The sequence below is a fragment of the Lactuca saligna genome, chromosome 9, assembly GCF_052625555.1.
Source record: "Lactuca saligna cultivar CGN05327 chromosome 9, ASM5262555v1, whole genome shotgun sequence".
NCBI classification, from domain to species: domain Eukaryota; kingdom Viridiplantae; phylum Streptophyta; class Magnoliopsida; order Asterales; family Asteraceae; genus Lactuca; species Lactuca saligna.
Window position 1 is genome coordinate 21,703,398 of NC_136425.1, and position 144,179 is coordinate 21,847,576.

At 35.2% G+C, this 144,179-nt stretch overlaps 6 protein-coding genes, 1 long non-coding RNA gene and 2 pseudogenes across 11 annotated transcripts; 7 read left to right on the top strand and 2 right to left on the bottom strand.

Annotated features, from left to right (window-relative positions):
- The first annotated feature begins 12,737 nt into the window (after window positions 1–12,737).
- On the top strand, window positions 12,738–14,935 carry LOC145018374 (transcription termination factor MTEF18, mitochondrial-like). Of its 2 annotated transcripts, XM_078976273.1 has the most exons (2): window positions 12,738–12,879; window positions 13,007–14,935. In XM_078976273.1, exons 1-2 carry the CDS (start codon window positions 12,868–12,870, stop codon window positions 14,753–14,755), a joined length of 1,761 nt encoding a protein of 586 aa, XP_078832399.1. In that variant the 5' UTR covers window positions 12,738–12,867; the 3' UTR covers window positions 14,756–14,935. The 2 variants fall into 2 exon arrangements, with proteins under 2 accessions (XP_078832399.1, XP_078832398.1); XM_078976272.1 differs by having other exon boundaries at window positions 12,739–14,935.
- A 9,818-nt stretch (window positions 14,936–24,753) lies between these two features.
- On the top strand, window positions 24,754–26,235 carry LOC145018328 (UDP-glycosyltransferase 92A1 pseudogene; annotated as a pseudogene).
- A 5,115-nt stretch (window positions 26,236–31,350) lies between these two features.
- On the top strand, window positions 31,351–33,122 carry LOC145015638 (UDP-glycosyltransferase 92A1 pseudogene; annotated as a pseudogene).
- Window positions 33,123–41,626: 8,504 nt separating this feature from the next.
- LOC145018443 (uncharacterized) lies at window positions 41,627–44,061 on the bottom strand. The gene is made up of 4 exons (XR_013667014.1): window positions 43,543–44,061; window positions 43,366–43,442; window positions 42,866–42,956; window positions 41,627–41,852 (listed from the first exon to the last, which is right to left on the bottom strand). It is a non-coding gene; the product is annotated as an uncharacterized LOC145018443 (long non-coding RNA).
- An 8,442-nt stretch (window positions 44,062–52,503) lies between these two features.
- On the top strand, window positions 52,504–56,062 carry SPL9 (squamosa promoter binding protein-like 9). 3 transcript variants are annotated; one of them, XM_078973308.1, is made up of 4 exons: window positions 52,504–52,814; window positions 52,962–53,422; window positions 54,914–55,044; window positions 55,330–56,062. In XM_078973308.1, exons 2-4 carry the CDS (start codon window positions 53,049–53,051, stop codon window positions 55,884–55,886), a joined length of 1,062 nt encoding a protein of 353 aa, XP_078829434.1. In that variant the 5' UTR covers window positions 52,504–52,814; window positions 52,962–53,048; the 3' UTR covers window positions 55,887–56,062. The 3 variants fall into 3 exon arrangements, with proteins under 3 accessions (XP_078829434.1, XP_078829433.1, XP_078829432.1); XM_078973307.1 differs by having other exon boundaries at window positions 52,987–53,422; XM_078973306.1 differs by having other exon boundaries at window positions 52,504–53,422.
- A 5,077-nt stretch (window positions 56,063–61,139) lies between these two features.
- On the top strand, window positions 61,140–62,859 carry OEP16-3 (Mitochondrial import inner membrane translocase subunit Tim17/Tim22/Tim23 family protein). Of its 2 annotated transcripts, none has more exons than XM_078976258.1 (3): window positions 61,140–61,315; window positions 62,015–62,354; window positions 62,514–62,859. In XM_078976258.1, exons 2-3 carry the CDS (start codon window positions 62,024–62,026, stop codon window positions 62,657–62,659), a joined length of 477 nt encoding a protein of 158 aa, XP_078832384.1. In that variant the 5' UTR covers window positions 61,140–61,315; window positions 62,015–62,023; the 3' UTR covers window positions 62,660–62,859. The 2 variants fall into 2 exon arrangements, with proteins under 2 accessions (XP_078832384.1, XP_078832385.1); XM_078976259.1 differs by having other exon boundaries at window positions 61,177–61,315; window positions 62,018–62,354.
- Window positions 62,860–64,724: 1,865 nt separating this feature from the next.
- On the top strand, window positions 64,725–66,714 carry LOC145018208 (Rhodanese/Cell cycle control phosphatase superfamily protein). The gene is made up of 6 exons (XM_078976114.1): window positions 64,725–64,881; window positions 65,190–65,425; window positions 65,540–65,690; window positions 65,818–65,903; window positions 66,015–66,119; window positions 66,353–66,714. Exons 1-6 carry the CDS (start codon window positions 64,835–64,837, stop codon window positions 66,421–66,423), a joined length of 696 nt encoding a protein of 231 aa, XP_078832240.1. The 5' UTR covers window positions 64,725–64,834; the 3' UTR covers window positions 66,424–66,714.
- A 1,233-nt stretch (window positions 66,715–67,947) lies between these two features.
- Window positions 67,948–71,186, bottom strand: LOC145017412 (uncharacterized). The gene is made up of 9 exons (XM_078975446.1): window positions 70,605–71,186; window positions 70,273–70,419; window positions 69,804–70,184; window positions 69,609–69,713; window positions 69,338–69,478; window positions 69,040–69,243; window positions 68,578–68,673; window positions 68,382–68,493; window positions 67,948–68,271 (listed from the first exon to the last, which is right to left on the bottom strand). The coding sequence occupies exons 1-9, from the start codon at window positions 71,091–71,093 to the stop codon at window positions 68,228–68,230; spliced, it is 1,719 nt and encodes a 572-aa protein (XP_078831572.1). The 5' UTR covers window positions 71,094–71,186; the 3' UTR covers window positions 67,948–68,227.
- Window positions 71,187–90,138: 18,952 nt separating this feature from the next.
- LOC145017407 (alpha-soluble NSF attachment protein-like) lies at window positions 90,139–93,119 on the top strand. The gene is made up of 9 exons (XM_078975441.1): window positions 90,139–90,344; window positions 91,239–91,426; window positions 91,594–91,643; window positions 91,728–91,800; window positions 91,915–91,994; window positions 92,118–92,269; window positions 92,350–92,557; window positions 92,649–92,729; window positions 92,824–93,119. Exons 2-9 carry the CDS (start codon window positions 91,282–91,284, stop codon window positions 92,902–92,904), a joined length of 870 nt encoding a protein of 289 aa, XP_078831567.1. The 5' UTR covers window positions 90,139–90,344; window positions 91,239–91,281; the 3' UTR covers window positions 92,905–93,119.
- The last annotated feature ends 51,060 nt before the right edge of the window (window positions 93,120–144,179 follow it).

Consider the following 144,179-nt stretch of genomic DNA (forward strand, 5'->3'; position numbering starts at 1 on the left):
CTCATAATCATGAAATACGGCAATTGCTAGCATCACTCTAATAGATTTAATCTTCGCAACTGGTGAGAAGGTCTCATTATAGTCAACTCCGGGAGTTTGAGTAAAGCCCTTCGCAACCAATCGCGCTTTGTATGTGTGTACGTTCCCATCCACGTCGGTCTTCTTCTTGAAGATCCACTTGCACCCTACGGTCTTACGTTCGGGCACGTAATCAACCAAATTCCAAACTTGGTTATCGTACATGGATTGGATCTCGCTATCCATCGCCTCTTTCCATTTCGCAGACTCCGGGCCTGCCATGGCTTCCTTATAGCTATTAGGTTCATCAAGATTTACTAGTGTACCATCACTAATATACGTGTCCCCTTCGGTGGTAATATGAAAACCATAAAACTGGGGTTGAACTCTAACTCTATCGGAACGTCTAAGAGGTAAGGATTCGTCAATCGGTTCAACCGGAGTTTCCTCCTCGGGTTGAATGCCAGCAGTAGAGGTTCCTTCATCTATCGATTCTTGAATCTCTTCAAGTTCGATTTGCCTCCCACTGTCTCCTTGGCTTATGAGTTCTCGCTCTCGGAAAACTCCTCTCCTCGCAACAAAGATAACATTATCTTTCGGTCTATAGAAGAGATATCCAAAGGAAGTTTGCGGGTAGCCGATGAAAATACATCGCTCACTTCGAGGTTCAAGCTTTTCGTGAGTATCTCGTCTTACGAAAGCCTCGCAACCCCAAACCTTGATATGTGCCAACGAGGGAGCTTTCCCCGTCCACATCTCGTGGGGTGTTTTGGCAACCTTCTTAGTAGGGACTCGGTTAAGGATATGGGCGGCAGTCTCTAAGGCATACCCCCAAAAGAAGATAGGTAGTGAAGCACGACTCATCATAGAGCGAACCATATCCAATAAGGTTCGATTACGCCTTTCTGCCACACCATTCAACTGCGGTGTCCTAGGAGGCGTCAATTGCGAAACTATTCCACACTCCTTGAGATAATCGTGGAATTCAAGACTTAGGTACTCTCCTCCTTGATCGGATCGAAGCATCTTGATTTTCCTGCCCAATTGATTCTCCACTTCATTCTTGAACTCTTTGAACTTTTCAAAGGTTTCTGACTTTTGCTTGATTAAATAGATATACCCATATCTACTATAATCATCGGTAAAAGTCACATAGAAGCGGTTCCCATCCTTCGTGGTTGATCTAAAGGGTCCACATACATCGGTATGTATTAGGTCCAATAGCCCCTCACCCCTTTCACAAGTACTCGTGAAGGGTGACTTATTCATCTTTCCAAGTAAACAAGAGTCGCATGTGTCATCTTCCCTAAGGTCGAATGACTCCAACACTCCATCCTTTTGGAGTTGGGCTATGCGTTTCTTGTTGACATGTCCAAGACGACAATGCCACAAGGATGCTTTATCCATACTAGTGGAAGAATCAATATTCAAAACATCATTTCCTAAGTTATCAACAATCATAACAGTTTCATATATTCCATTACATGGTATAGCTTCAAAGTAAAAGACACCATTTAGATAAGCCAAAATAGAACCATTCTCATTATTAAAAGAAAATCTAAATCCTTGTCTATATAAACCATGAAATGAAATGATGTTTCTAGCCATTTCTGGCGAATAGCAACAATTGTTCAAATCCAAAACTAAACTATTCTTAAGCACTAAAGAATACACTCCAATCTTGGTCACAGGCGACGATCTTCTGTTCCCCATGATTAGATTGATCCTTCCTTGCTCCACATCCCTACTTCTTCTTAGTCCCTGCACATTAGAACAAATGTGATAACCACAACCGGTGTCAAGAACCCAAGAAATAGCATGATTAGAATCGTTAGATTTGATTGCATATATACCTGCGAAAGATGGCTTGATCTTTCCTTCCTTGATGGCTCGCAGGTAATCCGGGCAGCTTCTCTTCCAATGTCCTATCTTGTGACAGTGGTGGCACTCTGCCTCCTTCGGGTTAGAGCAGGGCTTAGAGGGATCAACTTTGGTCCCACTAGAAGAGGAACCATCTCGGGCTTTCACCTTGCGATAGTTGTTCGAAGAAGCTTTCCTCTTCTTTCCCTTCCCTTGACCAATAGCCAAGACAGGAGCAGCGGATGGATTGGGAGTTGGTGCAACAGACTTGTCCTTGAAATTGCTCTCAGCAACCCTCAAGAGACCTTGGAGTTTACTTAGAGTGACCTCCTCTTTGTTCATGTGGTAGGTCATCCTAAATTGATTGTACATCGGAGGCAAAGAGTGAAGCACCATGTCGATCGCCAAGTCTTTGCCGAAGTCAACATTTAACTTGCGAAGGCGGTCGACATACCTTTGCATCTTTTGCAAGTGCACGGTAAGAGATTCTCCATGACCCATCTTAGCGGAAATCATGTTAGTGAAAATCTCGTAACGCTCTTGTCTCGCGTTTTGGTGGTACCTCTCCAACAAGTCTTGATGCATCTCGTATGGATACATGTCCTCGTAGGACTTTTGGAATTCGGAGTTCATGGTGGCGATCATGATGCAATGTACCTTCGTTGCATCTCGCTCATGAGTTTCAAAGGCGGTGATTTCTTCGGGAGTAACAACTTCGGGGTTGATTTTCTCGAGCTTCTCATCGAGGACATACTCTTTATCCTCATAGCGAGCAATGGTGCGAATGTATCTTATCCATTCGCTAAAGTTCGTTCCATCGAAGGTGACCTTTTGGCAAAGGCTCATCAACGTGAAAGAACTAGCAGCAGCGTTGTTTGCGTTTGACATCTATAGAAAGGACAAAGATAGATTAGAACAAGAATCCCTAATTATCACCCAATAAGAAAAATTAGGGCTAGGATCCAACAATAACATTTACATACTAGAAAAGGGATGCCGTAATCCAATATGCAAATAAATTAAAGGTAAGTGAATGACGATTCACTAATTCTCCATTACAAAACTTAAACTATTAGTCCTAAGTGTTTTTGAGAATTCCTAGATTCGGATGAGATTCATTGAACTATTCAATGGCATGTTTAAATCTTGATATGCCCCTCTTGTTTGTGACTGGGATGCCGAGGATCACAAAGCGGGTGTGAATTACCATGCAAATTCACATGGTGCCTTCATTGTAACGATCACCTATTCGATGTGCCGGTAAACCACACACGCTCCATCGAACTATGATGAACAATGAATCACCCTTTGCCACCTTCGCTTAGAACCAATTAGTGTGCCGGTAAACCACACACGCTCCACTAACATCTTAGCAAGGTGCAAAGTGTAATTTCATGGGATTGCATCAATTCACTTTTCCTAAAGTAACTAAGATTGGGAAATTTAAAAAAAAAAAAAAATTTAGTTACTTCCTATTTCTTATTATACTTTTAATGAGAGGATGAGGTTGCCCTATCCTACCCGTTCGGCTAACGACCCTCCACCAATCAAGCAAGCGGTGGGTGTGAGTGTACACCCATTAAGCGCCATTTTATAGGCCACAACCTTATACCCACCTTATAGATCGGCTTCGTGAATAAGGCCTACTAGCGGTAAGACTAGCATTTAGTTATACATATATATATATTATTCTAGTAATATCATATAAGTATAGGGTTGCATTTTAAACTTTTCAAAATCTAGGGTTTGAAATTTAAGTTGTCTAAATTAAAACTTTTAATCACAAATATAAATTTCAAAACTTTAGGGTAGGTTTTAAACACTTAAAAACATAGAGGATCAAATAACAAATAATTCCAATTAACAATTAATATTCTAATTATCTTTATTTGATTTATCTTGATTTCTTTGAAGATAATTACCAAAATAATTAATCATTATCATATAAGGAAATTAAATATTTTATTAGATGATAAATATCTTTAATTAGATCAAGATAATAGTCATATTTATCAAAAAATCGGATTTATATTGATCTAATATGATTAAGGTAAGTTTCCATAAGATAATTATGAAAAAATCCCGAATCTGGCCATTCCTGACGCCTGGACTCGCCGAGTCACAAGGGGACTCGCCGAGTCAGGCCTACTCGATGAGTCCACCTTGGAACTCGACAAGTCAGTGACTCAAAACCCAAAAAATCGAATTTTGCAGGTTTGTTTCAGTTAATCAAGCAACAATTTAAAGAAAACCAAGCTAGGCTCTGATACCACTGATGGGTTTTAGCCATAAGAACTTTCCTATGTGCGCATGCAAAACCCTAATGCTTGGATCTAGGCTTTCTAATAAACATGCTTTTGAATCCAAGACTTCTAATGGCTAATTAGGTTAAACAACAATATTGAAACAGATCTAGAATCATACCTTTGAATTCCTTGTTGATCTTGTTTGTCTTGGAGCTTCTAGAGTCACAATTGTCACTCCTCTAATGGCTTACAAACACCAATAGCAAGCAAGATGATTTAGGAGAGAGGAGAGGGGAGGAATTCGGCCAGAGGTTCCTTGCTTAAGGTTGTGTGTCGAATTCCCTCACCCATAGGGTCTATTTATACTTGTAGACTCCTTAAGGGTTTCACCCTAAACCCTAATTGGATAATCTTCTCTTAAGGCTATCCAAATCCATTCCATAGATAACCCTATGGACGATTTGAGCTATCCTAAAGCTCTTAGAATCCGTCCAAAGTATATCCTAATGGATTTACAGTCTAAAGTCTAACTATCAAACAATTGACAGTTTATACCCTCTTATTTAATTAATCTCTTTAAGTCACCAAATTAATACCAATTAATTGACAGTTGCTATGGTGAAGGCAACCCAAAAGGACCATGCACAACCGAATATAGTTATAGCCTTAGACACTATTCCAACAACATTTTCAATAGCTCTATTTTCAGACTCAACACTAGATCGGGGGATAGTGTGTTGTTTCTTACTTTTCCAAGTGACAAGATTACCTCTGACAAATACACAATATTTTGTAGTTAACCTTTGATATGTGCATATCTAATAATGTATTTCATGTATATTTCTAATACTTTTAGCTACAATTATATTTAGTTTTGAACAAAAGGTACTTATTATGTTGGAAATTTGTTTTGTAGTTGCAAAGACATGATCGGACAAAAAGGAAGCAAAAAAGGAGCTGGAAACAGGAAAACAAGAGCTAGGAAAAAAATAAGAAAAATAAAAAGACTTGAAGACAGAGGACCACAACGTAGTGATCATCCACCATCACATGGTAAACGGAATATTCTCGACCAATGAGTTGACTTGGAGAATACGGGATATACATGAAGACCACGACGTGGTGATCAAATAAATGGTCACTATAAATATCCGAACATTAGGTCGAATGGAAGAACATCGGGCCAGTTTTCTGAAGAGAATTGTGACTAAAAACCTCTGGAAACTCAAAAGAAGATCGAGAATCAATTGAAGCTCAATATTTAAAGAAGATCTAGAAGAATTCTACCTAGATCCATTTGGTTTGCTAAATATACTTATGTGTAGTCTAATTTGCATGGATTTTGTGTGTTTTTCTGCTACTATGAGAGGCTAAAAACATTATACTTATGTTTGGTGAGTATGAACCTAATCTTATAGTGTTGATTTCATATCAGAGTATCCCAGAAATCAAAATCATAAAACGTGAGGAGGTGCATGATCAAGCCTTCGCCTTCCCGCGATTATCCGAAGTACCTGAAACAAAATCCAAAACTACAAGCCTAAAGCTTAGTGCGTTCCCCCATAATACCAACGCCATACAAACCATAACCATATCATAACAATACCATGAATATAAAGTCTGCAGTATTATTGGACCACCATTACCAGGTCTTCAGTCTATCTGACCCACTCTCAGAACATTTAGCATGTCTGGTCCGCCCTACTTGGCCTTCAGCCAGCCTGGACCGTTCTCCGGGCCTTCGGTCTGAATGGTATGCCCAATTGGGCCTTTAGTCTATCCGGGCCACCCTGAGTATGCTGGCCTACAACACAAAATAAGACCACCTCAACCCACCCCCAAGCATACAATCAACACATAGATAACAAATGCTAGCATGTACAACAGTCAGACCGATCTAATATATCACTAATCATATCATCATCCTATATACCAGGATACCGACCTAAAAGGTCACTGAACATAACATCATCCAATATACCAGGATATAGATCTAACAGATCACCAAATATAGCATTATCCTATATAGCAGGATACAAATCTAACAGATCACTAAGCATATCATTTTTGCGATAACTAGGATAACAATCCAAAAGGGCCGACATTGGTGCCTTCGACCCTATTAGTATAGTGAGGAAAACCCACCTCACAAGTAGTGTTGAATCAAGAAGATCAAACCCCAACTATCAGCTCCCAAACTCAACTGCCTATAATCACCATATTACTGATTCCATTAGAATCCTAAATTACCAAAATAACCTCAGAAGTCAAACTTGGTCAACCCTTGGTCAAAGTTAAAGTCGACAATCAAGGTCAACAATTCATGTTGACCCAACTTGTCAAGTTCCTTCAGAACTCAGAAACCGAAAACTCGAGTCAACTCGCTGAGTTACCTGAGTAACTCGTCGAGTTCTTCAATGTCTAGAATACCGGGGAAACCCTAATCAACTCACCGAGTCATCTCACCCACTCGTAGAGTTCACTCATAATCCAGAAGGTGGGTAAATCTTATCCAACTCGTTGAGTTGGCTATGCAACTCGTCGAGTTCCTTCAACCCTTTTCTCATTCAGACGCTTTTAAGCGAAACCAAGGCTCCAAACTGTAGATCTAGCCTCCTAGGGTGTAGTTACCATGTAAAGTTGCCAACTTTACATGCATGCAAAGCCTCAAGACGTTAAAACGCCCAAAACTAGTATTAGGAAGAGGTTTAGGGCATGAATAAAGGCCAAGGATAGATAAAGACAATAACTTTATGACTATGGGGCCTAGAGGAGTCCAAATCTGAAGTTAAAACTTCAAATCATGCTCAACTTCCAAAAATGGATCCAAAGTGGGCTAAAAAACCCTAAACTCTTGAATGGAGAGATCTAACAAGAAAATGATCAAGGTAATGAAATTTTACCTTCAAAAGGTTGCATCAACTAAGTAGATGTCGGATCTATAACCTTCTTCTCATTCCAAGCTCTTAAACCTTCAAGTTTCTCCAAGAAATGCAACAAACACACACTCTTTAGCCTTGTACACACTCAAAATGGAAGGTCAGCTCGTTTAGGGTTTTCTTTTGGATGATAGGGTGGTAAGGGAGGCTGGAGAGAGAACTTAAGATCCTTTAAATAGGGTGTAAACCGTAAAAATTAGGGTTTTCATGCACAACCACAACTCGTCGACTAGGCTTCATAATCTCCGCTACCAAATCAATTTCTACATGACGAGTTTGGGCAGCCAACTCGTCGAGTGGGTCTAAAAATATGAATATAAAAGCTTCAAATTTATACCTGGGATTCGGGATGTTATAAATGTTTGACTTATAATAACAATTTACTATTTCAGGTACTTTTGATGATCATGGCAAGCCAAAGATGTGATCATGCACATCCTTAAGATTTTATTTTATTTGGATTTTGGGATACTTTGATTATTAATCATCACTTTTGAATCAATTTTTTGTAAACAATTATGGTTATTGGGATGTGTTTGAAAAATGAAAATTTTACTCTGATTTTTGGGATGTTACACCTCCATAGGAGAAACCTACTTAATGTTATGAAAGAAAGTGAGAGCCTGATAGAAGATGTAACGCCCGCAGATCCGGGCTAGTCAATTTAGAGGCAATAGGGGTCGAAAATGACTTTTCTACAAAAGATTATTTAGAATAAATAATCTTAACCAAGTTGTAGAATATGTCACAAGGTTTCCGTACGTATAAAGAATGCCGAAATCCGAGTTATAACGAAGAAGTTATGGCCCGTCGAAGTTTTACAGCAAAATCGGTACGGCACCGGGAAGCGTAAATAGTGAATTTACAATGGAGGACTTTTTAGCCTTAGTGATCTAAATGAAATTCGTAGAATATGTTAAACTAAGAGCGTCGATAAAAAGAACGCCCAAATCTGACTTCGTATGAGGAAGTTATGATTTTTCTAAGATTCAGCTTAGCAGTGTACAGCCCGAAACTCGAATTTTAGTTCGAGTGGTTTTTGGCTTACGTGACCTAAATGAGAGTTGAAGATCTCATTAATAGGAACTCAACGGTAAAAAGACAGATGAAAACGGAGTCCGTATGAAGGAGTTATGAATTCTTCGCGGTCATTTAACAGTCTAAACGCCTCCTACTGTTAAATTTGAGATCGGTCGAGAATTAGCCGATGGAGTCTAAACGAAAGTTGTAGATCTTGATTTTACCTACGCGTGGATATAAATAACGTCGAAAACGGAGCTCGTATGCAAAAGTTATGATTTTTCTAAGTTTGAAAGTTGATACGCGATAGGGGGTGACATGGCACCACCAGAATTGGACACGTGGCACCACCAGAAGGCCACCACATGGACCAACTCGACGAGTCATGACTCAGACTCGAGGAGTCCATCATATCTCTCCCCTATAAATAGAGGTGCCGGGTTCCATTCATTCTCACACCTTCAAACCCTTCTTTCTCTCTCTAAACTCTCTCTCTAAGCCTCCCTAACCCCCTAAAGCCTAGGGTAACTCCCTAGCACGAGGTGGAAGCCCCAGAGCGCTCGATGGCTCCGAGAAAAGAGCCTTTCGGCTCGGGAAACGCTGCTCCAGCGAAGCCCGGTTTTACGAAAAACCCGCTGTAAGTGAGCTATGCCTACGCTAGTTTTAATATAGCTTCTAATTAATTATAGTAACATTATTAGGACCTTAAAATAATTGTTTGGGCTATTATTATGAGTTATATTGAGTGTTATTTAACTCCTATATAATAATAATAATAGCTATACTATTACTTAGTCGCGGTTATCGTTCGACTAAACCCTAGTGGTGTTGATACTATGGACTTAGTGCCTATGGGACAAACACCGGTAGCTATGGACTTAGTACCTGTCAGACGTTGGTAGCTATGGATTTAGTACTTGTTAGGAGTTGGTAGCTATGGACTTAGTACCTGTTAGTTAGACACTGGTAGCTATGGATTTAGTACCTGTAGGAATTGGTAGCTATGGACTTAGTACCTGTTGAGCGTTGGTAGCTATGGATTTAGTACCCGATGAGTAAGATATAACAGCTATGGAATTAGTGCTTTACGAACGAACATTGGCAGCTATGGATTTAGTGTCAGTGCTATGACCCTGGAAGTAAGGGACTTCGGAATAAACGAATGCAGGATAGACGACCATTAGGTTAAATCCTTAAGAGTAAAGAAGATAACGGGGATGGGTAATTGGGTTGATTGTTTGATTGAACATAATAATTATATTATTGTGGGTTGAAAACCCCATGTACTCACCAGGTTTCCCAACCTGACCCACTCAGTTTATTTATATTACAGGTGTTGATATGAAGTCACTTTACACTGAGAGATTTAAAGAGATGTAGATCACTAGTGTAAATAATTGTAAGTTATGTTTATGCTTATGTTTCTGTATTCACGATGACATCCCAAACGTTTTAAGATGAATAAAAAATACGTTTTTTCGAAAATGTTTTAATAACGTATTTATCGTGTTTTTCTGGGAACAAATTCCGCAACCTTTTTATAAAATGAAGTACTCTGATTTTTATAAAACATAAACAAAAAAAAAATCGGTCTTTTCTGGCCGTGATTTTGGAAATGTTACAGAAGAGAGTTGCGTTTATGTTTTGGGACAGTTTGTCATCCCAATGTTGATTCTTGTGAGACTCGAACCTAGGACAACTCCTCTTAAAATGCTTAATTTTCTAGTGATCATTATTAGACCACATTGATGGTAGTTAACAGTTGAATGGTATTTTATAAGAACGGTAGATGGATGGTAGTTGCCGACACCTATGGTTGTTCATAGTTGTTTGTGGGAAAACGTACGTATGGTTTTGGGCTTTTTGATTGCATATAATTTGTGAAATGGCATACTTATGGGTTTATCTCTTATTGTGATGGAGAAACCATTGAGTTTGTATAAATCCATAGTTTTATAAGTTAATAAGGGTATCTCCAATTGAGATTTTTTTTATAAAACCTATTACTATTGACCTTTTTTTATTAATCACTTATTACCATTGTGGCATACAACTTATTTGTTTATTTTTTCATTGACCATTCAATATATAGTGTTTGGTCAATATATTTTTTATGTTTTGTCATTTAATTCCATCATACTTGAATTATATTTCATTTTATCCTCTTAGATATATTTTAGTTTTAAATATTTATTTATTTATTTACTACTTAATTATTTCTATTAAATATTTAACGAAATTTTATTTATGAAATATAAAATTATAATGATTATATAATTTTTTTTTCAATATTTTTATGACTATTCCATAATAATTGTTTGTATTAATTTTTTTGAACGATATGTGGTAATACATTTCTTTTGAAATAATATATTGTAATATTTTTAAGAAATTAAAGTACCATGTGTGTCTAAAAAGTGAATAATTGTATAAAATGGTTTTATAGAACAACTTTTATATATATATATATATATATATATATATATATATATATATATATATATATATATATATATATATATATATATATATGGTTGAATTAATTAATTTTTTATCAATAAAACAATAAAAAAAATGTTAACTATTGGAGGAGTTATCTAATTAGAGGTTAAAGTTTTTAGAATGATGATGTGACAATAGTTTCAAGTCTTAATATAACTTAACTATTGGAGATACTATAAGTTCTATAATGATAATGATAATAACAATAATTTTATATTAAACATGGTAATAACAATGTATACTTGATGGAACAAGAAATATATAAATTACATCAAATTTGATGTATTTTTTAATGCTCTAGTTGGAGTTGGAGTTGGCTTCATGACATACTAGAACCAGGAAAAACGACAACGTTAACTTGATCTCATACAAAGGGAGTATGGGAGAGGTAGGATGGCCGATATCATCCAAAATAAGGTTGAGAGACTACTTTCGTAGGAGACACTCAATGAAAAAAAAACAAATACAAACAAATAAATAGAAGTAAATATTTGAAATAGCACCCACATTAAAATAATGCATGCACAACATCTCTACACAAAAAACATCAAACCTGTATGAATTAAAGTGGAATATGTCGGAATGGCGTTAAACTAGTATCTACTTTCAACTTACTTCCTATATATACTTTCACTACTTGCGTATTTATTATGTTTTACTTGTTACATATAATAACTGAGTATTCATGTTTTGGCACCACAATTAGCTTATAAGTTAGTTTATTTTTCAATATTTTTTAAGTTGTCATGTTTGAAAAAACCAAAAAGTAGCTTATAAACTAGTATTTTAAAAAGCTACTTAGACTAGTTTTTTTAAAAATTTCCAAATATACCTCTTAATTAATTAAGAAAACATATTTTTTAAATGTCATTTTATGTTATTATTTAAATTTCGGATAACTTATAAGCTAGTGACATAGCTAGAGTCAAAGTAAGAGAGTATCCCCGACAAGTAATGAGGTATCCCCGATAAGTAATTGTCTATCGGGGATACCCAATTGGCGGAGCCATTACTTATCGGGGATACCCCATTATTTTTCGAGGATACTATTTTACTTTGACCTGGCTCCGCCACTGGCTTATGTAACATTTTGATTGAAATTGTGGTTGTGGTGAATGAGCGATTAAAATGAGAAGATGAAATGATGAAGCCATCTAACTAGATACTAATATAAATTGTAAAAGAGTTAGATGAAATAATAAACATATTAAAAATAGGGACCTAATGTTGATATAATTAAACATTATTACTCTTCTTTAAACGGGTATAACAACCATGTTGGTGTAATATGTACAATAAAGACGTTAGGGACCTATAGTTGACACAATTTACATTTTTTAAACGGTTATAACAACAATCTTGGTGTAATATGTACAAAAAAAACCTTAAGGACTTAATGTGAACAAAGTTAAAACTTATTACCCTCCTAAATCATTAACCCATAAGAAAACAAAAGTAAGGATGTGAGAAATTAGCTAGCAAAACACTTCGGGGGTGTTTGGGATTGCTTATAAAAAAGGCTTATTAGCTTATTTGCTTATTCAATAAGCAAATAAGCTGAAAATGTGTTTGGGTAAATGAAAAATGCTTTTAAAAATGACTTTTTAGTAAAGAAGAATAAGCAGTTTTTAAAAAGCAAGAGGATCGTGGTTTTTTAGGGCTTATTGACTTTTTAGCTTTTACCACCTTAAAAATCAATCCAAACACATTTTTAAAACTGCTTTTAGAAAAAAACCATAAACCAATAAGCACTTTTAAAAAAAAGCACTTTTAAGTATAAAAAACACTCTCAAACACCTTCTTATATTGGAATGAAAGCTAGACTACCTCTGGGCTCTGGTTCTAAGCCCTCATTTTTTATTTGAGGTCATATCCTCGGTAATCGGTAAGACCAAGCTAGACTACCTCTGGGCTCTGGTTCTAAGCCCTCATTTTTTATTTGAGGTCATATCCTCGGTAATTGATAAGACCAACCCCTTCGAGTTTAATCTAACGATATCTTTCACTTCCTTCTCAATGGACCTATGCACCTCACACCCTAATAGTCTCCACTCTCCATGATAAAAGAATCAAAATGAGGAATATCTATCTCATTTCGTATACCACAAGGGCCTACATGTCTTCCCCTAAAGTTGAGGGATAGAAAAGAATATACAAATGGTCGCAAAATGCAAAACCCATAAACCCTGGATGAGAGCCTCTCTATGGCTACCAGCCACTGCTAGAATTCATAAACCCACAACGATGGCGACAATCAGAGCTCTCCATCTAACGAAAACCATATGGATAACAAGGTAAATCCTCCTCTCCATCATCTCTTCATCTTCTTACACAAAGATAAAGTAATTTGGCTTTCTAGTAAACCCCACATTCATCAATATCTTGCAAAATCTTTAAAAACTATTGATGTATCATATACAGAATCTTAAAAGATCATCTTTCCTCCGATGGGTATTTGTTGATTTGACTGGAAACCACTTCATATCTTCAACAAAATCGATTCGCCCAAATGGGTCATACCATGATACCCAAAACCCTAGGTTTTATACCACAAAAGTCGCTTGTAAGACCAAAAACGGTCAAAATTTGAATGATTTGTTACCCGATGATGGAAATGGCGGTTTATGGTCTCGTGTAGCTTGTCGAGAAGCTCAAGATGCTTTGTTAGATTACTTGCATTCCACTCGAAGTTTGCAGTTCGTGGATGCAGAAAACATCAGTCGTAATTCACCAAAATTTCTTGGAAAATTGTTAAAAGGGGTGAAGAATAAAGAAAATGTCGGGCAATTTGTTACTCGATACTTGAGATACCATCCAATTAACGAATTCGAGCCCTTTTTTGAGAGCATGGGTTTAGAACCTTATGAATTCTCAACTTTTTTGCCTAGAAACTTGATGTTTCTAAGTGACGACAATGTGTTGCTAGAGAACTATCATGTATTTTGTCAGTATGGATTTGCTCCTAATAAGATAGGAAAGATCTACAAGGAAGCCAAAGAAGTTTTTAGATATAATCACGGGATTTTATCATCACGTCTTCATGATCTTCAAAATATCATTCTCGATCAATCTACTGTTATCAAGCTAGTGGGTTTATGTCCTTCGCTTTTGATTCCAGATGCAATTCATGATGTTCTTAAAGTTGTAAAGGAATTAAAGAGTTCTGGGATTATGAATAGTTGGTTTATCGAGAATTTATCAGAGGAAAATTCATTCGATTGGAGACATATTCTTGAGCTTTTGTGTTTATTTAAAAAATTAGGCTGTGAAAACGAGCAATTAGGAAGATTAGTCAATCAACACCCGACCCTTTTATTGAATAACTCAGGAACTACATCCGTTTTAATTATCGGTTTCTTGACTAAATTTGGAGCTACAAAAACCAATATACTCTCGTTTTTTATGAAATTCCCTGAAATTAAGGGTGAAGAATGTCTTTACAATTTAAGGCGTTCATATCATTTCCTATTGGACATTGAAATGGAAGTTGACAACATTGCAAAGCTTTTTTGCACCCACCCGTATTTACTCGGGTCATGGTCTTTAAAGGGTGTGAAAACCGCTTTAAATTCCTTAAACTCAGGGAAAAAACGACTTTGTGACATCATCATGAAAAACCCACAAGAATTAAAGAATTTAGCAATTGGAACAAAAGTTAAACCACTTCCCTCATCAAAAGATTGCACCGAAGAAAAAACAAAGTTTTTATTAGACTTAGGATTTGTGGAAGATTCAAATGAAATGAAGCGGGCCCTCAAGAGGTTTCGTGGGCGAGCTGGCGAGCTTCAAGAACGATTTGATTGTTTGGTCAACATGGGGTTTGACCGAAAAGATGTGGTGGAAATGCTTAAATCATCGCCTCAAATTGTAAACCAAACGAAAGAAGTTCTTGAAATGAAGATTGGGTTTTTGGTGAATGAGATGGGGTATGAGTTGAGTTGTTTATGTGCGTACCCTTCTTCTTTGTCTTATGCTATTGAGACAGTTAAACTTAGGTGTATGATGTATAATTGGCTTAAAGAACAAGGGGTGACTAATACCATGGCTTTGAGCACAATTCTTGCTTGTTCAGAAAAACAATTTATTAAAGACAAAGTGAATCGACACCCCAAGGGGATTGAGGTTTATGAGATGTTGAAAACTCAAATTTATTCCGATTGTGTAATTTGAAAAACGGTTTCTAATGAGGTTATGCTATTCAAATTCTTGCTCTCTCTCTATATATATATATTTGTTTTTTTATTTCTTCTTTGAATGTTTTAATGAGTTGTATATGAGTAAGCGTAATTATGATGTAAAGGGTTAATTGAATTTATTGGAAGTAAAAAAAATGAAAATGTTATTAGAACATTGTTTTGTGTTTAGATGACATTGTTATAGTTTAGTAGATTTTTTGAAATACAATGCTATAATGGAAATAATAATAATAATGAAAATAGAATGCTATAATAATTCAGTCACTAGAAGTACATTGCTATTTCTTAACCCAAAGTTTATGTTTATATTATGGTCTTTGTATGCTTTTTTTAACAGTAAGAATGTGAAAATTTATAAATGAGATCTCAAGTTCAAACCACGGCATCTTTCTTGGGACATTATAATTTATCTTTTCCTTATTGGATGTGAATCCATCATTCAAGAGTGTCATTTTTACACTTTAGTTACTTGTATTATGGTGAAGTTATACAAAATTGTTAAACTCTTATGTAAACTGACAAATGGCTAGGGGTAGAAATCAATGTAAATTTAGTTCATGAAAAAATATATTTTATTAATACTGACTATTAGTAATAACTTGGATCTACTCGAAGAATTGTGTGATTAGTATACGAATATGATATTTCAACCTTATGTTTGAGTTACACGAAATCCAGATTATGAAAATAATCATTTAAGGAACAAACACAAAATCCAGGCACCGACAAGAAGAGCCCATGAACAACGGTTTATATATTACCAAAGATAAGTATCAATCAACCTTAAATGTTGATTTTATTCCATAAATAAGGGGTGATGGTTTGTATGATAATTATGGGGAATATTTTCCGAAAATAAGATTTTTTTTTCCCATAACATTTCCCTTAACAAATTAAATTACAACAGGACCCCGCAAGGGGGAGGGGGTACCCCCTTGACCCCTGTCATTTAGTCGAACTGGGATTAAACTCATTTTATTCAAGTGTGCACTCCGCACCTCATAACTTGTCTAGATCGAGAATTGAACTTCATTGTTAATCTATAGATTCCCTTACACTAAAAATAATATGGTGACACTAAAATCACCAACACTGATATGTATTAATGTCGACTAAATGCGAAGGTATAAAAGAATTACAATAATCGATGGAAGTGATAAAAGGTTTAGAATGAATAAAAAGAAAGACTGGAAGGCTTTATTTATATATAGCCTAATACAAAAACTAGATGTCATCTGCAAGTTATCATTATTATTTAAAGAGTAAGACAATGATAATAAAATGTTATGAAGTGATTTACATATATACCTTTCGAAATTAGAATTAATTTCGAGAAAGGAATAAAAAAACTAGAAAAAATGGTAAAGTATATATTTCTAGTGGGTTATCACATTCCACATTATCTAATACATTCTTATATTGTTAAATTATATTGAATCAAGTTGAGAAGTATGAGAATCTTGAATTTGTCATGATATTATCAAATCTGATTAAACATATCGAGATGCATGAAAATGTTTGATAGATCGGATTGTCAAATCCAATTAAACCAAACTAAGAAGCTTATCCCTATTAGTTCTATAAATAGACTATGCATAATTAATTAACGATTTACAATCAAGCCAAAGTAATATTCATCGACCATCCAAATTTAAAAAGGCTAGAAGTTAGTTCATGCTTAAGTTGTATCAAGTGAATATGGTTTTTGATATGTCTATTCACATAGTTTTTGACATGTTTTGTAAACAAATGTCTTCAAGGCTGTATTTATTTTGTCTGAATTTAGATGAAAAAAAAATCGCATAAAGGTTGTTCTCTATCGCAACAACCAATTAGGTATAAATAAATCTAGAAATTAAAAAGAAAATTTATGAAAAAATTTAACCATCATCAATACTATTAAACAAGGAAATAAACAACTTTTGGACCATTTCATAAAGACATCCACATAGCTAGAGACAACACCATATGATATGGAAATTAAAAAAAAAAAAAAAAAAAAAAAAAAAAAAAAAAAAAAAAAATCGAGACATGAAGTCAGTGCAACATGACCTCAAACATACTAGTATATTTTCACATTAAACAACAAGAATATCAACAAACACCTCTTGCATCTTCTTCGCCTTAGACTATATGTTGTAAATCCGGTTTAGAATATTAGTATATAATTAATAAGTTAAATAAAAAACATTTTCAGTTATGTGTTTATTTATTAGGTTAAAACCCGTGTAATATACGGATTGGATTGAAAACTAAAAATACCATAAAATAATACATAGTAAATGAATTAATATAAATAAATAAAGACCAAATTCAAATTTATTTGGATGGCAATGCTATAATATGTATTAATTTTATTTCTTTCAACAAAATGGTTTATGCTTTAAAAAAAATACAGAACTGTTCCATGTTTAACAAAATAAAAAAAATAGTTATTGTTTAAAAAAATGCAGAAGTAGTCCCTATTTAAAAAATATACACAATTAGTCCCTGCATAAAATAATACATAAAAGGACTTTGTTTAAAAAAAATACAAAAATGGACCTTGTTTAAAAAATCAACAGAAATAAAAATTAAAAAAAACACACACACACACACAAATAAAAATAATTAGGCAATACACCATTGTGTTGTGAGGGCAATTTCCCAACTTACAACTCATAACACAATATGACTTCTTCATATTTTTCCTGTAAGACTAGATATCATTATCAAGTGTCGTTTAAAAAAATATCATCAAGTTATCATTATCAACTAATTAATAAGATGATGATAATTAAATGTGCTAATTTGATGTACCTCTGAAGTTAGAATTGATCTCGAGTGATAAACAGAAAAATGCGATGAAAGTAGTAGGGTATTTATTGCTTAGGGTGGAGTATATATTCATCCCTTTCATCCATCCCTTTCATCCCTTCCAGCTAGGTGAACGTCTCAAAATTCAGAGTAAAATTTTTCATTTTTATAAAAGATAAAATCGTTCATTTCCATCCCATCAAAGATAATTAGAGTAAAAAGTGTAATCTCATCAAAACATCGGAGTACATGAAATGTAATATCATCAAAACATCATAGTAAAATAAAATAGATAGTGTGAAATCTCTAGAGGATGCGATGCAATCAGGTCCGACTTTTCCCTTTGGTACTAAAAGTACCTGAAACATTCAAAATTAAACCGTAAGCACAAACCTTAGTGAGTTTCCCAAGATACCACATACATCACAAAATAATGGGTCTTGCCCTAAATAATTGGACCCCTTCCATATAATGGGCCCCACCTAGAATAATTAGACCCCGTCCAAATAACACACACACATACTCTCTCTCTCTCTCTCTCTCTCTCTCCCCAGCATGATTGGACCCAATCCAGATAATAAGCCCCACCCAACATACAAACAAACAAACATATAAGCATGAGTCACAAAGATAACATACACTAACACCGTGTGTCCTACATAGTATAATGAGAAAACTCAGCTCACAAATAGTCAAACAATCACCACCACTCGCAGAAATATGAAGGTTGGCTCCACAACCACTTAATTATATAATAAAAGGTCAAACTTCACTCAGCCTGTGACCCAAAACCCTAAAGTTCAACCTAAAGTTTAACTTAGTCAAAAAGTCAACGGTCAACTTTCTCGAACCACCGCGCAACGACCATAACCTAGCCATGTCGTGGTCCGACTCAATTAAAAAATTATGATGAATCGCTCACCACACTGTGGTCAACACTTGACCGTGATGTGGCTTGGATGGCATATTCAAATCCTTGATAAGTTCTTAATACGTTAAGATTGTTCTTAATACTTTCCAAAGGGCCCCATGACACCCTAATGGTCTATAAAAATTGTAACATAATGGACATACATGTCTAATGCATGTCACCCACCAAGTTAGGTCAAAATGAAGAAAATATGGTGCCAAAAATCCCATGCATAACACCAAATGAAGTTGTGAAACCAGAAAACACATAGTACTCTTGGGACCCTAAATAATAATAAAATTGCAAACTTTAATCTCAACTCTCAAAAAAAGGCTAAATTTTCTTAGAACTCTAAGTCCTAAAGAAATGAATCATAAAGATCTACCTTTAAAGACTTACAAGAATCCAGAAAAATACACTAAAAGATTGTGATGAGCTTACTTTGATGCTTCCTTGCTCCCTAAGGCTTTCTTCCTTCCTTCAAGGTGTGAACCAACTCAAGAATGGCTAAAAATGCAAAAAATGTGACATTAGGGTTTAGGTAGGGGCTCTCTAGAGGGATGGAAGCTAAAGGTGTACGAAACCCAAGCCTCACATCCTTTAAAAATGGCTCAAGGCCTGAAAGCTAAGGTTTTATGCGCATTGTGACGCAGTGTATTCAGGTTCGTCAACCATATGTTGCATATTGGCATTATATATCAACAATCCGAACTGATTTAGTTATAGTTGAACCTTATTGAACACCTCATTCTTAAAATCCTTTGTCCTTTTGAAGATTTCTTCAATTCGCATGGATGCAACGAGGACATGGGTCTCCCCTTTGATGAACCCCTTCACGAGCTAAATCACATGGTGCGATTGTTTATCATGAGAGGCGATGAGTTTGGCGTATTTGTGGAGGCTATCATCCTTGTCGATACGGGGACTGATGTTAGTGTTAATCTTGCTTTCGAAGCTCAGTGTATTCTTTTTTAAATGATTTAAATGGTTCTTCTAGATTTGAAGCACTTCATTTTGATTATTATGTCATTGTTTGTTTTTGAATCTTTAGGGCTTGTTGATGTTTGTCAGCCATGGTGGTGATCTTCAAGATTCAAGAACAAAAACATATGATTTTAATGTGGTTTGGACTAGTGACAGTAATGAAAAAATATAATTAAATTTTTTAAAACCCATGTGGAGGCCATGCCACTACCACATGGACTTAAATCTACAATTATGACTCTACTTACATGTGGCATTTCATGTTAGAAAATATATGGGTTGTTCCTATAGCCTAGCTGAAAATGATGTAATTGACATCAATTTTGCAAGTTAAATGACCTATTGTGCAAAAAAAAAATATTTAGTGATCAAATCGTGACAAAGTTAACAGTTAATTGTGCTACAATATCATTTTCCCAACAATAAAATATCAAATTAGTATTTTTTTATGTATTCCATCTCGTTCAATCCCTCCACAAACACAATCATATTCATATGTGAGAAGTGGAAAACATATGTTTTTTTTTCTTCATTGCTTGTAATACCTTTGCAATAGATAAAACTTATTTGAGTTTAAAAAAAATTCCACGAAACTGGGTACCCAAAATCGCAATCAGTTCCAATACTTAAGGAACCGCTATAATCGATCCTGGTTCCGGTTCTAGCATTCCAAGAACTTCCGGTTCCTGTTTCGGTTCCAGACAATTATGATGAGTACCCACCTATGCTCATCTGCTATCAATCTATTTGTTACATCATTGTTACATCAATTTTTCTCTATGACCTCTTCAATTTTCCCCATCATACAAACATATGGAAACTCATTTTTCTTATCCCTCCCAATCCACTCAATTTTTTTTATTTTTGTATTTAACTTTTGTTAATTTAAAACAATAAAATTATAAAATAAAATTAAAAATAAAATTTAATTAAAAAACATAGCACAATAAAACATAAACTAAATCCTAAAACTGCAATTAAAATGAAAGAAATACTTAAAATAATACAGATGAAAAAATGAAATCCAACTACAATCACTAAATTCTTAAAAAAAAAGGATGACTTTTTTTTAATATTCAAGGTAGTCTTGTAACGAAGTTCTTTCATATTATGGTGTTTGCGATACTCATTTTTTGTTACGTTTAAAACTTCTTCGTCAGAAACTTTGGGCTCCCGTGAATCCATTTTGTGGGTAAAAATAACATTATACTATTTAACTTTTGAGCGCATATAGCAATTTGATGCGTTAAACAACCCAAACCGCCAAAATGTTGCTTAAAATGGTCCATAACTCTTCCCAAAAAACATGACAATTTTTGTTGATTTACCTAATTATTTTCGAGAGTGTCAATGTATGTTCTGGCCAACACCATTTCTTCCTGTTCGGATCATTGTATGCATCTTTCGACATGTCTAGGAGTATCATCCAATTTAAATGAGTTGGATTGAAAGTGAATGAAATTTAAAGAGTGAAATGAAATTAAATGGAAAAATAGGTGTGGTTTTGAAATAATATAAAGGGGTATTTATAATGGTTAAATGATTTTTTTGGAGAGAGAAAGAGAGGGAGAGATTACACATGCTTTACTCAACCCGTTAATCACCCCTTTCTCGGTACTACAACATCGCCGGAATCACTGTCACGATGACACCACAGTACTGTGGAGTATTATGTGAAGTCCGTAAACGACACCCTCGACTCTAAGTTTGTCCGGAGTGGTAAGGAGAAGACGTGTGGGAGGTTGACGTGTCAGCCCCCAAGACGCGTGAAAACCGCCCCCACCTCCGGTGGGTTGAGTGTGGCATCCTCACGGAGACAGGATAAGACACTTGATCTGATTGGTTATTCCTTTTGACTGTTTGACGCATTAAAAAAATTAATTATTTAATTACTACAACTTTCTCTATATGTAACACTATTTTTTCATTTCAAACACACACACTTTTTCAACAAAAACACACATATTCACCAAAAATATTCCTTCCCCACACATTGTTATGATCCAAACCAAAATAACCCACCCACCCCGAACACCCCAAACACTCCAAATGATCTATGAGCGAATCTTAGGTACACGCAATTAACATCATCTCCAATTCAACAACAACATCTATTCACCAATCTTCCATACCACCCACACTACTGCCAACAACAAAAACCACGACAATTCATTCAACCTCAATTTCAAGCTTTTCAAGAACAACCTTCTCCCCAATTTCAACCCCAAACTTCCCAACATCAACAAACTTCACAACCATCTCAAGTTTCACTATCTTAATCTCAACCTATAAACTTCAACAATGACGACGACGACGAACGGGTTGAAGAAACACAACCAAGTCGTAGAAGGAAAAAAATTCAAAAGATCCAAGGCAAAAGAAAAGTACGCAATGGACCGAGAAGGAGAAGAAAACTTTAGCTAAAGCTTGGATTTTCATATCACAAGACGGGGATGTCGGCAATGCACAAACGGATCAAAGCTTTTGGAATCGTGTTTTAGACCACTTCCACGCGTTATTAGGAAGACAGACGAGCCAGACATACGACTCAGTCAATGCAAAATGGCATGACCTTCGAGCGACTTGCACCAAATTTAACGACGTATTTGATAATCTTAAAAACATGCATAGAAGTGGTAGCAACGAGTTCAACATTTTATCAACCACGTTGTACCAATACAAAATTACCAACAATGGTAAACCATTTGCTAACCAAAAAGTGTGGGTAGTTTGTCGCAATAGTACAAAATGTGTTCTTTATCTGGATACGGCGCATTCGATATCTACCACCCGCTCCAACAAAAGGCCGAGAACGTCCAAATCGGACATTGGTGTTAACCTCGACCTCAATGATGAGTTTGACGCCACTGAGGGGGAGGGTCCACCGGACGTCCAACTTCGACGACCACCGGGAATGGACAAAGCGAGAAAGAGGGTGTCTTCTAGCGGAAAATCAACCAACGAGGACGTACTAGCAAAGAAAATAGACAAAACTCTTAATTTTTTAGAACTTTTTTTTATTCAACGGAGAAAGCTCGTCGGCGACAATTGGCACTCACCGATCTTCAAATTATAAACACGGTGCCACAACCGAATCTCGAACCGAAAAATTTAAGGGTGTTTTTAAAAATTCAACAAGTTCTTAGACAAATATTGCAACTAGATTCTATGTTTTTTATGCTTTTTAGTAATTTATGTTTAATTTTATATGTTATTATTATATTTTTTTTAGTGTTTTAGTTTTCATTTTCTGTGTTTTTATGTTTTTTTAGTAATTTACGTTTCGTTTTCTATTTTTCTAGATTTAATTTTCTATGTTTTTTTAATTAATGTAATGTGGTTTTAACTAATATAAAATATTTTATTATGTTTTAAATTATGTTTTTATTTAATTGAATCATAAAAAAATAAAAATTAAAAAGAAAATTGTGGAGTGGTAACCATTTTCTATGTCAAGTAGATTGATAGTGAAGCTGACGTGGCGCAGAGGTGACGACTGTTTTTTGGTTGGTAGTGACCACTCCCCATAGCCTAATAGGTTATAACAAGAAAAATAAAGTTTTATTAGAATCCAGATAAACATTAATTAGGTTGTAAGCTATTGTATTTTCAAATCATTTAAAGAATACTTAGATGCATGAATATCTTGAATTTGTTACTATATTGTCAATTCCATGTAAGATCCGTTATACCTACCACTAACTATTATAGTGGTGAGTGTCATATCACTACCACAACTTTACCACTAAACCATGAGATAACTACCACTACCACATCATTTCACTTCATTTTTTAATTAAATTTAATTCAAAATTTTATAAAAATGCACCTACAATAAAAACATATTTTTTTAAACTAGTTTTTAATTCAATTAAAAAACATTAGATAATTTAAAAAAAAAAATCAACTAAAATAAAATAGTAAAAAAAAACATAAAAATGCAAGCACAAACAACTTAAACTAGTTTCTAAACCCTATTTTTTTTAATTAAATTTTATTTTGGGGAATCCTTAAATTTTAGTCAAGCTTTTATGTGTGTAAACGGTCTGTGGTTAATGTCTTCATATTGATGCATGATCATAACAACCGGATCGATATCGTCTTCATGTATGTTGTTTATAACAAAGTTATAAACTCCATCGAACTCTCGACATTTTACCCTCATATCGCGAAACTTCGAACATATTGCATCAAGATTACGACTTCGACAACCCATTAAATCATGGAAATTGTTTCCAACTTTTACCCAAAACTCACTAGATGTTCGACTATCTGGGTCTTCCGAAACCAACACTCATGCTAGTATTAAGTTCTCTTTTTCCTCTTCTGATCAATACATTCTTTTGGGAGCCATTATTTTTGAAAAATCAAGCAACACAAGTGTATGATTGTGAATAAAAGGAGAGAAGAATTGTATAAAATATAAAGAATTATGTTGTGGTATTTATAAGAAAGTTTGTAGGTAATTTTTTTTTTAAAAAAAAAGATAGAGTAAATGCCCAAAACTAGCCGTTAGCCATGGACAAATTTTGATTGGGCGTTTTAATCCATGGTGTCGACCACGATGGGCCACGAACACGAAGAACCACGAAGGTCCGGGCTAGTGTACACGACCCACGGTCGTGGCCACCTAGACCACGGAACCCTTTGTGGTATACATACCGGAAGGTCTAAGGAAAATCAACCGACAAACATAGGAATCTTTAACACGTACGTCGTTACTTTATCAACCCGAATTACTATTTGTAGATGGTTGGTAATTCAATTAAGCATTTAAAATGACATGAACTTGGCTCAAGCCAAAGTAATAATGGTAGACGATTAATATTAAGAAAGGTTAGGTAAGTCGTATAAAAGTTCTTATGTTTTTATAAAAATTCGATTTTAAAATTATATTATTGTTTTGTTATAATTTTGTTACTTAGTTTTTCAAAATTTACAATTTTGAGTATTTAACTGATTAATTTATCCGTTAATGTGGTATTGATGATATATCACTTTTTGATAATATAAGATGCTAACATGTCACTACATGCTCTCAATATGACAATATCTCTCAAATTTTACATATTCCACAATATAAATTATCATCGTAAATTTGTGATCTTAAAATTTTAAAATATAATGTAATCTTAAAATTTGAAAATATTTAAGCAATAAGCATAATATATATTTTTTTTAAAGTAATAGTTTTCTTTAAATTGTGACATCCATATTCCAACGACATATATAAATAAAAACGCCCAAACCCGGTACTCAATTCACACACAAACGACTCAGCGATGGAAGCTAAACTACGTAGACACGTAGTCATGATACCATTCATGGCGAAAGGTCATCTCCTACCCTTCTTACAATTAGCCCATCGAATCCTCCATCACAACGCCAACCTCACCATCACCATCGTCAACACCCCTTTAAACATCAACTACCTCCGCTCCGCCATCGCCAACGACCCCACTCCGCCCCCTCAAATCCACCTGAGATCTCTCCCCTTCAACAGCTCCGACCACGGCCTCCCTCCTAACTCTGAAACCACCGAAGGCCTAACCTTCACCCAAATCATCAAACTTTTCTATGCCTCCACCACCCTCGAAGCTCCACTACGTGAGTTCATCTCCGATGTGATTGTAAACGAAGGAACTGCTCCCGCTTGTATAATTTCTGATAATTTCATGGGTTGGGCTAATGAGGTGGCAAGATCTTTCGGAACTGTTAATTACACATTCACCACCGGCGGCGCTTATGGCACAACCGCATTTTGTTCCATTTGCATGAATCTTCCTCAACGGAATATTGCAGATGGAGGCACCCACGACCATTTTCCGGTGCCGGGGTTCCCGGAATCTTTTCAATTTTCGATCACGCAGCATCATCCGTATCACAGAGCTGCTGATGGTAAAGATGAATGGTCAATATACTTCCTACCTCAGCTCTCTCACTGTCTTCAATCCAACGGCTGGTTGTGTCATACAGTTGAAGAGATAGAAACCACGGGATGTGAAGCCTTGCGAAACTTCACAAAGCTCCCTCTTTGGTGTACTGGTCCACTCCTCCCATCAAAAATGTTAAAAACAAACTCGGGTATGGATACGGGTTCGGGTGTTAATGTTATACGTCAACCCGAAAAATGCATCAAATGGTTGGATTCGCATGCTCAAGGCTCAGTGCTCTACGTTTCATTTGGATCTCAAAACACACTTACTGAAACCCAAATGATGGAATTAGCAAAAGGGCTTGAAGAGAGCAAGAAGCCTTTTATTTGGGTGATTAGGCCACCAATCGGGTTTGATATCAAAAGTGAGTTCAAACCCGAATGGTTGCCTTTGGGTTTTGAGGATAGAATTAGAAACCAAGGATTGTTAGTGCACAACTGGGCACCTCAATTGGATATACTACGCCACCAGTCAACCGGAGCTTTCTTGAGCCATTGTGGGTGGAACTCGGTGATGGAGAGTCTAAGCCAAGGGGTGCCATTGATCGGGTGGCCGTTGGCGGCAGAACAAGGGTTCAATGCAAAGATGTTGGTGGAGGAGATGGGTGTCTGTGTGGTGTTAAGGACAGGGGTGGTGGATAGTACGATCGGGAAGGAGGAGGTGAAGAAGGTGATCGAGGTGGTGTTGGATAAAAATGAAGACGGAAAAGGGAATGACATGAGAAAGAAAGCAAGTGAATTAAGAAAATTGATGCATGCAAGTGTTCAAGGTTCTTCTTACAAAGCAATGGCTGACTTTGTGTCGACCTTTTCTTCTATTTAAATAATGATACTTAAACTATAACTTATATAATAAAGATTATATAATAAAGATGGGATTGATGTTATGTATAACAATCCAAGTTTTTGTACGATTTATCCTTATGTACTACAAGCTTTAATAAAAACATAAAACTTGTTTAGTAAACCCAATTACCCACATTATGATGTGTACCCCGTAAGTTTAATCCCTTTTTCACCCATTATAAAACCCAAGTGATCCATCCATTTTTTCTATCAAGTAAACACTTACCTTTCCATAAAATATAAAACTAGAATCCATTAAAAGAACGATACTGGGACAATTTCAGTTACTTTTTCAAAGTTTGATTTCAACTAAAAACTCAAGATTGGACGAGATTAATAAGATCAACAGATGTAGCATGTAAATAAACATAAGACACAACCACGTGACAAATCCACATACCCAAATCAAATTATGAAATTAATCACTCAAAATTCAAAATCGAATAATATTTATGCAATTCGAATAACCAATTTCACCCATACGATTATTAGCATTTCATTGAACACATGCGTGCAAAACGGAATACAATTCCAATTAATAAGAAATTCTTTGATTACAACCAAGGACAATAAATAATTCAATAGCCATGAAAAAAAAATCGTATTGTAATAGTAGTTTGGAAGTATCCTCAAAAAATAACACAAGGACATGATCCTTTCAAGTTTACCCAAAAAGAACTATTAGAAGAAAATTATTTACTCCAAATTACACATTATAGAAATTCTAAAAACAATAATATATAAATCTAAATGACCTTACCATCAATGAGTTTACCCTATATTCAAAAACCCTAATGCAATTGTGAGCTTGTGAGCCTTTTGTGAGCGAAACTTTGCGTGTTTTGAAGGTTGTGAAGGAAGGAGAAGCTTGAGGATTCAAGAAAAAGATGGTAGATCCAGAGACTTCGTTTTTTCCTTATCATTTTCTGGTAAGCAAGTCTCAAACTTGCCTAGTAGTATCTTAGATCTCTTTATCATCATTTTATGGTGGATTTTTGGTCAAAGAATCTTAATCTTTGGGACATAGACATCCCAAGTGAGTATGCATTCAGATTAGGAATCATGAAGGGTTTTCATGGCATAAATGTGCAAACTTTGTGACTATTAAATCCCCATGCAAGCCATACGGTGTCATTTTGGCCTTTTAAGCTCAAAAAGGTCATGCATAGAGTAAAAGGTGGATCCTTTATGTGTTTATGGGGTGTTTTGGGTCTAGAACTCTGTTTGTAGGCGTTAGTTTGGTGTATGGATGGCTTGGGGACCAAGATATAGGTCCTAAAGGGTTAGGGTTTGAGCTAAAGTAGATGTATTAACGGGTAAAGTTGTACCCTTAAAAGGACGATTTCAGTGTGCATGAAAAATAAGAAGCTTAGATATGAAGAGTAGGGGTTTAATCCATTAAGAAGGCTTAAACAGACTGAGGAACTCGTCGAGTCCATAGAGGAACTTGACGAGTTAAGTCGATTCGTCCCGATTCTGTACCAGGTAGTACTCGACGAGGCCGACGAGGACTTGACGAGTTGACTTGCTTTATCACGACTATGAGTAGCAAAGGAACTCGGCGAGTTGGATCGTGATTTCAGGATTTCAGATTTAAGTTCGTATATGAACTTGCATCATAATCCAACCTACAATCGAAATTAAATATTACATTTTGTTTTCAACAATTGATTTTGATTCTGGAATCTGAATCGATCTTTGATCTCGAAATTAGTTTATCATAACAAAGTAATCGGAATTAACAACACAAATCGGAAGTCTCATAATCAAAAAACAAAATCGGAAGTTAGTGTTCATCTTCCGATCAATTCATATCATTGGAAGACTTCGTAATCGGAATTGGTAAATCAAAATCGAAACTAATTTTGGTTTGATATCGGAACTATTGGCTTGAGGGTGCGTATCCGTATATGGTTTCAAGATCGGGCTTCATATATCGAAACTGATTTTGACCATCTAAGTCAAAGAAGCGAGTTTGTAATACAGATGATGGGTATAATTTATAATTCCTGTCCCTATTCTTTGAATATTTAACAATTTTAACCCCATTTTCAGAATTGTCTACAATTTCTTGGGTTTTAACCATTTTTACCCTTTCTATCCAAATTCTTTTTGTTTCTTATCTTTTTCTTGGTTGTTTCTTTCAAAACCCTTCTTATATTTGTTTCTTATCTTTTTCATTTCATCGAAACCTCAAAAACAGAAAAACACAAAGATTTTTTGTTTCTTTCTCTTTTTGTTTTTATTTTAGAAAAACACGAAAAATTCAAAAAGAATGTATTTTGTTGTTTAGCTAAGAAATGACATTATTCCTATGTGAAAGGCTCCAAGATTCGCAATTTTTCTCATCAAGTTCATATTGGTTTCTGAAATATTCACTTCTTTAGAGGAATTCAGAATTTTAGTATTTTACCCGATGGTTAAAACCTTTATTTAGTGGTTTCTTCTGTGTTTTGCTGGTTATTTGCTGGTTCTTAGAAGTTTATGATTATATTGCGACAACATGGGTACAAAAGTGCAAGATTTCATAATCAAAATTTTTTATGCATAAGGTATGGATGATTTTTTTTTCAAATCTGATAGGTTTTGAAGAATTCATGTTAGCTTTGGAAAAGTTTTCATGTTCAACTTGCTTTTCTTATATAGAATACATTGTTCGTGATTCTTCTTAACTTTCCGTATTCTCACCATAGCATTTGTTGATGATTACTCAGTGTCGTGTTAGGAATGAACAATCATTTTAGTTTCCATACATCATAAATCAAAAATATTGCTGGGATTGGTTAAGATATAATTTTTTCAATTAAAAATAAATGATTTTAATTTATCAAATTATAATATTTATAATACAATAATGAACAATATCAAGTGAAATTAGATTATTCTTTCAAATATGGAACTAGCAGCAGGCCCATCTCCATATAATAGCAAAAGTAAGTTTTAACTCTCTACCCATAAAAAAAAAATCAAAATTGATCAAAATTAAATGCAATTTCCTGTCACTTATGAGATCTTCTTCACGAGAATTACATACAACTTCATTTTATAACTAAGCAAAATAAAATCATTTGTATAGATAAAGTTGCAGCCAAAGCCTCGAGCACTACAGTCACAAACTATAATAAAATTTTCTTTTTATTATATGTAAATACAAAACCATCTTTATTGTTAAACACTATAGCAATTATGATAGCCATATAGTGAGGACAAATAGGTCATTTAACAATATTACAATACCCTTCAGAAAAGTAATCAGGAACTTAGATAATCACAAAATGAGGAGAGATGTAGACTTGTAGGAAGTCGCGTATGTCATCACTGACTTTGTAAAATTGACAATCAAATGAACTCTAAAATCTAGATGGAAACTTAGAATAAATACAACCGAAGCAAGAAAAAATTGTTCAAATTAAACAAGATACTTTAAGGAAAGAGTCTTGGTGCAAAAAGAGTGACATTTATATCCCAAATCATAGGGGTATATCTCATTCAATAATTTTAACAAACACTTTGCGTGAAAATATAAAAATTGAGTGTAAACTCCAAAAGAGAAGAAAAAACAACTAAAAAATCAAAGTGGCCACAATGAGATATTAATCCAGAAAAGGAATAATATTATATAGGTGGTTGAAAGAAGCAAAATCCAAATGAGATTGTAGATTTTAGGATTTTATTTTGATTTTAGTGAGAGAAAGCAATCAAAGATTTGAGAGAGAGATAGAGAGAGGGGGAGAGAGTGACCCTTATATATATATATATATATATATATATATATATATATATATATATATGTATATATATATATATATATATATATATATATATATATATATATATATATATATATAAAAGACAAAAATTCATAAATGGTCCTATGGTAGTGAAATGATAAAAATACCCTTCACTTAGTAGACAAAAATTGACCGAGCGAGCAATAAAGACCAAGCATCAAAAGTTTTGAAACTATTAAAACCATCTGGGAGGTTGTTTAAACTTAGAAACTAAACTTCAGATTTTATAAAAGCATAGAGGCCATTTATGAAGCTTTGTCATATTTACACCCATTCTTTTATTTTATTTTTAAAAAATAATTATCATCATCAAACTTTAAAACTCAAAAATATATGCTAAAAATTACAGTGTGTTAATGTATTAGTTTGGAACAAACACTTCATAGTTAAAATCAATTATTAAGAACCCATCAAACAAGATATGTTATGATATTTTGTAAAAGGAGCAAAAGTTTCAACTTAAATTTAAGAACACAACAAAACAGCAAGAAACACACAAGTCCATAAATGTTAATTACAAAGCAAAGCAAAACAAGAAACAACCATCACCCCTAGTTCCCAAGTTTTTCTTTTGTGTTTTCAAATTCGAAAGAAATTGAACCCATAGTTCCCAACTTTTTCTTTTGTGTTTTCAAACTCGAAAGAAATTGAAGTAAAAATAATCATTTGATTCTTTTTTTTCAAAATCCTTCCAAACCGGAAGGAAGCGGAGGGAAAGGAAAAGAAAAAAAGTAAAATGTATTTTTTTGTTCCCGAGTTCGAGAGAAATTAAATTATTATTTTTTTCTTTGTGTTTCTGAATTTGAATGAAAATAAATGAAAACTAAATGTAGACAATATACCCTTGTCAGAAAACAGTGATTTTTTTTTATCAGTGATTCTCTTCTCTCCAAATATAGGGGGTAGTTTTGTAATCATAAAAAAAAATTTATTAGTGATTCTCTTCTCTCCAAATCTCCCCGATTTGGGAGGAAGATTAGAAAAGAAAAAAATATTGTGAATTCCTTTCCTTTCTTCTCAAATCACTCCAAAAAAAAAAAAAAAAAAAAAAAAAAAAAACCTCAGGAACACTCTTGAATTCTTGATTCATTCTTTCTCTCCATTTCTCTTCTTTTATTTCTGCTTCGCTCGTTAATTTCGACTCGGGAACAAGGTATTAATGAATATTTTTTTTTCTATTTCCCTCCATTTCTTTTTTTTCTCCAGTGAACTCGAGAACAGATGTTAAAAAAACGACAAAAAGAAAATGTCAACGTATACATTTTAAGTACAATATTAAAATGTGTATTCATTCAATCATTCTCAAATTGAACGTTGTTTCTTTGGTGTTAGAGAGAGACACATAGTCATGGTGCCATTAATGGCGTAAGGTCATTGGAAACTCCACTACATAAACACATGCGATGTTTATTATTCTAAAACAAAAACTTGGTGCATATTTTCAGCGATGGAAGCTCAACTGCCTAAACACATAGTCATGGTGCCATTCATGGCGCAAGGTCATCTGATACCCTTTTTGGAATTAGCCCACCGAATCCTTAACCACAATCCCATCTTCACCATCACCATCGTCAACAGCCCTCTTAACATCAACTACCTCCGCTCAGCCATCGCCAACGGCCCTTCTCCGCCCCACCAAATCCACCTTAAATCTCTCCCTTTCAACAGCTCCGACCACGGCCTCCCTCCCAACTCTGAAAACACCGATGGCCTACCCATCACCCAAATCATCAAACTGTTCCACGCTTCCACAGCCCTTGAAACGCCGCTACGTGGGTTCATCTCCGATGTCATTTCCGACGAAGGAAGTCCGCCGGTATGTATAATCTCGGACGTGTTCATGGGTTGGGCTAATGAGGTAGCAAAGTCTTTTGGTACTGTTAATTACTCATTCACCACCGGCGGCGCGTACGGCTCAGCCGCATACAGTTCCATCTGGATGAATCTTCCTCACCGGAACCTCGCAAATGGCGGAACCCACGACGAATTTCCGGTGCCTGGGTTCCCGGAATCTTGCCGGTTTTCAATCACGCAGCTACATAGTTATCTTATAGCTGCTGATGGTAAAGATGAATGGTCTACATTCTTCCAACCTCAAATCTCTCTTTCACTCAAATCAAAAGGTTGGTTGTGTAACACAGTTGAAGAGATAGAGAACATGGGATGTGAGACCTTGCGAAATTACATAAAACTCCCTGTTTGGTGTATTGGCCCACTCCTCCCACAAAAGATGTTGAAAACCAATCCGGGTTCGGGTATTGTCGGTCGAAGATCCGGAAAACAACCTGTTATCCGACCCGAAGAATGCATTGAATGGTTAGACTCTCACCCTCAAGATTCGGTGCTTTACATTTCATTTGGATCTCAAAACACAATAAGTGAAACCCAAATGATGGAATTAGCAAAAGGGCTTGAAGAGAGCAAGAAGCCTTTTATTTGGGTAATTAGGCCACCAATCGGGTTTGATCTCAAAGGGGAGTTCAAACCCGAATGGTTGCCTTTGGGTTTTGAGGATAGAATTGGGAAACAAGGATTGATGGTGCATGGTTGGGCACCACAGTTGGAGATACTTTGCCACCCATCAACGGGAGCTTTCTTGAGCCATTGTGGGTGGAATTCGGTGATGGAGAGTCTCAGCCAAGGGGTTCCGATTATTGGGTGGCCGTTGGCGGCAGAACAAGGGTATAATGCCAAGATGTTGGTGGAGGAGATGGGTGTTTGTGTGGTGTTGACAAGAGGGGTGCATGGGAGGATTGTGAAAGAGAAGGTGAAGAATGTTATAGAGATGGTGTTGGATAAAAGTGAAGAGCGAAAAGGGAATGATATGAGAAGAAAAGCAAGTGAAGTTGGGAGATTGATAAGAGCAAGTGTTGATGGTTCTTCTTACAAAGCAATGGATGAGTTTTTGTCAACCATTCTTTAATCTTGAGAGTTGAATTCTTGATGACAATGCTAAAGGAAAGAAATAACAAGGGACTATTTATCTATTTGTTTATAATAATGTTTTGTTTCTATTTGTTTCTATCGTAACATTGTATTTTTATTTAAATATTAAAAGTTGTATTTTGAAATTATGGTTTTTGACGTTTTGCAATCATCACACTTAACATATTAAGTATCCATATAATTAAAAAGTATAAATATGTTTAGGGGTTGCTAAACGTATTTTGCTATGATATTGGATCTGTGATTCCGACTTTGAGCCTGAGCTTGAGTTTTTCGATTGGTCTGATGAGCCTCCATTAACAATTATACGTGACAATGTTTTGACGAGAATCAACATGCTTCTTCGGTTAAATGGATTAAGTTTGAAGTTATATATAAATTTCTATGTTACTAAGGCTAAAAGGCGTGGACCGTGTGGTGATGATGTTTTTGTTTACCAAAATTTGATGACACATAAATATTTGTCATCTTTACCAATATTTGTTTATGAGTGGGATGTGATGATGCTTTTGTCTATAAATTTCAATATAAAAAAAAGGTTAGTATTTAATAAAACCAATAATATCGATTAAAATAGAACATAAATTTTCATTATAAAAGATTAAAAGTTATAAAACTAAAAAGGTAACAAGAAAATTATATTTGAGTTTGTCGTTCAATTTTTTAATATTTGTCTTATTTGAACTTACCCATCTCTATTTAATTGTATAATGTATTATAAATAATATTTAGTTTTTCATATATATATTTTGAAAAAAAAAATAAAAATAATATAAAAATTAGAGAAAACTATAAAAAAAGGTTCATGTGTTATTTATTTTCTCTAGATTTTGGTATAAACCATGATTTTTTTAGATTGGAGAGCTATTTTACTTATGATTTTGATCACTCTAAAAAATGAAAAGATTAAAATATCCTCCTAATATATTTTTTGTATTTAATTTGATGTTTTATTAATAATATAAATGAGCCTCTCTCTCTCTCACAAACACACACATACACAAAAACACACATAATTGGGTTCTTTTAATTCAAAAACCCAAATCACACCCAACCCTCCTCCCGTTATCAGTGTGTGAAACACCACCTCTAGCGGCCACCACCATTAATGTCTGATACAACCACCGCAAATGAAACACATGAAAAATAAATCAAATCTAGAAGAGCTTGGGAAATATAAATAGGATGAAGGAAGGAGATGGGGTGGTGGCGGAATCTATCGTTGATAATTTCTAGATCGTGAATTGGAATCCATCTAGCGGCGAATGGTCGTATTTGATATTCTCATAAACATTAAACTTTAGGAGCTCGCCATTGAAACATCAACAAACTCCATCTAGTTTCTGAAAAAATATAGGGATTTCATCTTTGCACAACCCGACAACAATGAAACGTACAAAATAGAAATGAAGATCTGATTTACACCCAGATCTACATAACTAAGAAGTTTACTACACTGAGATCCAAAACCCATGTAAGTGTACCAGTAAGGTTACAATTCTAAGCTACAAACCACTCAAGTGTAACACCCATTTTTCTAAAATAGATCAGTTAAGGGCTTAGAGGGATAAAAGGTAAGGTTTTGGGAAAAACCTTATGTCACGACGTGTCATGCCAAGTGTATAAAATGTATAAAATGTGTATCCGAATGGCCTCCACGACGTGGCAGCCTTGCAATTTAAGCCCATGATTGTTAGGGTTTTTTCCTTATTTAAGCACCTAATCTCAAGGATTAGGACACCTTCTTCAGCCTCCAACCTTTCCAAACAAAACCCTAGCCTCCATGAAGATTTGAGAGCTTATTCCTTTTATTCGAAGGTCATTTCTTGGATTTTGGTGGAACTTGAGGAAAAAGGAAGTTACAAGGAAGCAAGGGAACAAAGAGAAAGCTTGGATCCAACATCACTTTCAAAAATTTGAGTTGTTGGAGGTATAAAGTTCATACTTTGGCCATTATTCTTCATGTTTCAAGTATGAGGTCGTTTTTAGAGTATTTTGGTCCCTTTATTGGATGCTTTGGGAGTTAAAGAACTTTAAATCTTGTGGATGGCGTCTTTATTGGATTAGGTGTCTAAGGTCATAACTATAATTGGGATGTACTTAACCCGATAGTAGCATGGTCAATTTGGTTTGCTTTCACCATAGCAACGGATATGATGAATTGTAGAGAAAGAGGTTAGTTTATGATTTATTAATATATTATAAGAATAATGTATTAATTGAGAAAACATATTATTTAATTGGTATTGATCATAAATTAATTTGAAATTAATTTTGTGATGAAAAGAGATTGATTAAATTGACGGTGACTGATTATGTAGATCAGTAATAGCTGTAGTTTGGGCTAATGGATCCTATTAGCATAAGATAAACGAAAATCTATGGGGAACCCATAAAATTTCGTCCAAGGCATGCCATATGAGGATCCATATGTTGCTTAGGGCCTAAGCAAGGGAATTAGGGTTTCCAAGTTGTAAACCCTAGGAGCCTCAACTATAAAAGGAACCTCATGGCTCACAAAATCAGACCCTATGATTTCATAAGAAACCCTAGCTGATTTTGAGGCCTCCTCTTCCTCTCTCTCTCTCTCTCTCTCTCTCTTGTTCTTCCTTGTTGCTAGTGGTGTTTGTGACTCCATTAGAGGTGCAAATTTGAGTCACTCAGCTCTTGAAGGTCAAGATCAAATCAACAATAAGAAAGGTCTTCTTCTAACCCTAATTTGAATAGAATTTAGATCTTATGAATGCTAGATTTGGGTTCTTGCTTTGGAATTTTAATTTGCATGTATAACTTGAGAAAAACCTAGATCCAAAGTAATTAGGGTTGCATGTACACCATATGAATGTTATAGTTCTCAAAACTCATCAGTGGTATCAGATCTTAGGGTGTTTTTATATTGTATGACGCAATTGTATTTTTTTCAAAGATGAAAAAGTTTCGTTTTAAGCCTCTGATTGTTGGACTCGACGAGTTGGTTCGTCTGGTGGCATGTTTTTTGGATTTTTGGCCTAAATTAGATTTGGATAATTACTAGAATTTGTTTTTACTGATTAAATTCGAATTTTGTAATATAGTAATGGATATCCTCATCGAATTAAAAGATAATTGTCAAAATTTTAACATAATTACAAGATTACGTGATAAATTAATTATTTGTAAAATTTTATTTGAATTTTCTTGCCAAATAAATTAGATTAGATCATATGCGTGATAATGATAAAAATTATATGATTAATTTAATTGTTTTAAATTCAATCTAGAAGTTTTGAAAAGTTTCAAAAATTATCCTCAAGTCTTGGAATTTAAAATTTGATTAAAAGTTTTAATTATGAAATATTAAATTCTAAAACCCTAGCATTTTAAATGTTTAAAATACGTTCTTTTGGTTTCCTAATTTAAATTTAGAATTTAAGCTTTTAATTTTGGAAATTTGAATGGACACAACTAGATTGAATAATTATGGCCTTATTAATAATTAAATAAAAGATTAAGTAAGAGAGTATTAATAAATCCATAATAACATGGTTTAAAATTTTAATTAAATTAAAAGTCTAATTTATTTAAAAGATTAAACCACCTAGTATTTTAAAAGTTTAAAATACACCATTATATTATTATAAGATTAAAAGTTTAATTTGTATATATATATATATATATATATATATATATATATATATATATATATATATATATATATATATATATATATATATATATATATATATATATATATATACTAGTGGTGTACCCGCACAAAGCGGCGGTAACAAATATTTTCTTTCGGCAATAAGTTTATTTCTTGGTAAAAGTTTTCATTCATCAATTAATTTTCTTTCGTCAGACTATTGTTGTTTAAAAATAAAACTTTGTGATGTTTGTAACGGTAGGATGGTATGAATCAACTTTTTGAAATATATGAGTTGTGTAGGCGTTAGGGATTTCAAAAAGTCATGTGGACCCCAAACCCGTGGGGCTCCGATCTCATATGGGGATATTTGTTAAAAAATCAGGGGTTGAGGCAAGGTTAACCTCCGTTTTAATTTCGAGGGCGGGGATGGGTGGGCGGTCATGTCCCGAAACCCCTATGGGTTCCCATTAATATATATATATATATATATATATATATATATATATATATATATATATATATATATATATATATATATATATATATATAATAAAATATCGCAATGTTGTTAGTATAACGTTTTGGAGACGTGATAACATTTTTATTTTTAACTTGTAAATTTATGTTATAAATAACTATTTTTAACCCAAAAAAAATAGTTTCTTTAAACCCAAACGACAACATCTTTTAGCCTAATAAAAAAATATCTCAAAACTAATCGGGGATGGGGGCGGGGGCGGGGGATGCAATCCGCATCCCGTTTGCCCCCGTTGACATCCCTAAGAGGCATGGTATCGTTGGCAATCGTAAGAAAATCGATACTATATTAGGAAGAATTGTAGTATTTTTGTGTTTTGAGTTAATCTAATATAATATTTGTTTAGACCATTAAGTAATTTATAAGGTTGGATTTTATTAAAATTCAAATTGAGAGATTATTGATCTATGTGTCATGTCTCTTAATTTAATCAATTATTAAAAAAGAATTTCAAATTTTTACTTTAAATGAAAATCTTTTACATAGAATTGTAAACAAATATGAAATTGTTACATCAATTAATAGTATTTGATATGAAGAGGTGATTGTAGGTCTTTTTTTTTTTTTTTTTTTTTTAATAAGAAACAAAAATTAAACTTAAAAACATTATATTTTTCAAAATGAGATATCAAAAATTATAAGAAATCTCAAGAACCATCATAGGAAATCTCGACAACTTTTTATAGTGTAGCTGATCTAAGTTTAAGAAATAATACATTTATATAATAGTTTTTATCACAATATCAAATATGACGTACAATAATATCTAATATTATGCAAATATTGTTTAAACAAATAGAGGTATATTTAATAAATTTACATAAAATGAAATGATATCATAAAAATAAAACGGTGAAGTATTATAATTGTAGTAAGATATATTATAATTAATAATTATGCATTGATAAATCATAAGAACTTAAACATTTGTTTAGTTACGATAAATCATAAGAAAGTTTCATGACTATGTAAGTGCCACATGTATCATTATTTTCACTTCAACTAAAGATTGTAAGTATACTATGTTCTTTATTTCTATCCTAATTTTATTGCATCACCAAGGAGTGATGTTTAAATCTTTAAACCAGTGTTTCAAATTACATACTTATAGCAAGAAGCTAGAGGCAAAAAGGTTACATGAAACAAAACAAATATTACATAGGATCAATACACCAAGACATCAAATTTATAGCCAAGTTATTCCATCTATTTTTCACCCAAATAAACATTGTTTGTCGTAAAATCTATTGACAAATATCTCCAACAATTGATTCACATCTGATATATGATGAAAATCAATTCCACACCAAACTTTAATACTTATCAAGGCCCGTCCACAATCAAATAACCTTTTTATTTTTTTATTTTTTTTTTTAATGTTGAAAGCACTACTGCTTTTCAAAAAAGTCAGTTGGTGAGGGTAAATGTGTTCACACTGGGGATCTCTTTCTCCCTCAGAATGCATCCCACTTCTTGAAGAGACTCAAGAATCCCAACAGATTCATCAGATTCAACAAGAATCCCAATAGATTCAGCAAGGAATTGTTACATTTTCAATCTGGATCCATGTCGCACCATCTTCATTCAATTTTGTAATGACTTTCCTGTAGGAATCATTACAGTTTCATTATGATATAATCGTGTAAACAAGGAAGTAAGGCTTTATACTTATAAAGAGAGAGGCATACTTGTATATTGGGAGGATTTTCTCAAGAAAGGATAGAAGATTAAAGGTTTTCTCAAAACTTTTTGTAGGTTTATATAACAATAAGTATCTTATGGGTCCAACAAGAGCAGGGAAAAAATGAACTCTAAGCTGCAAAAAAAAATCATAGATTATTTAATAAATCTTTATTGTTATTTTACAATATATAACTATAAAAATAAAAACAATTTTAATTATATTAAACAAATTTATTAATCTTAAAAATTAGAAGTGAACTTCATACAAAAAATCATTGAAAAATGATTTCTTTTTCATATTATACCAAAAGAAAAAAAATGATTTCTTTTATGATTTAACGAAAACAAAATTCTTTATAAAAGCAATATAGTATAGAAAGAAAGCATACAATATAATCAAGTATGGTGGTTTATTGAGCTCAGGAGGAAGATAGTCTGATAAGTTGTTATTGTTAAGAAGCCCGCAGCATGCGTCCATGTCTGCAAATGCCAATGTACTCAAATTGACACTTGTCTCATCCAATTAACAGCAGAAAAAAAAACAAACTTACCATATATATATATATATATATATATATATATATATATATATATATATATATATATATATATATATATATATATATATATATATAAAAACCCTTTTTATCTCCTTACCACAAAATCAAATCTACAGAGTTTGTTTCACGACACGTATCCTGTCTTCGTAACGACGTAACTTACCACAACAGGTGTTTTTAACTTCGCATATAACATCTCGGATCCTCCACATAAAGTATTAAATAGCCCTAACGATTCATCGACTACCCTTTTCCTCTAAGCGCAACTCCATATTCCTCCCCAAACAATCGACCGAGTGATGCGTCTATTACCGCCACTGCCTTCTTCCACCAAACATGATTCTTCGGGACAATTAGGTTTTCACTGATCGCCTTTCCGAATACACCACCATAGATGACCCCTCGCCATGATTCTCTATGTAGTTTTGTGACTACAATTGCTTCTTTCTTTTTATTGATCAAATTTCTTTTCTGTTGGTGCACCAAAAACTAAATCGAACATTTTTGCTAATTCTCATGTATGCATCCATCCTGTTGAAAGGTAATTCATAAATATCACTACTTTTTTCTAAAACATCTCTACTTCTTTCCTTCCATTTTGATGAATTGGTTATCTAATTAATTCATGGATTGAGATTCTATTTCTCGTTTTGGATTGATTGATTTTTAGTAAGTTTTTGTCGGATTGTGTCTAATAGATGTGTGTAATCAGAATCTCTCTTTTTGGATTGATTGAATTTTACTGAGTAAGTTTTTGTCAGATTGTGTCTAATAGATGTGTGTAATCAAAATTTGGAACCACGGGTTAGTTTAAGACAATTAGTTCTTTATGGGGTATACATATACATTAGGAAGATTTGGAATATGTCTTCTTAAATAAGAATTTGATTATGCTAATAACGTGTTTGATGAAATGCACAAGAGGAGTTTCATCTTTTGAACATTAACTATTAAATGATAAGAAGAAAATAAATGACTGATTTTCTTTTACATTTTTTTATCAATGGCCCAAAGTCTATGTTTGATGTAGTCATGGCTTTAAATCATCATAACAACAACCATTAAATGTGTTATAGATGTTTGAATATGATACTTTTTAATTTGAAAACGACAGGAGGATTGCTTAGAGAGGCTGAAACAGATTAGATTTTACCTATATATGATATTTTAGGTCCAGAACAAGTATCCATGAACAAAAAACTAATGAAACAATGCAGGTTTGGTCTCATATTTTTCGGTTTTGATTATTGCTTTAGAATACATTTATGACATTAAGGAAAACTGCATCTCCTAAAGAATAGCTCCATGTTGAAATTTTAAGCAATGGAAGGAAATGAGTTGGAAAGGAAAAGATCCTTCTATTGAGTTATGGTAAAAAAAAAATTCGTTTCTAATAGCTTCTCATTTATTTGTGATAAATATAATAGTTGTTGGTGTTAAATTACTACATTTTTTCACAGAAATCATTCCAAGATATTCATAGAAATCATGAAGGTGACCAGTTTATGTGGGAATATTCTTTTGTTGTTGTTGGTGTCGGTGTCACATTCATTTCAAATGCATTTGACCTTGAAGTAGGACAAGTAACTATAAAACAAATTTAGAAGATTATGATTGTGATTTATAGGTATAAAATATTTTTTTTTTCTTTGTGCAGTAACACAATAGACATTGAATGGAGCTATACTTTTACAAGTTTCTTTTAGGTATACACAGTTTAATTGTCTTATACAAAATTGTACAATTTTAATATCTTCTTTTATTTTAATTATCTTTTTTTTTGTGCTCCCATATATACCAAGAGCCCATTTATAATCCATGGTGACCATATTTTAATTCGTTTTTTCAATTAGTAAAGTTAAGTTGATACGTGTTATGAGTTCGTACATTGTTTTAATTAAAAGAAATTTTATATATGTTTTTTTAGATCAAACTCAAATCATGATAAAAAGAATCAAGTCCAGCAGAAAACCAATTTATTCTAGGCAAACTTGTTTGGGACTTCCTAAAATTGGAGCATTGTTACAAAAATAACTATGTGATTTCTTCACCTTAACCCAACCACAAAAATAATTATGATTGCTTTCATTTTGATGAAACAAATGTAGATAAGGTCCAATGCTGATTCTTGTGGTTTTTGTCATTCGTAAAACCTAAAGATGCTGATCAAGTTGAGACTACTCAACAAAAATGCAAATATGAAGTGCAAAGATAAAACGAAATCATAATTTGAAATACTAACAAGAATTTTGTAACAATATTAATTTACTGAGCAATCCATCATATATTTCACTAAACAACATAGATTTCCTTTTCAGATTCTATTCCAATGCTTAGAAGTAGGAGACGGTGGACTGGAATGGATTGGAGCTTTTGAAGGGCAAAACGGTGCAGTGTAGAGTTGCTGGTTGGACACCAATACCCTTTGTGCTGCATCTTCATCCGCTCACATCACTGCGTATGTAATCATACATTTTCTTTCTTATTTATATATACAATTAGTATAGAAATTGTCACCAGAAAGTACGTTTCAAAACTATTTCTTATTTTTTTTGTTATTTGAAAATTTGAATCCTGGAGTTTTTTTGTTGGTAATTGTGCTGCTTGTTTTCAATATCTTTCTGATTGCAGGAAATAATGGGATGCAATCACCTAGGATGCTCACATCAATTGTTCTAATTATCTTTTTATTCTATGAACTTCTTGATGCATGCAATGTTACTTAATAAAACGACATTCCTAATTTATCTCAATTGTTGAATATTTTTTTTATATTTAGCTCAACAAGATGGAAGATGCTGCTAATCAGCTTTTTAGGTGCAATTAATTCTGAATTATTTGTAACACATGTAAAATCATTGTATAGTAAAGTACGTGTTGTTTTATGCTATTTATCTTATACTTGAATGCCCAACGCCAATAATGTGTCATATAACATTTAAAAAAAACAAATTAAACAAATCTCCATGGGCCATGTTAAGCACGGTAGTTTTTCAACGATATTCCGAAACACTACTCAAGGGTCGTGCTTAGCACGGGCCTCAAACTTTTCTAGTATATATATATATATATATATATATATATATATATATATATATATATATATATATAGAGAGAGAGAGAGAGAGAGAGAGAGAGAGAGAGAGAGATCCATATTGGGCTATCATATTGAACTAACTCCAGATCCAAACCCAACTCTTTAAGATTTTGAGTAAAAAAAAGAGGAGTTTTTTTTGACAGATCAAGGGTGGGGTTTTGGCGCAAAAGAATTGGTGCGAGGGCAGATAATGCTTGCAGATGGTGATAACAGGCGGCTGGTAGTGCAATGGCTTAAAATGGGTTGTAGTTAGCCCAATTAAGTCCCTTCCTAAATATTAAATACAACAATACAACATCGGGTAAACTATGGTATACAAACAGACTGATATGAATCAAATGGAATTTAAACAATATAGAACAGATTGAACCTTGAAGTGATTGAGTACTTAGCATCTTCTCCATGTGTTGGAGCTTTATTAGCAGAAGTGGATGATTCTGTGGATTCTTTTTTTCCAATTTCTTTCACATGTAACAATAAGAAATGGATATTATAAGTTCATAATAGACTCATACATGTCAACATAAAAAAAACTGAGCCAACCAGCTAGGTCTAGGGTTTAGAAAAAAGGATCAACATCCTGAGAAAAAACTAAAAAGTTGCTAAAGTCGTGGTTCTAACAACGATCACATGTATTTTCAGTATTTTTTTTTGTCAAGACATGAAAAAAAATCATAATAACTAATTAAAAGGACCCTCTAATAGCTTAAACCGAAACATGTCAACATGTAAAAACAAATTTATTCCAATAACTTAAACCAAAACAATCACAGTGTTTAGTTTGATGGAATGTAATGAAAACAAAAACATAATCATAAAATTTGGCAATTGGAGCACCAATCTCTATATTGTATTAAAATAATTACTAACCAATGGAAGAGAACACAAGATGTCATGAATACAAATAATTTTGAATTTCATAATTCTCCTCGCATTTTATCGAACACCTACAATGCAGGAAGAAACGCCATATTGTGAGGATAAAAAATTCAAAACAAATTTAATTAAGATTATATTAGTTCTAAAACCATCAGAATGTCAAGATACCTGCAAAGTTGATAGCAAAATATTTGTCGAATGGCCATTCAAGTAAACGTAGAGACAAAAGTTGTGAATACAACAAAGAAAATAAACCTTTAAACCTGTGTAACCAATTGATAGTCTCTGTTCTCACCTTTTCCATCTATAATATAATGAAATTGTTACTTCATCATAATCAAATAATGAAGAAAGATGTGTAAAAATCAGATATGTCAACTACAGGTCAGCAACGGTGATTAAATGCAAAAGACACCGATGATGAAGAAACTGTTTAGTGGTAGTTGCGTTGATAAGTATTGCGGTGGTTAGCATTGATGAGTGGTGGGGTGGTTGGAGATCGAGTTAGGGTAGAGAGAGAGACAGGGAGTGAGAGTGACAGATTGTGGTCCGGAAAAAGTTTTGTGAGAGCACAAAGTTGGTGGATACGATGATAAATAACGGCGGGTGGTGCAAGGTTGGAACGTAGATGGTGGTGAGGATGATGAAACGAGCGTATGAGGTACCATGTAGAAACTTCTATTTAGGGTTTTTGATATTTGTTTGATGGAAAAAGTGAATGTAGAGAAACATTAATGTTGAATGCCTCTTAATTTCCGAAACGGAAATGGAATATCTGTATTGATTACTAAGCATAACTTGATTGTACATTATGTAAAAGGTGTGATACCTCTTAAATTTCAAGAAATATCAAAAATGTTTTATATAATAGTAAAGATATATATATATATATATATATATATATATATATATATATATATATATATATATATATATATATATATATATATATATATATATATATATATATATATATATATATATATATAAAAGTAAAGTCAGTCTTACCGTTAGTAGGTCTCATTCACGAAGCTGGTTTATCAATGGTGTTTAAGGAAGCGACCTGTAAAATGACCGCCATTGGGTATCCACTCTTACCCACTGTAACACCCCTAAACCAGAAAGGTGGAAACGTTTCGGGAGCGGAGAACGTCATATTCAGTATCATAACAATTCATAGTAAGGAAAGTACACACCACCTTACATATAAAGGTTTCAAAATGTTTACATAATTGTATTTGTTACATGTTCAAAAGATAAATACATAAACATCTTTCAAAAGAAGTAATTAACGTCAGAGCATTAATCCCCAAAAGTAGGTTTCCAAACCTGCTTAGCGATTCCCTGAAAATACAAGTTATTTCAAAGAAAAAGTGTCAACAATTAAGTTGGTGAGTTCATAAGCGGTTTTGAGAAAATGAATACCATTCCAAAGTTCGTGCGTTTTCCAAGAAAATCCCTTATTTCCTTATAAAAGTATGAAATGCATGTGAATGTTCGTGTTGTGAATTGTAAATAGTTGTACCAGGAAAACCCTTATTTTCCTATTAGTTGATTGTTTTGGATACAGGAAAATCCCTTATTTTCCTAAAGTAACGGGCAGTCTCTAATGTCCAAGACAGAAAATCGCAAGCAACTGAAATGCTTAAAAGGATGAGGCATAGTTTTATATAATAAAGCTAAAAGAAGATCGCACTTGTTAGATGAAGAATGGTTTTAATAACTACTCATTCATAAAATCAGAACACCATAATAATTGTCTATCTGGTGAGTTTTATAACCATACTAAACATAATATGTTTGTGGCGACGGTCTTCAGGCGTCGAAACGTTATGACAAACTGTCACCCAAAGGACTGTAGCTAACAGTCAGGGCGCGGGATCATGACTTCCCGTATAGATCTATACACATTTGACACACTCTCCAAATGGGAGACTTTGGTTATAATAGACACGACTTGAGGTAGTACCTTTTAACAAAAAGGTAGCATTAAAGATGTAATCATCTCACGGATTCTCAACTAAGTTTGTATTAAAATAATAGTTTTATATGCAATGTTTATCCTATTTCACAATGTTTGACAAAGCATAAATTATAAGTTCTTTGAATGCATAAAATAGTTTAACAAGGATGGCTACCCTGGAAACTATGCATTTTGTATAAATCTAATGCATGCAAAGTATAACAAGAGTTTTCACGTTTTCACTCGGGATCAACCGTGTGTTTAATTGTTTACTCCCTCGAAATGTACTAAAAGTACATTCTATAGTATTTGAAGGTGTATAAAAAGGGGTATGAACTCACTTGATTGAAGTGGTTGTTTTGAAGTAGTCGAGAGAAGAATCGAGCATAACTTCGACTAGTGAGAGTTAAATTCTGTAACGACCCAATTTTCACAGCCAAAAATTTTATTTTCAAATCAACACTTTGGAAAACATTTGGGAATAAACATCATCACTTCATAACATATTTCGTATCCGAAACCAAAACATAAAAACAACCATAATGTCAGAGTACAAATCCCAGAATATCTCGTAGTGCGGAAAACAAAGAGTGTGTGTGTGATATACCGCTACCACGCCAGCTCCTTCCCCTTCGCTGTAGAGGCACCTGAAACAACAACTGAAAATCGTAAGCACGAAGCTTAGTGAGTTCCCCCACCGTACCACATACCAAACAACCACATATCATAAATATATTTTCAGGCATATCTGGGTACCCGAACTACTCCTTCGGTCCTCTCGACCGGATACTAACTAGCATATCTGGGTGCTGGTCTCCCCTTCGGTCCTCTCGACAGGATACTAACTAGCATGCCTGGGTGCTGGTCTCCCCTTTGGTCCTCTCGACCGGACACTGGGGACTATTTCACCTCTACCACTACCACATAACATGTATCACATAATCTATCTAGCATGGATGGACATATCTGCCCCTTCGATCCTATCGACCGGTATTCTGGGGACTATTTCCTCTACTGTCACTAGCACATAGCATCATATCATACTAGCACATAAACACAACACATGTAGTAGCAGCCCTAGATGAATATCACAAAGACAATCATCTAAACATACACTCCTACTAGTGGGTCGGCATTGTGGCCTTAGACCCACTGCTACTAGAAGGTAACTCAGCTCGAAGTAGCTGCTTAACTGTGCGGGAATCCTCTGACTGCTGCCGCTGCTGATGCTCCGGAAATCCTCCGGCTATAATTCCCACAAAACACTCAGTCAGAAACTAAAATCTATTCTTAGGGTAAAATGACCATTTTACCCCTGACCAAGTCAAAGTCAAAGTCAGCTTCTAGTTGACCTGACTCGCCGAGTTGGCTCGCCAACTCGCCGAGTCCTTATCCTTCCATTAGACCTCAAACCCGTATCTACTCGTCCAGTTAGGCGATGACTCGACGAGTTTTCCTTCTAAAAGAACATTGACTGAATCCACATGCGACTCGCCGAGTTGTATGAACAACTCGTCGAGTACCATGAAGATTGCCTTGGACTCGCCGAGTCCGTTCATGCACTCGCCGAGTACTAAAAATTCCAAGAACACTTTGCTTAGTCCAGAACGTTGGGTCACTCCCCGGGACGCCTAAAAACCCTTCCACACTTAACTGGTCCTTATGACCCTCACTAATATGGGGCCAAAACCCCTGGACTCGCCGAGTCCAGGAATGGACTCGCCGAGCCTATCTCATTCCTTACCAAGAACTTCGATTTCTGATGTACAACACTTAACCAAATGATAGATCCAGACCCCTAAACTCGATATAGCACGTAAAGTTACAAACTTTACGTGCATGCATGGGATATAAGAGCTTAAAAGGCTCTAAAATGGTTCTTTTGTTGCATGGGGCCTTCCTTGGTGCAAAAAGCAACCTAGATCTGACTTGTGGCTCATAAAATGACGTGATATAGAAGCCCAAACCCCCAACCATGTTTGCAAACATGGTTGACCACCAAAAATGGCTTAAAAAGCCCTAAATCATCTCAAAGAGGGATCTAACAAAAGAATGAGCAAGGTTCAGACTTTATACCTTCCAAAGACTGCAAATGATGAACCAAACTCGAATCCTTCAGTCCCCTCTTGATCCTTCTATGCTCTTCCTTCTTCCTTAAGATCAAAACTCACAAGAATCACTCAAAAGGCCTTAGATCTTCACAAAAATGGCTAGGGTTTGCTATGAGGAGCTTTTGGGAGCATAAAGGGGCAAAGGAGGCTGCATAAGGTCGTTTAAATAGGGTGCAAACCCCTGGATTAGGGTTTTTAACCAAACAGCGGCTACTCGTCGAGTCCGGGACCCGACTCGCTGAGTCCACACCTCAAACCCTGCACCTCAACCCGCTTCTACTCGATGAGTCAGTCCTTCGACTCGCCGAGTCTAAGGCTAAAAAAATGCAAAAATAAATGAAGATTTAATAACAGAGTACGTACTAAGAACCAGGTGCTATGAATTCTCGGGAATCTCGGGAGTGTAGAACTTCCTTCGAATATTGAGTATGAAAAATAGGGTGTCAGGATGGCTTCGAGTGAAAAAAACACAGAGCAAAAGCACGGGAAAATAGATGAACTGAACAAAAAACTCGGAACCCTAGCCTCCCTTTTATAGGAGTCTGAACCGCCTCTGTATGCTGGGCGTACGCTCTTACGCGGGGCAGAGCGTACGTCAGCACTTACGTCAGTCGCCTGACGGACGATGGGATGTATGCTGCCAAAGGGACTACGCCCTTATCGCCTGGTACGCTTGGCGTAACCCAATTTACGTTGGGCGTAAATTGGATTTCCAAACTTCTAAGTTCCGTAACTTTTGCGTACAAGCTCCGATTTTCGCGTTCTTTATATCCACGCGTAGGTGAAACTGTACTCTACAACTCTCATTTAGACTCCGTCAGCTAGTTTTGATTTTATATTTAAAAATACCTTTGTAGTAGGTCGGGACTAGAAAAATCCGTTAAAAGTCCATAACTTCTTCATCCGGCGTCCAATTTTATCTTTCTTTTTACCGTTGTATTCATATGGTCAGGGTCTTCAACTTTTGTTTAGGTTGTGTTAGCTAACGATCTCTTGATCTCTAATTCGAGTCTTTAGTTGTCTACAGCTAGGTCAGAAACTTCGTAAAATCATAACTTCCTCATACGAAGTCAGATTTGGACGTTCTTTTTATGTATGTTCGCGGTTTAATGATATCTACGACTTGCATTTAGATACCTAAGGCTAAAAAGTATTTTATTGAAATTTCTCGTTTTATGCTTAACAACGCTTTACTGGTAGTGTTACAAATCTTTGATTGGTCATAACTCTTTCGTTATAACTCGGATTTTAGTGTTCTTTATATTTTTGGAAACCTTATCACAATATCTACCACATAGTGTACTCAAACGGAGCTTTTTGAACATTTCATTTTCGATGGTATTCTTATTACTTCACAAAGAGATTACAAGACTCGACTTTTAGACATTACATTGACCTGAAATAATGGGTTGTTACATCATCCCCTCGGTAGAGGGAATTTCATCCCGAAATTAATTACAAAATAAGTGCCAATGGACTAGGGAAGAGATGCGGGTACTTTTGTTGCATCTGATCTTCTCGCTCCCAAGTGAATTCAGGTCCTCGCTTAGCGTTCCAGCGAACCTTCACTATCGGTATGCGACTCTGTTTAGTTCGTTTGATTTCCCTATCCATGATCTCGATGGGTTCTTCCACAAAGTTAAGATTTTCGTTAAGTTCTATTTCGGCGTGTGGAATCACAAGAGTTTCATCGGACAAACACTTTTTCAGGTTCGATACGTGGAACACTGGATGTACTTTGTTAAGCTCGATTGGAAGTTGAAGTCTGTAAGCCACTGGACCAATCCTTGAAGTAATTTCGAAGGGTCCAATGTACCTTGGACTTAATTTTCCACGTTTCCCAAAGCGTACCATGCCCTTCCAGGGTGAGACCTTTAGTAGCACGCGATCAACAACCTAGAATTCCAAGGGTTTTCATCTTTTGTCAGCATAGCTCTTTTGCCTATTCCTAGAGGTTTTCAGACGCTCTCGAATTTGGACGATCTTTTCAGTTGTTTCCCTAATGATCTTCGGACCAGTGAGAGTGCTATCAGGGACTAGACCTTTTTCCAACTGTGTGTCGCCCACTTCTACCCAGCATAGAGGCGATCTGCACTTACGGTCGTAAAGGGCTTCCAATGGAGCAGTCTTGATACTAGTATGATAATTGTTGTTGTAAGAGAACTCGACTAATGGTAAGTGAACATCCCATGCTTTACCAAAGTCGATCACACATGCTCACAGCATGTCTTCTAGAGTTTGGATTGTTCTCTCACTTTGTCCGTTTTAAAATTCGCTTCCATGGAATTTCTCGTATGGAATGTCAAGGCCGAGCGTCAACGACCTCATGGCAAGATGAAGTCGTTGGAGATTCCTGTATGGAAATTGGAGGATATTACCATGGATTATATTACGAAGCTACCCCGAACTGCGTGTGGAGTGGACTCGAAATGGGTCAATATGGATCTATTGACCAAGAGCGCACACTTCATCCTGATCCAGGAGAGCATTTCTGTTGTTAAATTGGCTGAGGTTTATATCAGGGAGGTTGTGGCACGTCATGGGGTGTCGGTTTTAGTGGTTTTTGACAGAGATGTCCGGTTTACTTCCAGGTTTTGGAAGAGGCTCCATGACGAGTTGTGTACTCATCTACATTTCAGACAACATTCCATCCTCAGGCCGATGGTCAGAGTGAGCGGACTATTCAGACCCTAGAGGATATGGGTGTGTGTTTTGGATTTTGGTGGGAGTTAGGATACGTATCTTCCATTAGCAGAATTTTCATATAACAACAATTATCATGCCAACATTGATCGACCACCTTTCGAGATGCTCTACAGGAGGAAGTTTACGACCCTCATTTGTTGGGGCGAGGTCGATCAGCGGGTTATGGAGAGTACCGATGTGGTATTCAAGACTACTGAGCTGATTCGGCAGGTTCCAAGCAGACTTCATACAACTCAAAGTCGGCAGAAGAGTTATGCCGACAAACGCCGATCAAATTTGGATTTCCATGTGGGGGATATGGTTCTCCTAAAGGTGTCACCTTGGAAAGGTGTCACCCGTTCAGAAAGCGAGGCAAGCTAGGCCTCAGTTATATTGGTCCTTTCAGGGTTTCGGCTCTGGTGGGTCGGGTTGCTTATCTCTTGGATCTTTCAGAGGAGCTCAGTTAGATGCATAACATTCCATGTCTCTCAGCTACAGAAGTGCTTAGTAGATGATTATGTAGTGGTGCCACTGGAAGATATTCACGTGGATGACCGCCTGAATTATATTAAGAGACCGGTGGTGATTTTGGATCGGAAGACAAAAACCTTGAGGAACAAGGTTGTCAAATTGGTGAAGGTGCAATGGTAGCACCGCAAGGGTTTGGAGTGGACTTGGGATCCAGAAGATGAGATGAGAGAGCACTATCTGGAGTTATTTAGGGTCGCAGACTTCGAGGACGAAGTCTGATTCAAGCGGAGGAGAATTGTAGATCTTGTTATGAGTATGATTCCTTTTTTCCATTTATATTTCAAAATTTTGCATTATTGGCCCTTGGATTTAGTACGCAGGGTGTACCACATGGTATGCTTAGCGTACTAGCTAAGAAGCTAATATGAGGGTGTACCACATGATACGCTTAACGTACTAGCTGAGAAGCTAGTACACATGGCGTGCCATATGGTATGCTTAGCGTACTAAGGAAGAGTTGTTTGCGGATGCAAGGCCTCAAACGTTGGGCCTACGAGGGTTACGTTTGGCATACGTAAAGGATAAGAAACCCTAATTTTAGGGTGATACACCCTATATATTAAATTATATTAATTAATCATAAATGTGAAGCTTAATATGAATTCATATAAAAAATTAAATACATACCAAAAGTTTGAAGCACAGTAACATATTTAATAGAAACTTATAATTAAATAAGGATTTATCATATATACGGTCTTTTCATATATAGTTCAAATCGATCAAGAAAAATTAAGTTTTTTTTTCATATATACCAGCCTGATTGGGTTTTATTAATGTTTTCCGGATCTGATCCGATTTTTATCCGAAACTACAAATTGAAAAACATTGAAACCAGGAACCGACCTGGTTATAGCTTCTTACGGTTCAATCCAGGGTCGATTCTAATTTTTCCGGTCCGGTTTCGAAATCTATTAAACTATTAGTTGATCGTTTTTTAATTTCTTTTTCCAACGCAAACATAGGTATTAGTGTTTTACCAATGTATGTATAATATTTCTAAAAGATGCATGTATAATATTTATTTATGTGTTAGAAATATAATTTTATTTATTTATTAATTATTGTCAATAAAATAATAACATAACTATACAAAATAATATTACTATAATGAAAATTATAATATATATTTGTTAAAATCTAATTTAGTAGATGTGTTTAACAACATATACTTTACAAAAAAATATATATAAATAAATAAATAAAATAAAAAATATTTTAAGATTAAAATATAAAAAAAATGTGTGTGTGTGTGTGTGTGTGGGGGGGGGGGGGGGGGGGGGAGAGAATTCAATAAGTATCCTCCTAAAAAAATATAATAATACTCTAAAAAAATAAGATTCATTAAAAAAAAAAAAAAAGTTGAAAATTTCCTAAATGCATCTTGTTATGCGACAAAAATATCACATCCAAAATTTTGGAAACTTAGAGCATGAGAAATGAAATTTCTGGTACCAAACGCTAAAAGTTAAAATAGTTGTCACGAATAAATCTGCTTTGGAAAATCATATGGACCGATTCTGTTTTTTATTTTCTAAGCAAAAACATATTTTTATTTATGTTACACGTTTTATTCATATACCAAAATATTCTTATAAGATTCAGCATTACTTATATTTTAAAATCAAAACATAAAATATAATATCATCATTACTTATATTTTAAAATAAAAACATAAAAAATAATATCATCCTTAAAAATTTATTCTGCAATTAATATATTGGGACAACCAATAGTATCGACAGTGATTTTAAAGTTAATGGGCCCGACCCAAAACGGAAGCAACAACAACCAGTTATTGGTTTAAAGCTGAATGGCAGAACTGAGAAGTAAGTACAAAGGGCTAAAATCGTAATTTTAGCATCGAATAGGCAAATAGATACCCACTTTTTCTGTTGATTCTCCCAAAGAGGAAACGGAAACAGAGAGCAAGAAGAAAAATGGTTTGTTTAGAACAGAAAACAGTGACCAGAAAAGGAGCGATAATATTCACCTATGTTTGAAGGTACTAAACTTTTAGCACAAAGTACCACCTGTTAGCGTTGCTTCACCCTAAACCGCAACAAAAATCCAATCTTGATCCCTCCAAAACTTTCTTGTCAATAAGCTAATCATCAGCTGGAGACACCAAGAGTCTTGTCAAAACACCAGTACTTCTCTTTTACTTTCTCTCTCTCTATATATCTCTGATTTTTCTTTGATTTTCGTGTATGTATGTATGTATGTATGTATGTGTGTGTGTCTGCCTCTATTTGTTGTTATATATAATCATATATATTGAAACTTTTAATTAAAAGTACTCTGTATCGGACCCACAAAAAGACGATGATTGAGCTCGACAACAACTAGCAAAAGAGGGCAGCATCACCTACCACCCAAAGACTATGGAGATGGGTGGTTCGAGTGGTTCTTCGGAGTCGCAACTGCTCAAAATTGGTTTGCAATTTGGGAAAGAAATATACTTCGAGGATGTGGGAGTTGGAGCTCAGGTTAAATCCGATGACGGGTTGTCTCCGGCGAACGGCGGCGATGGTGCTGGAGGGCCGCAGAAGAAAGGGAGGACCGGTGGCGGTGGTGGTGGGGTGGTGAGTGGTTTTGGACAACAGCAACCACCGAGGTGTCAGGTGGAAGGTTGTAATCTGGATCTGAGTGATGCTAAGAGTTACTATTCAAGGCACAAAGTGTGTGGTGCTCATTCGAAAACGGCTAAGGTTATTGTTAATGGTCTTGAACAGAGATTCTGCCAACAGTGCAGCAGGTCAACTCACAAACCCTCCTTCGGTTTTTATTATTATTATTATTTTTTTGTATCTTTTTAGAGCTTTCGCTATAACAGGAAAGTTAAGGTAAATTTGTTGTTGCCCAAAATAAGAAAGTGATCAATAGGAAGGTCGAATAAAGATTCAACAAAAACATTGTGTTGTTGTCATGTTGATTGCTAATGAGAATGTTTTTGTCCACTATATACATTTTGTGATTGGGTGTTGCTAAGATGAAGATGTTAATTGTAGGTTACAAAAAATCTATATATGAGAGCTACTTTCTTAAAAGCACAAACCTTTCTATTTTAGGTTGCTAGAAAATGGTAAATGCTAACATCCTTATTTAGGAAATATGCCTTTTCCAAATTAACCTATTTGATTATTGGTAATAATTGATTGTGATCCATTAGGTCTCTCGAACCTGTGTTATTAGGGGGTGGCTATTTAAGGTATTTGATCAGTTGTGAAAAAAAGTTATATATTTTTTTTAGGAAGGATCTAATGCCAAGAATTAAGATACTAGATCTTTAAAAGCATATGTAGCTAATCTTGTTGGTGATTTTGGTTTATTATTAGGGTTTTTAAGGTTCTATTCAATATGACCATAAGACATTGTATGCTTTATGTTTGTTTTGATCTTTAGGCACCAAGTTTGGCTATCCATCTTTATAATAATAATAATAAAATAGGTGAATGGTAGACTACATTTACAATGCAAGTACAATAACTTATTACATAAGAAAAAAAACTTTGCATGAAGGTGTGATAAATGAAAAAGTACATTCCTTTTCTATGACCTTAACCCTTTGATGATCATGCCACCTAGACGCCATGTCAGCAAAACTTACAAGTTAATTAGTGAAGTGAGTAGAATCATTTTGCAAGTACATTGACTTTAGTAAGAACCAAAAAAAATAAAAAAATAAAAAATTGGTGACCTAAGTGGGAGAAATGAGAAAGTATGTTCCTATTCTTTGACCTTACCTCTTTGATAATCATGCCACCTAGATGCCATGTCAGCAAAACTTACGAGTTCAACAATTTAATAAGTGATGTGAGTGGGACGTTTCTTGTAAGTACAATGACTTAGTACATACAAAAAAACAATCAATCAATCAATCAGTGGGAGTAATGAAAAAGTATGTTTCTATTCTATTACCTTAACCCTTTGATGATGTGTCAAATGCATGCCACCTAGATGCCATGTCAGCAAGTTAACGAGTGACCTAAGTGGGGATAAATGAAAATATACGTTGCTATTTCTATAACTTCGGGCCTTTTTCCTCATCTTTTGGAGTTCCTTTTTTCAAGTACTCATCATATGAGAACATAAAACTTGTATGCAATCTTCTCAAAGAGGCTATGAAGAAGTTTTCATTCTCCTTTCTTCTCCATCCATTTGCATTATCATGTGTACTCTATGCATGAACAATAGTACATTATAAGTACTAAACAAAAAAAAATGGCTTCAAATAATTTATTATCAGGTTCCATCAACTACCAGAGTTTGACCAGGGAAAAAGAAGCTGCAGGAGACGATTGGCTGGGCACAATGAACGTAGAAGAAAGCCATCTTTGCTATCCACTCGCTATGGAACTGTCTCCTCCTCAATCTTTGGTTTGATTTTCTTTTAATTCTTTTCAACTTTCAATTTTGATCCTTTGTTGTGAATTTTTCTACAACTTTTTTATGTTGACATATTGTGGACATGTGGTAGGTTTATTGAAACAATTTCATTAAATAATACGGTAACATTAAAATTCCATTTGTTTGCCTTCTAATGGTACTTTTTTTGAAAAAAAAAACAATGGTGTTTTGTGAAAAAAAATAGTATTGTCCCATGTGATGTACGTTTTTTTTTTTCTAAAACTTGTTACTAATGGTTTAAAGGTGGAATGACAGAAAACAATGGGAATTCTGGAGGCTTTCTAATGGACTTTTCGTCATGCTCAAGAGGAAGGATTCAGTGGCCAGGAACAAGGGCGGCACCACCGCCTCGAGCCGCCATCGACCTCCCAATTGCCGGGGAAAAGTTCCCACCGCTTCCTTGGCAAAGCAATCTGGATAATCCACCTCCTTATGTTCCACCAGTAGGGTGTTTTAATGGAGTCCATGAGGACTCCAACTGTGCTCTCTCTCTTCTGTCAAATCACTCATCTGGCTCACGGAACCAATCCCTGAGCCATGAGTACTATGTGAACCCTGAAGCTGGTGCTGGCGCACATGTACACCAGCTTCATCAACCAACAATCGGAACCGGAACTGGTTCCGGAACCATGGTTGAGGTTCACTACTCAACCACCACAAGTGGTTGGGTTTACGAGACCCATGATGCCCATCTGGGTTTGGGTCACATCCCACAGTCTGGTGGTGGCTACTCTGGTGAGGTTGGACTTGGTCAACATGGTGGGGGAAGGCGATATGACTCATCTGTTGACCACATTGATTGGTCACTTTGAGTGATGTGTATCATCACAGACTATGTTATGTAAAACTTTTCAATTCTGACCTGTTTGTTTTGTTTGTGTTGGGACATGATCATGACTAGCATTTATGATGTGTTGTAGTTGAAACTGATGAATGGGGCCTTTGGCTTTTGTCTAAATAAGAAGGAAATGTTTCCTGGGTTTGGATATTCGTTTTTTTTTTTTTGTTATATTTGTGTTAAATGGGGACCAGATTAGATCGGTTGTACCAATTCAAACATTTTTGTCTCAAAACTGAATAAGTAAAACTGGTACGGACTATTTCAAAATCTAGTTTTGTGCGTCTCTATTGTAAGTTATGTGATACAAGTTGTTTATTATTAGCAATTCAATTCACAACTCAATCTAGGATAATAAGAAATATAAAAAAAGTTATTTCATTTAAAGTGGAACTAACCATTGTTATTGTTTGTTATCTATTTTTTAATTATAATATGTTAGCATTTTCTATAGAATAAATATACAATTTTTAGTATTTTTTTAATTTAATTTATAAAGTATATTTTACATTAAATTGGTTTTCTTAAAAAAAACAACTAATCAATGGTTGACACGCAAGCCAATCAAAGGCGGACCAAGTTAGGTTGCAACCAATGTTTTATAAATTGATTTTTTAATTGAACCACTCTGACGATCGATTTTCGGTTTGACTGTTCGTTCCACTGATTTAATCATCATTCTACATCTAACAATGGTGTGCATTGGATTTCGAGTTGTGTACGCTTTGAATAACCTGATCGTTCGAGTTATTCAATTTTCTTTGGAAATTTACTATTTTTTAATGGGCTAAGTAAAACCTAGCTATCCAAGTCTAGCATACTAGATCAAAACGGTTTTTACCGATTTTACGACATAGGTTGAACCCCGGTTTTTGAAGAAACCGACCGGTTTGATTTGATTTTGAAATTCGTATAAAATGGATCGTTGTTGAACCACTCTTGTTCCTGATTCCCGATCCAGCTAGTTCGAACCGGTTTTCTATAACATTGATCACAACTCACAACAATAAGTAAATATGTATTTTTTTTTAAAATTTATTGTGTTTTTTTTATAGTAAAGAGACTTATAAGAATTGAATTGAAATACAAAAACACAAATTAAATTAATAAGATCATATTCAATAATTTTTTTATAGTTAAATGTTATTTGGTTGACCATTTATTTGCATTGGAGAGTATATATTTTTTTTTTTATTGATCATTTAATAGTCAATATAATAATATGTTTTATACATTTAACCTCTTATTCTTTAATTATATTATATTTTTACCTCTTTAATTACATTTTAATTTTAATTTTTTTTATTTTTTAATTAACTAATTAATTTTTATCATCATTTTTTATTTATAAAACGTTTATGTATTAATCTCTAGTTATAATAATTATTTAAAATACTTCGTCTTAAAACATGACATGTTTAATAAACGAGTAAATAAATAATGAGGTTTTATGAAACATTTTAGATAAATGAAAATTAATAAATTATAAAATAATTAAAAAAAAACTATTGAAAGAGTTGTACCATTACAGATGTCTTAGTCAAAATTAATAGAATAATAAAATGATAAAAATATTAAGTCATAGTATAATTTCACTATTAGGAAAGCCCAAATTTTGTATCAGGTTTAACTAGGGATGAGGACAGGAACAGAAACAGGAAATCCCCAAATAAAAAATAAGGTTGGGGATGTCCCTACTCTCCTACCATGGACCCATCCATAGTAGATATTAATATATAAAAATAATACAAAACATAAATTTAAAATACATAAAATTTGATCAAAGTAACAAACTCATTAATAATTATTTGGTTGAAATTATATTGCTTTTTCCTTATTTATCTAATTTAACCTTGTGTATAGTTTTTTTCTCTGGACTATAACTATTGTTACCTCAAATTAGGGTTGTAAATGAAATGAATTTTCGGCGAACTGTTCGTAAATTATCCGGCGGAAAGTTTGTTTATTTAATAAATGAACAATTATGAACACAGTTTCTCGTTCGTTTTGTTAAACAAACAAACATGAAAAATGGTTTTGTTCGTTTAACTATATGTTCATGTACGTTCGTTTATGTTGTTTATTTACGTTCGTTTATAATTGTTCATATAAGTTCATTTTTATGTTCATGTATGTTTAATTGTGTTTGATTACATTATTATATTATATGTTCATTTATGTTTATATATGTTCAATTATGTTTGTTCGTTTATGTTTATTTAGCATGTTCACGAACATGAACAATATAATTTATTGAACGAACGAACATGAAGAAGAAAACTAGTTCGTTTACCCGTTTGTGTTCGTTTATTTGTTCGGCTAACTTAAACGAATGAACATAGACAAAACCCCAGTTCATATTCGTTCAGTTCGGTTACAACTGTACATCAAATATCATTTGAATAATTTTTTTCTACTTGATATTCTATGTATGTATTTAATTTGATAGAAAAACTGTTTATAATTTTAATGCAATCTATGAATATGTTTATGTTTTGTAAGATCTTTAAACTTATGATGGTAAAATTGAAATTTAGAGTTTTTTCTTTACGTGGAAGATTCTATATTAAAATAGAAAAATAATTTTCCAGTTATGCGTTGGGATCCCTGGTCCTTATTAGGGGGTGAGGATGATGATTCATTTATATTTCTCAATGAGGATGTGGGTGACGATTGGAATAAGAATTCAGGATGTGGATTGGGGTCCTGGTATTTTTCGACCACGTTTCTATCTATATTAATAAAAAGAAGGGACAAATTTGTAAAAATGGTCCATGTGTATGTCAAAATTTTGTGGGTTTAGTCTAAACAAGTTTGGTGGCGCATCAGTGGTCCACTTTTGGATACCTTGTGTGGTTTTGGTTCATACCCCACTTGAAATGACCAATATACCCTTAAGTAAATGTCTTTTAATTTCTTTAATTTATTTAATTTCTTATTGTTTTGATTTAAAAAAGGAAAAATATATCACCCACCCACTTGCTCTCTCTCTCTCTCTCACACACACACACACACAACAGTACCACCATTAGTTCACCATCACCCTCTATTAATGCTTGCAAGTAAGAACATCATCGACCAACATTCCTTTGAATATCTCTCTCTGTATCTATCTATCTCTCTCTCCATATATCTTTCTCTTTTTTTTCTCTCTCTCTCTATATATATCACTAGGGTTTTTCAGATCTTAATGCCCTAGCTCTAGAATGAATCGTGGTAAATCTGAATAATACATGCCCTTTGCATGTTCATCGTCATCATCTCTTTTACCTTTCTACTCTCTGAAACATGAATTCGATAAGAAAGATGTCAGACCACAATCGCCTACCTTTGGGGTTAGGAGTGTTGGATCTGGAATTTCTTAGAGTTTTGAACAATTGCATGTGATCTTGGCCCCTTTTTACTCTATTTTGACCTAGTTTGAGTTCAAGACATGCATTGGACATGCATATATACTAAGCAACAAATTTTATGGTTAATTGGATGAGAGAATGCTTTATGTAAAGTTTGAAGGGTTGGTTTGACAGATTAAGAGCTTATTGGACTGAGTTGGTCTAAATAGTCACCATGATGTGGTGAATGGGTCACCACAACGTGTTATGCGACCTTTTTGTCCTACAGTCACCACAGCATGGCTGGAGCTAGCCACGATGTGGCGACTGGCTGAGTTGACTTGATAACTTTGACCTTTGACCAAGATTTTGACCAAGTTTGGCCTAAAGGTATTTTGGGTATTCTATTTTGTATTTAAGATCGGTCACTATTTGATGAATATATAACGGGTAGAATTGAGGATCAAAGTAGAGACTTATTCAACTATTTGTTCAGACTAGAATGTGAGTTTTCCTCACTGTACTTATGGGTCGAAGACACCAATATCGGCCCATGGAGTTATGTATCTTGGTTTAAAGGATGTTGTTATGATAAATTGATATGTTAGTACTGAGTTATGGTATATAGGATGTTGTTATGCGATAGTAATTTGTAGATCTGCATGGTAGTCTGTTGACTGGTTATAAGATTATATGTTACTGTTATATGTTATCTGTTATGTACATGTTAACATAGTATGGTTGGGTTGAGGCATTACTGCTTTGTGTGGAAGCCAATAAACCTGGGAGCAAGCCATACATAAGTTGTGGGCCAAAAAGGGCAAACCAAACTTATGTTGTGTGCTCGGGAGTAAGCCAAACATGAGTTATGGGCCTGAAGGCAAGCCAGACTCATGCTGTGGACTCGGGGGGTAATCCATTTTGTTACGTGTAGACCCAATATGCATGTTGTTATATGTTGTGTGGTGATACTGTGGAGGAACTCACTAAACATTGGCTTACAGTTTGAGTTTTATGTTTCAGGTACTTTGAATGACTGGGGCAAGGCGAAGGTGTAATCGTACACATCCTTCGATGATATGTTTTGGGAGATTTTTATGATGCATTGATCTTGGGAGTATTTGTATTGACACTTGAGTTGATATGGTTTTGGTTGAAAACAATGGTTTCTTTTAAATTAAAAATGAAAAAATAAATATCGTGACTTTTGGAATGTTACAGTAAACTTTTATCCCTAAATTAAACTGAAATTCAACACTAAACCACACCAAACCAAAACCAAGAACAATCCTGTAACCTGCAACCTGCAACCAATATTAAAACCTTCAATCTTTTCACGTCTAAAAATTTAAAATGGTTCAAGAAATCAATTACCCCGTCGAGAAGGCATCGACATGTTAAAGGGAGGGGATGGGAGAGGCGGTAGGGGAGTTTGCCGACGATGGAAGGCGAGGATAGATACATGGATGATGTTTGAGTGTTTTTCGATTAAGGTTGTAGACAACAACTGGGTTTCTTGTACTTTGAGGATGGGCTAAGGTGTCTGAACGAGGAAGGGAAAAGGAGTAGGGTGAGTTCTTTTTTTTTTTTTTTTTGAAATTATTAAAAATAGATAATAAAAATGAAAAAAGAAATTATATGGATATAATAGTCTTTTTAAGTTCATAAAGACTAAAACCGATAAAAATATTCAATTTTAAACCATTGATACATCATCAAAACTTTTTAGATCAAAATTATATAATTTTGTCAACCGCATGATTATTTTTGCAATTTTGTAAAAAAATGTATGTGGTTGAGTTTTTTTTTTTTATTATTATTTTATTTTATAAAATTACATTTTGAGTACTTAAATGGAATTCATTTGCATTATTTCTAATAATATAACAAAATGAAATTGCAGGTGCAGACTTTTAACTATATCTGAGGGTGTAACCTAACCAGGGTTGATACTTGATACTGTGACAAAAATCCCAAAGTAACGCCTCCCCCCATCAGTAATCGGCCCGTCTCTTCCCCTCCGATCCTTCCGTTCTCTGCAAATCCGATCACTCTCCGTTTCCGCACTCCGGTGAGCACCCTAACCCTAACCCACGTACACCAGCACACACCACATCTCTCGATCTTTTATTTTCTCTCTCATCAAAGTTCAACATATTCATTCGTTCAGTTTAGATTCTAGGGTTAGCATTATACATACGTGAAAAATATCATTACCTGCAATTGTGCTGTTTTCTGTTTTTCAAGTTTCATTTTCGATGTGTATGTCATATAAACACATAATGCACCAAAAAGATAATCGAATACGCATTAATCGCAATCGCGTCATTTGGTACTGCCAATTTTGTATGATAGATTTAGAGGATTTTTTTTTCTACGGATTCGCAAAAATGCAAAATCTATGATGCTGAATTGTGATTGAGATTGATTTTTACCGAGTTAGAAGAAATGATAAGCTGGATGATTCCAACTTTCCTAGAGCAAATACTAGGGTTCGTTCTTTAAACCTCTGTTGTGGCTAATTAAAACTATCCATGTCCTGAATTGATCGACAAAAAGTTAAACTATCAATGTTCTTGCTGTTTCTAGTGAACTGATCTATCATCTATGATCTATCTCATTTCCACTCCTCTAGATTCTGTTGTGGCTAACTAAACCAACTATGTGTAGCTATTCTGTGCAAAATTTACCTGATACAGATACAAATTTCTGTCATTGAACCCCAAAATGCTATGTATGCTGAAACGAATGAATGAAATTATCCTTTCAGCAGAAAACTATGGATACTACGGATCGTAGATACTTGGAGGAAGAAGATTCTTCAATGACAAAGATGATGAAGGGTACTGCTACTGGTTTGGCAGCTGGAACAATTTGGGGCACCATTGTTGCTACATGGTTGGATGTTCCTCGTGTTGAGAGAAATGTTGCTTTACCTGGTTTGATCAGGACATTAAGGATGATGGGTACCCATGGGTTGACTTTTGCTGCCATTGGTGGGGTCTACATTGGTGTTGAGCAATTGACACAGAATTACAGAATGAAGAGAGACTTTGTTAATGGAGCAGTTGGAGGTTTTGTTGCTGGTGCTGCCATTATTGGTTTTAAAGGTCAGCATCATTTCCTTGTTTGCCCTAAGTCTTTATTTTTGACTTATTGGGTAATGATATCTGTCTGGATAAAGTGTAAGGGTAAAATGGGCATTTAGGCATGTTTCTTGTGGTGTGTTTTTAATTTTATTGATGAGGTGGCGTGTTGGGGTTGTGTAGGTAAGAGCATTTCAACAGCACTATCCGCCGGAGCTGCACTTGCTGCCACTTCTGCCGCCATTGATGTTGGTGGTCAGACAACTAGAATGGATACCGGAAAGGAGTATTATCCTTATACTACCAAGAAAAGGGTTGATGCCAATTGAGTGGGACCCTGTTATGAAGGAGGAGGTTGCTGTTTTCTTTTTTTTACTATTATTGTGATAAATGATTGCTTTTGGATATTTGATTTTGGTGTATGTTTTGTTTTTGTTTAATCAAAGTTTACAAAGTCAAGACAGTTTGCTGAAATAAATTTACAGCAATTTTCTGTACTCAATAAGAATTATGCACATTCTGATTCCAATGTTTTTGTCACTTCAACGTTACACTAACTTTTATTTAATAAAATTCCATTGATACAAAAACTTTTTCAACAGCTAACATTTTTCAAAAAAAAAATTATTTTAAAGTTAACTAATTTATATTTATATATCTTAAATAAAATTTTCAAAAATAAAGTTAGTTGATAGTAATGTTTAAATGGTTAAAAGATGATAAAAGATTATATGTTTGGGCAATTTTTTTTTATCTTTGGTGTTTATGCCATTTTAAAAGTTGACAAGTATATAATATATTTGTTTATAAAGTGTATTCAATTTTATCTTGAAATTTTAATCAAATAGATTTTAAATAATCAAACAACATTCTAATATCCATTCTAATATCCATATGTGACTAAGGTCTAAAATGAAATGTTATTAAATGGAAGTGTTAAATTGGACAAAACCAAAATTACATCCACAATGCAAGTTTAATAAATGGTGAACCATACCATGTCACGAGTAAATAAGAAAGGTTAATCATAGAACACTAACCATATGTTGAAGATGTCATAGTTTGAACCGAACCCCTGTATGAAATTATGCACATCAACCGTTAGACTCTCATCATAAGGGCAAGAGGTGTTGAATAACGTGGTGATTAAGATTGAATGTGTTTAATAAAATGTGGTTTGTGGTATGGAGGAGTTAAATAATCTTAAAACCGTTCAGAGTAGGGATGATAAGATGATGATTATGATTGAATAAGTGTTTAATGGGTTGTAGATGTTAAAAGTAGAGGGAGCGGTGACATTTATTCTAAACTGACACATCACTTTTTTGAATGCCAACTAAACTTAATATTATGATATTATGGAGTTATGATGAGTTTGATATTGAATTTGGAAAAAAAAAATGAATAAAAACTAAAATAAATATGAGTTAATCACAACCCACCACACATCTCTCTCTCTCTCTCTCTCTCTCTCTCTCTCTCTCTCTCTCTCATCAATCAACGAGCAAAAGTTAGTGAATCATCTTAGCATTTGCTAAGGGTGGTGTTGGCTCATGCAAAGACCTTTGGCGAGCAGGCTTTGCACACATACTCCCTATAGACTAAAAGCAAATTTGTATATGTATTTAATGGTTATATTGATACGACAGTTCATTGAATTCTGGAGAGTTCGATGAATTCTAGATGCCCTAATACTATAAAGCATTGGTGTCTTCTAACATTCCATGCTAAATCAACGACGCCACATCAGCCGTCTCATCAAATTTACACAACTTTTTTTTCCAAGTAAATACCGATGTTCGACCTTTCATCAAATTTTATTATTTTCTGATATAAATAATATTGTATTTATTATTTTTGAACTTATTTAAACTGAAAATACAAATAAATATAAATCTAAAGACTTTTTCTAACTGTATAAATATTATTGGAGATGTTAACATAGTAAAAAATGTTTGTCAACAAGATATCTTGTTCTTGGACATTAACAAAGATCTGTAAATTTTAGAAGCGTAATTTATCTGTCGAACATATAAATTGTATTTTAATTGATTATAATCTCTTACTTTATTTATTTTTTAAATATTATTTTATTTGAATAACATACTTTTCAGTCATATTTATATGTTAATCAACTATAGAATGTATATCATTCTAGAAAAATAATGAAAAAAAAAAAAAAGTGTTGGTAGGCAGATTTGATCTAATACGTTTAGAGCTCATCGTCATATCTATCGTTTTGTTAGGCTAACTTGGTCGTTAATATTAGCTAATTTTATTAAAAAATAGAGATAAAAAATAATATAATTGATCGGGAAAAAAAAATCTAAAACAAAAATTATTTTCCTATATTTTATAGGAATACACAATTCGAAAACCCAATCCGATTCACTTCAAAGAATTCCACGCGTCAAAAACCCATTGGATCTCTTGAATTTCTGTGGCCTTTCCGTTGCATCACAACTAGCAATCTTCTATTCCAAAACATTCCAGACACTCCACTAATGGCGAGCATCAGTTGCTGTTGCTCATCTGCACTTTCTTCTCGAAGGTAAACTTCTCTCTATCAAATCCTTCTTTCTTTCCTTTCAAATCCCCAAATCAATGCTCTCAATTCGTGTATTCTCAACTTTTCACCTCCTATGATTCCCTTCTTCTTTTTTCTCTGTGAAAAATCGTCGCACACTCCTTTCTTCTCGAGGAAAATTAATTCGTTTTAACTTTCTAACTCAACTCCCGTTTTTGTTACTTCAAATTCGATACCAATCCTGCATAGAACCCTTGATAATTCAATTTCCAAAACTAACGACAATTACAACATTATTGGCATCAAATCAATTTCACATATCTGTATAACAGCAATTTGGGGACACTGTCACTGAGATTCAATCGCGTCAACACAACACGACCTTTGCGTAGAAGTTTAAGAATCAACGCCGAAATTGATTATATAAACCCGGAAGAAGCAAAGAGACTTGTAGCAGAAGAAGGCTACTCCATTGTTGATGTTCGTGATAGAATTCAATTCGAAAGAGCTCACATAAAATCATGCAACCATGTCCCACTTTTCATTGAAAACAAAGACAATGATCCTGGTATATTATGTTACAAACTTCTATAATTGATTTTTAGTGGATAATATCTTAATTATAGGAAAAAAAAAAAAAAAAAAAAGATTGAAAGTACATCGCTATATTTGTTTTGTGTAGGAACTATAATCTATAGACAATTACATAATAACTTCTCGGGTTTGTTTTACGGGTTACCATTTACTAAACCTAATCCAGAATTTGTGGAGTCAGTGAAAAACCAGTTTTCACCTGACAGTAAAATTCTAATTGTTTGCCAAGAAGGACTACGGTAAGAATTTTTTTATACCGTATCTATTTCCTATTATAGCATTTCTCCATCTAAATACAAAGCAAAAGTATAATATCGTAATAGAAAAAAAAAATTATAAATAATATTTTGTTGTTTTTTTATTAAGATCTTCGGGTGCTGCAAATAAATTGGAAGAGGCTGGATTTAAGAATATAGCATGTATAACATCGGGACTACAATCTGTAAAACCGGGTTCGAATTCAATTTCAAACATTTACAAATTTACCCTTGTTTATTATTATTTTGTTTTCAAGAAGAAAATAATAATAATAATAGTTAAATGTGTTTGGTTTTGATTGTTAGGAATGTTTGATGTTGTTGGTTCTAAGGAGCTAAAAGACGCGGGCAAGGGCGGTTTGGTCCAAGTGCAAGGAAAAATCTCGGCTGTTCTTGGAACCGTGCTCATCTGTAAGTTGTAAATTGATTGACTTAATGGGGAAAGTGCTTAATTCGTTAAGTTGTGTATGTGTTTTTTTTACTTAATGCAGAAAGAACGACTTCATATAGAAAAAGTCAGAGAAATGAAACTTTCCTTATCATCGCTTTACTTTTTTACTAACTTTTTTCCATTTCTCGGAAAGTGTGCTGTTGTTTTCTCAAATGTTTTTTAAATATGATTTATTTATGGAATTTATTTATAGGTGCGTATCTTTTCATAATGTTCTTTCCGGATCAAGCGGAGAAGATCATTGCATTGGTTCCTTCGAGTTAAGAAAGGGTGTGAATTATGAACTTATGATGAGATGGAAAGTTTTGTACATGTGTTAATGTGTTTGTGATTTGAATTTGTTAATTTGAGTGAAATAAGATTGTTGAGAACATAGATCATATGATCTTGTGATTGTGGTGATAGACTTGTAGAGTTTTAGCTCTAGTTGATTATTGATGTAATAGCGAGAATGTTTATCACATCAATTATAATTTGATTAAACTTGAATTAAAAAAAATGATGTAACTGGCATGATTATATGATAATATGTGCGTGTGCACGTTTTTTTTTAAAGACTACAATTTTTTAATAGAGCTAAGGTTGTGGGGTGTGGGTGCGGTTTTTACCGTACTTTTTGCCACATAGACAGGGGAACACCGCCCCCTGACTGCGGTTTGGTGCGGTTTAGACCGCAGTGCGGTACTCCATTGCTGCACTTTCACATTCTCTCTCATCTTTTATTTATTCTCTCTCTTCTCTTTCAACCAATCACATTTTTTTTTTCTTTTTCTCTCTCTTTACCATAATCTCACTCCCTTGGTGTGGCATGGAACCGCACTTATATGGTAAAAAGTAACGTGACGCTTATGTGGCGGGGGAGGGAGTGCGGTTTGGATGGCACCACTCCCTCCAGTCTAATGCAACAATACAATTAGAAGGGAATTTCAGAATTTTAGAATCTTATTTATAATACTCTTGACGTTATATTTTTCAATTGATTTATAATACTTGATGTCATTTTTTATTGTAGGCCCCTCTTTAGAAAGGATTAGGTTAATATCACAGATATTTTACATACAATACCTTTGACTTTTGATTTTTTTTTTTTTTTAAAAAGAAAAAGAAATGCTACCACAAGATAAACAATTGTAACTCTGTGTTCACAAAATATTTATTATTTCGATAATTTTTAATGGTATTTTATGAAATAAAAAATATATATATTTCATTACCCCTTTTTATGCTATTCTTATAATAAATAAATAAATAAATAAACAAATATGTGTTCATAGAAAAAATAAAAATAAATAGTTCCTTTTTTTTCTTATTAGAGTAAATGTGAGGTCTATAAATTAAGTAGTACATTATTTCAGCCATATCACTACATCCTCACAAAAATTCTCAGAACCATAAATACCCGATAGCTCCTTTTATGCTCTTATGATTCAATGAAATTAGGGTTTGATTTTGAGATGATTTGGTTCTGTGATTGACTTTGATAAATGTTGCGGTTTGATTTCAAAAGTGTTTATGATTTTAGTTTGTTATGTCGAAAAATATAATAATTTTCAAAGAAAAATTAAAATTTAAAAATAAAGTGATAGCAACATCCACAATAACAAAGCTTTCTTCGTTGAGTTTTTCATATACCAACTTATGGGACCCACATATGTTGACTAAAAGTAGTCTATCTAAAAAGTAAATTATAATAGTACAAGCTAAATAATTTATATATAAATTTACAAGTCAAACCAATTTTGTAAACAAAAAAACTCATTTTTGAAAACGAAAAAGCTCTCCACAACATGAGCAAAAATCCGATTACATTAAAAATACATTATGCTAAAATTCGATGACATTACAACATGAACATTTTTTAATAATACACATTCAAAATGTTATTTCAGAGAATAGGAGCTTTTGGAACTCGAAGCATTAGTGTGTGATGATAAAAAATATATAATTAAAAAAAAAAAAAAAGTTACAATGAGTTAGCAAAATCATACTCCACTCCATGTTAAGCCAAAAATGTTCGAAATCAAGTTTTAATTTTATATATTTCCTTCGCTTCGTTGCACAATTAATGCTACTCTCCCTGTATGCAGTACAACTGTCTAACATTCCCAGAGGCTGCAAAGACCATTTCATATACCAAAATAATTAAAAACTGAATTATTTAAAAAAAAAATTATTAAATAAAGATAAAAAAAATGCTAATGTTAAAGGAAGATTATTATTACCATATAACCAGTCTTTAAAGTAGACATGAAGTGCTGTTGATACTTCCCTCTTTTTGGTATCTTCCAATTGTGATTCTTTCAATATTTGTTTAACCTCCACCAAATTCTTGTCCTATCAATCAAAACCCAAAAAAAATTAAATTACTAGACTTTTAAAATAAATAAATAAAAATAACATAAAATTGCCTAAACATACATTTCTGTGCTGCGATGACAAATACACATCAGGCAATGGAAATGGATTGTCTTTTGTGGGCCCACATTCTTTCTCACCTTCAAGCCATTTTGGAATCTGTAACAAAAACAAAATAAACAACAATATACCAAAAATCAGTAAAAGGGCATTTGAGTAAAAGAAAGATTATAAATATTTAGATAACTTTTTTTAATAAAAGGGTATTTGAGTTTTCTTTAATGTGAAGGAAATGCTTGTAATTGCATTCCATGGGCTTCTAAGGACTTTTAATATCCATCAGTCATAATTTTATGAATTCCAACAAAGGAATGGAATGGAATTGAATCCCAAATTCCATGGAATCCAATAAATCAGGTGTCACTAACCAAAGTTCATGTGTATTTGACTATCTGTGTGTGTGTACACACACACATAGAAAGATTATAACTACAAAAAAAATAAAAAATAAAAACACAAACTTACCAAAAAGTTGGTAAACTGATCTGTTTCTAAACAAGTAGCAGACTCAGTTTGACAATCAGAAACACCAGCAGGATGAGACATGGAATCATGTGGGTCCACCAAACCCAATGCAATTGGCTCATTCCATCTGTTAGGAACACTCTCAACACCAACTTCTTTCATGTGCTCTTCCAACTCTGGGTAAAATGTATTATATGGTGCCACCTGGCATCCATCAAAACATATCTCACACATCATCAACTTTCATATATATAAAAAAAAAAAAAAGGTTGCATTTGCATAAATGATCAAAACATACTTGAAGTTTATGGTTATCACCAACAATAAGTGGTTGCTGATTCACCCCTAAAAAGAATACACATTCACGACAATTAGCAATGCAGATACGCTTTGCTACTGAAATCACATGGACTCTCTCACAATGCTCGATCCTTACAGCCTGAGAAAAAGACAAACAATGCAAGAAACATTTAGAGTATATTTGGCATACATTGTAGAGACACTAAATGAGGGTATTTTAGTTATTTGCACAAATGAGGGAGGATTGAAACCATATGTGATATGTGTACCTTTCCAACAGCACCAAGCACTATAGTTGCATCAGAGCATCCATATATTGTGGCGTATCTCAAAGGAGCCAAGATGTAAATAACAGATTCATGGCAATTTATAATCTGCAGAAATTGAGAGCAACATTTCAATTAAAGAAAAAGGGATAGTGTTCATATATTAAAAGAAAAAATAGAAACTTGCAGAATGCTAACCTTTACAAAAGAGCTTTTAAGTTCAGATGGTTGCTTTACATATGATTGTTTGGAAATCCCCTCAATAAAACTGGAACTCTTAGTACTACTTGAGGCCTTCATTGTGTTTCCATAAGCATCAGCCATCATAGCATCCTGATCAGAAGCACTACTTGGCCCATTCTCTTTTGCAGCAACTCTTTCGGAGATATGTTCCATTGCAGAAGAAATGTTCTGTATAATCCAATCATGAACCTGTGATGCATGAACTGGGGCTGCGGGCATATCAGGATCTGAATTAGCAAAAAATGGAGCGTTTTGGCTTAATGGAATCTTCTGTGATCCTTTTTCGCCAAAATATATCAGAAAATCAAGATGCTCAAAGTTTTCCATTGTCAAAACCTGGATACATCGCAGATTCATCCAAACATCAAATCAGGATAAGAAATAAGAAGGTGGATTTAAGATGTAGTAACTATAATTGACAAACCAGTGAATCTTCGCCTTCACCTTGGCCTTCCACAGAGTCAGCCAATAGAGATATTATGTTGCCTAAATGCTTCTGTAGATACGATAATTGATGAGCTTCTTCATCAGCTTGTGATGGCATAGAACGCCGGACGTTGCTGCGTGCAAGCTGGTTAATGCAACATCAAACTTTTATTCTATTATCCAAAATCATAGATTTATGTCTGACCAGTCAAAATCTAAGCACATCAGTCAAAAGCTAAGCAGCAGATTAGAGATTAAAGCATCAACGGTAATTTATGAAGTTCTCAAGTTACAACTAACAGATAAAGTAGAGACCATCAATGGAATCACCTGTAAAGGCGTAAGAGCAGATAAAAAGCCATCGAATGCAGAAGTAGATGGCCAAACATCCGCAATAGCAGCGGAATCCTTATGTCCTCTAGGAAGCAATCGCTTGTACGACTGTATGTACAGAAAAATAATGAGATCATAGACATTGACGCCAACGGAATCAATCTCGTCAGGTTTAGCCGTCACAAGCGGGTCCGAATCGAAGGGGTGAACAGAAGCGATTATCTCAAAGACAAGTCGGGCGTGTTCTGGGGAGATCTGTAGCGTTTCAGATAGAACTGCGGAGCTAATGCGGTTTGGTTGATCTTTGGTAACTGGATGTTGAAGAAGTTTGTCACGGAGAGAGGTTAGGGTTTGTGTGGCGTCTGTGAAGATGAGTTTCTGCAAAGGGATGAGACCATGCTCGAAAGGTTCACGGCGTGGATGTATGTAGAGAGACGGTGGTGGAGGTGGTGTTGAGGGTTGCTCCGGTGGTGGTGTCTCCGTCATGGCTACGGTGGAGAAATGGATCTGGAGGTGATGAATGTGTGTGGGAGTGAGAGTGTTAGGACAGGGAGAGGGGGAAATGTGACAATATGAGGTCAAATGCGAGATGTAGATGTTATTGGTTAATGATGGATTAATCACTAATATTGAGAAAAAAAAATTACTAGATTAATTCTCATCATGCTAATGAAAAATAAGAAATTATATTTTTATATTTTTTTCTATCTATCATTTATTCATGTTAAAGTTTGATCATAAATTAAAATATTATATATTTTTTAAATGTTATATATTTTATTAAATATAACATATGTTACTATTTAACATTTAACATGGATATGTGAATGAATATAAATACTATATAGAAACTAAATTAGTCAAATCTTCAAAATCGATAGCAGAATTTATATGATTTTGCAAGACGATTTACTACAAAAATCTTTGTCATATGCATCTCCTATTTGAATAAATAAATAAATAAATAATCGAAGATAACCCATCTTCAACTTTTTTTTTAAATCATATTTTTTTCAAGGTTTTGTGTTAAAAGTCTCCAAAAATAATTTCCATAACATTGGGGTTTGGACTAAAACCCCAATGTTTAGGAGGAATTTGCTTCAACCATTCACATGCCTCCTTATCATACTGACTAAACTCCTTCATCAAATGTTCAAACTCAGGAATGGTGGTAGCTGATGCACACCTCCATAAGTGGTCCCTGTACTCTGTTTGCCTCCATCTTTTCCTCATATTATCATGAATATGTCTGATACAATATCTATGCTCAGCATTGGGAAAAATTTGCTCAACTGCAGTATGTAAACCCTGCAAAAATTAATTTTCAATCATTAGAATTAACTTACAACCACACTTTAAATGACCAAATGTATAAAAACTACTTCCAAATTTACCTTTTGCCTGTCACTTATGAAAGTAAAATTTGAGTTTCTTCCAAGGTCCAAGTCATCCCCAAGGTTATCTAAAAACCATTTCCAGCTTTCTATGTTTTCAGACTCAACAATCCCATATGCTAATGGGTAAATTCCATTATTGGAATCAAGACCAACTGCTGAAAGGACTTGCCCAGGGAATGGTCCTTTCATGAAGGCACCATCAAAACCTAATAAGTCCCTAAGGCATGCCTTGAACCCTTTTTTCAGTGGACCCAAGCACACATAAATTCTTCTAAACTGCCTAGTTGGGGAATCAGGGTTAGGCTCAGAACATACATCTATTTTCACTGTGGTGTCTGGGTTGGTGGCTTGAAGTTCAAGAACATAGTCCCTCAACAATTCATACTGCTTTGTGTAGTCACCAGTTACATGCTTTCTTGCCTTATCCTTTGCCCTGAACACCTTGTCCATACTAACACCCACTTGGTAGGTCTTTTGAAAGTGATCTTGTATAGCTCTCAAAGGTATATCTGGATTCGCCTCAACTTGATCAAAGATTTTCTTGCTGATTAAAGAAGCAGTACAAGCCCTGAGTTTCCTTGTTTGCAAACATGTGTGAGTTTGGTTTAAGGTCCTTATAAACCAGTCGGATTCAGGATTTGACCTAGATGCATGAATGTACCAACCACATGTTACTTTTTGTGTCTTTAATTCTTTACCCTTTCTTTTTGAAGTGGTAGCTTGACTACCCACTTGGCCTTTATTGGTGACAGGTACAACACCTCTACACTGTGCCCTAAGCCTTACATTGTCATTTTTTTTAAAGAAAAGATTCCTTCTTGATTCTAGTGCATGCAGATCAATTGCCTCCTTTAATTCTTTTTTACTATTAAATTTATCTCCAACTGAAAAAGATTGTTTATGTACTACCCCAAGACTGCACCTTTTTTCTTTTCTCAAATTCTTGATAAGAGCTCTTCTCTCTCTGTCTTGGTCGGATCCTTCATCCAAAGATTCAAATTCCTCATTGTTAATCACTTCCATATCTTCAGGTTCATGCCCATGAACAACATTTATACAAGAACCTTCCACATCACTTTCAACATTGAGAGTGAAGTCTCCCATGTCCACATCCACATCCTGTATATTGTTGTCAACATCCATTATGTCATCCATATGATCTTCATCTTCTATTTGTCTCTCATCTTCTTCATACTCTGGATCACTATTTTCAGATTCATCATACTCTTCAAAATTTGGATCACTTTCTTGAGATTCATCATCCTCTTCATACTCTTGATTACCCTCTTCAGATTCTCCATCCCCTTCATACTCTGCATTATCATCATCACTCCCAATCAAATTTTCCATAGGGTTATCAAATAACTCATTCAATTGTTCATCAGCATTATTAACAGGGGGGGTGTTGTAGCCTTCTTCATCAAAAGTTGATGCCTCTTGAACAACATTTGCAGCCTCCCTAACACCATCCATCTCATCAATATGAACACAAGTTGCTGCCTCCTGAACATTAGTTGAACCATCCAGATCATCATTCTTTTCCTTTGAAATGTGAACAACCTCATCAATATAATCTAAATTAAGCCTTTTGCTACAAGAACTTTCACCTATTTTGGAATTCCCAACCCTACCCCTTCTATACTCTGGTGAGAAACTATCATTCTTACTCCCAAAAAGAATCAGAGACATGAACTCACCAATAGGCTCACCATTACCATGGTTCACATTTTTCATTGGAGAATCTGCATGAACTTGACCCTCAACTTCAGCCCCTTGATCATCATTTTCTGGTAATTCCTCAATGACAACTTTACCCTTTGCATTTGGTGACATGAAGTAAGTCAATAAATTTGTCTTTCCATGCTCTGTGTACACCTCAATCAGCTTGTTATGTGCAATGTATTTAGAAAGGTTGATCACATCCTGATCATTCCCTAAAGCTCTAAGACCAAATTGAAAGTCACCATTGGGTATCCTAAAATGGTAGTATATAACTGGGGATTCATCAGCGAATTCAGAATTTCGTGGGTCTGGGTAACCTAGGTCAAGCATTATGGCATCAAGTTCATGCACAGAAAACTCATCAATGTCCAGATAATCAACATAACGCACTTCACCTCCAATGTACTTTATATCAGGTAATTTAGTAAATTTCCCACCGTGATGAAGCTTAATACTAAACCATGTGGGTGCACCAGCTAAAAATCAAAATTATACATATTAACAAAGTTAAAATTTTGCATTTTTTTGTTCTAAATCAATAAGAAAATGCAAAGTATAAAAGTTAAAGAAAACAGAGCAGCTTACCATATACAGTTGATACATCAACAACTTCGCGTTTTGGTCTGATATGCCACATTACGAACACCATTTCGTATTAAACGTATGCCCTTATATGTGTAGTGTCGATTATCTTGTTTGGATAAGCAACGAGGGTTTTTTGCAGGTTCAATGGAGCAGAAGCAAGAAGGAGGGAGTTGGGGAGTTGACGAGTGTTGGGGAAAGTAAATGAGGGGTAAATGTCAATTAATCCAAAAAAAACGTTTATGCAAAAATGGTCCCTGACATATGAAATGACGAAATTACCCTCATGTGTGAGGCACGTGAGGGGGGCTTAACAGTTCCAACTTAACGGGAGTTAAGTCAGGGACCAAAACCACATAGAAACCACTCCAAAAGGACTATGGTTCCAAAAAACTCGAGGTTTGGACTAAAACCCCAAAAATTTGCATACCACAGGGACCATTTTTGCAATTTTGTCTAATAATAATAATAATAATAATAATAATAATAATACTAAGATTTATCATCATATTTCCTTTGATTTCTCATATTTAAAGAGGTGAGAAAACCTTTATTCATCGTTTTTATTATATCAAAATTACAATATTAAACTTTATTTTGCTGTAGAAATGGTAGTTTTTAAGACTTCTAGCACAAAAACCTCAAAAAAATGTTTTTTCTTAAAAATCACACAAAGGCATTACGAATATTTTTTGAGAAAAATCATAAATTAACCAAAAGTTAAAGGTGTTTTAAGGAATTAACCATGAAATTTTGAGTTTTGGAAAATAACATCGAGATCCGCAAAAGGGGATTTCTGGGTCTCTTTAATCCTCTGAGGATCGACGCACAGTACTGCAAAAATGATGTGACACCACTAAATGACAAAAAAAACAAACTTGGGACTGTAATGGTTCCGCCGAGGTGGCTTTGCGGATCCATTGTACACCTTTGCGGATCTATAATATCTCTGAGAAATTGGTAGGAATGAGATTGGTTTTGGATATTTTCCGATTTTACCCATTTTTGATGTTTCCACAGATGATTATAGTGATCCGCATATGTGCCAACCATAGTCTTGTCATTATGCCACGAGTCGTATCATAGTCTTTCCTTGCCAATTCGGGGACCAAAACCTTGGGTATTACAGACAAGTACCAGGAGCCATCTCCTGGTCTTCTATGCAAGCATCACAAAAACAGCTAACATACAATCTACAACTACTTATCTACTTAACTGCCAAAATCCAAACTTTGGTCTTGCATACAGATTTGCCAGGAGCCACTTCTTAGTCCTTCATACAAATATCAAGGGCCACCCCCTGGTCTTCCTATAATACATAAACCAAATGGGTCGGCATCGGTGCCTTCAACCCATAGTACAGTGAGGAGACTCACCTCGCACTGATGAATCACACTGATAATCCCTGCTTGTTGGTCCGATAATTCTACGAGCTATCAATATCAAATAATACCCAATTAACATTTGGGTTCCAATCTAAATCCAACAATCCATATATGGGGTAAAAGGACCATTTTACCCCTCACCTAGTTTGGTCAAAGACTAAGGCCCAAACGCACAATCAAAAAGGCTCACAACCAAATAATTATCCAAAGTCCACTTATGGCCTAGTTTTCCAAATTGGGCCCAAACCCTTACATGTGCCTTACCCTAAAGCTCATTACTTTTTCCTAATCTAAAACACTTGTTCTCAAATGGCCCAACAATACCACAAGCAACCAAGCCCAAAAGATATCCCGAAGCCCAAATATGTAAGGCCCAATAGACCGAGTATGTGGGGCGTATTCAGCACGTACGTGTAGCGTACACGCTTGGAGGCTTCTACGCTAAGCGTACCTACTTGTACACCCAACTTACTCACCCTTTTCATCATAAAACTTGATTCAACACTTAATCCCTTAAGACAATGATCCAAACACATAGATCTGACTTCATTGAGCTGGATTATCACGTAAAGTTGCTAACTTTACGTTAATGAATGTCTAAATGAAGCTCTTAAGCTTAAAAAGGACTTAATAAGTGACTTAATGCATGCATGACTCCAAAAAAACTCATAAAGCTTGCACCTTTATGCTCAAGGAGAACAAAACAAACTCAGATCTAAAAGAACAAGCCCTTAAACGACTTAACTCTTCCATTAACCCAAAAGGGACCAAAAGCATAACAAACTAACTTTGAAGAGATATAAACATATACAAGCCAAGATGCAAACTTGATATATCAGAAATCTTTCCCACAAGATGATGATGTTAGATCCAAAATCTTTTCACTAAGCAAGGCAACTTCAAGTTTCTCTACTTCCTTCGTAAAGGCAAAAATGGACACCAAGGTCTTCTTAATAGCTTAAGAACACCACCAAGAGGCTAAGGGGTCAATTTAGGGTTTTAGGAGGTTTGGGGGCTGGTAAAGAGGCCATCCATAAAGACTTATGATGCTTAAATAGGGTACACTTACTAAAAAAAATAGGGTTTAAGCACCCCTCATACGCCTAATTTACTCCACCTACCCCCAGCGTACGAGGCCGAGGTTTGCGATCCTTCCTTTTGGGTATGCTAAGCGTACACCAATGTACGCCCAACGTACTGACCTTCGCACCAGTACACCCTGCGTACTCCCTATGTATGTCCAACGTACTAGGGTTTCCTCTTATACCCTAAAATACCCTGAATGCCATAACTTCTTCGTTATAAATCCGATTTCGACGATCCTTATATCCATGAAAAGGTAACGAGAAGCTCTACACTTTTATCAACTCATACTTTCCATAAAGTTTCCCGAACAAAAATCCAATTTCCATAAAAGCTCGCTGCCATTTTACCAGACTACCCCTTGGCTCTTAAAACCAAAGCTGAACACCAGAATCATTTACATTACATCATCCACACCCAAATGGGTAACGATTCAGGACAACACGTTACATACATATGAATAGTGATATATTTATATATATATTCCTATCTGATTCTATCAACATGTGAATATACCAAAAAAAATCATATGTGAATATATCAACAAATCATATAACAATGTATATATCAGACAATCACATGAGAATAACATCCGAATCACTAAGTATAAATAAACACATACAAAATCACATATAAATCAACAAATACATATAAATATTAAAAATATGTTTGTATTTATGACAAAAATAACTTATTAATCACATATGATTAAACAAATATTTACTTCTATTACAGAAAAATAAAAATAACGACTTATTATCTAATCACAAATGATTAAAAGGAGAAATAAAACAACATTTTACTTGAACATTGATCCTGATGATTCAAATATTCATTATCTTCATCACAATCTTCAAATGTCGAATCAAAAACAAACATTTCATCTTCATGTGAAAAGCAACCGAATTCATTGTCATGATTATCACTTGAAAACTACATATCCAAACAAAAAACCTGTGACTAACAACCAAAAACAAATAAAACACACAACATTATTGTAGAAAAAATTAAGAAAACATAAAATCAGAAGAACATATTATTCGGAATTGGAAACCCGATTAGTTATAATATTTGAAAACTTGCCATTTTCATACAAAGTTGACAAATGATTAACAAAGAAAAGACAAATTGAGCAATTGATTGAACAAAATCAATGAAAATTGCAAATAACAATAAAAATCAACGACGAACAGAAAAAGAGAAATTCAACAATCGATTGATTATTTACTTACCTTTATATGAATCGACGAAGAATATCTAATGCAAGCTCCGTGTTTATGTGTGGATCAGTTAAAATCGGAAGCAATCAATAAAAATCTTGAAATTATGACGATAGAGGAGAAAATCCAATGATAGAGGAGAAAATAAACTAAACGCTGATATTATTTCGTATATAAAAACGCAATTGACAAAAATACCCTAACTAATAAAAAAATAGATAACACCTTTTTTTAAAGGGTTAATGGCTAAGATTTGTTCTCAAGCTTTCAAAACATATATTTGATTCTCTCTCTCTCTCTCTCTCACACACACACACACACACATATATATATATATATATACACACTAGACGAATGTTCGCGCGTTGCGTATAAACACCTATATAGTTGAAGTCTTTACAAATATATGATTTTTTAAATATAACAATAACGTCGTTGTTAAATTTTATATAATAATTTCTATTTTACAGGAGAAAACTTGAAATTTATGTCTGTAAACACATTTCATCGAACATTTGGCCACATTAACAATGGTGGAACAACATCTCTACCTGGGAAATTAACTTGTAACAACTACATCTAAAAAAAGAATCCCCTCCTAGTCACCGTTGTACCAATCGAACTCATCTATGATGTATTCAATGACTGTTACTTAAACACCAACAGATTTAAATCCTACGTCCATAAGTTAAGCCAAGTGCGGTCGATGTCGAACAATAAGATGATGGCTATGATAGGAATATGAGGGAGGAGAAGGAGTATCTAGTGACAAACCTACAACTTCAATGTCTTCGAACGCGAGTTCAATCCGGTAAGAACATTGATTTATTCAAGAACCAAGGCGACATCAAACCTGAAGCAAAGAAAGGGATGGAATAAAGAATAGGGATCCCCAAATCCACCCCCTCCATATCATCAACGAGCTACATACCCCTCAATCTTGAAGTCTAAAATAAGAATAGGGAATAGTCTTTGGAGTGATTGATGAGTTTCTTGACTCACTCCATAAGTATTAGTGTTAGATATAGACCTCTTTTGGTCCCATTGTTTATAAAAATGCAAGCTTTATGGTGTATCTTGATCTATGCATGTTTTAAGACCTTTGTTAAGGTCTTTTTGAGCTTTTTGTTAAGCTCTTTTTGAGCTTTTGAGCCCCATTAATCCATGCATGTGTGTAAAGTTTCCAACTTTACGTGATAAGTGGTCTTATAGAATTAGATATGAGAGTTTACCTTGAAGTCTCAATGGATTAAGTGTTTAATGAAGTGGGGGTGGCCAACTAGGGAATACGTTGGGCGTACCAAGCTGGTACGATGCGCATACTAGCCCCATAGGGTGTACGCTAAGCATACAAGTTGAGTACACCCCGCGTACTCAACAGGTGGGCTTCGGTTTTGGGCTCATGTTTGGAGCTTAGGAGATTAGGGTATTGTTAGGCCATTAGGTTTCTATTTTTGGGCTGATGCTTTTATATTGGGTTTTTTGAATGAAGGCCCACGAAGGGATTTGGGCCCACTTTGGAAGATTAGGCCATATTTGAGCTTTGGGTGACCATTTTGGAATCGGGCCTTTTGTGTAGTTGGTTTGGGATGTGGCCTTGGGCCATGTTAAGTAAATGGTAAAATGGTCATTTACCCTAGTTTAGATTGATGGTTATGGATTAGAATCCAATTATTAATTGGATGTTATTGGTATTAATAGTGTGAGGATTGTCAGACCAATAGCCAAAGATTTATCTGAGTGTTTCAGCAGCTGGAGGTGTGTTTTCTCACCATATCCATGGGTCGAAGACACCAATGCTGACTCATTTATTGTTATGTGGAATGCTTGTTATTTTGTGATAATTGTATGAAAGACCATGAGGGTAGCCCATGAAACTTATGTGTAAGAGCGAGATTTGGCCCTCGACATCGCAAGGAAAAACCATGAGGGTAGCCCATGACACTCGTTTGTAAGACCGGGATTTGGCCCTCGACGTTGCAAGGAAAGACTACGGGGGTAGCCCATGAAACTTGTATGTTTTGTGTCGGCATTATGAGAAAAGACCATGGGGGTAGCTCATGACACTTGTATGTTTTGTGTATGTGGTATTTTCGAGAACTTACTAACATTTGTGCTTACGGTTTTTATGGTTACAGTTTCAGGTACTTCCGGTTCGAAAGGGAAAGGACCAACTTGATCGCAATGCATCCACACATGTTCCGCATTATGATGATTTTGGGATTGTACTCTGATAACTGTTTTCTTATAAAGTACTTTTGAATATCTAAAAAAAGGATAATGAATGTTTGACTTAAAGATAACTAATGCTTTGGTCGAATTAAAAATGAAAATTTTACCTTATAACTTTTGGGATGTTACAGAGGCATGGCGGTAGAGGGGGTTGATGAACACTGGTAGTAGAGGGGGAGTTTCACCGATGTTGTTGGTCTATTAAAGAGTGGAGAACATTTGGGTTAACAAGGTCAGGGCAATGAGGCTGTTGGATTAATGTCTAAGTCCATAACTATATTTGGTATGTACTTGACCCGACCCGGCATGGTCCATTTGGGTTGCACTTCACCAACATAATTTATATGGATAGTCTTTTGAGAATAGTATATTTATGATTAATATTAATATATTATAAGTACTAATATATTAATATGGAATCATATTATTTAATTAGTATTGATCAAGAATTAATTTAGAATTAATTAAGTGATCAAAATGAACTAATTAAATATGGACTCTTATATATATGGAATGGGCCAAGTTCATTAAGGTTGGGCTAAGCTTTCATGGATAGTCCATGGAGTGTTTAACCCATGGATCATATGAAATGAAAGGTCATGGATTTAACCCTAGTCTTTATACTATATAAAGATGTCATTGGTTGGTGAAATGGGCACTAGTGTGGTACACTAAGAAGGGCTAGCCGATTTCACTAGAGAGAACCACGTTCTCTAAAGTATTCCAAGGTGTTTTGGTGATTTGTGATTGCACTTGAGGCTTCCATACTATTGGGGCTAAGCTCTTAAAGCTTGAAGACATTAAGCTACATCAAAAGGTATGTCATCTAACTAGTACTTTGTATTATAAGAACTTCATAATATGCTAGTTAGGATTAAAGCGTTGGAAAGTTCTTATTTGCATGTATAATAGAGAAAACATATATCCAAGGTTTATAGGGTTGCATGTACACCATACGAGTGTTAGAATGCTCAAGACCAACAGTGGTATCAGAGCCTAGGCTTGTTTTCTTGTTATACTTGCAAAACTGCTTAAAAAATCGAAGTTGTTTGCTGTCTGATCATTAGACTCGGCGAGTCCATCAGGATGTTTGGTGAGTCCATGCATAAAAAGTGATCAAATCGATCCAACTCGCCGAGTTGGTTCATGCACTCAACGAGTTGGACCCCCAGACAACATAAATTCGACTTTTTGGCTAGAATTGGACTAGGAGCATTACCCTAAGATGTTTTTGGGCTTATAAACTTGTTTTTGATGTGGTAATGTTCATGCTAATCCAATTTCAAAGATAATTGTCAATAGATTCATGTTTTGTATTAGTTTAAAGCTTAGACTAATTACATGAAAAAGTTTTATTTGAATTATCTTGTTCTTATGAGTTGCTTAGATTAATAGAAAAGTTAATTGAAATAGTTGTTTTCAATCCATTTTAATGTAAGAGTTGAGTATAAAATGTGTTTGTGTAACTTGTCCTCAAGTTACATGAAGAGTCACATTAAATATTCATAAAATTCATAAAAGTTGGCAATGGTTACAAAAAATGAAGAGTCTTGTCATCATTAATTGTATTTATGACTCCATAACTTGTCCTCAAGTTATGGAGGTTCAAGAGTCACTTCATTAAAGAATAAAGTGTGTAACCTTAATTATTCCATAAGTTATAAAATAAAGAAAAAGTTAATTCTTTTATTAGTTTAAAGTCTTCCATAACTTGTCCTCAAGTTATGGAACTTGAAGAGTTTTTGGATTAAAACTACTTTAAACACATAAGTTATGGAATTAATTAGTTTTGAATAATTTCAAAACTTGCCCTCAAGTTTTGGAATTTGAAAAGTGTTCTCTTATGAATACTTTAATTCCAAGTTAGCCCTTAGAATTTTAAAAGTTAAAATTCAACCCTTATACTTTATAATATTATAAGTTAATAATATTTATATATATGTATAAGAGTAAAGTCAGTCTTACCGTTGGTAGGCCTCATTCACGAAGCCGGTCTATAAGGGGGGTATAAGGTTACTGCCTATAAAATGACAGTTTAATAGGTATCCACTCTCACCCACCGCTTCCTTGACTGGTGGAGGATCGTTAGCCGAACGGGTTTGATAGGACTATAATTATCCCTTCATTAAAAGTATTAATGATAAATACTAAGTAACTAAACTTTCAATAATACCCAATCTTAGTTACTTAGGAAAATGTGAATAAGGTGCTAATCCATGAAATTACACTTTGCACTTTGTTTAAGTCGGTTAGTGGAACGTGTGTGGTTAACCGGCACACTAAATCATATTTAACAAGGTAGGCAAAGGGTAACTTAATGTTTATCATAGTATCGATGGAGCGTGTGTGGTTAACCAGCACATCGATTGAGGGGTAAACACTTAAGGGTACCAAGTAATTTGCATGGTTACTTCACACCTTGTTTTGTGATCCTCGGCATCGCAGTCACAAAACCTGAAGGGCACACTCGAGATTGAAACATGTCATTGAACAGTTCAATGAATCTCAAAATATCTAGGAGTTTCAAATCCAATTAAAAACCTAATCATACATTTCGTTTATCTTGGTGGAAATTGGTGAATCGTCATTCACCTACCTTCAAATATTTTATAGCTTGGATTACGGCGTCCCTCTTCTAAGTTATAAAATAGTTTGTTGGGTCCTAGACTTAATATTTCATATTGGGTGTCATATTAAGGACTTAAGATCAACTATCTTGAATATCTCCCAAAAAGATGTCTGGTCTAGACATCTATGATCTTCCCAAATCTCTTGAAACAAGCTTTCGTAAATGAAGATGATGTCCTTTGGAAATCATACTTCTTTAACCTCCTCCAATTATTCTCCCTAACCCACAAGTTCAAGATCACTCAAGCCCTATTGGCAAGGCAAGGTCTAGGTGTGGTCATATCTTGGAGATGTAGTCACATATTGACAAGCCGGGAGAGTTGGGTGTCAAAGTCTTGAGAAAGTTGGTGGTTCAACTACTTTCTAAGACACATAGTGTGTTCATTTGGAACACCTATGAAACAGACTATGACAAGACCCTTAATGATCTTATCTATTTGCTAAGATCAACTTCCTAAAACTTTATGGACATTGACAATGATGACATTGGATATCTAGTAAAGCTCTCTCTTCCCAGTGGAAAGGGATCGACCATAGTCAACTCGGTTGACCAAATGCTAAAGAGAAAGACTAAGTTTGAGATAGTCCTGTGTACCATTATCAAAGGGTCCATATGTTTATATTGCCAAAGGAAGGGTCATTAGTTGCGAAGCTACCAATTTACCTAAGGTTGTTAAAGTCAATTAGTTTGACTCTACTTCAGTTAAAGTCCACCATCTAACTCTGCTAAGTTTCTATTTTGAAATTCTTGATACATGATGTGACTGGGTCACATGGTGATGTTTTAAGAATTAAAGAAAAGTGAAGAAACTTAAAGAAAGAATATGTTGAATCTGATCGCGTAGATGGATTTCTATCGCATAGTTTGAAGATTGGATTCTTGAGCTACTTCTTAGGAGTTATGAGATATTGCTTAGGAATAGATAACAACAAGTTTTCATATGGATTGTAAGGATAAGTTTTTCCGCAAAGGTTTTTAAAAATAAAAGAATTTTTTTTGATTTTGTTTATTTTAAAATATCCTTACAATGGCATTTGAGGAAAATTGTTGCTTATATGATTACATTAATAGCAAGAGTGGAAATAGGAAATTGATTCTTTCAGTTGTGATAATGTCTAAATTTACCAAATAAGGAAAGATTCTCATCACCCAAGTTTCAATTAGACCGGAACTTGGAATCATGCAAGTTGTATAGCATGATGAATGAGAACTTTCAAGTATTGGAAAATTAAGACTAACTACTTGTTCACATGGATGTGTGAGTCAAGTAATGGACTAAGGGATCGAGTACACATTCTTGTGCACTGATTAAGTCCACCACAAAATATTGATAAGATTATTCGTCATAGTTTACTAAAGCTCAGTAAATATGGTTATACTTACAAGCTTAAATGTAACTTTGAGACATTGGAAAAGGTTCCAATATAAGGCAGAGCGAATAAGAAGAATCAACTTAGGCAGAAGGATAAAAGTTTCTCAAATCTGAAAAGATGGGAGAGTACTTTAGTATCAATTTTGTGATCATCTTAATGATTAAGAAACCATAGAACAATTATTTCTCTAAGGAAGTCTTAGTGCATTCTTATGACTAAGAAGAGGAATCTTGAATTGTTGAAATGGTTAAATCAAGAAGATGAGTCATACTTCGTTCCAATACAAGTCTTAGAGTCATACTCCAAGATTGTAATTTGAGTGACATGTCTTAAGAAGGTTTAAAACACTTGTCAAATGTAAGAGTAAAAGTATCATACTTTTGTACATTTGAAATTGGTAAGTTGTGATGTTTTGGATAAAACAAAGACCAACTAAGGCCAATTGTGTGAAGTGTTTGTCTTGATTAGAATCCAAACTATCTCTTGGATGTTTGACAAGGGAGTCTTATAGGTCAAGAGGACAGTGGGAGTCTTAAAGGTCTTGAAAGTCTCAAGAACTAATCAAGAATAAAAACCTGAAGTTCTTCACTAGCACACGACTTGATGTTTATAACCTATCATGTTGACATATTCAGTGCCCATTCCAGTTAAATTTGGCTTTGCATATGAGTTCTTAGAGTTCTCAATTGGTTGCGCAACAACTTGGAAGCAATGGTAGGCCCTTGAGCTGTCAGGTGGCAAGAAATCAAGATTGAGTTCAGTCCATATGAGTTTGGATTTGTCATTATCCTTGTCTTGTGACTATGGTTTTGACAATTCACATGGATAAGAACACCTACACCAGTAAATCTAAGTCTCATAAGGTTTCTCTCCGATTCATGAAAATGATGGTGAGGAAACTCTTTCACTAAGTAGATTTTAGCTAGATAGCAATTGTAATATTTGCATTCTCAAAGTCGTTAGTGGAGCGTGTGTGGTTTACCGGCACACTAACCTGGACTTGTGAGAAGTGGAAAAGGTCTAAACAATCGAGACTATGATTACGACATCCCTTTTCATAGTTCTTAAAATTGTTCAGACACACAAGTGTGCTATCTAAGGCAAGGTGTATGATTTTGATAAAGTTTTATCAAAACAATCTAGTATCAGAAATCTGATCTTTGGTAAGAAAGTCAGCTGATTTCTGAGTACATGTCAAAGCTAGTGGGAGCATAAGTGTTATGCTCATAATCATCATGTTAGTCGGAGCATGATAATTATGATAAAAAGATTGCAAGTTAGCAACGTTAATTATAGAAAACAAAGTTTCAATTGGAAATAGTTGTTTTGCTATAATTAAGGGAGAGGAAATTATACTTCATCTCAAATCTAAAAGCTTAGATTGAAGTTTTAATCGTATTTAGTCAAGGATATATATATATATATATATATATATATATATATATATATGAATTTCATGTTGGAATGGCTCAACATAAGGAAATTCTGTATGTGGGTCCATTATTTGCGTTCTAAAATTCGATTATGATTACGACATCCCTTTTCATAATCTGAATTATAAAGACTTGCCAGATTGAAATGGAAATAGTATAGCAAAAGAATGGTGTAGTCTTTATGTGAGACATCATGAATCGTGTCCCATATGCTTCGAATATAGGATCGATTACATGTGCTATATTCATCCTTTCTAAAACTTTCCAAATATCTGGGGCATTAAGAAGGGAAACGATTTAGAACTGGATATGACTAAAAGGATTAAACAATTGTCGAGGACAATCTAAGGTTTACCAAAGATTGGGTGCTCAAGGACAGTTGGAAGTATAGTGATAATTCTAGAAGGACCATATTGACATAATCTGTAAGGAGCTAGCTCTTGTTCAGAAGTGACAGTCAAAATGGAATCTGGAAATGTTTCAAAGTTAGAATTTTTCAATCTGTTTAAGATTAGGAAACTTAATGCAAGAAGGATGTTTCTAAGGAGCTGATCTCCTTTGGAATGCTCTGTAATGGTTGTTGTCAAGTCTTTCTGACTTCGTGCATAATCATTACAAGAGGATCAATGCATATAAGTTTTGAATCTAACAGATTTCAGTAAATCGCATGAATTTGGAATTTTTGCATTTGCAGTAAGGATTTGGGACTGTGAAAAGAGGATCATTGGAGTTATGTTCAATAGATCTAGTTCAAAAAGTAAAAATCATAGACAAACATAGTATGCATACTTGGTGAATGGCATGACTAGTGTTTAGAAAACATAGTGTACATGCTTGGAGCATGGGACAACTATTGTTTTAAATTCAAGAATAAAGTTGATAGCTGAAACAGTATACAATGAATAATGTGTAATCATATGGTGATAAATAAAAGGTGTTTTATTTATGTTCATAGGTTTTGATACCATATTGGATTCAATTATTATTGTGTTTCATTTTGCATGTTTGGACTTCCAGAATAAACTAGGTTATTCTTCCAGAATGACTAAGTTATTTAAACCATCCACAGTCGGTGATATGTTGGAAGTAGATGTGAATCAAGATTGTCATGGGTTGGCTTGTGGAGGTCTAAGATGTTGGACAAAGGGCTACAACACTCATGAGTGCTCATAAGTTCTGAGTATTGGATTCAACCCGCGCTCATTGGAATCACTTCATGGATTTTATCACGAGTGATCATGAGACGATAATATCTTATATTCTTCAAACCTAGAGATATGAGTTGTTACTATGAGTTGGTTGTACATTGATTGCACGAAAACGCATTCGGTAACTCGGTGTTATAAAACGTGCCTTTGTGTATGATTCAACAAGTAGCAGAAGAAGCCATATGAGTCGAAGTTTATCCATTCCTTTTACCTTCGAGATAAAAGCGATATCAGTGGGCCCCTCGATGATTTAATGATGACACATGTGAGTGCTTGGCCAAGCCAGGACTGATTTGATTTGTTCAATTAGTCAGTCGTCATGAATCGGAAATCGGGAAACAACAAATGGACAGAGAGAATGACTATAATCCATGTCTCAGTCCATATGATATCTAGAATGGAGGAATATATGATCCCTTATCTAATGCACAAGTTCACTGACAAGATCAGAGTTCGAAAGCGGCTTTAAGAGCTACGATTGCCAGTTAGGTTTTGAAGTCATACTCAATAATAGTTTTAGACTTATCCAAGTGGGAGACTGTTGGATTAATGTCTAAGTCCATAACTATATTTGGTATGTACTTGACCCGACCCGGCATGGTCCATTTTGGTTGCACTTCACCAACACAATTTATATGGATAGTCTTTTGAGAATAGTATATTTATGATTAATATTAATATATTATAAGTACTAATATAAATATGGAATCATATTATTTAATTAGTATTGATCAAGAATTAATTTAGAATTAATTAAGTGATCAAGATGAACTAATTAAATGTGGACTCTTATATATATATATATATATATATATATATATATATATATATATATATATATATATGGAATGGGCCAAGTTCATTTAGGTTGGGCTAAGCTTTCATGGATAGTCCATGGAGTGTTTAACCCATGGATCATATGAAATGAAAGGTCATGGGTTTAACCCTAGTCTCCATACTATATAAAGATGTCATTGGTTGGTGAAATGGGCACTAGTGTGGTACACTAAGAAGGGCTAGCCAATTTCACTAGAGAGAACCAAGTATCCATATTCTCTAAAGTCTTCCAAGGTGTTTTGGTGATTTGTGATTCCATTTGAGGCTTCCACACTATTGGGGCTAAGCTCTTGGAGACATCAAGCTACATCAAAAGGTATGTCATCTAACTAGTACTTTGTATTATAAGAACTTCATAATATGCTAGTTAGGATTAAAGCCTTGGAAAGTTCTTATTTGCATGTATAATAGAGAAAATATAGATCCAAGGTTTATAGGGTTGTATGTACACCATAGGAGTGTTAGAATGCTCAAAACCTAACAGAGGCGACGGTCTCACCGACGACCTTCTTCCAAGTTGTAGAATCACTAGCGGCAGGTGGTTGGCTAATGGAGGGTTGCCTTTGATCGAAGAGAGTAAGTAGAGCGAAAGAGAGATACGTGGGTTTGGGTTTGATGGGAGAGAAAAGGCAAGGGAAAGGATAGGATGTTGTATGGGACCCACAAAGATAATTACCATTTTCTTTTAATAATAAGTAATAAATAATAATAAAAATATAAAAAAATATCATTTACGGTAATATAGTCAATTCAAGTCGGCAAGGGACTAAAGACGCGATAAAAACATATTATAGGGACCTTCTAAGCTAAAAAAAATTGCTAGGGGCCAAACGTATAAATTACCCCAAACCATAATGACCATTCGTATAATTTACTTTTTTTTCCCTAGGGATGTCAACGGGGGCAAACGGGACGGGGAGTGCATCGCCCACACCCGCCCCCGAAATTTCCCCGTTCCCCGTCCCCGCCCCATCCCCGAAATATTCAGTCTTCCTTCCCCCGCCCCCGAAATATTCAGTCTTCCTTCCCACTGGATTTTTTGACATCCATATTTTTCCCCACTAACCCATATGTTTAGTATAGAGTTTTGATTCAAGTGAACAAAGTATTTAGAGTTTTGATTCAAGTGAACAAAGTATTTAGAGTTTTGATTTAAGTGAACAAAGTATTTAAATTAATGGTTAGACTTAAACCATAAGCTTACACAAATGAATAAAACCTACGGCTTGTAGCTGAATATGCCTAAGAGATTTCAATCCTTGGATTCCATTATGGAAGTCTTAGGATACATATTCATTTGGTGACAAAGCAAACAATGCTCGGTTAATGTTGAAATCTTTAAAACTACTGTTGCTGTACTTATACTTATGCGTGGATTTAAGAAAATTAGGTACTAATAGGCAATAAGCTCATAAACGATTTTCGAAATCAATTTCAAACACCATTAATCTAAATCACATATAAATAATAAAACATTCATAAAATCATTAAAATATAGAAAAAACGCAGTATTGAGTCTGTCTATAAACAAAAAATTTATAAGACTATTGGATATGTAAGTAAAAAGAAAAACACATCATCATCTACTAATTCCATAACAGTTTCACTAGGTTATGGAAATGATATCCTAGTGGACAAATAGTGAACAATAGAGAGAAAGAAAAAAAGAAAAGAAAGATACAGAGAAGCTTTCGTGAAAGGCCTGATACCTTGACTTGTAAAAGGTTAATTAATTCTTTCTAACTTATTAACTTATCAATCAATAAGCAAATAAGTTGTAAGTTGATCAACAATAATTTTTTTCTTTGTCAAACACCCCTAGGGCGTGTTTGGCACGGAGTTTTTGGAAGCGTTTGGGAGCTTTTAGCTTTTGATAAAACGCTCTAGTTTAAATAAAAAGCTTCGTTTGGCAGTACGAGCGTTTAGCTTTTAGTTTTAACAAAACGCTCCGATTCTAAAAGCTACTTCATGTAGCTTTTAACAAAACGCTCCGGAGCTTTTGAAATCAATTTCCATAATTACCCTTAAAAATATATTTATATATATATTTTTTATTTTTAGTAAATTGTCCTTTTATGTAATTTTATATATTTCAAAAGCTTCCAGCTACTTTTGCCAAACATTCATATAACAAATAAAAGCTACAGCTTCCCGCTACCAGCTACCAGTTACACGCTACCAGCTACCCGCTACCAGCTAATCGCTACCCGCTTCCAGCTAGCTAACAACTACTTTTGCCAAACACACCCTAGTCTAATAGATTCAAAATCCCACAAAGCTTTTAAAATCCAGAAACTTTTAATTGATCCTACAAAAAAAACAACAAAACTTTTATATATTTTATCATAAAAGTGAAACCACAAAAAAAAAAAAAAAAAAAAGAGACCGAAATTAATAGATATGCGTGTATTTGACATTCGTCAAAAAGCTGAATACTCGGCATCTATCGAACAACTCCTTTCCGGAGGATCTTTGCTTGGTTTACAATACTTTTCAAAGGAGGAAAATCATCGAGCAGCCGCTGCCTTTTTCACATTTGATCAAAATCTGATCGATCTAACTTCACAGATCGCTGGTTCAGAGAGCCTTTGAAGTACAGCGGGTCGATCGTCATCATACCTCTTCTGCAATTACGAGTGAGTGTTTATCTTCTATCATCTCCATATCTATCGAGTCTTCTTTCGATCTGTTTAAACGAATTTTATTATTTTCAATTCGTTTATTAGACTAGTTCAATTGCTGATTCTTTTTTGCACGATCCTTATCTGTTAGGGTTTTAATGTCAACTACTTATGTCTTGTTATTGCTAGTAATCCACCAAGAGTTCATAAATTAAGTTGCTGAATCGAATTTGATTTTTGTAGCCAAAGACTCAATAGATGCTTCATAACAGCATAGTTCGTAATCCAAAATTGAAAATAGAAAGTATTGCTACATCTACTATGATTAGCAGTACATTTAGAAGAAACTAATCAAGAGAGGCAAAATTATAGCGTGATCAGGGCTTAATATAACAGATCCAATCAGAGGATTTGTGATCCTCCTAACTGTAGCTAAATGGTCACATAGGTTGGTGAATGAAGTAGAATACCAACATGCTTGGCAGAATTGTATGGTGTTTAGATTTTTGCAGATGGATTGTTGTGGATCTTGTGTTGTTTAGGTTTCTGCTAATTAAGTGCCTTTATGAGGAATTTTAGAACGTCTATTTGGAGGATACACAATTACTCTTATTTATAGAATATGAAAGAAGAAATATGAATAAAGATTCACTGTTCAATAATATCAATGATAAATTGATAATAATCGTTTGTTAGAAATCCAGTTAACCAATCATTAAGTAAACACAACGTATGTAGGAGACAAGGTAAAAAAAAAAGTAAAATAGCCATAACATTGTTGAGCTAGAAAAGCTTAAATATATATAAAATATGAAATCACTAATGTTCCCTATAAAATCCGTTAATTTACTGTTTCTTCTATCTTCATGCTTCTTATATCATCTTGTTTTTATTTTTCTGCGAATTCAGAGTTTGGGAAACGTTGTTTGAGGAAAGAGAAAACTCGGAGAGAATGTCTGATCAAATATCAAAAGGTCTAGAATTTGAGAAGAAAGCTGATAAAAAACTGAGTGGGTGGGGCCTCTTTGGATCCAAATACGAAGATGCTGGTGATTTATTTGAAAAAGCCGCCAACTGTTACAAGCTTGCTAAATCTTGTAAGTATTAAAACACAATATGAATTGTTTATTAAACCAAAAGAAATTGATTCATGTCTTCAAAGTAAGCTGAAACGATTAATGGTACTAATATAGTCATATAGCTAAAGATAAAAAGATTGAATATTCTCTCTTTGTTTCTGCTAACGTGTCATATAATTTCACAGGGGATCAAGCTGGAGCTGTATATGTGAAGCTGGCTCAGTGTTATTTGAAAGCAAGTGTTTAGATGTTGTTATGTATAATTTGTTTTCCCACATTTCTTGTGTTTGTTTACTGATTGTGAATTTAACATTTACAGAGTGAAAGCAAACACGAGGCTGCTAATGCTTATGCTGATGCAGGTCATGCATACAAAAAAACAAACACCAAAGGTTAGCATTCATTTCACTTTTCATGCATTATTTAGTAAATCTATTACATACTTTACTACCTTTTTATCTGAATAATGATCATAATAAATAAAAGTTTATGTTTGATGTATGCAGAGTGTGTAGCTTGCCTAGAGCAAGCATTAAATTTGTTCATGGAAATCGGGAGGCTCAGCATGTCTGCAAGATATGCAAAGGTACACCACCAATAGAAATTTATCTATGTTTTCAATTAAACACTTACATGTTTTTTTTTTTTTTTTTTTTAATGTGTAGCCAAATTACATAAAACAATAATTTTCAAACTTAACCATATGCAGGAAATTGCTGAGTCATACGAACAAGAGCAAAACTTGGAGCAAGCAATCGCTTACTATGATAAAGCAGCTGATCTTTTTCAAGGTGAAGAAGTCACAACTTCTGCTAACCAATGCAAACAGAAAATTGCTCAATTTTCAGCTCAACTTGAACAGTAAGGCCTTCTTTTATGTTGGTTTTTGTGGTCTAAAAGATTAAAGTGTTATTATGTGATATGTGTATTGAATTGAACAGATATCAGAAAGCTATAGAGATTTATGAGGGCATAGCACGACAATCTCTTAATAATAACTTGCTTAAATATGGAGTGAGAGGGCATCTACTTAATGCTGGCATTTGCCAACTCTGCAAAGGTGATGTCATCGCCATCACAAATGCGTTGGATCGTTACCAGGAACTGGACCCCACTTTTTCATCTACACGTGAATACAGATTACTCGCCGTATGTTCTCATTTTCTTTTTATCTCATTAAAATTTTAATTTTGTCTGTTGTCTATTGTCTGCTTAATTCTTTTTGAATTTGTGACGGTAGGATTTAGCTGCTGCGCTAGACGAGGAAGATGTTGAAAAATTTACCGATGCTGTGAAGGAATTCGACAGCATGACGAAGCTGGTAATTTCATTGAATATTGATTTATGTTTTGTTTATTTGATTAAAATTAAATTAATTAATTATTATTTTTTATTTTTTAAATTGTGTTGTGTAGGATGAGTGGAAGACGACGCTTCTATTGAGAGTAAAGCTGTTGATCAAGGCCAAGGAGGATGAGGAAGACGATCTTACTTGAGAGTTGGTTTTGTATGACGTAACATAATACGCAAGATTTTTATCGTATTTGTGGTATTGATTGTTATTATCTTTGTGATTTTATTTATGTGTGGATTTTTTTTCAGATATTTGGGGTTTGTTTGGGAAAATATGTAATTTCATTATTAGGACTACATCCGCATAGTATTAAGGTTTTGGTTTATGAAGATGATCGTGTGCTCTTCTATCTTCCAACAGTGTGCATTTGCGTGAATTGAACTGGACTCTCATAATTGAATTTATTCAACAATTTGTTTTCCATCATTGTGCAAATGTAATAATATATCAGTTGTCAAACTAGACTTACATACACATACTCGACAGATATAATATTTGAATAAATATAAGGTTCTCCATATTTAAGCCAAAAAAAAAAAATAGTTACAAGGGACACTAAATTTTTGATCTGGACGACTATTTAAGGCCTAAAGTTATAAGAGACCCATCTGGGCGACTGTTTATGAAGATGATCGTGTGCTTTGATCGGCTTAAAGTTACAAGAGATCCTAAAATTTTCAATAAATGTTAGGGAAATCAATAAATTTAGACTAATCTCTAAAACCGTAGTGGGGAGAGATTTGATAAACATGGTATGAGAATGAGGCAATCGTCAAGGAAAATTAAGAAACGGATATATTTGAAGTTATTGAAGCAAATAAAAAAAAAATATCTCCGAGTTCTACCTATTATTTATTAAAACCATGCATTTGACAAGTTATTGTTTTAGTGATAATCAAGTAAAATATTTCCTAGAAACATTAATTCATCTTATTTTATAAATAAGTTCCAAACTAAAATTTGTTTATAAAAAAACCATGAATTACTGATAAAAGTGATGATTTCGTCATTTTTTTTTCCGGTTTAATTGCCGAACTGGATGACTAGTCATTAAATAAGATGGTGGAATTTCGATTAAAATCCAATTGTTTTATTCTAATTTACAAATAAGTCACAAACTAAAATTTGTTTACAAAAATCATGAACTATCAGTAAAAATGATGATTTGATCCGTTTCTCTCTGAAACACATATCTTACCGGTTTCATAGCGACCTAGACACCTCTTCATTAAATGAGATGATAAGATGAATATGATAACTTATAAAATTCTATGTTTACCATAAAACTTGATATTCATCTCATCAATTTTGAATACTAGACGTTCAGGTCTGCAATGATACTGGTAAAATGTGTGCTATTGGGGAAAAAGGGCAAGAAATAAGATTGATGAGATGGATATTCCACATTACATAAAATTAGTTAGATAATTTGAAATTTCTTAAGAAACCTCAAAAATAACAAAGTTGTTATTAGTTTATATAGTTATTGTAATTTTCTTTGGATGCATTTCATATTACAAAAAAGTAAACAATGCAACAGGATATCAAATTTTACGGTAAACATAACATTATATAAACCAACATATCAGTCTCATCAACTCTTTTAATGATTAGGCGTTCAGTTCAGCAACGGAACCGGTAAAATGTATGTTACATAAGAAAATAGCAAAATTATCTTCTTTACTGGTAATTTATGTTTTTTCGTAAATAAATTTTAGTTTTGGACTTATTTGTAAATTAGGGTAAACTAGTGGAACTTTAATACAGATTTCCTCAGCTTATTTAATGATTAGGCGTCCAAGTCAGTAATGAAACTGGTAAACCGGGATAAAAGGTCAAATCGTCACTTTTACCAGTAATTCATGTTTTTTCATAAATAAATTTTAGTTTGATATTTATTCGTAAATTAGAATAAAATAATGAAACTTTAATGGAGATTTCTCATATCTTTAACTTCGCCAAGAAATGTCATTATTTTTTTCATAAATTTCGTTTTAACTAGTGAAGAGATCCACGCGTTGCACGGGTCTGATTTTTTTTTTTTTGTTTATGTTTCATGGGTTACGAAAGTAGGACGTAATTGGTTTAATGTTGAAAGTACAATGCTTAAAAAAGAAATAGAGTAAATGTAGATGTTGTAATCATTAGCAGTTAATGTTAGGTGCTAATAAATGAAAGTACAATGCTATCATGGACGATACATTGCTAGGTTTTGTAAAATAAAAAAAAATGAAAGTACATTGCTATTACACATATGTTTAAATAGATAGAAAATACAGAGAAATCAATAAAATGATTGTATGTGTATGTATTTGTGAGAGAGTTTTTAAACCTCATGATCTATAAATGGCCTAGAAATTTTCAAACCTGATTCTCTAATCGAACAAACAAAAACCTTATATTCAACCAACAAAACGGTTTAGCACTTCGAAATCTACAATTAAAGAAACAGACAAGAGATATATAGAAGAAAGGAAATAAACATGATAGGAATACGCACCACAAAACGAAAAACACAAAAACTCAAAATACAAACATCATTACCTCAACCGTATGTGTTCTTCAAATTAGTTGTTCTAGAAACCTCCCCTTTCTAATCAATTGAATTTTTCCCAAACCATGGTGATGTAATGTCCATGTTTCTTGTGCATCCATCTTTGGCTTTTCCAGAAATACCCATCGCACTAAAAGTCAAAGAGCATTGCACAATCAATCAAGATTTTGTGCATTAGACCTGCTATGTCATCTCAATAACATTAGTTTTATAACTCTGATGAATTAAAGGGTCAATAAAAGTTGGTTGATATTCCATGACATTAACCTTACTCATTAATAGTTAATACCAATTTAAAGCACATTATTTGGATATTTAACTAAAATCTCATCTTGAATCCTTAACAGCTACTTCAAATCAAAATCCAAATGTTCTAAAAGCTAGAAAAGATAATGGGAGTGTTGACCTGTCTAATGTGAGTGAACCCTATCCTACCCAAAAAGAAAAAAAGGAAATATGGGTGGAATTATACTGTTATTTTCCGCAATTAACCTTTAACAACATTCAAATTTCATTGAACCAAAAAATAATTTTATGTTTTCTCTAGTATTTAGATTACATTATTTTATTCTTCTTAAGGCATTATAGTTTTAAAATTCCAATAGGGGCTCTAAATTATAAAATACATGCAAAAAACAATTATTGTTATTCTTTGGGTTCAACAAAGGAGGCTTGATTAGTACTTTTGTTGGGTTATAAACAGGCACAAAAAACAATACATTAATTTTTTTTTGTAACATCCTAAAAATACTAAGTAATTTTTTTTTTGTTTTAAATCAACTAAAATCATCAATCATTCATCTCAAATCCTCAAAGTGTGTGAAAATAGAAAACAATTATCATAGTACAATCCCAAAATCGTAAAATGCTGTTCATAGGTGGATGCACTGTGATCAGGCCGGGTCCTTCCCTTTCAAACCGGAAGTACCTGAAACATAAGCTTAAACCATAAACACAAAGCTTAATGAGTTTCCTCAAAATACCGCATACAATATAAGCAACGTATTCCTCCCAATGAGTATAACGGGCCTCACTCTAACTCGTATAACGGACCCCACCCATTTAGTTAAACGAACCTCGCCCTAACTCATATAACGGGCCCCACCCACTGAGTATAACGAGCCTCACCCTAACCCGCATAACATGCCCCGCCGAAAGAGCATAACAGGCCTTACCCTAGCACCGCATATGGGCCCCAACCAGCATATAAAACATACAAGTATGACACATAAAACTATCATCCTACAAGCATAATCTAGTGGGCCGACATTGGTGCCTTTGACCCACGAGTACAGTGAAGAGACTCACCTCGAAATGCAACTCTAAATCAACAAGCTCATAAGGTCCAAGACAGTGCTACACGCCACCTAGGTAACACATAAGGAAAAATCTTAGTTTACCTTCTAAAAGTAGACATTTAACCCAAGACAACAAGTCAAGAGTCAACCCTCAAAGTCAATGGTTAAAGGTCATAGTCAACAGTCAAACATTAGCTTCAGCGACTCGCCACGCTATGATCATCCTTGGCCACACCGTATGATCAGGATAAACCAATCGATCTAACCCCAGTCGCCATGGCATGGCGACCTTATGCCATGTCACAGGCATTAGATTCAAAATAGCTTAATGGGTTAAGCTATCTCCTTCAGCCCCAATAGCTCCAAAGCTCAGATTTATTCCGAAATATGGCTTAGAGGATAAAGTTTCCAACTTTATCAAGTAAGTCCACCCAAAAGAACAAAATATCTAATCATAGGTTCCATAAGGCTAAAAATAAGACTCAACCATTAAGCACTTAATCTCGAAGGTCCTTAGTCCAACTTCTCCAGAATGCTTCCAGGACCCCTAATGGTCCATAAAAATCTAAAATTTATGGACATGCATGACCCATGCATGTCCTTCTTCAAACTAGGTCAAAAAGGGACCAATATGACCCAAAATCCATGTATAGTTCACATCATACCACAAAATTCCAAATCTATGAGATATAACACTCAAGGGACGTAGAGAAACCATAAATATGCAAACTTTATCTCTTATAACCATTCAAACCACTCCAAAAGGACCAAAAATGTTCCAAAATGTAGATCTATGAAGAAGAACACAAAAGGCTGAAGTTTGAGGACTTACAAAGAGTCATGGAGATGCACACAAATGGAGGAAAGGATTGCTTGCTGAATCAAGATGCTAGCTCTTCTCATTCCTTCAAAACCGCCACAAGCTTGCTAGAATGAGCACAAAAGCACCAATGAGGGTTATGGTTAGGTTTCTGGGGGTTTGAGAGTGATGAAGACTGAGGATGAGTAACCCTAGCCCCCCACTTTGCTTTAAATACCCGAAAAATTACGGTTAAAACGTCAGTGACGGCTACACTGTGGCCTTTACTTGTCACGTTGTGGCAAGTCAAAACAGAACCGCAACCAAAGATGCCTCGCCATGACGTGGCAATCCTTCCCCATGCAGTGGTAACTCTAAAAATCAATTTTAATTAAAAGAACGTATACCTAAAAATACGGATGTTACAATTCTCCCTCACTTGAATCATACTATATCCTCAAAGTTCGTTGCTAAAAATAGCTCTGGGTAGTGCTCCTTCATCTCCTCCTCAGATTCCCAAGTCCACTATGAGCCTTTCTGGTGCTGCCATTGCACCTTCACCGGGTTCACCACCTTGTTTCTTAGGTCCTTGGTCTTCCTGTCAAGGATCACAACTGGTCTCTCTATGTAATTTAGGGGATCGTCCACCTGTATATCCTCCAATGACACCACTGTGGAATCATCGACCAACACACTTCCGCAGTTGAGAGATGTGAAAAGTGCTGCGAATTTAATTGAGCTCCTCGGGTAGCTCAAACGACATGCTACCTTTCTCACTCGGGCAGTAACCCTGAAAGGACCACTATATCTAGGACCCAACTTGCCCCTCTTCCTGAACCAGATGACACCTTTCCAAGGTGACACCTTCAGGAGTACCATGTCCACAACCTGAAACTCTAAATTTGATTGACTCCTATCAATGTAACTCTTTTGTCGGATGTGAGCAGTTTGCAACCTGACACGCACCTACTGGATCAACTCGATAATTAGGAGCACCACCTCCATACTACCCATGACTCGCTGACTGACCTCGCCCCAAAAAATTAGGGTCTAATACTTCCTCTCGTAAAGCATTTCAAAATAAGGTCGATCAATATTGGTGTTAATGTATCCCTCTAGGAATACGTGAAAGATAACGTGACGGTTATCTAGATGACGACCTAGTTAACAGTTGCTACCCAACGTGAGTGCTAGGTCTGGGCCCTCGTTCGCACGCCTTCGCACTTAAGCCCTAATGCTCTAGTGCCAATGTTTAACTCAGGCTATGAGGCTTCGGTCCATAACAAGCCAAAACAGTATGGACCACTCCCTTGAACAACAAGTGGAGCACTCAGAGCGCTGCTATTTGGTGGTTCTGCACCAATAGAAGGTAATCGTTAGTGGTGCACGATCCACCAATGGGACGCCTCCATGTCCTGGCGGTCCAGACAAGACAAAAAGTATTGTTGGGGACATCCTCCTCCGATGATAGGTATAAAGGAATCTATTCTTCTTTAGAAGAAGGGATCACCTCTTTCTCTATCTCAAGATAAACCCTAATTCTCTCATCAAATTACTGAATTGAGCATCGGAGCCTCGTTTCGGGATTCCATCCCAGACGATAACTGATGTCAGTTCTTTCTTTGCTGTGATTCTCAGGCTTAACTTCGGTGAAACCAGCTCAAACAAAATTAAGCTTGAAACACATATCACAACAACTGACATGATAGATATCGCTGTAAGAGAATTTAACCAATATGAGATACGTATCCTAACTATTGCCAAAATCCAATATACATGTCCGTAACATATCCCATAAAGTTTAGATAGTTTGATCACTCTAACCATTGGTCTACCGATGAAAATCCATGCTGAAGTGTAGTTAGGTATGCAACTCCTCATGAAATCTCCTCCAGAATCAGAAAGTGAACCGTACATCCCAATCAGAAACTACTGAGAGGGGGACCCCACGCCATAGAACAACCTCTCGGATGTAGACATTAGCCAACTTCTCTGACGAGATGCTCTCCTGAATAGAAATGAAATGTGTACTCTTGGTCAATCAATACACAATGACCCAAATCAAATCTACCTCTCGTGTGGTCCGCGGTAGCTTTGTGATAAAATCCATCGTAATCTTTCCTCATTTCCAAACAGGATTGCCCAACGACTCCATCTTGCCGTGAGGTCGCTGATGCTCACACTTGACTTTCTTGCAAGTCAAGCACCTCTCCACATACCATGCCACATCCCGCTTTATGTAGGGCCATCAATAATCAAGTCAGAGGTCTCTATACATCTTTGTCATACCTAGATGAATAGAAAACCTCGAATTATGCACCTCCTCCATCTAATTTTGCCGCTTACCCCCAAAATATGGAACCCAAACTCTCCGATGAAGGGTCAATAATCCCCGACTATCATGATCAAAAGAAGACACCTGACCCACTATACACTCACTCTTTCGGTGATCCTCTTTCATATTCTCCACCCGAGCCTCACAAATCTGCCGCAAGATTAGGGTAATCACTATCATCCTATAGCAAACATACCTAATGGGAGTACCGACCGCCTTATGGCTAAGAGCATTAGACACCATGTTGGACTTCACCGGGTGATAAAGGATCTCACAATCATAATCCTTCACAACATCTAGCCACCTGCACTACCTTATGTTCAAATTTGGCTGATCCATCAAATACCTCAAACTCTTGTGGTCCATGTATATAATACAACAGACTCCATACAAGTAGTGATGGCAAATCTTGAGGTAGAAAACCACCACCCCCAACTCTAAATCATGAGTGGGATAATTTGCCTCATGAGGCTTCAACTACCTTAAAGCATATGCTATCACACGACCCCTATGCATCAAAACTGCACACAGTCCCACTGCATCATGGCCTCGATCTTAGCCAGATCTATCAATATCCCATTATGATTGACAAGGTGCCACAAAACTGTACCTCATGTAATCAGAACTCGTACTTGGAGAATTTGGTGTATAGCCTCTACATCATCAGTCTCTAGAACCTCTCACAGATGATCCTCATGCTGCTAGTTGGTCTTAGAATAGACGAAGATATAATCAATAAACAAAATTTCTAATCGATCCAACATCGATCTGCAAACTTGATTAATGAGATCCATGAACGCTGCTGGTGCATTGGTAATCCCAAAAGGCATCACCACGAACTCGTAATGACCATAATGATTCCTTAAGGCCATCTTCTGAACATCCTCATCTCGAAACCTCATCTGATGATATCCTGATCACAAATCAATCTTAGAGAACCAAGACGCACCCTCCAACTGGTCGAACAAATCATCAATCCTTGGAAGCGGATAGCAGTTCTTCACCGTCGGCTTGTTCAGCTCCCGATAATCCATACACATCTTGTGGGATCCATCTTTCTTCCCCACAAACAGAATTGATGCTCCCTAGGGCATCTCCGGTGGCGCTAACCGATAGGGTGCCTTGGCTATCGAAGCCACACCTGGAACCAGATCAATACAAAATTCCACCTGCCTCTCTGGAGGCACTCCAGGAAAGTCCTCCCGGAACACATTTGAATACTCTCCAACAACCAACACATCATAAACCGTCCTCATTTTGTCTTCCATGGTGTCCATTACATAAGCCACAAAACCATAACAACCCTGCTGAAGGAATCTCCAAGCTCTCACAGCTAAACAAAGACCTGGTCCACACTGGGTACCCTTGCCATGAATAACTAGTTCACTCTCACTTGGGTTTCTAACCTGAACTAACTAATGCCCACAATCAATCATCTCCCCATTAGGGCTCAACCAATCGAGTCCTACAATCACTTTGCTCTTGCGCAAAGGAATATGAACTAAATCAATTAGATGTCGCTCGCTAAAAAGCTCCAGAACACAACCACGATGAACCCTCGATACCCAGACTAGACGATCATCAACAGTCTCTACCTCTAATGTATAATCAAGCTCCCCTGGAGCATCACTGAATCTCTTGCTAAGCACAAGAGATACAAAAGATCGGGTGACCCCTGAATTAAACAAAACTAAAGATGGAACACCATTCACTAGGAACATCCCTATATAAAATTAAATATATAATAAGCATAAACATCAAATAAATAAAGAAAATAGGGAGAAAGTACATACCCGTAACCACATCTGACATTGTGTAAGCCTCCTCGACTGATAACTGGAAAGCTAAACTCCTCAAGACCGACACCTCCGCCTTTCCCTAGCGACCGTCGGTGATCCTCAATGTCGCCTGAGCGGGTGCTACAACCGCTCCCCCTGTTGCGAAACTCAGACAATCGACCTTCTTGTGGCCTCTGATTGCACTGAAAGCAAATTAAACCTGATCCCTAAGTGGTAGTGACGGTTTAATCCCGGGTGCAGTGACCAGTCTTTCCACACTTGTAGTTGATAGGTTTTATGCAAAACAAATAAACTTAAAACCCTTAAGTTCACTTGCAACCTAAGGATCTATGTTTTCACTATTTAACATATAACTATGAACATTAAATAAGAAACACTAGATGGTATAGGCTATTTTCGAAAATACCAAAAGAAGATTTAGAATTACATACCTTATTGTTATTGTAGTAAATAACAATGATCATTCACATGTAGATCTCATGGAAGATAGCGCGACAAATGTCGTGCCTCTTATAGAATCACACCTAAACTAATAGGAAGATGACTTGAAGGAGGAGAGTGGAGATATGAATTTCGGCTATCCCTTCTCAATAATGAATGACCAAAATTCTAAGGGCTAGGGATCCTTTATATAGTGGTATAAGAAAACCCTGGATAACCCTAATTGGAATACAATAATAATACTTCAAATGGGTAAGTATACACCTTATTATTTATCCACATGGGATATTCTAGAAACCCTAGAATACTCCTCTAGAAACCGTCCAACCCTTAAGGTGAAAGGTTCTCGAACCTTTTGCTCAATTGTTGAATAATTACACTTCAGACCCTGCACTTTTAATTAATTCTATTAATCCCAAAATTAATTCTAATTAATTTTTGATTAATTATTAATTAAATAATAAATTTTCTAATTAATATATTATTTTCATAATACATTAATAAACTTTCTATATTAATTTATTAATCACATAATAAATTAATCTCTCTCTCTCTCTTAAAGTAATCCTGTCCAATTGCTAGGTTTGAGGGTAACCGAAAAGGACTGTGATACTATCAATTCAAGTATATACCAATTATAGTTATAGACTTAGACACTTAATACAATAGTCTCCCACTTGGATAAGTCTATAACTATAACTGCTAGTATAAATTCTGAACCGATCAACAAATTTTAGCTTCCAAAAGCCGTTGTCGAACTCTGACCCAATCAGTTACACGTCCAAAGATATGTGATCATATACTTCTCCATTCTACAAGATATCATTTGGACTAGAGACATGGAATAGAATCAATCTCATTTTCCAAGACTTTGTTTCCCGATTTCTGATCTGTTATGATATAGGACTTTTAATTGAACACAACAAATTAGTCATGATTGGGCCAAACACTATAAGTCAAAACCAAATCACTGAGGGGCCCAAAGATATTGATTTTCAAAAGGAATGAATAAACTTTGACTCATATGCTTGCATCCTTTACTTATAAAATCATGTATGACAATACACTTTATAACATCAAGTTACTGATGCCTTTACGCACTATGAATGTATAACCGACTTGTAAATTACAACTCATATATCTATGTTTCAATATTATAAGATTTTATCATCTCAGAATTACTCGCGATAGAATCCATGACATAATTCTATGAGCGCGGGTTTATCCAATACTTAAATCTCCATTTCTAAGTACTCATGAATATTGCAACAATACTATTGCTATATCTAACTCGCTTAGACAGTCTACAATCCAATTCATGACAGTCTTAATTCACTACTTACTTCCAAAAGTATAAGCGACTATGGAATTTGAATAATCATATTATTTGGGAAGTAAAACATGAAAAACAAAACACAAGAATAAATCATTAACAAAAGGAGTAAGAAAACTTATAGATAATTCTCCATTATTTAATCACCAAAAATCAATTTCATTAATTTTGTTACAAGTTTCAAACTAATTATCTAACTCCTAAGACTAATATCATCTCTCAAAGCAATGCTCCTACCATGCAGACTGTGCTTGATCCTAATCAAAGCCTTCATCAAAGGATCTGTGTGATTCTCTTCTAATGATACTCTCTTCACGATGAGGTGACCTTCTTCTACCCTATGTATAATGTAATGGTACTTTTTGTCGATATGTCTAGACTTTACGTGATCTCTTGGTTCCTTAGTGAAGGCAACCGCTCCTTCATTATCACATAAATGTTCCATTGGCTCTTGAATGGTTGGGATAACTCCAAGATCTCCGATGAAGTTTTTCAACAAAGCTGCTTCCTTAGATGCTTCACTTGCAGCTATGTACTCTGATTCGCAGGTCGAATCAACCACCGTATCCTATTTGGAACTCTTCTAAGTTACTAATCAACCATTTAGAGTGAACACCCAGCCTAACTAAGAACGAAAGTTATCTCTGTCTGTTTGAAAGTTGGCGTCACTGTACCCACTCACTCTCAACGTATCACTGCCACCAAGGAATAGAAGCATGTCCTTTGCCCTTCGTAAATGCTTAAGAATGTTCTTAACCATTGTCCAATGAGCTTTGCTGGGATTTCCTTGATAGCGACTGACCATGCTCAAGGAAAAGGACACATCAGGGCGAGTACATGTCATAGCGTACATAATCGACCCCACAGCCGAAACATAAGGTACCCGACTTGTATCATCCACATCTTAATTTGTACTAGGGCTTTGAGTTTTACTCAATTTGGTATTGCTTTGAATAGGTAGCTCTCATTTCTTGGAATTTTCCACACTAAACCTCTTTAGTACTTTATCCAAGTATGTACTTTGACTAAGTCCAATCTGTCTCTTCTTTTGATATCTTAAGATTCTTATCCCAAGAATATAAGCTGCTTCTCCAAGGTCTTTCATGGCAAAACACTTTCCAAGCCAAGACTTAACTTCTTGCAAGGTTGGAATTTCATTTCCGATGAGTAGTATGTCTTCGATATCCAACAACAGAAAAGTGACTATACTCCTACTAGCCTTAATATACACACATGAATCATCTTCACTCTTAGAGAAACCAAACTCTTTAACTTTCTCATGGAAGCAAATATTACAGCTGCGAGATGCTTGTTTCAATCTATAAATGGACTTCTGAAGCTTGCACACTCTCTTTAGAAACTTTTCATCTAGAAAACTCTCTAGCTGACTCATATAAACTTCTTTAGCCAACTTCCCGTTAAGGAAAGTGGTTTGGACATCCATCTGCCAAATTTCATAGTCATGAAAGCCAGCTATTGCGAGCATTATCCTAATAGATTTTATCTTGGCTACCAGTGAGAAGGTCTCATCATAGTCAACCCCCGAGGTTTGAGTGAATCCCTTCACAACTAGTATAGCCTTTAAAGTGTGTACTTTCCATACATGTCGGTCTTCTTCTTGAAGATCCATTTGCATCTAACTATCTTTCGACCTGGTACATTATCAACCAAATTCCAGACTTGGTTGTCATACATGGACTTGATCTCGTTGTCTATTGCCTCTTTCCATTTAACAGCCTCAGGGCCTGCCATTGCTTCCTTGTAGCTAGCCGACTCATCCAAATTTATCAGTTTCCTATCATTGACAAACATGTTACCATCTGTAGTAATATGGAAGCCATAGAACTCAGGTGGCATGCTAACTCTACTAAAATGCATAAGAGGTAATGAATTGTCTATCGGTTCAACAGGAACCTCTTCCTCTGGCTGAGTGCTAGTATCTTCTAACTTTTAGCTGTACTTTTACTAACAATTTAATGCTGCTATCCATTAATTGATTTGGTCTATTGAACGATGTCAATCGTATTCAAAGCTATCAATAATATTCTAAAGAGAAAACGACTCAATTTCCCTATGAATTTTCTAGGGTTTATTACCCTTTGAGTCCCTAAAGTTTTTTTTGGGCTTTATGGGTAGCTAAACTAAGATATGACCTACTCTTTTAGTCCCTATCAACCTGTAATAGCCGGTTCAGTGACCTTTTAGACCAAAAAAACTCACATTGTACCCCTATAAAACCAAAAAAAAAAAGTTTGAGGATCAATTCGTACAAAAAAAAAAACTCTCAGTTTCTTCTAAAGCCGATTCACATTCAATTTGTATTGATCACCGAACTTATTTTTTTGGCTTTATAGGGGTACAATGTGATTTTTTTTGGTCTAAAAGGTCACTGAACCGACAATTATAGGTTGACAGGGACTAAAAGAACAGGTCATATCCTAGTTTAGGGACCCATAAGATCCGAAAAAGACTTTAGTGACTCAACGGGTAAACCCTAGAAAGTTCGTATGACATTTGTGTCATTTTCCCTATTCTAAATCTCAATTATATAGAAAAAGATTAACTCATCCTTTATATATATATATATATATATATATATATATATATATATATATATATATATATATATATATATATATATATAGACCAAATCCATTTGCATAATTGCATGTTAAAAAATAACCTACAAATTTACAGTTTCAGCCTTAAAATACGATAGATACATCGACCGGCAAAAAATATATAGTGATGTTGAATATAAGGAAACAAGCAAGCCCTTGGCTACTAGAAAGAAGCTAGCCACCATGCTAATAATGGCGTGCAACACTTTAATTAACAACATGATAGAGAGCTCTTAGCTAATCAGCTTATGACTCTGCCCTTTGACCTAGATCCATCCCCAATATATACACAAAATTAGTATTTGAAAATGATCTACAAGTCAACTTAGAGTACTGTTCCAACTTTCAGATAATTAAACCAAAGAAATGATGGAGTTGACCTAACACAAGTTTGAATTTTTGAAAGTCAATGAATAAAATAATTGTGATAAATAGTACTTGTTTAACCTTGAATGGGTGGTGCAAGCAAGAATAATGCACTTTAGTGATAAAAAAAATCTGATACAATGCATCTAAGCATGAATAGTTGGATATGCTTTATGTTAAATTATTTTTTATACTATTTTATGGGCATAATTACTAGTCAACTACATATTGAACTTAACGAATGTTTTTGTGTTAGCTAGACATGAATAATGGAACCTTGACATCAAAACGGTCAACCACACTAAATTCTCTTTGAACCTAGATTATGGGCTTAAACCTTTTAAAAGAACACACGAAAAAACAAAAGAAAGAAATTCGACGTTTTGAGATCCTGGAAAGTTTACCATGGATATATATGGCCTATATATTGTATTTTTTTCTAGAGGGGGTTTATTAGATGCAAGCAAGGTGCTAAGCACAAATAGGAGAACAAGTTACATCCAAGATAAGGCTATATATATTGGATCAAACGCCAAACTAACCGATATAAACAAGCAACTTTAAACTAACAAATATTAGCCGATGTATGAGGAAGAAACAACGAACTCAAATAACAAATCCACACGAGTTGTCTTCTCCTAAAAAATAAGACTGTTCCTAAACTTCAAGAACTCCCACAAATATAACCATCACCATGTAAACATTTCTTATACACACGAATGAGGGAGGGAGGGGATGGGAGGAGAGATATATTACCATCTTGACAACCCAAACTTCTAACCATACTAATTAACAACCTTGTTATTGTCCACTCCAACCACACCTAAGAATCCGGATGAGGTTTTGAAGGTATTATCCCTAGATCAATTGTAGAGGAAAATAGGATCATCCGCATATTGGAAAATAGAGAGCATTTGATCAATATTCAGGCTTTGGATAACTATAATGAAAAGAAAAGGGGCTAACGGGTCACTTTGGCAGACACCTTTCTCCAACTGAAACTCATTGGTGGGGAAACCATTGACAAGCAAGGCAATGAAGATATAGTTATTTTGATATTTTATTCTTAAAATTTTATGAAAATGAAAAATATTTATTGCCACAAACTATTAAGTGTTTGATGCCTATTTTTAACCCCTTGTCCGTATTTTCATTGTGAACCATCATGAATTATCATGATTGTTTTATGGTTTAAATAATGATAACAATGTATTTCATGACGACCCTTGATGGTTGAAGATGATGATTGATGAACTATACATTGTTTAAATCATCCTAAGTTATCATTTCAAGTGCTTACTTCCAATGAATATGCGTAAATAAGAGTTGTATTTTGGAGTTGACTAAGAAGATTTGTTCTGTCACCACGGGTATTACAGTAATTTGGTGTATCTCAAAGGAAATCAAGAAGTAATTGTTATTTCATAATGGTAGTAACGCGTTGAAACCATTCAAACATAACCTTACAGGGTTTTTTTTGGAACAACAAGATTTTATAACAAACCAAAGAAGCTAGTAAGAAGCTAGCAAATACAAAATTAAGGCATGATTGGATCTCTTAACCAAACAATCAAATTTATCATAGCCTTACAGTTTCTTAAAGAGAACCAAAGAATAGAATGCTCAACAATATTATAAAAAATAAAGTGCTTTCTATATTTAGAAGACCAAAAAATAACTGCATTCTGATAAATTCAAATAAAATAACCCATAACACTGTTATAAACACCGAGTCGACAATCGATCTTTCAATCCTGGCAGTAATCCATTGCAACAAATCCATCACTAAGGAGAACATTGGAATCTGCAAATCGAGCGACAAAGCTACCCTTACTCAAATTTGAAGATCTGTTGAGCACAAGAAAAATAAGTGGATATTATTCTCCATCTCTAGTGAGAAATGGAACATAAATGAAAGACTCCAACTTTCGTATTTTTGAAAAACCTAAACTTTCATACTTCACAATATCATTACTCCAAAACATGCTATTTACATATATTCATAAAAGCAATATTTTACATTGATAAAGGGAATTACAAACTATTGGATACAAACCGTCTATTACAAAGTGTTATATATATTACATAACTACCAAGGATATTGTAATTTATACAAACATAAACTGTAGTACAAAAGTACTATTACAAACTATTTTAAATCTTTCAATAGTATGCGAGCACACTAGTTACTTATAACCTGCAATTGTTAAACATTGATAGGGTAAGCGGTGATGCTTAGTGAGTTCAAAAATAGATACAATATAACGTTATGCCATATATATACTTCAATGTGGCAAAAGCAAAGAAGAACAACAAGATGTATGTGAGATCATGTGACAAGCGTTCATATTAATCAACGACTTTATTCAACGATATACTTTTCAATTCTTGATATACATCAATAAAACTTTGGCCCAAATGGCATAGAAGACATGCAATTTCTGATTAACATCTTGTTAGATTTCAAACTTATAGTCCTGTCTAACCATTTACCAATGCCATAGAATAGAAGTCATTCTCTTACAGAGACATGCTCTACATGGCCAGAGGCTACGTACCAGTACCGATGTGAATCTAAGTCCTTTCACTAATCACATGGTCAAAGGTATTACAATTGCTATAAACATAGCGAATAAAATCACACGGGAAAATAACTCAGAATAATAACACTGAAAAACACATAGCACATATAACATATAACATACAATTGTTCCTATATATTGAACCACCTTAAGTTAACCGGGGGTTAAAATAGTAATTTGGACAGCACTTCGGCTTTAAATATGTCTTTCTATGTTGAAAACCGGGAGCTTAATTGAAAACCGGGCTATGCGAAGATAGGACTTCAAAACCGAAAAGATAAAATTTCCGGGCTTCTCGGGGGTCTCGGGACGTGTTTCGGGTGCTAAAATTGATACCGGGGCTTCGGGAAAAGTCAAAATAGTGAATATATGGATTTAGGGGTGAAAAATGGAAATTTTCTCATTTTAGCCGAGAGGGTTCGCACCCTCCTATTTATAGGGCCGAGGTTCGGAGTCGGCTGGGAAGGAAGCAGGCAGCGAAGCAACTCAGTGGCGTCAGCAGCGAGGGGAAGGTGGCGCGAGAAGCGAAGGCCACGAGGCTCGGACGTGGAGGCGATGCGAAGGCGCGTCAGGGGCTCGTGGCTGCTTCGGATTGGGGCAAGCGTCGGAATTCCCTTGGACCGAACTTCGGTCGAATTAGCATGCGACATGCGATGCTTCTCGGAACGGCCACGTCTCCGGTGATGCTGCTGCTTCGTGCGAAGGTGACGTGGCTGCGACGTAGGTCTCCGGTGGCTGGTACTATTCATGCGCATTTCTCGGAAAATGTGCCCTAAACTTCTAAAATCCATAACTTTCGCATACGAGCTCCGTTTTTGACGTTCTTTATATGCACGCGTAGCTAAAATTACGCTCTACAACTTTCGTTTAAACTTCGTCGGCTAAGTTTGAATTTAATTTTAATATTATTATTTTTAACAGACCGGGACAGGAAAATCCGTTAAAAATTCATAACTTCTTCATCCGACATCCGTTTTCGTCAGACTTTTTACCGTTGTACTACAAATGATGAGACATTCGATTCTCGTTTAGGATGTATTGGTCAAATATCGCTCGATCTAAAATTCGAGTTTTTACTTGTCTACTGCTAAGTTGAAACTTCGAAAAATCATAACTTCCTCATACGAAGTCAGATTTTGGCGTTCTTTTTATCGAATTTCTTGATTTAACGAATACTACGACTTTCATTTAGATTACTAAGGCTAAAAAGTAGTTGATAAAAAACTCACTTTTTACGTCATTCAGTGCTGTCACACCCCAAAACCGGAACGACGGAAACGTTCTGGGGTGGATGACGTCATGTCAAGTATCACAACATATGCGGTATAGTAATCAAAGTACAACAACCATTGCATTAATAGTAATAGTTTTACATGGTTTACATTACATTGAAACTTCAAAGTAATACAAGTAAAAAATGTAGATGCAGCTTGGTACTTAAACGGTCTTCACCAAAAGCGCTTGAGATGTACCTGTCTATTTCTGACCTGAGAATACAAGTTATTTGAAAACGAGTATCAGCATTTTTACAAATGCTGGTGAGTTCATAAGTATTTAGTTTCATTTTATCCAAATAACTTTATATAAGTAGTAGTTTTAGAGTATACAGTGAATTAGAGTCCTTTCTAGAAAATCCTATATTTTCTAATTTAAAAGCAGTCTTCTACCAAGGCTGGACGGAGTTATGTTGTAAAAAGTAGTTTTTCCCTTAACACTATCATTATCAAAACAGGGTATTGATTTTAAAGAAAGTAGGAGAATATTAAGGGAAATAACATATGCCTCAGTAGTGAAGACTACTAATTAAGACAAAAGAAATCATAGACTCCAGGAGAGTATCGAATGAATAACACGTCTGGCTCAGTCTAACGAGAGAAAACATAGACCCCAGCCAATATCAAATGAATGATATGTCTAGCAAGGTCTAAAAACAGTGAACACAGACCCCAGACAGTATCAAATGAATGATAAGTCTAGCAAGGTGTAAAACAAAGAGTGAATGTGAATTTGTGTGTAACCATGCTGATCGACGATAGAGTATCCGATGACCCTCCAAGTCACGCGTAGAGGTAGTGGCAGTAGTAGTAGTGGCTTCATGTCACCCATGGGCCTTACCGGCGTAGACTGTAGCTAGTAGTCAGGGTGTGGGAGTGTCAGTCCCGTATAGATCTATACACATGATGTTCACTCTCCTTCCCGGAGACTCTGGTTACACGGTGTTGGCGCAATGAAGCGCCGTAGTGGGAAATAGTGTGTAACATTCTAAAGTAAGAGAGATATAGAGAGAGATAGAGTGAGAGATAGAGTCTCCTAACTATTCCTATAATAGTTACTAGTGTCTCTGATCTATGAGTGACGAGTGGGAGGATGCCCTTGCTACCCAAGGGAAGTGAACTGATCGATGTAATCCTATATGTCTATGCTTGTATACATAATATATAACTAATGATCAAACGACCTTTGGACGGATATCCGATCCCACCAGACCACATCTCAATGAAGAAAAGGAAATAGGGCGAATAAGCCTTCCTAAGTCCTTTAAACATTTTATATATATATATATATATATATATATATATATATATATATATATATATATATATATCTATACAAGCACAAACATACATTTAACTAAGTAGAAGCGTTAACAAAGCAGAAGTATTTCATGAAGTAGAAGCGTTTCTCAAAGTAGAAGTGCTAATAAGGTATAAGCGTTTACGAAGTACTAGCATTAATAAAGTAGGAGTGGTTCGTGAAGTAGTAGCATTAATAAAGTAGGAGTGGTTCGTGAAGTAGTAGCATTAATAAAGTAGGAGTGGTTCGTGAAGTAGTAGCATTAATGAAGTAGGAGTGTTAATGAGTAGAAACGTATCGTGAAGTAGAAGCGTTAACAAGTAGAAGCGTATCGTGAAGTAGAAGCGTGTTACGAAGTAAAAGTGCATCACGAAGTAAAAGCGTTAACAAAGTAGTAGTGTTTAAATAAGTAGGAGCATTAACTAGGTAGAAGTATAACGAAGCAGTAGTATCTAACAAAGTATGAGTATAAAAACATGGAAGAAAACTCTGATGAAATCTTTGGAAAAACTTTATACTTTAAGAAAATCATTCATAAACAAGTTTTGATTATAACCTTGATAAAGTAGGGAAAACCTTTGTTTAAAATGCTGCTGTAACAGAGTTTGAAAATAAAACATACAACGCAAGAGGCAATTTGAGAAAAGCTTTGAACACATAAAGACGTTTTAGAAAACCATTTACAGTATCATACTTGGTAAAGCAGTTGACAGGGTAATGAATCCTTGTGCATGCGGGTTATCAATCACATGTGATTGATATGATAACTAGCATGTTTAACTTGTATTCCCCCTAAAAGCATGTAAAAACATTTAAAAAGGTTAATTCAGGGGTATGAACTCACGTGTTGTAAGTGGATCCGACGAAGGTGCCGGTTGGGTGCTCGGTGTCAAGTAAAGACTTGAACACACTTAGTGACCTATTAACATATGATGACATATGTTTACATGCAATTAGTAAATATAATACCAATTAAACATGTATACGCATCCTAAAGTGTGGAAAACACTTTGGTTAGTGCTTGGAGTGTCCCCGGTAACATCTAAGGGTGTGTATGGCTTAGATAGGGAGTTTACTCTTCAAGAGTAAACTCTTTATAGAGTTCACGGCCCTGGGACTTACTCCCCATGAGTTTACGACCGTAAACTCATGGTGAAGGTGTTCTAGGATGCCAAAATGTCTTATATCACTTGTGGAATTTTGCTATGTCCAAATACAATGCATATGAAGGGGTTTAAGGCTCTTAAGGGACCATTTAAGGAGTTCACAGCCATAAACAAGGAGTTTACGACCGTAAACTCTCACTTGGTCATTTCTTTCATAGATCTAAGCCTTAAATGATAGAGTATAAAGTTCTAAGCATTATTCCAAGCCAAATGGGGGTGTTAGGGCATCAATTGGGAACCTTTTAGGAGTTTACGGCCCATGGAACTTTCCTAGGGGGTTTACGGCCATAAACTCCTATTTCCTTGGATTTGTTGACGTTTAAAGCCTTTACATTCATGGGATTGCTTCTAGACGTTTTTCTAAGGCCATAGGAGATGTGTGAGGGCATTTCTAACACTTAAACTTGAGTTTACTCCCCATGAAGAGGAGTTTATGGCCCAATCATGTTCTTGGGCAGTAAACTCAAGTTTACTCCCCAAAAGTTAATTTCAATGTATTCTAAGTCCATTTCCATAAGTCATTTAGCCATATCTAAGCCTTAGGGGTAGTTTAGAGGGGTTTTGGGGCTTAAAAACCCCATTTAATGGTGTTCACGGTCCAAGAGTGTTCTTGGGCCGTAAATACATCATTTTGCCCCTATTTGATGTCTTAAACACGAATTTGCATGTTAACTAAGCTATACAACAAGTTAGGATAGAGTTCTTACTCGTTTGGGGCTCGAAACGGACGATTTTGGCTCAAAATTAAGTTGTAGAGAGAGAGAGAGTGTAGAGAGAGAGAGTAAAAAGGGTGGAAATGAAGTTTACTCTCCCTTATATAGGGGCTTGAGTCGAGGCTCAGTGGAAATCTACCCGATACTGCTGTTAAACGGGGCTTTTGGTCGCACCCGATTTAGTGGTCGTATTTCGACTTGGTTGAAACTAGAACTTTTCAAGGGATTAGTGAGGGTGTTTCTAATTTGTTTTCAACCTTTACCAAGTCATTATAAAAGTCCCAAATTAATTAAACATTCCAAAGGTTAACGGACAGTTTAATAAAGTGAGGCTTATTAACGGAAGGAGAGGTTAAAAATGACGGAATAAATTTTGGGTTGTCACAGGTGTCGTGCCGGTTTTGTCGCGGATCTTCGGTTGGTCATAACTTATTCGTTATAACTCGGATTTTGACGTGGTTTTCGCCTACAAGTTTATAACGAGATTGTCTACAACACCAAATAATAAAATTTTACTTATTTAAAATTTTATATTTTCGCTAAATTTCGCTATTTGGCTTTTAATTGGAATCTTATAAGACTTCCAATATTTTCTGAGTGATTCTAAACATAGTTTTACTTCATTTCTAGTAAAAACCATTTGTTAGAACTCAACACTCAATTTCACATAGTATTTCACAATTTTATTCATTACGAAACACGATTTCAAAACGTGTATATTACAATAAAACCGAATCCAACTCCATTCCCCTTTCCACCAAATTTGTTCTAAGAGGAAGTCTGTCTAACAACAATCTCCACATAAAAACATTAATCTTAATTGGGACACAACGGTTCCATATAGTATACCTTTCTCCCTTGGGAAAATGTTGATCTTCTAGATATTTTCTAGTCGAATTGACAGTAAAATACCACTAGAATCTAATTCCCAACTTCATTTATCCGGGTTGGAATCAAGAACCACTGATCTAAGAATATCCAAATGATTATTAAGATGCAAAGATTCTTCACCACCCCTAAGGACGTCTCTAATCAAACCTCCACCCGTTATCGAATGAAAAATCACAAACATAAGCATTCTTCAATGAAGACAAAGCAAATAACTTATGAAAGTGATCCTTAAGGATCAAATCACCACACCAAACATTGGTCCAAAACTTTGCCAAATCCCCATTCCCAATCGATGACCTCATAAAATCACTAGGAATTACATTATTATCATGTAATTGATTAATCGATCCAATTTTTTTTTTCACACACCTTCTATAGAAAACTTAGGCCCACCCTTCCACCCTCCAACTCCCCCATATAAAAATTCAATACATTGACCCAAAGAAAATTACTTTCCGTAAAAAACCTCCACTCCCATTTGTACAAAAGAGTTAGATTAAAAACATACAAGCTACTAATACCTAACCCTCCCTTTTCCTTAAAATTGAGAGCAACATCCCATTTGACATAATGTATACATCTTTGATCTTCCTTCATGCCCTAAAAAAAATGAGGTCTACATGACTCCAATAAATGACAGATAATGGAAGGAAGTCTAAACATGGAAAAGAAATAAATACCTAAAATTCCTAAAACTGATTTTATAAGAGTTAAATGGCCTCCAATGGAAAGTAATCTCACTATCCAAGAAGATAATCTCCATTTAAATGGAAACTTAGTAGAAGAACAACTAGTAAAAGTAGCCAACAAGGAAACTTTAAAATCCATCACTCCAATGCCTAGTAAACTAGATTTAAGGAGATTAATCCTTAAGTCAGATACCATATAGAAATGTAACATCCTGTTTTCATAAGAAAATATTTCATTTTTAAATAAGGTAAAATCACCATTGACATAAAATCCAAGTTATAAAAACCATTTGTTCTAAATTACAATTGTTTAAAAATCAGAGTAATATAAACAATACAAAAGCTTCATTGTTGTTGATGTGTGTGTACATTCATGTCTTCGCCTTTCCAAAACCACCCACGATACTTGAAAAACATTTAATCCATAAGTATAAGCCAAAGTTTAGTGAGTTCCCCCAAAGTATCACATATGACACATTGTAATAATCAACTATGTGTTGTCAACATCCTTGGGACTATCAACAGTCTTGAGGACTATCAGCAGTCCTAAATATCATATACAACACAACAATACAAATAATTATGGGTTATCAACAACCATGGGACTATCAAAAGTCCTATGGCTCACAACAACCTTTAAATTATCAACAATCCAGTAGGTTATCAGCAACCCTATGGACTATCAACATTACCAAGGACTATCAACAGTCTTGGAGTTATCAGCAACTCAGATACATATAGAATAATAATCAGTCTAGAAGAACATAAATACATGCAACACCTACACTACTCTAACAGTCTAACAGCTCACCAACGCGTGTCAGACATTACCTAATACTCTCCATCACCATTAGCAAACCACTACAATGCATAAGTATATGTAATCAGAGGTGAGATGGACAGTCGAATAGGCATTCCTACTCTAGAGCCACAATCAAAAAAGGAATATACAAGAAAGCCTAGATCAAGAGTTCTCAAGCTATCCTACATGATTGCATACACCCCTAGACAACTACCGAGCTCTTGGTACTCTAACCAACATACGACTACCCCTGTGTCAATATAACAACAATGGGTTATCAACAACCTTGGGACTATCAGTAGTCTTGAAGTTATAAGGAACTCGGTAGATACTCATAAGAACCATTAGCTACTAAGACTCAACTAATCTAGCATGCACCCTTCTATGACATAGGTAATATATTGAGAAAACTCACCTAAATCAAAGGCCCAAGGAACACAACAACATGCTCACTCCCTGTATTGGTTGCACCAGCGAACCGACTAACACCAAACAAAGATAAACCCTTACTCAATAATCCAATTCCTTCAAGTTCGAACCAAATTCAAATTGGTCAAAAAGTGTAACATCTTAAGAATCAAGGTAAAATTTTCATTTTTCAAAACCAGCCAAAAACCATTTTTATTTTTTTTTTTTTACAAAACATAGTTTCCAAATTGTCGAAATCACAAATCAGAGTATCCCAATATCAAATCTTATAAAATTTGAAGAATGTACACGATTAAGCCTTCCCTTTTCCCGGATCATTAGAAGCACTTGGAACATAACACTTAAACTATATGCCAAAGCTTAGTGAGTTCCCCCAAAGTACCACACATAATCAAAAAAATGTACATAATGTATGTTGGGTCCATAGTCTCTCGACTGGATTACCCAGGCCCAAAACCTTCGGTTGGATTGCCACTCAGCCCCATAATCTCCCGATTGGATTGTCACTGGCCTACAATCTCCCGCATGAATTTCCACTCTGGCATACAAACTCCCGATTTGATTACCACCATGTTTGTTGGCTGACAGGACAAATCAGTGCAACCTCAAACCCAACCACACTATTTCGACATATGCAATAGATAACTATATAATAGAAAACAGATAAACATGTAGATCTCATCAAATCACTACAACATAGCAACATCCTAAACTAGGATACATAATCTACTGGGCCGAAATAGGTGCCTTATGTTGGGGTTTGAGCACTATAATACTCCTAATACAACTTGAAAGCAATTTCAAATCAACATAATTTCAAGTCAACAATTTGAAAGCAATTTTATTTATCATATAAAAACAACAATTATTTTAAAACTTTGACAATTATCTTGTGGTTGGATGAGTAAAAGCACTACCATATCATCAAAAACATTTCCAATGATCCAAAACAGTTTGTGGTAGTGTTCCAAATCCAAACCACACCAAGACTCTCGAAATTATGCAAACAGCGCCTTTAAATCGTCGAGTGCATGAACTGGACTTGGTGAGTTGCTCTGTTACTGAGTGGACTCGTCGATTCTGTTCATGGACTCGGTGATTTCACCAGTCATAGGCTAAAATTTTGACTTTTTCAGCTTTGAAAAACTAGTAAGCATCAAATATAATAGAAAAAAAACCTGGTTCTGATACCACTGTTGGGTTTTGAGCAGTATAACACTCCTATGGTGCACATGCATCCCTAAATGTTTTGGATCTATGTTTTCTCTAATTATACATGCATTTTTTTCCAAAGCATTCACCCTAGTTATCATACAATTGATGCTATATAATAAAAACTTAGATTGGATGCTTACCTTTTGAGTATGGTAGAGTTCTTGACCTTTGAAGGCTTGAGCACCTTAAGTGTGATGCCTCTAATGGTTCATAATGGTGTAACCGATTTTGGCTCATGAGGGTTCTGTTTATAGTGTGGCAAATGCTAGGGTTACACTTTGTAAACCCTAATGATCCATGGCTTTCTATATTCTAATGCTCCATGGGTTTAACCTCCATGGACTATCCATGGATTAACTTAATGGTTTAGCCCATCTAAATAATCATGGATCATTGGCCCATACTACAAGAATCATTGATTTACATAATCAATCCCCATATATTTAATTAGTCTCTTTTGACCACAAAATTAATTCCAAATTAATTCTAATCAATACTAATTAAATAATATGATATTAATATATTATACATAAAGAACCTTATTCTCAAAAGTCCATCCTATTAAATTGCACTGGTGAAGGCAACCCAAAAGGACCATGCTACTATCGGGTCAAGTACATCCCACTTATAGTTATGAGCTTATATACAAAATCCAACACCTTCAACCCACAAGTACAATGAGGAAAACTCACCTCAAAGACTGAAAAGATAGTTGAAAAGAACGTTGCTCCAATTACCAGCTCTAAAGGTCACCTATACAACAAATAGTGACCTAAACTCAAACTACAACTGAAAATAACCAAAATGCCCCTATGTCAAACTTGATTAAACCCCAGGTCAAAGGTCAATGTCAGAAAGTCAAAAGTAAAGGAAAGTCAAAGATGATTGAGTACGTATTGTGTACTCCGTCACTACATTGGGCGTAGTCACGATGCTTCCAATCCATGAGTTCTCAGCCCAGTATGCACAAAGTACCCCTTGGTACACCTAGAATGTGCTATCTAAACCGTTTTCTCTTCACAATGTGCTTATTCCTTAAATAATTTTCATCTAAACTTAGATTTAGACCAAAACATCGTTCCAAGTCATCAAGTTCCCACCTTTATGACTTTCCTTGGCTAGAAAAATTCCAAAAGCTAAAACCCTATCTTAATAATCCATTAAGACATCATAACTCTGGCATGGAAGGGATAGAAGGACCATGATCACATTTTTATGGTTCTTAGCACCTAAAAACATCTGAAAGGACAACTCTTTTTGTTAGATTCAACCATACTCATGAATTCCAAGCTTATGGGACCAAAAATCAACACAAACACTAGGCTAGCAAGATCTAAGGAAATCACTCATCAAGTTTCAAACTTTATACCTCCAAATGATGCTTGAGGGTGAATTTTTTTTTGGATCTAAGATGCCTTGAGCCTCTAAGATGGTTCCACTTCCTTCTTCTTCCTTCAAGAACACCAAAAATACACTCTCAAGCTCAAAGATGCGCACACAATGGATTAGGGTTTGCATGGGACGATTTGGGAGGTGGATGCTGATGCGGGAAATGGTATTGAGGAGATAATGATTCTTAAATAGTTCTCAAACCCTAAAAATTAGGGTTTGCTCGTTTGTTACGTACTCTATGCGTACTCGTGAGTACATGCAACGTGCTTAGATTAGGCGCGAGATTCATTAACGAGCAATAGGGACCAATTTGCAAAAAGTTTTCATTTTGGATCAAAAATAGATATTTACCTGAACAATGAGTGTTACAGTTCTCCCCCAGTTAGATTATATTTCGTCCTTGAAACCACTCCTTACTACTCTCCAGACATACTCAAAAACTGTAAAATTCTTCCACAAACCCAATTTGAACTAAGAAGTCGACTCATACAGGCGACTGTCTTCCCATACTACAATCAAAACCCAATCTTATAGAAACTTACATACCCTGACTAATAATGAATCCTTGACCCACTATCTTTAAACGTTGAAGAATAATCATCACTACTCTACCCGAAATCTGGAAATCCAGTACCTTGTCTAACTTACCAAGCAAGCAAAACCAACCTGGAACACAGTCAATATGACTTCACTTTGCAACTCGACCCATACAGAACTATTGCAACCCTAAATTATCTTGTTGATACCACTAGAAATCAGAACCTCTGACTATTCACTACTATTGAACACTCTACGTGAAAACGAGGTGACTCCCAACACAAGTCTTAGTTAAATAACCATTGTAATGAAACACGAACACCGTCAACATATTCCACAATATCCCTTTAACCACTTCAAAATAAAAGCATATTATAAAGAAAACTAGAGAGACCATTAGGAAACCCAAAACTACCAACAAACAACCTAATAACTTGAGAATTATCAATCACAACGACTATCTTTCTCTCCTTAACTATAAGACCCAACTTCCAGTGAGAACCACACATTCGGGGACTCTCAAAACTACAACCACAAACCGACTCCATCAATATACTTCCTGGGTCTGGGAACCCATCAATTGTAAACTTCAGAACCCAAACTCTATGACCGATGGTCATTCATTTGTTAAACCTACCCCTAGTCCCTAACTAGGAACACCACTAAAACATGTGAAAAGAATACTCAAAACATATCGATTGCGAATTTCGCACAATATCAAATGAAAAAATCATCCCCAAAAAACCTTAAATACACTCTTGACTTCTTAAAAAGTAATCATTAATCCACTACTCCCATGAGCATAATGACGGTCCATCCAAGAAATTAATGTTGTATACAAATCCTTTATTAGCTCAGATGTACCTCCGCTTGATAAATCACTCGATACATTCAAAACTAACTTCATGACCCGATATTTCATAACCAATACCCAACATTTGTAACCAAACTCATGATAAACAGCTCGCAAGCAAAAAGGGTTCATAATGCAAAAACTCTGCAAGAGTCTTCTGATGCACATCACTCCTAATAAACTTTAGATGTCCACATGATCCAAACCAGCTGGTCATTGAGTCTCCCGACTCCCACAATGCACTAACACCCAAACATGACAAGAAAACTAACGATTCGAGACCGAAGATTCCCAATCAAAAGACTACCGGGTCCCACCCATATGAATCTTACAGCCACTGGTTCACAATACATCGTGACACCTACTAACCTGAAAATGATTCTAGCCGTCATCCCATCAATGGACTGAAGACTCACAACCAGCACCACAGGGGCCTAAAGATACCCAACCATCAATCCACTAAGTTGCAGGAACCAAATCAACATCCCACTCAATGCTAACAAAACATAAATACGACCATTCTGTTTTATCACACACAACTCCTTTCACATTACATGCGGCTACCAATGCATAATCAGGCGAAAACATGGTTGCACACAACTAGAGAATGAGATAGGCGGTTGCACATTTGTTCCAATTTAAGGTCTACAAACCAATTAAGAACCATGCCAATAACTCGAACCAAGTGGTCTTATGTTATCTTATTTAACCTTCATACATCCCCAAAGGAAAACACATAACCGCCCTAGATCTATTGCACTTCTTCTTCCTCACAACACTTACCCATTGGGTGTGGTACCAATATACCTAACCAAAATTTCAAATCCCAACTGCTAACAAAAACATCCTCATGAATGGCTGAAGAGTAAGATCCCAACCATGATTGAAATTGAACAAATCCCACCAATATGCAAATAATTCAATAGAACTTCCAGAGCCATCGGAAATGCTTTCAAAACCCTGGTCGGGTCAATCCAGATACCAACCCTGCCGATTTGACATGACAAAATTGGATTTTTCCCGTATTCAAAGCCACAACTGAAAAACTAAAAAAATGTTGTACCCACATCCGAACTTCCAATAACGAAGGACATTTGTCTAACGCGATCCTACTATGAATAATAATTTCACATCCAACTATTGAGGGTACCTTTACCCAAAAACCAAAATGTACAATGTAAGGATTTGACAATAGGTTGATGCATCTAATGAATCCAACTAATACAACTCTAAACTTCTGAAGAACCTCTGCTATGAATGATGAAAGAAGAGTCCAATGATCGATAGTGCATGGATAACCAATCTATTGGTCCAATACACTACTGATTGAACGATCAACAACTGCCTATCTTAGACAATAGATATTAATCTAAACAACAAGCTAACAAATACCTCAACAATCAATACTTAACCTAAGCAACCCAAATGCCTCTTGACCTATTCCTCGATGTCTCCAAAAGGAACCATTGGCTACAACGAGCTCCTTATCTAACAAATTCTTTCCGAGAAGATGACTCTTGCATTCCTGAACACATACATCTGATGGAAAATTGCATTGCACCCCCTGTCTTGACCAAATCTTGAACAAAAGTTTCATATACCCGAACTGCAAATCCATACGGTCCATTTTTTGAAACCACAACTTGAACGTATTGCTGCTCTTTTAAGAAAAATATCCAGCTCTCCCCCACTTAGGGTTAGAACTACCACCAACCGACATTGGAAACATACCAAAACTAAAACTAGCTCACCTAGATGCATAGCATCCCTGACCGTTGGGATATATAACACAGCACAATATGATCTTCCAGATAAACACCAAGAAAACTCAAGAGATTCCGAATCTTATATGGAGACCTCGGGAACTCCTTAATCATGGCTGCCTCCAAACATCAATAATTCCATGTAGATACACAAGCAAAAATGCCAACTTCCTATCTAGAAACAAATGGACTACTACACTTCTCGCCTGCAAATCCCAACCGTCAATTCATCGCAAGAATCATTCTTAATGTAAAAGACATCATTCTTATAGTCGGGATACATTAGAGACAACAAACGTTGTTGCTCCACATTCAGTTCCTTGATTGCATGAAACCATCAGCTAACACTTATCTTGCCTATATTCCAAGAAAGTAGAACCTTGATCTCATCTCAAAGTAACCATACCACAAGGATCCTCTTGTGCATTCCAACACTGCGATACTACCACCAAAAGTCACATCCACATAACATCATGCTGGGTCTACATCCAAACTTTGGAAATCACATCTTTGCTCCCTTTCTCCGTTGAACACGGAAAACTAGAAGAACATAGTATGTCGTAATATGATATTCCAATCCATCTGGCAATCACTCAGCCTTCGACTGCGACTCAGTTGGTACTACCTCAAGCAAGGTCGTTGAGACCGCAAAATCAAGTCACTCACCTAGGTCTGCTCCATTCAAACCCAAACTGACATGACCACTAAATCCCAAAAATTAACAGACTCATCCTCATCCTGAACAACCATAACTAAAAGATCACAAATACATAAACAATGTGAAGAATCATGGTATCAAGCCTACCATCTACCGTTAACCAGCTCCTTGGAATCCTCATGACTTCCCTTGATTCAAGTATGGATACTGTGCTTCTAGTAGTATGTGCCCAATACTACCTTCCATACATATCCTTACTTTCCTAAAGAATCATCTCAAATTTGCTAAGGTACCTCCTTATAATGATACTACCAAAATCCGCTAAACAACATACCACGCGTACTATAACACTTCCGAGGTTATCCTATGATCCCACCTCACCCTGTCATCAACTGCCGAAAGACCCCCCATTAGCGTCACTTAACTAGTTCACGAATACAATCACGTGCAACATAACTTAAATAATCTTAGATTAAAAGACTCAAACCTACAACGGTTGAACTCAAAGAAGAGTTGGGCAATAAGGAGAAATCCTTCACTCTAAGAATATTTAACCTTTGCAGCATGTGACTTAAATTATTCATTTAATAGTTAATTCACACCTAAAAGGCTCCTACTAAGCATCAATCAAGAGGTTCTATCATCCAATTCAGGCAATTCTATAGGAAATAAGGCATCATAATTCAGGCAATTCTATCATCTAATTTGTGAAGATCCCTACCGTACAACTAGCATGAAGTTCTATCATAATCATCATAAGCAAATAACAATGTGGGTATCTTGGGGTACATTTTCTTGCTCCGACTGATCGTACACATCTCATCCTTCCTTGTTTACTTTAAAAATAATTTTGAAAAATTTTCTTTTTGAATTTTTTTACAGATCCTTGGTTTGAGTCTGGATTCACACGAATTTTCATCCAATTCTCTCAAACTAGTGCTATGATACACCCGTGTAACATCCCAAGAATCAAGGTAAAATTTTCATTTTTGAAAACCAACCAAAAACCATAAATGTTTAAAAAACATAGTTTACAATGTGTCAAAATAACTAATCTGAGTATCGAAGACCAAATCTCATAAAATATGAGGTATGTGCACGATCAAGCCTTCGCTTTGCCCCGATCATTAGAATTACCTGAAACATAACTCTTAAACTGTAAGCCAAAGCTTAGTGAGTTCCCCTAAAGTATTATTCATAATAAAAACAATATGCATAACGTATGTTGGGTCCACAATCTCCCAACTAGACTACCCTGGACCACAACCTCTCGGTTGGATTGCCACTCTAGCACACATTCTCTTGGATGGATTGTCACTGGCCTACAACATCCAGATTGGATTGCCACTCTCATCGAAAATCTTCCGATTTGACTGCCACCAGGTTTGTTGGCCGATAGCACAAAGTAGTTTAACCTCAACCACAACCACATTATGTCGACATATACAACATATAACTATATAACAACAAAAAGACAAAAATGTAGATCTCATCAGATAACTTCAAGATAGTACCATCTTAAACCATGATACATAATCTACTGGGCCATCATTAGTGCCTTCGACCCACAAGTATTATGAGGAAAACTCGCTTCACATCCTGAATGGATAGCAGAAAAGAATGTTGATCCAATTGCCAACTCTATAGGTTATCCATAGAACAAATAGTGACCTAAAATCAAACTACAATTGAAAATACCCAAAATCCCCCTATGTCAAACTTGGTCAAACCCCAGGTCAAAGGTCAAAGTCTAAAAGCTAAAACCCTAACTTAATAATCCATTAAGAATCCATAACTAATGCATGGAAGGGATAAAAGGACCAAAATCAAAATATTTTATGGTTCTTAGCACCTAAAAATGCTTGAAAGAACAACTCTTCTAGTTAGAGTAAGCGATAGTCATGAACACCAAGCTTATGGGACAAAAAATGAACACAAACACTAGGCTAGCAAGATCTAAGCAAATAAATCATTGAGTTTCAAACTTTATACCTCCAAAGGATACTTGAGGGTGAAACACTTTTTGGATCCAAGATGCCTTAAGCCTCCAAGATGATTTCAATTCCTTCTTCATCCTTCAAGAACACCAAAAATGCACTCTTAAGCTCAAAGATGCTCACACAATGGATTAGGGTTTGCATGGGACGATTTGGGAGGTGGAGGTTGATGAGGGAAAAGGTCTTGAGGAGATAATGATGCTTAAATAGTGCTTAAAACCTTAAAATTTAGGTTTGGTCATTTGTTACGTATGCCCTACGTACTCCCATGAGGCGCGACATTCATTAACGAGCCATAGAGACCAATTTGCAACAAATTTTCACTTTGGGTCAAAAATAGAAATTTAACTGAACAATGAGTGTTACGAAAAGTCAATGGTCAACCAGGTCAACACCCACCACGACGTGAAGGACTCTTAGCCACATCGTTAATAGCGAAGCTATGGTGTACAATTAATTTTTTAATTTTATTTACTATTTATATATTAATAAAATTATGACATACCTTGAAAAAAAATAGGACCTACCTTATAGTATTTAGACAAATAAGAAACAAATAAATAAAAGAAATAGTGGAAAGTTTTCATATAAATTTGCAAAGAATATGGTTAGTTTTTATCAAAACCTATGCCACATTAAAGACAAAGATAAAAAGTTGTAGTTGTTTGATATTATAAAATAGATTTGTCAAAAGGGTTCTAAGGAAACTAGTAAAACCAATACCACTTGTAGTAAATGGTATTTGCAAGTGGACTTTTGAAAAATAAAAGAAACCCATTTGTACACTATATTCTTTTGTAAAAGTCTGGTTTTAGGGGTCAAGTAGTCCGACTTGTACAAATTTTTAAAGTGTTCGAACGGTCCGTTTGAACACATTTTTTTTTTGAAAATCGACTGGTTTTTACTAGTTCGGCCCGTCCTACCCTGCTACAAACATTTTTTTTTCTTTTAGCTTTACTTATATAAGGAACCACGTGCTTTTGTATTCTAAATTTGCCACTGCACGTCGTGGGAACATCAGGACCAAATAGAAACAAGAACCTCATATGCCACGACGTGATAAATATATCGTCACATTATGGGAACTGATCCTAGACAACTTAATGGATTAAGCCTTTAATCCATTAAGCGCCACACTCTTCTCCTCCTGAGGGGTTCCGTACACCCAATGTGAAATTCTAATTGCACCATATTCATATATCACAAGTGTCCTTAGCATCTCTTCGATCAGAAGAAACTCAACATGAGGCAACAGAGATGGATAAAGTTGCTTAATGACTTTGAATGTGAAATTTGTTATCATTCTGGAAGGAAAATATAGTAGCAGATGCTTTGAGCCAGAAGGAAAAAACCAAACCTAGAAGGCTTCGAGCTTTAACAATGACAATTCAGTCAAACCTTACCATACAAATTAAAGACGCACAACTCAAAGCTCTAAAAGAAGATAATGTTGCAAAAAAAAATTCTTACGAGGTGTGGATAAGTAGTTCACGCTTAAGGATGATGGAACCTGATACTTTATGAACCAGATTTGGATGCCAAAGTTAGGTGATCTAAGGAAATTAGTCATGGATGAGTCTCACAGATTGAGATACTCCATCCATCCCAGTTCAGACGAGATGTATTTGGATCTGAAAAGATAAAATTAGTGGCACAATATGAAAGCAGAAATTACCACCTATGTAAGAAAAGGCCTAAATTGTGCTAAAGTCAAGTTTGAATATCAGAAACCCTTAGGACTGCTTCGACAACCAGAAACACTCCCATGGAAATGGGAACAAATAGCTATGGATTTCATAACAATGTAACCCAAAATTATAGTGGTTATGACACCATATGGGCAGTAGTCGACGGAATGACCAAGTCTGCACACTTCTTACCAATCAAAGAGTTAGATATGTTAAATATGAATTGAGCATTTGGAGCATTCGTATGGAGAATTTGAGTTCAATGGAGCACTTGGAACTCAATGGAGAACTTGGGGATCATGGAGCTTGTGCAAAATAAATAGACCATCTGAGAAGGGGATGGATCTCCTAAGAAAGGAACATATCAAGTGAAAAAGGAATGACTCTTCTAAAAGGGGGAATGGAGCACCTAGAAGTGGAATGGAGCATCATGGTGCATGGATGCTCCATCTTTGATCAAGATGTGCCATCCTATGCATGGATGCACCACTTAGAAGTCAAGGTGTGCCACTACTAGATCTTGATATGCCATTAAGTGACGTGATATGCCACCAAGTGACTTGATATGCCACTAGGTGATAGGATATGTCACAAAGTGACTTGATATGCCACAGAGTGACATGATATGCCATAGAGTGACATGATATGCCATGAAGAAATAATATATGCCACCAAGTGACATGATATAACATTCATTAGGTGGATGCACCATTTTGGAGAGGATGTGCCAACTTGCAGTCAAGATATGACAATTTAGAAAATGATGTGCCAACCTTGAAGAGGATGCACCATACCTTGTTCAATATGCGTCATCCATATGCCTGATGTTCTATGTTGATACAAGGATGTGCCACTTGGTTCCTTGATATGCGAAGGTATCCCTTGATGAGCCATATGATATGAAGTTCCCTACGATTTTCAAGGATGTTCATGGAAGCTCAAAAGTTAAAGATGCTCAAGGATTAATGCTTGATGTGCCACCATGATGGTTGATATGCCATGGTTATCTTGATGTGCACTCTTGTATCAGGATGTGCCATTATGGATCATTATGCTTCATCATGTGTATTGTTGATGCTCATGTAAGGATGTATGTTCTAGAAGCTTCTACATGCCAGTTTATGATTGGTTTATACCATTCTTGGGACTATGTGCAAATGGGCTTGTACCATTAGGGATTTAGGTTTGATCCCTCAAGTATAAATAGGGATGCGTGCTAAGTCATTTATGTGTCTTGAATTCTAAAGTGTTAGGCGCATCTTTGTGAAAATCTATTTGTAACCTCTATTTGAGAACTCTGAAAAAAAGAATACTTCCCTCTTGCTCGTGGATGTAGGTCACCTTTATCGAACCATGTAAATATTGTGTCTTGTGTGCTTTTGGTTTTACTAGTTATCCGCTTTACAACCTAACAGGTGTTAGCAAAGTTGCGGTTTGTATTCCTGTTATTGAAGATATCTACTCACAAGTTTGATTTGGAGAAGTTCAATGGTTCTAATGATGAATTGATATTGTGGAAAGTGAAGGATGATGGGTCTAAATTTATAGCAATGAGAAGATCGAAGAGGGTTTTACAACAACCTAATAGATATGTAGGATGCGTCAATTTTTGTGATCTTGACTCCATTTCGTTTTCTTTATCAACTAGAGAAGACATTGACACTGAGGAGCCTCAATCGTATAAAGAGGCAGTGTCAAGTAAAGAAGAAACAAATTGGTTAATGGCCATGAATGAAGAAATGCAATCATTGGAGAAGAATGAAACATGGGATCTAGTTTGATTACCAAAGGGAGCAAAACCAGTGGGATGAAAATGTATCTTTAAGAAGATGGAAGGGATACTAGGAGTTGAACCAGCTAGTATAACGACCTGAAAATCTTTCTGTAAATGAGGTTAACTTCCCATTACTTGAGTATTAGCGGTTGTAAGCTTACTTTGATTCTAAGCGTATGAATTGAAATAAATTGAAAAAAAAAATATATTAATTAAAATCTAAAAGAAGTAATTTATATTTAATGGATATATAATTTAATTAAATGGTTTTGTGGGAAATTGATTTATGGGATTTTAGATTAAACATCATTCATTTAATTGGTTTAATATGAATTGAGGGACCAATGTGTCGTGAACGGAAACTTTAATTCTTAACTAATTAGGTTTAGGTGTGTTTGAAAATTTCTCATGATTCTTGAGGGACCAATTGGAAAAAATGTGGCATAATCCCCAAGGAGAAGGATCGATCCTTCTCCTTGCATTCCTTGCTAATACGTAATGATAGATGCCATTTTATGCATCTTTTAGGGTAGTTTTGTTAGCATTTAGCATCATAATTTGTACATTTGCGTGTCATTTGTTTAAATAATGTTCAAATCATGTCTTTTATCAGAATTCCCGTACTACTAGCATATTTGTGTCATTTTTAGATAGTTCGAGTAGAGTTGTATTTTAGGAGCAGCTGGATGCATGTTTGGAGCTTAAATGGAGATGGAATTGAAGAAGGATGCTAAGGAATAACAAGGAATTATTAAATTGAAGAATCGCATCCGAAACAAGCCATAAAGTAAAATATGCGATTACAAATCTCCTTTCTACGATCGCATAAATGCCACGAAGTTTCCCAGGGTCAAAATAAGTCATCTAGGAGCCATCTGAAGAAAAAAAGTGAAACCTGCGATCGTCGGTATGTTCACAGGTGGACTTTGACGTTTTTTCGTGCCAATAATTCAAATGGAAAGGACAAAAAAGAAACCTACGATCACATATATCCAAACTTGTGATCGCATGTTTGTCCAAAATCCCCAGAAAGAAATGTACATCATTAAGTCTGTTCGATACACGTTTTCATGAAAATATGTGATCGCATATTGCCAACCTGCGATCGAATATACAATGGTTTTTCTGTTGGACGTATTAAAAGACCCCAATAACACCCCAAATTAGAAAAAAAAAGATGATTCCAGACAACATAATACCCGTCTGAAGGCGATTTCTGTTACCTTTCAGCGACTTCTAGAGATCTGAAGGCTATGAATCATCTCACACATTTAGTTCATCTAGATTATTTGGTTAATTTTTCTTTCTACTATTCCAGTTTTGTTTTTACCCATGTCTGGCTAAAACCTTAGTTTTTAGTTTTTTCATAAACTAGTACTTTTCATATGATTAGTTTTCAGATTTGGTTTCCTTTTGTGTTTCTATCTAGAATTTTCAGTTTTGAGCGTAATGAATGTTTGATATTAATTCTTATTAGTCTGATCACCTAGCTATGGTTTTATCATTCCATTTTATCAGTTAATAGAATCCATAATTGTTCTTGTGAACTGGTAATATGTAACAAAAACTAGATTGGTTCTTTTTTTGGGATTTAACTCTGATATAAACTGTAAAAATCATATATTTACGCTTCCGTGATTGTGAGAAGTATTTGGAATTGTTGAGAATTTTACACAGATCATATAACTGATTTTCTTTTTTAATTAAGTGGTTATTTAACTAAACAGTAAAAAGTTAAGGTTAATTCAAAGAGCTTGTTTTGGTTAACTAATTTAGGTAAAAGATATTATACTAGAACTTGTTAGTTTTTCTCAGTACTAGCTTAGATATAATGCATCTCAAATTAAAGATCTAAACCAATTGCATGATTAGGAAAGTCGCAACATAAATAAAATCATTTTTATTATTGATTTTCATTTAGTTTATTTTCACTGCAATTTTACTTTTTTTATTTAAATCAATATTTCCCTTTTTAATAATTTGTGTTTTGACTAGAATGTGCCTGATGCAAAAAATGCATTAACCGTTAGGTTGTGTCCCTAAGGATTCGACTATGCTTCTGTGTGCTATATTATTAGTGCAACTAGAAGTGAAAAGTTATTTATCTAATACATCCGCAACAACATGTTAAAAAAACTGGCACCGTTGTCGGGGACACAGTGCTTTCTAATAGTTTTATGCCCATAACTTTTCGTTTAGGAGCACCTTTAGTTTATGATCCAAAAATTGAAAGAATTGCAAGGAAACTAGTGAAAGAAGAAGCAAAGAGAAAACAATCAACTAGTTTCTTTGGTTCATCATCATCGTCCCTACTACTAGAAATCACCACACTACAAGGCAGTCCCTTTTGGAATGAACCAAATCTGAATTTTCAGTATTTTCTGAAAATTAAATACCCCCAACTTCACCTTCTAACAGTCCTTTTAAAACATACTCCCCACCACCCTAATTTAAATCTAAAACAACAGACTCTTCAGAAATCGACTTTGAAGAATTAGCCATGAGTGGAGACGAAGCAGAAAAGACTCTCAAAGAGTGGTCCACCCAAGAAGTTAATCATCCGCCTCTCTGCATTACTTTTCCGGAAGTCCAGAACTTTGAGTTGAAATCTAGGCTGATACATCTTCTTCCCATGTTCAGAGGTCTTGAAAATGAAGACCTACATTAATTTGTCAAGGAATTTCATATGGTGTGTTCAGGAATGAAGCCACATGCTATCACTGAATATCCAATAAAGTTAAGGGCATTCCCCTATTGAGTTCAAAATTCAACAAGCGAATGGTTGTATGAGCTCTCAATCGTTTCGATCAATACTTCGAGAGAACTCATGAAGCTGTTTTTAGAGAAATATTTTCCAGAAATGTGAGTTTCCAATCACAGAAGAGAAATCTTTGGTATCAAACAAGGAAAAAGAGAAGATTTACATACTTACTGGGAGAGGTTCAAGAAGTTTCTGGTTCGGTGCCTACAATATAAGATAGGTGACTACCAAATATACAACCGTTTTTGTGAATGTTTGAAACCCATGGAAAGGCATCTGATATATGCTTCTAGTGGCGGTTCCTTAGGAGACATGACACCAAACCAAATCTGAGAGCTAATCGAAAAGCTGACGATAGAGTCAAAACATTCTGGAAACGAAGACGAGTCCTATTCTGATCAGCCAAGGGGTGTCAAAGTAGTCATCAATGCCTATATGGAGTCTCATATTTCTGAACTGAAAAAGGTTATTTTGCTCTTGACAAAGGAAAAAATAGTTGCACGCAAAGAAACAATGTGGAATCTGCTTGAAGACGAACCATCCTACCGATATGTGTCCAATATGGCAAGAGGATGTTGCTCCAATCAAAGCTGTTAGAGGATACCAACAATAGAAAAACTTTAATCAATCACCTAATTTTTATTAGAACAATAATCGTTTCCGATAAAACAATCGTTTCCGATAAAGTTGGGATATTTTTATCAAAAACAATGCTTCATGTGGGCATGAGTTTCGACTCGAAAACTCTTTTTCTCGGGATCTTCGGGTTCTTTGGGACTTGCTTATGATGCTAGGATAGTATTTTAGGGTCAGGAGTATTTATTGTAACTTAAAAGAAAGTATAGTGAGAGAGGAAGTAAATTTTGTAAACAAAACTCGGATGGCCTCTCTCACTATTTATAGTGGTTGAACACTCGAGTTACGTTGGGCGTAACTCTATGGTATGCGGGGCATACCTCTTCACCAACCAGTACGCTGGGCGTACAAAGGAATTATCTCGGACGCGTCTAGGCTACGAACACGTGTCAACCATGCAATGAAGTAGGCTACGTGGCCAATTACGCACCATGAACAAAAGTATGTTGGGTGTACATATCTCGTACACTGGGCGTACATATTTAAATGCTAAGCGTATCGCATGGTATGCTGGACATTCTTCCAGCCTCGAAGTTTGTGCCTGAACTTCAAGAATTCATGTATTTCGCATACGTGTTCCGTTTTTTACATTCTTTATATCCACACGTAGGTAAAATTATGCTCTACAACTTTCGTTAAGACTCTGTTTGCTAATTTTGACTTTATTTATAAAGTTATATTTTAACTGACCGAGATAGGAAAAGTATGTTAAAAATTCATAACTTCTTCATCCGACGTCCGTTTCCTTCTGTGTTTTTACCGTTAAACTACTATCGACGAGATCTTTGATTCTCGTTTAGGTTGTGTCGGCTAAAATCTTTCTATCTACAATTCGAGTTCCGGGTTGCATACTGCTATGCCAAATCTTATAAAATTCATAACTTCCTCATACGAAGTCAAATTTAGACATTCTTTTTAAGAATGCTCTCGGTTTAACGTGTACTACAACTTTTATTAGGATTGCTAAGGCTAAAAATCACTTTATCAGAAACTCACTTTTTACGTCACACAACGTCGTGTCGGTCCTGTTTCGAAACTTCAACATGTCATTACTTTTTCGATATAACTTGGATTTTGGTATTCTTTATATCTCCGGAATCCTTGTTTCGACGTCTACAACTTTTTTCATAGATAACAGGTTTATCTAATATTTATTTTCGACGCTTATTTTTTTATCCTTAATTTATTAGATCATAATAATTATGTATAAAACACATAATACTCAAATAATATATCTTTATTACTTCAAAACAAGTTTCAAAGGTTGACCTAGACCATTACTTCATCATTAATGCTTAGATTAGAAACACAGGCGTTACAATTTATCTAGATTATTTGGTTCATGTTTCTTTCTATTATTTTAGTTTCGTTGTAGTGACAAAGAACATGGTTTGACATGCGGAATTTAAGTTTGCACAATTGAACATGGTGATTTGGGTGCTAAAAGATATATTCGATCATAGTAAATGAGTACAAAAAGGGATCTAGTCTAGAGCTTCATAAATATCTCACTCACTAATCACTATGAACTACATCTCTCAAGCACACCTCTACAAGTGGACAAACCCACCTTATATAGAGGTGTTTACATGTCTCTCTCTCACTCTAACTAACAAATGGGTCTAAAGGCTAAAGCACCACATGCAAGTGGGTTTTACAAAAGTCAAACATTTACAAAGTCAATCATGGATAACTTTGCACTCTAACATTCCCCCCCCCCCCTCAAAGTTAGGAATGAATGACCCACTTCAAATATTCCAAAATAAGCACTATGTGGTTCGAGCCTCAAAGGTGACACATGTCGAAACGAACTTCAATCTTCAATTCTTCCATGACTCTTCAATTTGGGCTCTAGGATGTGAGACCATACAATCCGAGCAGCAACAAATGATTAATTCCAAATAATCACCCAATAGTTGCGCATAAAAGCACACCCCAAAAATCTTCAATAAATCCCAACCCATTTCGAATACATCACCTCCGAACTTCTAATTGCATCATCTCGTGGCTTCAAAACTTCAAGATCACTTCGGTCTTCAAATCCACATAATATGAAAAATTCAAGTTCGAATTTCCATATAAAACTTCTCCCCCTTTTTATAATCGAAATTTGATTATAAAACTCCAAGGAAAAAGAACGTGCTCTATTTGGAATTTTTCATGTCAAAACTCCCCCTTAACATGTGACATAAATTTTATGCTTCAATCTGGAAAACCCAAAAAATATTCAATTTTATCGTCGTTCATGGATCGCCTTTGACAAAAATTTTCAAAAATGGGTAGAAATTGTCAATTTTAAAATTTTGCAGTGACCTGTTGCGCCCAAAACAACAAAATATGCAAAGCTCTCTCCCTTTTTAATTATGGGTAAAAAGCGTCAATTTGCACAAACTGTAGGGGCCTGAAATGCGCAATCTTCTTTTTTCAGCAAAAACAATCCTTTTTCGAATTTGGGTGCAAACTGCCAAACATTTGAAGTCTGGGGGACTATTTTCGAAAATTTTGCCCTTGTTCACAAATCGTACAAAGCATGCCCAAAATATACGAAGCACCAAATTTTTTTCGAATTTGGGTGAAAAGTGTCAAATATTTGAAACTTGAGTTAATTTGCGATGTGACAAAAATTCGAAGGTTCAGGGGCCATTTTCGAAAATTTGTTGTTTGTTCAAATCATTCGAAGGTTCAAATCATACGAAGTCTTTGCCATTCATACGAAATTGTCCTGTGACAAATATGCGAATCTTCAAGGACCATTTTCGAAACATTTCTTTCATCTTTCCAATTCATACGAAGCACGAAGCATACGAAGACTTATATATGAACAGTAACCATTATTCGTTCGTTCAATCATCAACCCTTCGTATGAATCCACAGCACCAAAAACCTAATCACAAATCAACTGTAAATAAACATTGACCCTTCGTTCTTTGACACAGTTCTTCACCAATTCATTGATCAAATAACAAAGGCTTCGTTCGTTTGATTGAAAACAAAACCAAAATCGTTGTCTTTTGTTTTTCAGAGATCAACCCAAATCATCAACACTTACAGTTCTTCGTTTCTTACTGTTCTTCCCAAATCACCGACCATTAATCCTTCACCCTTCGCTTTTCATGACTGAGACGCAACATCTAAAAAAAGTTGAGTTCCCGACTCCAACAAACCCATTCCTTCCCTTTTTGTAACAAAAAACTTTGCTTGCAACATAGTATTCCAAAATCGAGTTCCAAGCCTTCGTTTTCAACACATAACGTCAACAAATTTTCTCAAAATTGTGACGAAAATTGCCAAACCGAGAATCGTTCTTCAAATATCACCTTGATCTTGAAGACATGCTCTGATACTAATTATAGAGACAATGAACATGGTTTGGCATGCGGAATTTAAGTTTGCACAATTGAACATGGTGATTTGGGTGCTAAAAGATATATTCGATCATAGTAAATGAGTACAAAAAGGGATCTAGTCTAGAGCTTCATAAATGTCTCACTCACTAATCACTATGAACTACATCTCTCAAGTACACCTCTACAAGTGGACAAACCCACCTTATATATAGGTGTTTACATGTCTCTCTCTCACTCTAACTAACAAATGGATCTAAAGGCTAAAGCACCACATGCAAGTGGGTTTTACAAAAGTCAAACATTTACAAAGTCAATCATGGATAACTTTGCACTCTAACATTTGTTTTTAGCCATGCTAGGCAAAAACATTAGTTTTTAGTTTTGCATAAACTAGTACATTTCATGTGATTAGTTTTCAGATCTGGTTTCCTTTTTGTGTTTCTATCTAAAATTTTCAGTTTTGAGGTTTATGAATGTTTGATTTTAATTCTTGTTAGTCTGATCACCTGACCAGGGTTTTATCATTCTAGTTAATTAGTTAATAGAATCCTAACTATTCTTGTCAATTGGTAATAAGTAACAAGTATCAGATTGGTTCCTTGTTTGGGACTTAACTATGATATTAATTGTAAAAATTATTTATTTACGCTTCCGAGCTTATGAGAAGTATTGGGTATTGTTGGGAATTTTACACAGATCATAAAGCTGATTTTCTGATTTAATTAAGAGCTTATTTAATTGAACAGTAAAAAGTTAGGGTTAATTCAAAGAGCTATTTTTGGTTACTAATTTAGGTAAAACAAATTATACTAGAGCTTGTCAGTTTTTCTCAGTACAAGCTTACATAGAACACATCTCAAATAACCTGATACGAACTGATTGCATGATTAGGAAAGTCGCAGTAGAACTGGCATCATTTTTATTATTGATTCACTTTTAGTTTATTTTCACCGCAATTTTAGTTTTTTTTAGTTAAATTAAAATCCCCATTTTTAATAATTTTTGTTTTGTTTAGAATTTACCTGATGCAAAAAGACATTAACCGTGAGGCAACGTCCCTGAGGATTAGACTTTGCTTCCCTGTGCTATATTATTAGTACAACCAACAGTTAAATTTTAATTTTATAATACGCCCGCAACAACGTGTTAACACGTACGTTAACAAAAAAAATTAAGCAACACTCCTGCTTCTTTCTATGGTTTGTGTCGATAGAAGACAAGAGTAAAAAGAAGGGGGTGACAAACGACTCCTACCATCCCTTGTGTGTGTTGATCGACAAAAAAGAAAAAAAATGAGTAAGCACCGACATGAGTTGAGCAAGGAAACATGGGAGCGAGCGAAGTAGAATTGAGAAAGAGAACCGATGCAGGAGGTGTGTGGGGTTGTGATTTCAATTCACTTCTGGTTTAGGAATTGGTTTTGGTAAGCCTTGATTCTCTTCTCATGTAATCCATTCATCAATTTCTTGAGAATTTATGGAATTTGTGAATCAATTTGGTGTTATTGATCATACTCCTTTCAACTTTCAATCTTATGATTTTATGTAGTTGAAAGACATATACACCATTCTTTCTAAAACTACATCATATTTCTGAAAGACCCTCGGTCTCTATTTATAGGGGACCGAAGCTGCTGACTACGCTGAGCGTAAGGCCTCTGTATGTTGGGCGTACTGTGAGGCAACTCATTACGTGGGGTGTACTTGCAATGAGTTATCTGATCAGAACCTGGGCTCAGACATGGAACTTTGTGTGAAGAGAAAGGGATGTGGCTGATCTGAGGCCTTGTATGCGAATGTTAGGCGTATGTAACGCCCATGGATCCAGGCTAGTCAATTTAGAGATAATAGAGGTTGAAAACGACTTTTCGATAAAAGATTATTTAGAATAAATAATCTTAACCAAGTTGTAGGATAGGTCTCAAGGGTTCCGTACATATACAGAGCGCTAAAATTCGAGTAATAACGAAGAAGTTATGACCCGTCGAAGTTTTACGACGGAACCGGCACGACACGGGGAAGACGTAAATAATGAATTTATTATAGTGAGACTTTTATCCTTAGTAATCTAAATGAAAGTCGTAGAATATGTTAACCTGAGAGCGTCCATAAAAAGAACACCCAAATCTGACTTCGTATGAGAAAGTTATGATTTTTCGAAATTTTGGCTTAGCGGTGTACAGCCCGAAGTTCGAGTATTAGATCGAGCGGTTTTTAGTTGACACAACCTAAACGAGAATCGAAGATCTTGTTATTAGTAGAATAACGATAAAAAGACAGACGAAAATGGGCATCGGATGAAGAACTTATGAGATTTTAACGGACCAATCATGTCCCGGCCTGTTAAAAATATAACTTTAAAAATAAATTTAAAATTATCCGACGGAGTCTAAACAAAAGTTATAGAGTACGTCTCCACCTACACGTGGATATAAATAACGTCAAAAACGGAGTTCGTATGAACGAGTTAAAAATTATAATAGCATATTTTAATAGCATATTTACGTATTAAAATAAAGTATAAATCAAATATATGTACACACACACACACACACACACATATATATATATATATATATATATATATATATATATATATATTAGAAAGGTATCGACGATGCGGTCATTATAAGACTAATGTTGAGTTCTTTTGACATTAGTTTAGTACAAATATCGTTAAATCTGTTGAAAATAGTATTATGAAGGGGTGTTTAGTCGTTTATATAACTATAAGGTCATTAAGTAATTATGGAGGAGAGTTTTTGTATATTCAATTACTATAAATAAGAGGCTTGGGCTCTCATATTTCTTCCACCATTCTCTTGATTTAAGAGTCTTTCTCTTCTTATCCCCCGAGCATTTCGGTCCCTCGTGATTCGACTTCTCTTTCTGTAGTTTTAGTATAGTAAGGTGAGCACCGAAGCGCTGCACGGATCTTTCTTACAAAGATTCAGCGACGAAGTTCTGCCCCTGCAGAGCCTGACTCCTAGCTAAAACTCCTTGTAAGTAAGTTATGCTTACCCTATTTTAATACTAGCTAAAACTCCCTATTTTAATATACTATGGATTTGAAGCTTAGATCATCGAACTAGAGGTATGATTTCGACTCATCTTCTATTTTGTGAAGTATAATTGAATTTAGGGTTTCTTGTGGCCTTTGTTGGGTTGATTTGATGGCCAAATAGTCCCTTGCTAGTGATGAGGCTTTGAATCTGGATCCATAAAGGTCCAGAGAGCCTCATTCATCAAGCTTTATGAAGAACAATGGAGGTTATGACCTTGAGTTGTGGTATTTGTGGCTAATTCATCATATATGGTCATATAGAGGTTGCATGTACATCAAGATAGCGACTTTACGTGATAAATAAGCTTGGAAGGACTGGATCTATGAGTTAGTGGAACATATCTGACCTTAGGAGTGAGTTTGAGTCGTTGCATGGCATGGACTCGCCGAGTCTGAAGAACATACTCGGCGAGTAGCATGAAGTTTGCCCAACACCACTCAGCGAGTGGTCTTGCCTAGTTGAGGGATTCACTCAGTGAGTCAGGGAGAGTCAGAGTGGGTTGACATGTGGACTGAGTCAAGCTGGGACTCGCCAAGTTGTTCTTGAGACTCGGCGAGTTGAGTCGTGGAGGCCCCACAACTCATGCCAGGTGGAACTCATCGAGTTAGGAGAATACTCGACGTGTCAAGTGAGGATCCCAGGGAAATCAGTGTATGCACTTAGACTTGCCGAGTCACTATAGTGCATTCGCCGAGTCCAGTCAAAGTTGACCGTTGACCATTGACCAGTGTTGACCTAGGTTGACTTGTTAAGGGATATTCAACCTTAGTTGGGAACGTGTTAATTAGAGATGTATTGTGTTATAGGAGGACTATAGCTCGGGAGATCGAGCACTAGTGATTTCAGGGATTTACGAATTTCCGAGACACGCGAGGTGAGTCTTCTCACTATACTTTACCTTGAGTAGGTAAATAGAGTTATGTGGTACAGTGCTTGTATGCTATATTTATGTGTTATGTGTTGCGCTGCATATTTCTTTGTGATTTATGTTGTGTATGTTTACAGAGTTAGAACCTGAGGGTTCACAGAGTTTAGGTGCACAGACCCACAGAGTTATAGCCTCGAGTGGCTAATATGTGTTATATGTGGTATTTTGGGGAACTCACTAAGCTTTGTGCTTACAGTGTTTGGTGTTATTTGTTTCAGGTACTAGTGACGACCGTGGGAAGGCACCGGTTTGATCCGTACACACGCACGTGATTTATGATTTTGAGATCTTGGGATTTATGTATTAACTGAATTGAATGATCAAATATGGTTGTTTTATGAATATTAAATGAATTATATTTTATAAAATTTGAAAATTTTGCTTTGAAATTTACGGTGTTACAGATCATTTGTATTTGCTGTTTTTTGTGTTTGTTTTGTGCTAACTCAGAGTTTTTCTAATTTTTTGTGTTAGACATTGTGATAACGGTATGGAATATTATTTTCATATTTGGGGAAATGTACAATTAATGTTCAAATGTGATGGCTGAACATACTTTTTCCCTTTAAATTGGACTCCGATCGAGATCACGTTGGGCGATGTCGTTAATGATATGTTTTAGATGACTTCCAGTTAGGATGAGATCCTATGCGCTAAAAGTGTGTTCGAGTTCCGTGTTTCGTGTGAGGGTATGCCTGTTTTATGAGGAGAAAAACCCTAGGGATTGTTTCCATCATTTACCAGTCTAATAGCTAACTACCTCATGTCGTACCTTACCCAATATTGCTCGTCACTATTAGCAAACCACTATAGAATTCATAGATATAGGTAATCAGAGGTGAGATAATCAGTCGATCTGGCATTCCCACTCTAGAGCCATAATCAAACACGGAATGGGAAAGGAAGCCTAGATCAGTTGTCATTCTATCCAACATGACTACGTACAACCCCTAGAGCACTCAACTTGATGACTACTGGCCTCTTAGTACTCTAAACACCATAACACTAACCCTATGTCAATATAACAATTATGGTTATCAACAAACCTGGGACTATCAGTAGTCATGAGGACTATCAGTGGTCCTAGAGTTATCACCAACTCAATAAATACTTATAACAACCATTAACTACTAAGATTTAGATAGTCCATTATCCATCCTACTATGATATAGGTAATCTAGTGAGAAAAATCACTTAAATCGAAGGCTCATGGAGCACAACAACATGCTCACTCCCTGTACTAGTTTCACCCACGAACCGACTAGCATGAAACAAAGATAAATCCTTACCTAATAATCGAATTTCCATCAAGTTTGACCCAAAGTCAAACTAGTAAAAAAGTTAATGATCAACATTGAATAAATGTTAACGATCAACCAGGTAAACACCCACTACAACGTGGAGGACTCTTGGCTATGTCATGGCAACATCCGAACAAAACAGACTCGAGAACCTCATATGTCATGACATGATGTGAAACGTCTTGATTTTCAACCCAATTTTTTCATTTTTATTTATTCAAATATATCAAAGTACAGTTACATTATGCGGAAACATGTTGTGAATGCGCGTGTGTACAACTTTTCACAAATAATTTGATGTACCTGAATAAACATTTATAATCAACTGGGTAAGCATGAAGCTTAGTGAGTTCTGCAAAATACCATATACCACAATACATATACAATAAATACACATAAAGGTTATCAACATAAGGCTGGTGTGCCCTTGGCCTTCTGCACAAAGTTGGTATGCCCTTTTTTGTCTTCAGCATAAAGTCGGTCAGCTAATTTTCCTTCAACATAAAGTTGGTTCGCCCTCAACCCCCAACACTACAGGCAACTAACAGAACTAGTCTAATTGCATACTACAGAGCAACTTTATCCTAACATATTGATTATACATACTGGAGCACAATATATAGTGGGAAAACTCACCTGGATGGTTATTTCGACGATTGACAACTATCTGGGCGATTCTACTGTTGATCCAATTAACTGGCAACGCGTCTAACAAGTATTAATCTATAATACTATACCTTGTTAATCCTTATGAAAATTTGGTATTGAAAGCTAGATCTTTCATTAATCCCAATAAATACAGAGAGTTCTATCAAATAAGGACCAGCCAAGCATGACAATTGGGAGACATTATCATTTCGGCATATAGCCTTTCTGAAACCCAACAACCAAGGCAACATGACCATTCAAGACACCTCTCTCGTAAGTACATTAATGAGCGTTATAACTGGAATCTATGATAAATATTATTTATATATCCATAACAAAGTATAAGATTATAATTTTATAGGTTACCCTTAAAGCATAGTAAGTGTAGCCTAACGTACAAAGAGTTTCTAGCTAAAACTAGAAAGGGCGTAGGCTCAACTTTGACCTGAATACTTTTAAATCTTCGAAGACTTGGGGTTTGGCTAAAACATCTACAATCTTGGAAAAACATGGAACAAAGAAGTAGAAATTCTAGAGAGAGAGAGAGAGAGAGAGAGAGAAAGAGAGAGAGAGTTCTGGAGGTGTGTAGAAGAAATGAGGGGGGTTTGATCCTATTTATAGGTGGTTTTTGGGGGTACACGTGTCTCGCTTACGGTGATGTCTCCATAGCTGTTTTGTACCACGTGTCAGCCTCTCTGTGGTCCGTGTTGCCACCTTATAGAAACATGCACCGCTCAATGCATAGATTTTGTAAATTCAATAAGTTCTTCGCATGAGTCCCGTTTTCAACGTTCTTTATATCCACGCGTAGCCAGTGGGCGGACCGCCTTAGGGGCCAGGGGAGGCCATGGCCTCCCCGCTTTTTGGTATTCTAATACTTGTATATACCCATCAATCTGATATTCAAGTTAAAAAAATAATAGAATGACATCTTTCCAGATCATGTGAATATATATCATATACATAGATATACTGGTAACAAAATTTCCGGAAGATCACAAAACAAAATCAAAACCAACCTGTTTATTTAGGATTCTATAAAATAAGGAAACTGAAACGTTTAGCCCATGATCTAATCAAGATTACAACAATTTAGCCCAAGTTTGTGTTAAGAAAACTGAAACGTTTAAACCTAAATCAAAAGTTTATTCCGGCCACCAGATTTCAGAATCCTTTTTCTCGTAACTAACCCGAAGAACATCGCACCCATTCAGACCGTTGTTATTTTGTACTCTTTTCCAATTGCCGACACCATTGGTATCGTACGCTCTTTCTCCTATTCGCTAGTCGCCGGAGCCCGAACTGTTGACATTTGTCTGTTGAAACTTGGTCTCCGCCGTCGGCCGAGGCGCTGACCGTCGTGTCGATTGGCTGGTTGGGTGTTCTTCGCCACTTCGCTGGATGCTGGTGGTCTTCATTGTCTATTCTCATTATCCGGTACATAGTTTTGTTCCTTTGTTTTTCTTTATATATCTATTAACTTGTTTTCTCTCATCATGGGAGTAGTGTGTAGGGGTAAAGTAGAAATTGTTGTGGTGCACTATTGCAGAGTTGCAGAACCTTTTTTAGCCTTTATTATGATTTATGACTGCACACCACACACTCTCTGACAATATAACATTGGTATATATTCAATTAAAATATATAAAAGTATATATACATTATTTTATATTTATTAGTTTATTATTAATTCTAAAGTATCTTCTGACTTATTTGTTTTGTACAAATTGAACAGATGAATTATAATATACAAAAGTACATATATATATATATATATATATATATATATATATATATATATATATTACTTTATACTACGAATTGAATATTTATTTGTATATAAACGGTTTAAAAATCTTTATATTAGTTTTCTTGTTTAAACTTCTCATATATCATAATTTTGAACTAAATAAATTTTATTTATATAGTTTAATTATGAAGTCTTAATTCCGGCTCCTCTAGTTGTACTGCTTGTGTTTCGCCCTTGCGCGCAGCTATCGATGAAATCTACAACTTTCATTTAGACTTCGTCGTCTAATTCTCACTTTCATTTTAAAGTTATATTTTTATAGGCTTAGACTGTTAAAATCTGTATAAAAATCATAAATCTCTCATACGATATCTGTTATTGACTGTCTTTATATCGTCATATAGGTATTTGATGAGATCTTCAACTCTCGATTAGATTGTTTTTCCTAACAATCAACCGATCTTAATTTCAATTTTTGTGTCGCACGTTTTTGTGCTGCTACTCCTAAAAATCATAACTTCCTTTTATGAAGTCAGATTTGGATGTTCTCTCACACATTTACCATTACTATAACTTTCCTTAAGACTATTTATCTGAAATAGTCATCCATAAAAAACGTTTAATTACGTAACTGATCGTTTATATTGTAAGGCAAAAACGGGGTGTGACATGATAAGCATATCGTCACATTGAGGGAACTGATCCTGGACAACTTAATGGATTAAGAGCTTAATCCATTACGCCACACACTCATCTCCTCTAGAAGTCTTTCTTGCACCCAATGAGTCATAAAAATCGTTACTTTAAAGTCATGCATGTCTAATGTGTCACACCCCCAAACCTGAACGACGGAAACGTTCGGGGGCGGATGACTTCATGTGGTAACGTAACAATTGAATACATAGTAAAGAAAGCAATACAACCATCATATATATAATTGAAAGTTTACATTTGTCAAAAGTTACATATTCAAAACTCAATTACAATATGATGTCAAAATACGAGATTAAACTGGCGCCGCAGCATCCCTTCATCAAAAGCGAAATGCATACCTGAAATTACTGATTTCCTGGGACATACAAGTAATTTTGAAAGAGTAGATCAGCATTTAAACTGGTGAATTTCATAAGTATTTAAGTGACAATGTTTGAATGAAATGAAATGTTTTATCTTTGTTTGTTTGTGTTTAGAAAATCCTATATTTTCTACTAGTATAAAAGTAGCCTTCACTCAAGACCAATGTTTGTTTCCAAAATGTGTGTAAATGTAAAATAATCAATGAGTTTGAAAACCTTGTAAATCAATGCATTTTTAATACCCCTTGTGAGTTTTATAACCATACTATTGACTCGGAATGCCTATACACAACGTTCTTCAGGCGTTGGAATGTTATGACGTTTGTCTCCCTAAACGGTGGACTGCAGCTAACAGTCAGGGCGCGGGTTGTCAAGCCCGTATAGATCTATACACAAACACCATGCTCCCCCTCCAAGGGATTCTGGTATATAATACAGGACTTGAAATGTGTACTCGAACGTACATGAAGTTAGTGTCTCACAAACCCGTGGTATAAAAACAGATCTACTTGTTAAAATGTTACGTTTGTTCTTGTATACGAAAGTAAACTTCTTGAAATATATGTTTCTAGTACATAAGAGTTAGAAATCTGTTCGTAAAACTATACCTATTATAGTTTTCAAAAAGTGTGCCTTG

Excerpts from the sequence above, each read along its gene's own strand:
- SPL9 (XM_078973306.1), top strand. The coding sequence starts at position 53,049 with ATGGAGATGGGTGGTTCGAGTGGTTCTTCGGAGTCGCAACTGCTCAAA. Across the intron at positions 53,423-54,913 it reads TTCTGCCAACAGTGCAGCAG|GTTCCATCAACTACCAGAGT; the intron begins GTCAACTCACAA and ends ATTTATTATCAG. Across the intron at positions 55,045-55,329 it reads TGTCTCCTCCTCAATCTTTG|AAAACAATGGGAATTCTGGA; the intron begins GTTTGATTTTCT and ends GTGGAATGACAG.
- LOC145017412 (XM_078975446.1), bottom strand. The coding sequence starts at position 71,093 with ATGACGGAGACACCACCACCGGAGCAACCCTCAACACCACCTCCACCA. Across the intron at positions 70,185-70,272 it reads GTGAAGGCGAAGATTCACTG|GTTTTGACAATGGAAAACTT; the intron begins GTTTGTCAATTA and ends CGATGTATCCAG. Across the intron at positions 69,244-69,337 it reads GTGATAACCATAAACTTCAA|GTGGCACCATATAATACATT; the intron begins GTATGTTTTGAT and ends GATGGATGCCAG.
- LOC145017407 (XM_078975441.1), top strand. The coding sequence starts at position 91,282 with ATGTCTGATCAAATATCAAAAGGTCTAGAATTTGAGAAGAAAGCTGAT. Across the intron at positions 91,644-91,727 it reads TGGCTCAGTGTTATTTGAAA|AGTGAAAGCAAACACGAGGC; the intron begins GCAAGTGTTTAG and ends TAACATTTACAG. Across the intron at positions 91,801-91,914 it reads CAAAAAAACAAACACCAAAG|AGTGTGTAGCTTGCCTAGAG; the intron begins GTTAGCATTCAT and ends TGATGTATGCAG.
- OEP16-3 (XM_078976258.1), top strand. The coding sequence starts at position 62,024 with ATGGATACTACGGATCGTAGATACTTGGAGGAAGAAGATTCTTCAATG. Across the intron at positions 62,355-62,513 it reads TGCCATTATTGGTTTTAAAG|GTAAGAGCATTTCAACAGCA; the intron begins GTCAGCATCATT and ends GGGGTTGTGTAG.
- LOC145018208 (XM_078976114.1), top strand. The coding sequence starts at position 64,835 with ATGGCGAGCATCAGTTGCTGTTGCTCATCTGCACTTTCTTCTCGAAG. Across the intron at positions 65,904-66,014 it reads ACTACAATCTGTAAAACCGG|GAATGTTTGATGTTGTTGGT; the intron begins GTTCGAATTCAA and ends TTTGATTGTTAG. Across the intron at positions 66,120-66,352 it reads TCTTGGAACCGTGCTCATCT|GTGCGTATCTTTTCATAATG; the intron begins GTAAGTTGTAAA and ends ATTTATTTATAG.
- LOC145018374 (XM_078976272.1), top strand. The coding sequence starts at position 12,992 with ATGTATCATATACAGAATCTTAAAAGATCATCTTTCCTCCGATGGGTA.